Raw genomic sequence first — 144,179 nt, forward strand, 5'->3', positions numbered from 1 at the left:
TCATGGATACAACAGGGATCCGAAGACTTGGATCCTTGAGTGGATGACGGGCGATGTACATCATGAAGCTAAAGCCCAAGACATCATTGAGCTTACAGCCCTGCCCACTCCTGGCGAATATTATGAACCAGGTTGTCAGCAACACCAGAATGCTTTGGAGAGCATTTTTTAGAAGCCAGAGCCTAACATGAGCCAAATGCTGAGCATGATGAAGCCTCTGCCACGCGACGCTGAATACCCAACAGAATTCTTTGTTGAAGACCTAGAGTATCTGCCCCGCACCATCTATCATATCATAAGTGAACTCTATGGCCTGTCAAAGGACATTCATCTGCAGCGAAGCTTGAAGGATAAATGAAGACTTTGGTTTTCTATATCTTCAATGGCATCAGCTTCAATGCTCAAGACTTTTTCATCAGGCAGTTGGCTGCATCTGGCTCCGACATCTTTGGTCTGAAGTTCTATGCTCCATGGGTAATGCGCCTCATCAAGCTTCACTCTGCTACAAACTATCAGCCGTCTGTGCGCAATCACCTTATATTCTTGCCAGAGGTTGATCTGTCTGTCAAAGCCATTTACCCAGAGCCTGCAAAGGAGCCAATTTATCTTCACAATGTCGATCATCAAAGCTTCACCCAGCCCATTGAAGGAGTTCGAGACGTTTCTCGTGTTTACCCCTTGGCTGGCAATACACGTGCCCCTCGCACCCAAACTGAAGCCACTGCTAGTACCATTGCCCAAAGGCCTCGGAAGAGATCTCGTGTTCTCAATGACCGAGAGCTTCTCGTCGTTCTACATCAAAAATAGGATAAGCATCATGACTTGCTTAAGCGTCAGATGCAAAGCCTCTTGGTGGACGTCAATCGCATTCGAAATCTTGCCACCAAGAATGCCTTTGTTACACATGAGACATGTCAGAGGTCTTGGAAGAGTTTGACATTGCTCAGTGCTGAAGCAGATCTTCAAGACGATGGCTTCACAGAGAGATTCAAGTTTGACTCAACTCCTCCAAGGAATGCTCACTTGCGTCAGACTCCCTCACGTGAAGACTCTGACTATTCTTCCTCAGCTGCAACAGTCAATGCCAGAGTCATAGATGATCAAGATGATGCTACCTCTCTACCTCCAACTTCAGCGCGTGTCGACACTTCACCAAGTTCTTCTGCACCACCGAACCTCAACGACGACCCTGCTGCTTCACCTACTCCTCATGGGAACGAGTAGAAGCTCTATGTCTTCAAACCTTTTTGGTCATTACTGACAAAAAGGGGAGAAGCATATGAGTTGATAGTCTTCAAGCGGGTCCATATGGGTGGTTGCTATACTTTTGCTACATTTGCCAAGTGCTTACAACTCTCGCTTTTGATACATTTGGTTCGTTTTGAGTTGTAACACTTAAACTTGATGGTCGTCTGCTACCTTTTCGACACTATGTGATGCGATGATAAATTCTGCATGTGCGACGATAAATTCCGCACGAAGTCATTTTGCAGACGTCCATTGTTCATTATGCATGTCATTATCTTCGTCATATACTTTCATGCATGATGAATTGTCTTCATAAGTAGAAGAGGAGCTCCGCAAGTACAACCTGCCATGTGCATTTGCATTCAAAAGCAAAATACTTATATGCACATCTTCAGGGGGAGCCTTTCTGCTACTTACGAAGAAAATACCTAAATCCTTTACAATTTCACATACTTTTATCCCCATTGAAAACTTCAACCAGTTTGTCATCAATCACCAAAAAGGGGGAGATTGTAAGTGCATCTAGTGCCACCCCTAGTTGGTTTTGGAGTATTGACGACAAACCTGGTTGAGGGACTAATGTGTTTGTGAGAATTGCAGGATAACACAAGTAGTAGTCCCTCATTGATTCGGTTTTCCTACTAGAGATGACCCCTAAAAATGTATGAAGACATTGAAGACAAAGGTGGTATGTGAAGATATTCACATTGAAGACTATGACAAGAGAAGACATCGCATGCAGACTATGGAGCGCGAAGACTTAGTTGTTTCATTGTTTCCTTTTCTTCTTTGTTGAGTCATAGGAACCACCGTACTGTTAAGTGGGGTCCCAGTGAACAAAGTTAGAGTGACTGAAGTGATGCTTAACCAAAATCCTATGTCTTCGAGCGAAGACAATGAGAGCAAATCTTATCCAGAGCTGGATGAGTCAGCTTTACTTGTAGCCCTAGTAAAGTTGCCGCGTGTGTTTGAAATCTGACCGTTGGAACACGTGTTAGTTCCTTAGTGACCCAGGGTCATTTCAGACAAATCAGGTCGGGTTGCCTAGTCGCTATAAATAGCCCACCCCCTACACCATAAATTGGTTGGCTGCTCAGAGTTAGTGCACGGCTTTTGTCGTTTGAGAGCAACCCACCTCAAAGCCTTTGAGAGAGAAATCCTTGCGAGGACAAAGCCCTAAACACCCAGAGCCAAAGAGTGTTAGGCATCACTGAAGTCTTCCTGTCTGTGTGATCTGAAGACTTGTTACACTTGAGGACTGTGAATCCTCCAGCCGGTTAGGCATCGCGTTCTGAGAATCCAAGAGTCATTGTGGATCGCCGGTGAACGAAGTCTGTGAAGGTTTGGAAGTCTACCTTGAAGACTTACCAGAGTGATTGGGCGAGGACTGTGTGTCCTTAGATCAAGGGGAATAAGGTGAAGACACGGTCTTCTGAGTTAAATCTCAGCCTCCCTAACCAGACGTACAGTTGTCACAGCAACTGGAACTGGTCCAACAAATCATTGTCTTCAACGAGCAACTGGTTCTATCCTTCCCATCTCTTTATTTACAGTTGGTCCTTGTGAAGTCATTGCATGTTTGCATAATCTATTTGTCTTCACTGTGTGACTGCTTGTTATGATTGACTTCATACTGTCTTCCATCCTGATCCATACTGCCTAGCTGCTATTAGTCTTTGTGCTTTCCCTTCATTGAATACTTGAATATGGCTTTCCTAGTGTAGTCTACCTTCCGCTGCATGTTAATAGGTTCATTTCTATCGATTGTCTTTGAAACTTCCATGTTTTGAAGACTTTCATAAAAATCGCCTATTCACCCCCTCTAGTCGATAACTAGCACTTTCAATTGGTATCAGAGCAAGGTACTCCCTTGTTCTGTGTGATTCCGTTTAACCACCTGGAGTTTTAGCTATGTCGACTGCAAGGATAATCAAAGTCTCCGCCGCGTGCCCCGTCTTTGATGGAATTGAATATCCCTACTAGAAGAATAAGATGCGCATGCATCTTGAAGCCATTGATGTCGACCTCTGGTATGTCATCAAGAATGGCGTTCCCAAGGCTGATGAAGGTGTCACCGCTGCTGATGTCAAGAAGTTCGTTCAACTGGATTCCACTACCAAGAACATCATCTGTGGTCATCTGACCAAAGGGCAGTATGGCCGTGTGAGTGCTCTAGAAACATCTAAGCTAGTCTGGGACTAGCTCTCCAAGGTCAACGAAGGCGTCTCAACCCAGAGAGATCAAAGGATCAGTGTCCTTCGCAACCTCTTCAACCGCTTCAAGAGAAACGACAATGAGAATGTTCAGCTCACGTTTGATCGCCTCACTGACATCACAAATGAGCTTCAAGCTCTCGGCGCTACTGAGATCACCAAGCATGAAATCGTCAAGACACTTCTGAGATCACTTGACAGCTCGTTTGACACCCTAGCCCTGATGATTCAAGAACGCCCTGACTTCAAGAGACTCGATCCGTCTGACATACTTGAAAGGCTCAACACACATGAGTTTCAGCTTTCTGAGAAAAGAGATATCTACGGTCCCAACTATGGCCGAACTCGTGCCTTGAAGGCAAAAGCTGTTTCCTCATCTGAAGAAGAATCTGACTACAGTTCTGGTGATCCTGAAGACATTGGAAAGGAGCTTGCTATGCTTGTGAAGAAGTTCCAAAAATTCACCAAGAAGAAAGGCTTCAGAAAGTCTTCATGATCCAGCTCAAGGAATGATGAAGCCTCTGCTCATGACTACAAGAAGAGAACATGCCACAAGTGCAAGAAACTTGGTCACTACATCTCTGAGTGCCCGTAGTGGGACAATGAGAACAAGAATAAGAAGAAGAGAAAGGAATATGATTCTGATGACAAGAAGAAGAAGAGATACTGAAAGTCTTCTTCCAAGTCTTCCTCAAAGTCTTCATCACACAAGAAGAGCTCATCTGGCAAAGCTCGTGCGTTTCTTGGCAAGGAAATGGATTCAGAGGAGGAGTCTGCTTCTGAGGAGGCAGAGGTGGAGTCTGAGGAGGAGTCCGATTCTGGCGTTTCAAGTCTGGCTACAGCCTACGTTGCCAAGTCCATCTTCAACACTGAAGACAATGACTTCGTCACCTACGCCGATGCTAATGAGAAGGACAACTCCGCTCCCACCTATTGCTTCATGGCACGCGGTGCCAAGGTAAACTCACACAATACTCACTATCAAACATCCAGTGAAGATGACTCTGATTGTGATTCCAAACCCAGCTACAAAACACTTGCTAAAACTGCAACTAAACAACAGAAAGCTATGGAACATATTCAAAAACTGTTAGACAAAAGTGATGACATGTTGGACCCTGGAATGACTCGATCTCAGTCCTTAAATGAGACATAAAAAATCTTCATGTTAAGTATGAGGAACTTGAAAGCCGTCATGAAACGCTCTCAACAACTCATGAAAAGCTTTCCTATGATTATCTTCAAAGGAAGCAAAAACTTGAGAAATTGAGAGCGGCTCATGAAGATCTTCAAAAGGAAAACAAGTCACTTCGCGCTAAACAGATCAGTCCCGCTCAGGAAGGATTTGAACCACCATGTCTTAAATGCCTTGAGCGTGATAACGCTACTTCTGTTGCTGAATGTTCTACTGCTGCTACTATTGCAATATCTTCAACTGTTGATGTGGAAACTAACCCCTCTGCTGAGCATGCCACTACTATTGCTGATGAAAATGCTAGGTTGAAGACATTGCTTGAAACAGGGATGTACAAAAGTCTCAAAGGGCATCAGACACTATGTGATGTCCTCAAAAGGAAGATTCTTAACCGAAACCCTAGGAAAGAGGGTGTTGGGTTCGAAAGGAAAATGAATGTTGATGGCTCTTACTGGAAACCTGAGCAGTAGCCCAAAACCACATGGGTTGCTGCAAAGGAACCTTCAGTGGATACATCCACCCTATCTGGCTTCACTTGTGCTAACCCCATTATCATTGATGAATCCTTTGATGCAAACTATAAACTGTTTAAGAATCAGAATGGTGAAGCGTTTGCCAGGTATATTGGTACTAACTGCAGGAATGGGCCACCTATGAAGAAAGTTTGGGTGCCGAAAAGGTGTCTGGAGAATCTTCCTGTGAATGTCGTCATGACACCACAAGGGAAGAAGAAAAACCCTAGACCACAGGCTTCATATGGTCCAAAGGCTTCATACAGACAGAGGACTCACCTGGGTCGCACTAATACAAATGTTTTGCAGGGAAACCATACTCGGACCTATGAATATGAGTGTGTTTCATCAAACCGCCATGTTCATAAGACCCAGAACTACTCTGCTTATTCTTATGAGTACTATTCTCCACCTGCAAGACTATTTTCTATGGCTCCAAAGCCAAAGTTCTCAGATGCTGCACTTAGACTCATTGCTTTGAAGCCACCCTTGAAGATGTGGGTGGCTAAGAAAGCTTAACTCTCTTTTGCAGGGAAAGGTCTCCAGCTGAAAATCAAATGAGTCTGAAGCTATTGCCGGGGACCTAAAACATCTTGTAGGGCGCAAGATAAAATGCCCAAATGGTCTTATTATGTATTTTGTTCCTGAGTCTCTTGCTACTTGTCCTATTAGTCCTAACCTCGATCTAAGCTTTAATAATACTCTTGCTCGCAAAATGTTTATGCTTCACAATGCTCTTCGTGAAGCCTATCCCCCTAACTGCACTATAGGGTATGACACCAGCTACTTCAGAATGGATTATTGATAGTGTATGTACTAGTCACATGACTGGAAAACGAAGTCTTCTCATGGACTCAACCCTACGTCCATCTGACAAAAGTCACATCACATTTGCTGATACTCGTAAAAGCAAGGTATTGGGTCTAGGTAGAGTTGCAATCTCAAAGGATCAGCACATGGATAAAGTGATTCTTGTTGAATCCCTTGGTTTCAACTTAATGTTTGTCTCAATGCTTTGCGATTTGAACATGATTGTGATATTTGGAAAATATCGTTGCCTTGTTCTAATGGAATCTGACAAGTCTCTAGTCTTTGAAGGGTATCGGAAATATGATTGGTACATGGTAGATTTCTCAGCAGAACCACAACTTGCTGTATGTCTTCTTGCAAAAGCTTCAGAATGTTGGCATGAGGAACTTGCATACTCTTGCAAAGAAGAAGCACGTCATAGGCATCGAGGGCGTCAAGTTCAAGAAGGATCACTTATGCGGTGCCTGCGAAGCTGGAAAGATGACGAGGGCCAAGCATCCCTCGAAGACAATCATGACAATGACTCAACCCTTCGAACTGCAACACATGGACCTCTTCGGCCCTACTCACTACTCTACCCTTACTACTACTGCTTGTCTCTATGGATTCGTCATTGTTGATGATTATTCAAGATATACATGGGTGCATATAATCCTCTACAAGACTGAAGTGCAGGATGTCTTCAGACACTTCGCCAATCGAGCCATGAACAACTATGGCGTCAAGATCAAGCACATCAGAAGTGACAATGGCACTGAATTCAAGAACACCGGCCTCGACACTTATCTCAATACATTGGGCATCACTCATGAGTTCTCATCTCCGTACATGCCGCAACAGAATGGCATCGTGGAACGCAAGAACAGAACACTCATTGAGATGGCTCGGACGATGCTTGATGAATACAAGACACCAAGAAAGTTCTGGCCTGAAGCTATTGATACTGCATGCCATGTCATCAACCATGTTTATCTTCACAAGCTTCTGAAGAAAACATCCTATGAGCTCCTCACAAGTAAGAAGCCAATGTCAGTTACTTCAGAGTATTTGGTGCTAGGTGCTGGATCAAGGATCCACATCACACTTCAAAATTTGCACCGAAAGCACATGAAGGTTTTATGCTTGGTTACGGAAAGGATTCGCATTCCTACAGAGTCTTCAACCTCTTTCACTATAAAGTGGTTGAAACTGTGGATGTGCGGTTCGATGAGACTAACGGCTCGCAAAGAGAGCACCTGCCAAATGTGCTAGATGAAATTCCACCCAGTGAATCCATCAAGCTTATGGGAACTGGAGAAATCATACCGTCTGAAGTACAGCCTGAAGAGGAACTTATCATCTCTGCACCTAATCAACCTGAAGACAATGCTCAGCCGGAAGACAATTCTTCAAACGATGACAATGATCAGCAAGAGCAAAATCTTCGTCTAGTTCATCCTCGTGTTGCAAATGAAGTACAAATTCAGAAGATAATTGATAGCATCAATGCACCTGGTCCACTCACTCGTTCAAGGGCAACACAACTAGAAAATTTCTGTGGGCTCTTTGCATTCATCTCAATATCTGAACCCAAGAAAGTTGATGAAGCTTTCATGAAACCTGAATGGATTCAAGCTATGCAAGAAGAGCTTCAACAGTTCGAGCTAAATAATGTATGGGAACTGGTCAAGTGTCCTGATCCTCGTAAACACAATATCATAGGCACTAAATGGATATATCGCAACAAGCAAGATGAGCATGGTCAAGTTGTCAGAAACAAGGCTTGTCTCGTTGCTCAAGGATACACTCAAGTTGAAGGAATTGACTTCGATGAAACATTTGCTCCTGTGGCTAGGCTTGAAGCTATACGCATACTGCTAGCCTACGCAAATCATCATAACATCCTTCTGTATAAAATGGATGTGAAGAGTGCCTTTCTCAATGGCAAGATTGAAGAAGAAGTGTATGTTGCACAACCGCCTGGTTTTGAAGATCCAAAACATCCTAACATGGTTTACAAGCTCAACAAGGCACTGTATGGCCTCAAACAAGCCCCTCGTGCTTGGTATGACACACTCAAAGACTTCCTGAAGAGCAAAAGCTTCAAACCTGGTTCCCTGGATCCCACACTCTTCACAAAGACATATGATGGTGAACTGTTTATGTGCCAAATATATGTGGATGACATTATCTTCGGCTGCACTAATCATAAATACCGTGATGAGTTTGGATACATGATGCAAGAGCAATATCAGATGTCCATGATGGGTGAGCTGAAGTTTTTCCTTGGTCTTCGAATATGGCGGCAATGCAACGGCATCTTCATATCTCAAGAAAAATACCTCAAAGATTGCCTGATGAAGTTTGGAATGCAGGATTGCAAAGGTTATACAACACCAATGCCTACCAAGAGTCATCTGGATCCTGACGCCAATGGTAAAGAGTTCGATCAAAAGGTATACCGCTCCATGATTGGTTCTTTGATTTATTTATGTGCATCTAGGCCAGATATCATGCTTAGTGTTCGCATGTGTGCCCGATTCCAAGAGGCACCAAAGGAATCACATCACTTAGCTATGAAGCGAATTCTTTGATATTTGGCTTACACCCCAACACTAGGATTATGGTATCCAAAGGGCTCAGAGTTTGATCTAGTTGGATTCTCGGATGCTGATTATGCTGGTGACAAGGTGGAACGCAAGTCTACATCAGGCACATGTCACTTTCTGGGACGATCACTTGTGTGTTGGTCTTCAAAGAAGTAGAACTGTGTATCTCTCTCCACTGCTGAATCTGAATACATTGCTGTTGGATCTTGCTGCGCTCAGCTTCTCTGGATGAAGCAAACACTCAAAGACTATGGCATTCATCTGAAGCAAGTTCCACTCTATTGCGACAATGAAAGCGCCATCAAGATTGCCAACAACCCAGTTCATCACTCGAAGACAAAGCACATTCAGATCCTTATCACTTTCTCAGAGATCATGTCATGAAGGAAGATATTGATATCACTCATGTCAACACTGAAGAGCAACTGGCAGATATCTTCACAAAGCCCTTGGATGAGAAAAGGTTTTGCAAGTTGCTGTGTGAGCTAAATATCTTGGAATCCTCAAATGTCCTGTGATCGTGCACACATCCTAACACTTATGCATGTTGATGACTTATATGCGCAACACACGAAGTAACGTATATCTTCAACTAATGAAGACTTACACTCTAAGTGTGAATACATTAACGTGGAATTTGACTTCAGAGTGCCACAATAATTGTGTGCCGTGTCTGGGTCTAATACTTCCTATACGGTGGGTAACACCACCACCAAACTTTTGTTTGGAGTATTTTTTGTTGGCGTTGTATTTGCAAAGTCTTCGTATTTAGTTTGTCTTCAATATTAACATGGCTTCATGTTTATCTTCACAATATTGATTTGGTCTCATTCGGATATATTCATATATTTGCGTTCTGTCCTCTACAACATTCACTTATAGCTATGTCTTCTCGTTGAATCTTTTGAACTAAGTGAATGTGATCGGACCCTAACCTCTCTATGCTCCCGTCTCACATCTATCTATCCAAATCATATGCATTCTATTGAAACTGTCGAATGTCTTCGCTGCGTCCTTGTCAGCAAAAGATATAGAGACAAACATTAAATCTGTTTTAAATACTCAATCCTTTTTTCCTGAAACCCGGAGAAGCGGGAACGACCACCCGACAATCCAGGCGTACGTGGGAACATGGAACAACCTCCAATGAGTTGCATGATCGCCACGTGTCCTTCAGATGTGAACCGCCAGGGGCACCTGCGTCATAACGTTGCGCCGTCCCTGTCCTTATGAATACATGCCACACCCCAGTCATTATCTCTTCTTCCACTTCTCTTTCTCGCACAACACCTAGCGCCACCGCTAGCCCTCGACGACGACGACGAAGCGCTTAGCTGTCGCGACCTCACCGACACCGTCATCATGCCGGCCGCGGACATCATCTTCTCCGCCGTCGCTGTAGGTGTCCTCCGTCGCCAAGTTAGGGCACGGAAGATCGAACTGCTCAGCCTCATCTCCTACTCCGTCTAGCAGTTCCTCGAGTGGTAAATAAAAACTCTTTTTACAGTCCTTTTTGATCCGATAGATTCATCCTTTTCAACCACAAGTGGTTTCTGTTCCTACAAAGTTGGATCTATCTTGTTCTACATCTCATAACATGCCTAGTATGTTCACTTATGCTTCACAAAGTAGTTAGATTCCTCACTTGTACTTATTCGTGGATTCGTACAAATCTGGAACCAACTCTCTACATATGAGTGAATGTCTTCGCACTATGAGGACAATGTCTTCTAAACTGATCTATCTTCAAAATCTTCTGAGAATGCATATGACCTCTTCCCCTTCCCTCGCATCTCTAATGCTGTCACAGGTACATGTCTGTGGGAGAATCCCTTGGTTCTCATAGTCTGCATTCATTTGCAGAGTTCTTACAGCATCACATAAATTCTCCCGAAGCCAGTTCATGTCTGACCAGCAGACGGAAGACTTTGACAGTGTTGAAGCCTTTCATTCTAAACTTCATGGCAACAGAGAAATCAGAAAGGAAGGGTGGCAGACAGAGCCGTGGGGGTACATCAATGGATCTGCCCAAAGATCTCTATGAACTATACAAAACTGACCCCGAAGAAAGCTATGGTCAGCGCAAGACACGAATCCAATGGATTCAAAGATATTGGGCCGAGCAATGGTTCAAGTACAGATTTGTCACCAAGGAGTATGCTGAGAAGAATGCTATCATGCGTCCTTGGGGAGATATTCTCTATAAAAATCTTCAACCCAAGACCAGAACTGAAGCCATTGCTCAAGGATTCTACCCTTGCATGGTCCGAGGGCCACAGCCTACTGATGCCGACCCATCGTCATTGCTATGGTGTCGAGATGACAATCTGTTCAAGCGCAACTTTCAGTTTGCCAAGAACTCGGCCAGGGAAAACAAGAAGTCTTGGGGATTAGACTTCAACCCAGGACCCTCTGCGCCACATGCCGATGGCACACGCGAAGCTGAACCCAATCTTGTTGGGCCCTTCTACAACCTTGAAGGTCTTATCACTCACATTCAGGTTCAAGGGGCAGCTGTGGATCACTCTGCAGATGACGCTGAATCTGACGAAGCGCCTGCACCACCGAAGCCAGCGAAGCAAAAGAAACCAAAGGCTTCAAAGCCCTCCTCCGCACCAAAGATCTCACGGGCGAAGCCTCTGGCCACTGCACCTCCTGAAGCCAGTGTGCAGTCTGAAGATCTTTCTCGCATCTCCAAGTCTGACAAGTTGAAGAAGCCCATGCAACCAACTGGTCAAGCATTGACCCCTGTTGTCGTTCTACGGAACGAGAACAAAGCCATTGATCTGTCTAGCAACGACGATCTTGGCGATGATGCTCTTGAGCAATTGATAAAGAGCAAGCAAGAGGCGGAAATCTTCAATGATCTTCCCCTCTTTGATGTGGAGATCCTGTACAAGTTTATTGATGAGTTGTTTGACAGCCCAGACCTCAGTTTTGATGATCTTCAGCTCCCAATTGGCCTCAGCGTCTCTTTCCATGGAGCCATTGCTCCTGAGCTGGCTCTTGCACAGAAGATTGTTGAGCTGAAGCACAAGATTGATTATGAAAAGGTTCAGTTCAAGAAGCACATGGCCAAGCTCAACGTGGAAGACATCCAGAACTTCAAGGTCATGATGCATGAGCTCAAGGAGGCGTTCCACAAGAAACGAGAAGAAGCAAAAGGTTCTCATGAGCGCATGAAGAATCTTGCTGCCAAATGTGTTCAAGGCTACAATGAAGCTGAAAAGCGCAAGGCTTTGGGGCGACCAGGCATCGACCCCAGAATGGCTGCCAGGAAGAAGAAGAGGCCTGATGTGGCCCAACCAGAAGCATCAAGGCAGGAAGAAACTCGCATTGTCTTCTCGGCTAGTATGACAGGCTCGAAGCCTAAGGTCCCCACAGTGGCTTCGGAACTCAAGAAAACAAGGGCAGCTGAAGCCGAAGCCTGCAAGCGCAAGACCAAGCACACCACTGACGACGCTCTGCCAACCAAGAAGAGAAAGACAAAGAAGAGAGACCGGGCTGCTCCCACAAAGCCCCTTGTTGTCGAGCCAATCCCAGTGGCTCGTCCTGCGTCTGAACATCGTGAGCGCCGGTTGATCGTTCATGAGCCTGCTTCCACAGAGGCTCCAGTAGTTGAAGACATTCCAGTTGTCGACCCCACCGCAGCTAAAGACATTGGTCATCAAGACGATGTTGAAGATGATGAAGTCCTTCCTCGGATCGAACACAATGTGGTATCATCGCCTGTTCTCATGAAAAGCGAACTCATCAACATTGGTCGTCCATTGACTCCAATTGCTTAGGATGACTCATGGGCTGATCACCCTCAAGAATCCCCTCATGATGAAGAAACACCAGTTACTCCCCCAACACAGGTCACCACTCCGGTGATTGACAATGAAGACTTTGAGGCCCAACCAACTCCATCTCCACAGGCGTCGCCAGCGTTTCGCAGGCTTCGCAAAGGACCAAGGCCACACGTCACTTTGTCAAGTGTTCCAGAAGGAGAAGAGCTCTAATCCGTTTCACGCGAAGTCTTTCCTGAAGCCTCTCCTACTGCGAACATCCCTGAATCTGAAGCCAAAGCGGCTGAAGATATTCCGGCTGCATCAGCCGATGACCAAGAAGAAGAACCAAGAGAAGAAGAACGTGTTGCTACACCCTCATCCAACCCTGAAGTTGTTCTCGAGGAGAACGTGTCCAACCCTCCAGCTCCTGAAGTGGAGGTTACCAATACTGAGGCGGCCACCAACACCAACACTAACGCCAATGACGTTGTCATGGCTGAAGCTACTGTGGCGCCTGAAGCTAATGTGGTGCCAGAAGTGATTGCACCCGAAGACAATTTGCAGCCTGAAGCCAATGCCTCTCCTCCTGTACCACCTCCAAGGCCACACACCATCGAGCAAGCATATAAACGTGGTCAGCTTGTTACCGTCCGCTGGCCAATTCTGGTTCCTCCGCCTGCTACTGGTCCGCAATTTGAATATCATGTGGAGCATAGGCCTCAGGTCCAGAAGCCAAAGCCAAGGCTACCACGGTTTCCAGGTACTACAACCTCTCCAGGATCGTTTAATCTGAATGGCTTCAAGGCACACAACACATTCTTTGACAGTGACAAGAACCCCTACACAAGGCCACGAATCTCCTCAGATTGATTCTGGAGTTATCAGCAGTGCAACTACTATTCTTGCATCTTATACAATCAGGGGCGCATTTTCCTTCATATGCGTCTAGACTGCGAAGCCATTGCTGGATTGCCTTGCCTTGAAGAAGCTCTTGACTGCTTCCGTGATGCGGGTCTGCTCAACTTTGTGACTGACAAGGAACATTGGAATGAAGAACTTCTGCTTCAATTCTATGCTACCCTCCACCATACAACAGGGATCCGAAGACTTGGATCCTTGAGTGGATGACGGGCGATGTACATCATGAAGCTAAAGCCCAAGACATCATTGAGCTTACAGCCCTTCCCACTCCTGGCGAGTATTATGAACCGGGTTGTCAGCAACACCAGAATGCTTTGGAGAGCATTTTTCAGAAGCCAGAGCCTAACATGAGCCAAATGCTGAGCATGATGAAGCCTCTGCCACGCGACGCTGAATACCCAACAGAATTCTTTGTTGAAGACCTAGAGTATCTGCCCCGCACCATCTATCATATCATCAGGCGAACTCTATGGCCTGTCAAAGGACATTCATCTGTAGCGAAGCTTGAAGGAGCAATGAAGACTTTGGTTTTCTATATCTTCAATGGCATCAGCTTCAATGCTCAAGACTTTTTCATCAGGCAGTTGGCTGCATCTGGCTCTGACATCTTTGGTCTGAAGTTCTATGCTCCATGGATAATGCGCCTCATCAAGCTTCACTCTGCTACAAACTATCAGCCGTCTGTGCGCAATCACCTTATATTCTTGCCAGAGGTTGATCTGTCTGTCGAAACCATTTACCCAGAGCCTGCAAAGGAGCCAATTTATCTTCACAATGTCGATCATCAAAGCTTCACCCAGCCCATTGAAGGAGTTCAGGCCGTTTCTCGTGTTTACCCCTTGGCTAGCAATACACGTGCCCCTCGCACCCAAACTGAAGCCACTGCAAGTACCATTGCCCAAAGGCCTCGGAAGCGATCTCGTGTTCTCAATGACCGAGAGCTTCTCATCGCTCTACATCAGAAATAGGATAAGCATCATGACTGTCTTAAGCGTCAGATGCAAAGCCTCTTGGTGGACGCCAATCGCATTCGAAATCTTGCCACCAAGAATGCCTTTGTTACACATGAAACATGTCGGAGGTCTTGGAAGAGTTTGACATTGCTCAGTGCTGAAGCAGATCTTCCAGACGATGGCTTCACAGAGAGATTCAAGTTTGACTCAACTCCTCCAAGGAATGCTCACTTGCGTCGGACTCCCTCACTTGAAGACTCTGACTATTCTTCCTCGGCTGCAACAGTCAATGCCAGAGTCTTAGATGATCAAGATGATGCTACCTCTCCACCTCCAACTTTAGTGCGTGTCGACACTGCACCAAGTTCTTCTGCACCACCGAACCTCAACGATGACCCTACTGCTTCACCTACTCCTCATGGGAACGAGTAGAAGTTCTATGTCTTCAAACCTTTTTGGTCATTACTGGCAAAAGGGGGAGAAGCATATGAGTTGATAGTCTTCAAGCGGGTCCATATGCGTGGTTGCTATACTTTTGCTACATTTGCCAAGTGCTTACAACTCTCGCTTTTGATACATTTGGTTCGTTTTGAGTTGTAACATTTAAACTTGATGGTCGTCTGCTACCTTTTCGACACTATGTGATGCGATGATAAATTCCGCACGAAGTCATTTTGCAGACGTCCATTTTTCATTATGCATGTCATTATCTTCGTCATATCCTTTCATGCATGATGAATTGTCTTCATAAGTAGAAGAGGGGCTCCGCAAGTACAACCTGCCATGTGCATTTGCATTCAAAAGCAAAATACTTATATGCACATTTTCAGGGGGAGCCTTTCTGCTACTTACGAAGACAATACCTAAATACTTTACAATTTCACATACTTTTATCCCCGTTGAAAACTTCAACCAGTTTGTCATCAATCACCAAAAAGGGGGAGATTGTAAGTGCATCTAGTGCCACCCCTAGTTGGTTTTGGAGTATTGACGACAAACCTGGTTGAGGGACTAATGTGTTTGTGAGAATTGTAGGATAACACAGGTAGTAGTCCCTCATTGATTCGGTTTTCCTACTGGAGATGACCCCTTAAAATGTATGAAGACATTGAAGACAAAGGTGGTATGTGAAGATATTCACATTGAAGACTATGACAAGAGAAGACATCGCGTGAAGACTATGGAGCGCGAAGACTTAGTTGTTTCGTTGTTTCCTTTTCTTCTTTGTTGAGTCATAGGAACCACCGTACTATTAAGTGGGGTCCCAGTGAACAAAGTCAGAGTGGCTGAAGTGATGCTTAACCAAAATCCTATGTCTTCGAGCGAAGACAATGAGAGCAAATCTTATCCAGAGCTGGATGAGTCAGCTTTACTTGTAGCCCAAGTAAAGTTGCCACGTGTGTTTGAAATCTGATCGTTGGAACACGTGTCAGTTCCTTAGTGACCCAGGGTCATTTCGGACAAATCAGGTCAGGTTGCCTAGTGGCTATAAATAGCCCACCCCCTACACCATAAATTGGTTGGCTGCTCAGAGTTAGTGCACAACTTTTGTCATTTGAGAGCAACCCACCTTGAAGCCTTTGAGATAGAAATCCTTGCGAGGACAAAGCCCTAAACACCCAGAGCCAAAGAGTGTTAGGCATCACTGAAGTCTTCCTGTCTGTGTGATCTGAAGACTTGTTACACTTGAGGACTGTGAATCCTCCAGCCGGTTAGGCATCGCGTTCTGAGCATCCAAGAGTCATTGTGGATCGCCGGTGAACGAAGTCTGTGAAGGTTTGGAAGTCTACCTTGAAGACTTACCAGAGTGATTGGGCAAGGACTGGGTGTCCTTAGCTCAAGGGGAATAAGGTGAAGACACGGTCTTCTGAGTTAAATCTCAGCCTCCCTAACCAGACGTACAGTTGTCACAGCAACTGGAACTGGTCCAACAAATCATTGTCTTCAACGAGCAACTGGTTCTATCCTTCCCATCTCTTTATTTACAGTTGGTCCTTGTGAAGTCATTGCATGTTTGCATAATCTATTTGTCTTCACTGTGTGACTGCTTGTTATGATTGGCTTCATACTGTCTTCCATCCTGATCCATACTGCCTAGCTGCTATTAGTCTTTGTGCTTTCCCTTCATTGAATACTTGAATATGGCTTTCCTAGTGTAGTCTACCTTCCGCTACATGTTAATAGGTTCATTTCTATCGATTGTCTTCGAAACTTCCATGTTTTGAAGACTTTCATAAAAATCGCCTATTCACCCCCCTCTAGTCGATAACTAGCACTTTCAGTTAGCATGACAAAATGTTTGTGGTGACCGTGATGAGCTTATTCTGAAGTCCAGTGACCATATCGTGCTTTCGCTTCAAATACAATGATCGTAGGTGTCGTTAACAAAATACGGAGCATGCATCAAATGCAAAGTCCGTCAGTGTCATCAACAAAATATGGAGACGTATCGTGAGCTAGATATCGTTGTACTATTGTATATGCTTATTTTCTTAGTGGTCGATTGCGTGTGTGGTGTAGTGCGCACATCATTTGTAGTTGTGGTGGGTCAACATGAAGACTCATGGGTTGGTTCCATCCTGCGCCACATATAGGTTGGACCGAGACGTGTTATACGAAGACCCATGTGGAGGACTCGACGTACAACACGAAGCTACCAGAGTCGTGGAGGACTATCCCCACTGGTGATAAGCCGACTATATATGATTTGTAACCCTAGGCCCTTAGTATGTTATACAAGCATGGGGGCTAGTTCGTCGATAGTATACACACACGCACAATGCCTGGTATTCACGTGTACTTTGTACACACTCCTATCACTAATATACCGTACCAGGAGTAGGCTCTTTCTTCAACTGCAAGGGTCCGATCCGAACTAGGGTAAAACTTTGCCTCGTATTACCATCCAGCCTAACAGCCAGGGATATCCTAACGAATGATATGATGAAATCATATCTGCCAACTACTAAGAGAGAGGTGTGTCTGGGGGGCAATGTGTGCGAGAGAGGCCTAAAGATAATGTGCGTGCGGGAGACACGTAGGCACATATATGTGCATATAGAGGGCTAGTAGAGACCGTGCATGTGTATATATGCATGTGAGAGAAATAGTGTTTTCCAACTGAGGTCAGTGAAAAGAGTGGTACATAGTAGTCAGAAAGAGAGAGAGAGAGAAACAGAGAGAGCATGTGCGTGAGACACCCCGACACCCTGAGAGAGATTGTGAGCATGTGTGAAAGAGAAATGCTGATGCATATAAAGTGTGTGCACTTATGCGTTAGATAGAGAGATATATAACGCGTTTGTGAGAACGGGGCGAGGCATAGTGCATCTATGTGTAAAAGGCGGTTCTACGCATTAAATTAAAATATAAATGGCATTATTATTTTTGGATGAGATCATGAATTTTGCAAATTGCGTATGGACGAAAATCGGTCTATCAGACACCCATACTCTATTGAATTCTAGCATGTGCATGTGTTTATTTCATATTATCGATCCATAGAGTGAGAGCGGTTTGAAATACAGGCAATGGATGCTTTTGCAATTCTATATAAACATTAATTAGTGCACTCCATGTTGTTAGTGTGAAGCACTTTATACATTTGTCACTTGCATGGATACATTCCAAATTGCTAGCTACGAAATAGAATACATGTCGAATTCAACATAAAGGGGGTTTCGAAGATTCGAATTCATAGGAAGTGCATTCATCTATTTGAACCCGAGATAATGGCATTTGTAAATTAGATGTAAAAGGGGGCATCAATCTTTGTTGTGAGTTTGAACATGCTATATATATTCATACGCATATCTAACTTTTTTTGCAACCAAGGAGATTATATCTGGAACCATGCATGAACTGAGGTAAGTTGCATATTTTTTTAATATATACTCGTGTACAATGTATATTCAAATGTACCCCCTCCATTCCAAAATAATCGTAGCTTTAGGATTTTCAAGAGTAAATATTTGAGAAGTTTGACAAATCCTGAAAGTTCAATTCAAGAGAACCGAAAACGTTAATGCTTCTGCTCCCAAATATTGAATGAAGCGCCAATTAGGCCTCTGGTCACCCGAAACCGCGCGAGACTAATGTTTTGGTGGTAGGAAATTACTGTCCTGACTCTGGCCCGTGTAGCCTATCGGCCCGATGTCCAAAGGTCTAAACCGGGGTAGGTTTGTAACTTCACCAAGACGCCAATCTCAACCGCCTCCGAGAAGCATTCATACGTCGTGGGCGCCTACCCATGCGCTCGGCCGAAATCTATCCCGCCCACATTTGGGACACCTGACATGACTGTCCTACCCCCAACCCACAATATGTCCGAAATTTTAGATGGGGCAAAGTTTGTAACTTTCCCCAAACTTCAAACAAGCGTGTCTCAAACCGAAACATTGTTCCCCCTTAGTTCCCCGCCTCCCTCCGTTTCCCCATTCATACTCTGTGGGCGCGAAAACGCCCTCTCCACCAGCCGCGAAACCCTAGCCTCCTCCGTCCTCCACCCCATAGCGGCCAATCCACCGCCGCCCTCCTCCATCACGCTGGAGCCGGTACCCCGACGTCGTCGTCCAACACAACCACAACCGCAACACCCTCAAGGACTTAGCAGTTGAAGCCAAGGCAGAGCTTCCTCCACAACGCCGACGCCGACGTGCGCCGTACCAGAACCACTCCGACCACGCCGTCCTGCGCCTCACTGTTGCGGCTCCACTGTCGCAACCGTCCACCGCAACGGAGTTGTTCCCGCTACGCCATCGTTCGCCGCCTCGGATCTGCTACCCCGCCGTCGACAGACGGCCACCGCACCACACTCAACAACTTGGCCATGGGTTCGTCCAAGGCTGCACCATCCTCCACAATTTCTGGTTTCCGGCGAACAACAAGAAGATCGTCGGAAAAACAAGAAGATCAGAGGAAAAATAGGTACTCCTCTTCCCTTATTCGTGCAAATCTTACGTCTCCGCTCACACTATATTCATCCCATGAAAGAAACTAGTTGAGCGCTTTTTACTGCATCTTCTTCGTGATACTAAATGCACAAGGTTTCCTCCCTTTTACTATTTCACCTTTGCTAGAGGTCAGTAGCCCACCTGGATTTCAATTCAGGGTCAGTCGAACCGCAATTAAAAGAAGCAGCACCCGCTTAGGCGCGCGGAGCACCTAGTCCGCCTGTTCCCCGGGGAAGCGGCGCATCAGTGTCTATCATAGGGGCTTGAATGGATGGTCAGGGGGCGGTGCCAAGCATGACGGTGCGGTGAGGTCGAGGGGAGGGCGCGGGTAGGGGAGGAATACTGGGCCGGTGGTCGCTGGCGTTTCGAGGAAGATCGTCAACACTGACTGGCTGGAGGTGGATGAAGGCGATCTGCCCATTCTTTGTACATCGGATGGTGCAGAAAAAATGGACTGACCTATTTGCTTTCAGTCGACTGTTATTTTCATAGAATCCTGTAGTAATTTAGTGTGCCATGCATGTTCTAGAGCTGTCATATGTCTCCCGTCATTTATTTCTCACCGACCTGCTATCTGCTACCTTTACACTGTACTAATTATGCACACACTTCACCCATACTCACACTATTGTTTCTTATGCATGGGTATTTCAGACTCTGATGCAGTGTTGATGAATGCAGAAAAGAAAAGACAGAAGTCGCTCTAGTGTAATTCGAAGATAAGCACTAAGCGTTTCAGCGCTCTAATGGGTGCAGTGTCAGCAGTTGGAGACAGTAAACATAGCTCTGCAGTTGATGATCTCAATTTCCACACACAACCATCCCAGGTGCTTGCTTTAACTTCGCGCTGTCAAATATGGTTGCATGTTGCATATGGTGTCTAGCTTGTATTGCTTCCAATTTGGTTAAATTGCATCTGCTTACTTTACACATTATACCTTTGATAATGGCATGCCTTCCTGTTTTTGATACATACTACATATGTCTATTAACCATGTTCGTACATCAAACTAATGCTCTTTTGTATCCCTCGTCAATCACTTATGATGAGACAATCACCTGAGTGGGTTACTATGAGACGCCCTACTCGTTTAAAGAGTGCAGTGTCATCCTCCCCACATGATTCTCAAGAAACAGCAAGGCTAAATGAAGATAGTCAACGTAGCTCTCTAGTTGATCACCGCAATTCCCCCATACCACCATCGCAGGTGCTTGCTCTTACTTGGTAGTGTGATATGTGGTTGCATGTTGCATATGGTGTCTACCTTGTAATGCTTCTAATTAGGGTAAATTGCATCTGCTTAGTTAACACATTATACCTGTGAATATGACATGCCTTCCTATTTTTGGTACATACTACATCTTTCTATTAACCATGTTCTTACATCAAACTACTTTTCTTGTGTATCCCTCATCAATGCTCCTAATTTGTTAAATTGCATCTCCTTAGCTTACACGTTATACATGTGAATATGACACGCCTTCCTGTTTTTGGTACATACTACATCTGCCTATCACACCATGTTCTTACATCAAACTACTGTTCTTGTGTATCCCGCATCTATCGCTTATGATGAGACAGTCACGCACGTGGGTTAATATGAGACGCAATACTCTTATAAAGAATGCAATTTCATCCTCTCCACATGATTCTCAAGAAACAGCAAGCCTAAATGAAGATATTGAACGTAGCTCTATACCTGAAGACCGCACTTCCCCTACACCACCATCACAGGTGCTTGCTCTAACTTCGTAGTGTGATATGTGGTTGCATGTTGCATACGGTGTCTAGCTTGTAATGCTTCTAATTAGGGTAAATTGCATCTGCTTAGTTTACACACTATACCTGTGAATATGACATGCCTTCCTATTTTTGGTACACACTACATCTATGTGTTAACCTTGTTCTTACATGAAACTACCTCTCTTCTGTATCCTCCATCAATCACTTACGATGAGTCACCTTTATTCGTTGCATATTGCATATTATTTCTAGCTTGTTGCCATGTATTGCTTCTAATTTGGTCAAATACATTTGTTAGGGCACCCTTTTAATTTGGCAGAGTGATATTGGTTTCATCTTTCATATGGTTTCTAGCTTGCATCGATTCTAACAAGTTCAAGCACCTTGTGCTTAGTTTACACTTTATACATCATACATGTCAATATGTCACGTCATCCTGTTTTCCATACATATTCCATCCTCCTATCATGTGGCTGCCTTACATGAAAGTAGTGTTCATCAGTATCATGCATCAATGAGTTCTGAGAGCAAATTTTATTCCTTTTTCTTGTGGGTTTGACTTGACAAGGCAAAATCAAGAAAGAGGAAGGAAAAGAGTAAGGAAGGCGATGATGGTGGTCCTTTGCAGCAACGTAAACGGAGCATCTGTACCGATTCTCCTTGTACTGATAGTGCATTACAAGGTCCAAGTCTCCGCTCCCCTACTCCACCATCCAAGGTGCTTGCTCTAACTTGGCAGTGTGATATTTGGTTGCATGTTGCATATGGTGTCTAGCTCGTATTGCTCCTAATTAGTGTAAACTGCATCTGCTTAGCTTACACATGATACATGTGAATATGACATGCTTTCCTGTTTTTGGTACATACTATATCTGTCTATCACACCATGTTCTTACATGAAACTACTCTTCTTGTGTATCCTGCATCAGTCACTTATGATGGGACACCTTTAAGTTGGCAGTGTGATATTGGTTTGCGTCTTGAATATGATTTCTAGCATGTATTGCTTCTAGTTTGATGAACCCCACCTATGACGAGACAGTTTTAACTTGGCAGAGTGAAATTGATTGCACCTTCCATATGGTGTCTTGCAGTGTTTCTAATTTGTTGAAGTGCCTTCTGCTTAGTTACCACATCATAGGTGTGAATATGTCAAGCCGTCCATTTTTTTGTACATATTCCATCCTCGTATCATGACTTTGCCTTTCATCAAAGTATTCTTCGTCAGTATCATGCATGAATGAGTTCTGAAGAGCGAATGATATTCCTTTTTCTTGTCGGTATGACCTCACAATGCAAAATCAATAAAGCTAAAGGAAATTGGCAAGGCATTGGATGATGGTGGTCCTTCCGAGCAACTGAAACAGAGGTTCTCTATAGATTCTACTCCGCCATCCTCCCAACAAGATTCACAAGACAACGCAAGGCTAGACAGTCAACGTAGTTGTGTAGATGGTGAGCACATCTCCCCTACTCCACCATCACAGATGCTTGCTCTAACTTGGCACTATTATATGTGGTTGCATGTTGCATATGATGTCTAGCTTGTATTACTTCTAACTTTGTTGAATTGCATCTGCTTACTTTATACATAATGCCTGTGAATATGACATGTGTTCCTGTTTCTACACCAGACTACTATTCTTGCATATCCCGCATCAGTCACTTATGATAAGGCACCTTTAAGTCGCCACTGTGATATTGGTTGTGTCTTGCATATGATTTCTAGCATGTACTGCTTCTAATTTGTTGAAACGCCATACAGTTTGAACTTGGCAAAGTGATATTGGTTGCATCTTTCATATGGTGTCTAGCTTGCAGTGCTTCTAATTTGTTGAAATGCCTTCTGCTTAGTTACCACATCATAGGTGTGAATATGTCACACCATCCTGTTTTTCATACATATTCCATCCTCGCATCATGTGTTTGCCTTTCGTCCGAGTAGTGTTCGTTAGTATCATGCATGAATGAGTTCTGAAGAGAAAATTTTATTCCTTTTTCTTATTGGTTTGACTTCACAATGCAAAATCATTACAGCTGAAGGAAATTAGTCCGACAGTGGATGATGGTGGTCCTTCGGAGCAACTCAAACAGGGGGTCCCTACAGATTCTACTCTGCCATCCTCCCAACAAGATTCACAAGACAACACAAGGCTGGACAGTCAACGTAGCTGTGTAGATGATGAGCACATCTCCCCTACTCCACCATCACAGGTGCTTGCTCTAACTTCACACTATTATATGTGGTTGCATGTTGCATATGATGTCTAGCTTGTATTGCTTCTAGCTTGAATTGCATCTGCTTACTTTACACATAATGCCTGTGAATATGACACGTGTTCCTGTTTCTAGAACATACGTGTACATGATGAGCACATCTCCCCTACTCCACCATCACAGGTGCTTGCTCTTACTTGGAACTGTTATACGTGGTTGCGTTTTCCGTATGATGTCTAGTTTGTATTGCTTCTAATTATGTTGAATTGCATCTGCGTAGCTTACAACTTATACCTGCAACGACCACTTACCCATAAGACACATTTAACTTGGGACTGTGATGTAGGTTGCATCTTGCATTGTCTTCTAGCTTGTACTGCTTCCAATTTCTTGAAATGGCACTTACGATGAGACACTTTTTACCTGATAGAGTGATATTGGTTGCATGTTCATATGGTGCCTAGCTTTCATTTCTTCTAATTTTGTTGAAATGCCTTCCGCTTACTGTTTTTTCATACATATTCCATCCTCCTATCGTACGTGTGAATATGAAACGCTGTCTTTATATATATATATATATATTCCATCCTCCTATCCTGCGCTTGCCTTACATCAAGTAGTGTTCGTCTGTATCATGCATCAACCAATTATGCAGAGCTAATTTTATTCATCTTCTTGTGGTTTTGACTTCATAAGGCAATATCAGAAAATAGGAAGGAAAAGAGTAAGTTAGGGGATGTTGGTGGTCCTCTGCACCGACGCAAACAGAGACTCTCTAGATTTGCCACTGCTACTGCTAATGAAGTTGAAGTCCCAATTCTACATGATGAGTTCATCTCCCGTACTCCACCATCGTAGGTGCTTGCTCTAAGTTGATAGTGTGATAATTGGTTTCATGTTGCATATATTGTCTAGCCTATATTTCTTCTATTTTGATTAAATTGCACCTGCTGAGTTTATACGTTATACATGTGCATATGACATGGCTTTCTGTGTCTAGAATACACTGCATCTATCTATCATACCATGTTCTTACATCAAAGTACTGATGTTGTGTATCCCGCATCAGTCACTCATGATTGGACGCTTTTAACATGGCAGTTTGATAGTGGTTGCATCTTGCATTGATTTCTACGTTGTACTGCTTCTAATTTTTCGAATTGCCACTTATGACAAGACACTTTTAACTTGGCAGAGTAATATTGGTTGCATCTTTCATATGGTGTGTAGCTTGCATTACTTCTATTTTCTTGAAAATCCTTCCGCTTAGTTTGCACATCATAGCTGTGAATATGTCATGCCGTCCTGTTTTTCTTACATATTCCATCCTCACACGGTTGTCTTACATCAAAGTATTGCTTGTCTATATCATGCATCAATGAGTTCTAAAGAGTGATTTTATTATTTTGTGTTGTGGGTACAGCTTGACATGGCAAAGTCAAAAAAGAGCAAGGAAAATAATATAGTAGGGAGTGCTGTTACTCGTCGGGTGAAATGGAAAAGGTTCTGCCGTCAAGATTCTGCTGGTACTTATAGTGCAGTAGAAAGTCCACCAGCTAAATCTACAAACACAGTATCACCTGCTCCACCAGCTGCAGCATCCGCTTCAACTGTACCTGCATCTCAACCAGTTACTCGTTTGTTTGCTCCGGAACTAGCCAGTTCCCAAGCTTCCTTCACACCTAACACTACTTCCGAAGCACTGCTGACACAACAGGACTTGGCAAGATCAGATGAACCTCATGAGCATCAACACCAAGACGGTACCTGACCGAGTCAAGTTGCAGTTGCATGCTTCTTTATATGTACTCTCACAGTTTGATGTAGCACTTTCCATATTCGTTGTTGAACTAGCACCACGGCGCAAGCGGAAACAGACATCAGGGATAATGCTTGACAGATTAACAAAATGTAAAGGAGGAAGAATGGAGATCCATTTTGAGGCAGGTTTAAAAAGGCCACGTGATGCTACAGAGGCAGCCAAGTTAGTATCAGAGGCAGCCGTTGTCGTTAGGTGTCATGCACGTATCCTCCCAACATGGATCCAGTAAAGGAATGAGAAAGACAATACCCAGTTTAACACCTTCCTTGACCATTTATCCGTAAGTAATGTTATTCATCGCAATTAGTAATATTGTCTTTCTCTGTCCCATACTTTCTAGCTTCCTCCTAATAAGACTCACATTCTTTTTTCAATAGATGAGGTTCAAGTTGGATCCGAAAGATGATGCAACTAAACAAGCATGCACTCATGTTTTTCAGTCTGCTCTGCGACAGTATCGGTACCACCTTAGAAAATCTCACTTTGAAGGCAAGGCTAACAATGAAATCGCCCAAACATCTCCAGTGGAATATATTACAGATGAAGACTGGACAACCCTCGTTAAACACTGGTCTGATCCAAAGTATCAGGTAGGCTATATGTATTTGATCAGACCACATATTGAACTTGTATTTATGTATGTGCCTTACAAGTGTATCTTCTTCTAGGCTAACTGTTTGAAGAACAAAACCAACCGTTCTAAAGTGAAATTCCAACAGACAACAGGATCTCGTAGCTATATTGCACACTGCAAGGCTCTTGTAAATAGCAGCTATTTCCTTCTTCTTTTTGTGCCATATTATCGTATCTATATTGACTTGTTCCAAATATAGAGGAAAGCCCGTGCGGACCAAAAAGAACCTGAACCGAATGCAGTGCAAATCTTCAAGGATTGCCACACCAGCAAGATGAATGGCATGAACACACCAGTTCAAGCCGCTGTTGTAAGTCCTTTTACTCCTCCTGCCTTGAAGTGATTGGTACTGTGATGTGTTCATTTAACTACTTGGTTTGCATCCAATGTCAGTTACTCTGTTCACTTTTATTCACAGTTGTCTTAACGTATCATTTCACCTTACATGGTTTAAAAGAGATGAAGGATATTCTTTAGGTCTTGATCTGTAATCTAGTTGTTATGTTCACGTGCGCACACAATGATAAAATAGCCTGTTTGTTTTATATCTGTTTGCCCATGATATGAATGATGTCATACTATGTTCATCCTACTTTAAACCATGTCTCTTTATCCTTAGATGTCAACGCATGTGAGGAAATAGATAATACAGTAGGCATGCTACATGGACATATGTTCCGAAAGTGATTTTATTATGTAGTTGGCACTACAATACATGCTAATGTATTACAGTAGTTCACCAAAATAAGTTATGTATAAACATTTAACCTACTTTGTTTGTTTTTGTCTCATTAGTAACTTATCTGGTACACTAATCTACAATTTCAAACTTTCAGGAAGCTATGGAACAAATGATTGAACAGCCACAACCACCTGAAGGTGATGAGGCTACTACAGGCACAATGTCACCTCTTGCTGTAGTGCGTCAGTATCTCTCCACTAACAGTGCAAAAAGCACCTTCTTGCTTAATTCTGGGTTGGTTGTCAAGGTAACCTCGTCCAAATCGCTTACTGAACAAAATCTTCCTGCTAGACAGAGTGATATATCTGTGCTCCAGACACAAGTCCAATCCCTAATGGACGTTGTTTCAGAAACAAGAATAGTGGTTGAGAAATGTCGTCAAGATATGAATGGTTTTGAAACCAGACTATCAGACATTCGCTTTGTTGTTCAAGAGCAATGGCGGAAAAAAGGTGGAGATCGTGCTGCTCCATCAGATTCTACAGCCTGAAACATAAGCACTCAGGTCAAATGATATGTGCTTCTATACATCTGATGGTGCTTTTATCTGGAAGGACTGTAAACTTTATGCCAACAAGCCTTTTGTTGTATGGTTGGAATTTATTTTGTTGTGATACAACATTTATGATGCTACCTCAGGCTGCAGTAATTACGATGCTATTTTTGTATAGTGTAGGTTTATCTTAGTAATGTATTCGGCCGAAAGCTTCGTAGGAGCCCAACATGCCAACATTCGTCGGGCCCATTCCAATTGGGCTAAAAACGATTACGGGCCGAAATTGGCATGTAGCCCACTAAAAATATCTAGGCCTAAATCAGCATAAGCTTTCATATTTTTCTGGTAGGCATGTGCCCATAGTGGGCCTTTAACATGCCTAAACATAATTTGGGCCCTCGGTAAAAATAGGCCGTTTACAGGTGTAAATATCTCGAGCCCATAAAAAACATGGGCCTTTAATAGACCAAAAGTGAGATTGGGACATGATTGTGCCAAATAACCCACTGGACTTAGCAGGGCGAAATGGTGGCCCATTTATGATGCGGATCTTTGACAGGCCGAAATTCGGACGGGCCGTAAATGCGCCGACCTAATACACGGGCCTTTAACAGGACGGAACTTCGGTCGGGCTAGATTATCATCATTTTTATATGGGCCATTAATGGGCCCGATATGACGTTGGGCCACATATGGCCCATGGTTTACGTCCGGCGTTAACAGGCCGAAAATGACAACAGGCCGAAAGTGGCCCAAAGCTATAGTGGGCCTCTAACAGGCCGAATGTCAGACATGGCCAAATATGACCCAAATCCTTTACGGTCGTTTATGGGACGAAAGTTTTGATGTCCTGTAAATGGGCCCAAATGAAGCCGGACCTTTAACAGGCCGGAAATACACCGAGCCGACCCAATTACTTAGCGGACTGTTAACGGGCCAGAAGTGACTATGGGCTGCGTTGATGACAAGTTTAGGACAGTCCGTTGACGTGCCGATTTGACAGAGAATGCTGGGCCTTTAGCTGGGCCGGCCCATTATGGTCTATAGAATCTTGTGGGCCTTTAGCTGGGCCGGCCCATTGTGGTCCGCAAAATCTTGGGGGCCTTTAGCTGGGCCGACCCATTATGGTCTGCAAAATCGTGTGGGCCTTTAGCTGGGCCAGCCCATTATGGTCCGCTAAATTTTGTGGGCCTTTAGCTGGGCCGTCCCATTATGGTCCGCTAAATCTTATGGGCCTTCGGTTGGGCCGGCCCATTTAAACTTTGTGGGACACTTTTGGGACGGTCCATGTGTCAACATATCATAGGCCCATCTTGACCGTTGGATGAGTGACACCTGTGCCAAGACGGAGCTGACGCGTGGATCCGTCAGCCAATGAGAATTTTACACATGGAAAATTAGCATTGGTCGTGGCTGTTAACGGGTTATCCGATCCAAAATCTGACCCGATAGCTTAACGACGTTTCGTTACGGTGGATGCCACGAGTCGGTCACCCTTGACGAAAGCACTTCTGTGACGCGCGATTTATCGTCATGGAAGTGGACACTTCCGTGATGATAATTTTGGCAATGTCATGGAACACTTCTACGACAGCACATGTATGACTATCTTGATTCTGTCATAAATTTGTCATGGATGTACATGCATGACAGAAAACGCGACCTACTGTGACAAACACGTATCATCACAGAAGTGTATTTTTTTGTAGTGCACGTATGGTAACTGTTGTGTAACAAATTTGAAGCATGAGGTATTTCTTTGATTGTCTACCTTATGAGTGGCGGTCGGGGACGAGAGATGGTCTTTTCCTACCAATCTATCCCCCTAGGAGCATGCGCATAGTGCTTGGTTTTTATGACTTGTAGATTTTTGCAATAAGTATGTGAGTTCTTTATGACTAATGTTGAGTCCATGGATTATACGCACTCTCACCCTTCCACCGTTGCTAGCCTCTCTAGTACCGCGCAACTTTTGCCGGTACCATAAACCCCCCATTTACTTTCCTCAAAACAGCCACCATACCTACCTATTATGGCGTTTCCATAGCCATTAGATATATTGCCATGCAACCTTCCACTGTTCTGTTTACTATGACACGCTCCATCATTGTCATATTGCCTTGCATGATCATGTAGTTGACATCGTATTTGTGGCAAAGACACCATTCATAATTCTTTCATACATGTCACTCTTGATTCATTGCGCATCCCGGTACACCGCCGGAGGCACACATATAGAGTCATATTTTTGTTCTAAGTATCGTTGTAATCTTTGAGTTGTAAATAAATAGAAGTGTGATGATCATCATTAATATAGCATTGTCCCATGTGAGGAAAAAAAGAAGAGAAAAAGAGGCCAAAGAAGCCAAACAAAAAAATAGAGAGAAAAAGAGAGAAGGGACAATGCTACTATCTTTTTTCCACACTTATGCTTCAAAGTAGCACCATGATCTTCATGATAGAGAGTCTCTTATTTTGTCACTTTCATATGCTAGTGGGAAATTTTCATTATAGAACTTGGCTTGTATATTCCAACGATGGGCTTCCTCAAATTCCCTAGGTCTTCGTGAGCAAGCAAGTTGGATGCACACCCACTTAGTTTCTTTTGTTGAGCTTTCATACATTTATAGCTCTAGTGCATCTGTTGCATGGCAATCCCTACTCACTCACATTGATATCTATTGATGGGCATCTCCATAGCCCATTGATACGCCTAGTTGATATGAGACCGTCTTCCTCCTTTTTGTATTCTCCACAACCACCACTCTATTCCACCTATAGTGCTATTTCCATGGCTCACGCTCATGTATTGCATGAAAGTTGAAAAAGTTTGAGAATACTAAAGTATGAAACAATTGCTTGGCTTGTCATCAGGGTTGTGCATGATTTGAATATTTTGTGTGACGAAGATGGAGCATAACCAAACTATATGATTTTATAGGGATGGACTTTCTTTGGCCATGTTATTTTGAGAAGACATAATTACTTTGTTAGTATGCTTGAAGTATTATTATTTTTATGTCAATATTAAACATTTGTCTTGAATCTTTTGGATTTGAACATTCATGCCACAATAAAGAAAATTACATTGATAATTATGTGAGGTAGCATTCCACATCAAAAATTCTGTTTTTATCATTTACCTACTCGAGGACGAGCAGGAATTAAGCTTGGGGATGCTTGATACGTCTCCAACGCATCTATAATTTTTGATTGTTCCATGCTATTATATTATCTGTTTTGGATGTTTAATGGGCTTTAATATGCTCTTTTATATTATTTTTTGGACTAACCTATTAACCGGAGGCCCAGTGCCAGTTTCTTTTTTTTTTGCCTATTTTAGAGTTTCGCAGAAAAGGAATACCAAACAGGGACTTGGAGTGGAAGTTTGGAACTCCGTGAGGCGGCCATGAGGCAGGAGGGCAACCCCAGGGGTAGGCACGCCCCCACCCTCGTGGGCCCCACGAAGCTCCACCGATGTACTTCTTTCACCTATATATACCCTTATACCCTAGATTGATCGCAGAGAGCCACGAAACCACTTTTCCACTGCCGCAACCTTCTGTACCCATGAGATCCCATCTTGGGGCCTTTTCCAGTGATCTGCCTGTCCGTGTTCTGGGAACGGGGGTCCCCAGACTTGCCTGCCTGCGGCCCATGGCGTGGCTCTGCGAGCGGTCCCGTACGGCTCATCTTCACCAGCAAGCACTCAAGACCCTCGCGAGGGGCCAAGCCTCGCGAGGCGGACGACACAAGACCTCCTCAGGAGTGGCCTCACCAGGATGGCTCGCGAGGGGTGGAGAGTTCAAGGCCAGGCAAACCTTGCGAGGTTCTAGTGATGTGAGCCATGACGACCAAAGACATGCAGGCGCCAGCACGCATAGTGTCCTTGTTTCCTCTTTGGTGCTAAGGAAACAGGCGTAGGCGCGGAGTACTGAGGCGTCAAGCAAAGGTTTCCATATCAGTGCAACAAGAACAAGACTAGAAGGACGGCAAGACGAAGGTCGCCGTGGAGCCCAAGACGGCGTCACCACCAGAGCCTTTGGCAGGCGAGGACTGCTTTTGTCAGGATAGCTTGTACTAGCTGTCCCCCTTCAAATTGGCCGTTGTGGGATCCCTTCCCGCTCAATATTTGGGAAGAGGACCAAGGCCACTATAAATAGGACTAGCCACCACCGTAGCTAGGGGCGACCTCATCTTAGACTAGAACTAGTTCATCCTCACAACCACATCCACCAAGCACAAGAACACCTCTCCCCAGGAGGCTGTTCTTCCCCTTATACTATTCATCCTCAGCCCAAGAGGCAATCCACCACACCACATTGGAGTAGGGTATTACACCACAACGGTGGCCCGAGCCAGTATAAATCTTGTGTCCTTTGTGTTGCGAGTTCGTCGAGTTAGTCCGTAAGATCTTAGCTGAGTTAGGACGTGGATCGGTAGAGGGGAGATCTTCATGCGCATCCCAGTGTTCGAACCTTGAGGGTTTTGCTAGAACCCGTGATCCGACATTTGGCGCGCAGGTAGGGGTGCGCCGGGGCTCTCCTCCCATCAGTCGATCCGCTCATTGACCCTTCAGCGCCACGCGACTCCGATGTCAGGCGACTCGAGGACCAACGCCAACCGCTGGGCAGCCTGGCCAGCCCGGACGGCACTACTAGCCCAGGAAGACCACGACCCCGCGCCTCAGGCGGCACGCGCACCAGCCAACACCGCGGGGCATGGGCGGTGCGGTCTCTCACCCTCTGCTCTTACTCCCAGATAGACGCGAGCTATTGCAAGGGCTACAAGCCATGTCGCGGCGATGGCGCCGCACACCAGGAGGGAGCAGACGAACATGCGGGCCGCGCTCACGGTGGCATGGGAGTTGCTGCGGTGCCGACTGATCGAGAGCGGCTGGGATGCACTGTTGGAACGCGTCGCCGAGCTACTGGATGCGGCGGCCACGGGAGCACCGCCCTTCTGCTACCAGCTCACGCCCCAGGCAGCGGCAGGATCCCACAGCGGGCCCCGCCGCGCCCGTGTACCCCCAAGTGTGCCTGGGGGCTTCATCGACATTAGCACGATCCACGACGAAGGGCGTCCCTCGCACCCGCACCACCTTAGATGGGTGCGGGCACGAGCGTCGCCGCACGCGGCCCTGGTGAGGCACTACCCCACCATCCTCAAGACGGCGTCTTGAGCTGGGCGACATGGAGCGTGGGGCACTACGGCGAGGCCTTCAGAGTAAGGGCCTCAGAGGCCTACATGCCCCGCATGATGAACCAGGAGTACGCGCCAGAAGATGACCCCGGCTTGTTCCTCGAGCCGGGCTGAGAAGAAGAGCCGCTAGGATCCGAGGCCTTCCAGGAGCCGCCCGAGAGCCCCGCCAACCGCGTCGTCAACAACAGCTACAGGGTACCACTAATCTCCCAGGGGCATGCTTACGCTAACCATAAATCGCAAGTGAACCAGGTCACAGCACTAGGCGACGTTTCCGGCGCGGTGGTATCCGTCTTGCCAGGAGCAAGGCTCCTCCCCACGTCGCACGGAGCAAGGCAACGCCCGGAGGTAGGCCCTCTGCCGGGGTGGCGCCGGCGACCCTTCCCCCGGTAGAGGACCCGTGGTCGCTGAGGGCGCCACTGGCGTCCCCTCTGCCCTCGTCCCGGCGGTGGTAGGGGGTGGCGCAAGGCAGGGCCCTCATCAGGCGATATGAAGTAAAGCTCACGCCTGTGAAGATCGCCGCCCGTGACACTCTCACGTAATAACGAGTGGGGTTGTACACGCCCCGGAGTCTCAGGAGTGCCGCCCTCGGGCCTCGGGGGCTCCCTCCCATGCCTAGTGGCAGCACTTAGCTCCGCGCTGGTGAGAAGACATCGAAGACTAGACTAGGCGCCGGACACGGCCATTTGCTTTGGATCTCTTTTCTGTAACCTTGCCTTTTGGATTTGGATTTAAGTTGAAGTTGAATTTTCGTTTGATGCGCGTGGGGGGATGCCTTTTTCTCGTTCGAGCTATTTCTCGCAGTCTAATTCTTGCCTTATTTCAGAGTTTGCGCATGTTGCTCCCCCCTCGTGGGCCCCTCGCGAGCGGGACTGGGCATGAAGTACAGGAGCCACACACGTGTCGCGCCGCGGCTGGCGCTCGCTTATCACGTGGCCCCCTCGGGCGTGCCAATGAATTCCTTAGGAGCTTCCCAGAAACTCACAATCTCCTGAGCCGGTCTTGGGCCCGTCCAGGCTAAGGTAAACCGCAACAGCAACCTTGCCCCAGCATACGTGAGTTCGTGAAAACACATATTCAATTCAACCTAAAGGGATAGAGGCAGTAATATATTTACATGAGGGGATCCCCCTCCCAAAAATGCTCTTACAACCTCTGGGGCCGCGCCCGAGCTTCTACGTGCAGGGCAAACAGGTGAGAAGAACGGAATCAATCGAAAAGGTCGCTCGCCGCGCCCCAAGGATCGCCCTCGGACGCGTCACTGGCATCGCTGCCGTCATCATTGGCATCACCATCACCTCCCTCGGCACCGCCATCGACATCATCGACCACGTCGCCTTCGTCCGCCGCGACTACCACCCCGTCATCATCAGAAGTGAAGGCCCTGACCAGCGCATCCACATTGTCTTCAACACATCGTGCCAGGTCACCCCGGATGGCTTCAGGTATGGGAGAAATGGCGGCGTCGAAATTGAAGTTGGGATTGGCATTCTGGAGATGGCTGAAGACGCGGGAGAACGCGCGTCCGAGCAGGCTGCGACTCCTCTCTTCAACAAGCTGGCGAGCCCTCTCGGAACGGTTCTGCAGGCGCGTCACCATGTCGACGAAGAAGCGGAGGTGGCTGGCATAGTTGTTAGCATGGGGATGAGGAGCATTCTCATCACAGATATGGCCAAGGCTGGAGTTGGCCCTGTTCCTGAGGTCCTGGAGCATGAGAGCGTGCACGCGCTCCAACGTCCGCCGCTGAAGCACTTCTTCCCTGCTCTGCTGCGCAACGGACTCGGCGTCGGCGACCCGACGCCGGAGAGGGAGCAGCTCGGCGCGGGCGGAGGCCAGCTCAGCCTGCGCCGAGGCCAGGGCGGCTGCGGCGGCCTCCTCGCGCCGCTCCACCTCGACCAACCTGGACTTGAGGGCAGCGGTCCTACCTACAGCCCCAGCCTCTACGAGCTTCAACTTCAGGTCGAACTTATCCTCAAGACCCGCGCGAGCCTCAGCCACCCGGCGATCAACCTCCTCCTGGGCCCTGGCCACTCGCGCACCGACGTCATCCTCTGCTTGAGCAACCTGGCACTCCCTCGTCTCCAGTCGTTCGAGTTCAAGGCTGCGCTCCACGGTTTCCAGCGCCAGCGCCTCCTCGCGCTTCCGGATCTCTTCCTCCTCGGCAGGCCTCCCCCTCAACGACGCAAGGGCAGCCCTGTGTGCCTCCACCTGCTGATCCAAGACGGCGCTCCAGGCTTGGAGCTCCCACGCGCGCTTCTCCATGGCCTCGCGATGGCGGTCAGCTTCCCGAGCCTCTTCCAGAGCTCGGGAGCAGGCCTCACGGGAGGCTGCGAGGGAAGCCTCGACCTTCCCATTATCAAGCTTGCGCTGGTGGCGCCCGAGGTTGATGGCCACCTTCAGCTTATGCCGCTCCTCCACCAGCCGAAGACCCTCGGCCACAAGGCGCGTGTCCACATCCACGAGCTCTTCACCAAGCTGGTTCATCGCGCCCATCGCCTCCTGAAAGAGCTCGTGGCGAACAACGCTCCTTTCTCGCATCGACCCAAGCATGCTACTGACTTCATCCTCCGCCGCAGGGACCGCAGATGGTGCCCGAAGCGACTCGCCCGCATCCAGCAGGGGGCTGGGGGCTGGTGCCCGCCCATTTGCTGGTTGGGCCTCGCAAGAGGCCCGAGCGAGTGAAGGCCAGCCGCTTGAAGAAGACCCCAGGATCAAGGCCAACCAGTCGCCGTCCACGACCAGGGGAGGAGCCCTTGGTACGCTTGCTGTGCTCCAAGCAAGGCCGCGAAGAAGGGACGACAAAGGCGCGAGCTCAAGACACCTTGACGACGGGCCGACTCCCACGGTTGACCCCATCCCTTGGTACGCTTGCTGTGCTCCAAGCAAGGCCGCGAAGAAGGGATGACAAAGGCGCGAGCTCAAGACACCTTGACGACGGGCCGACTCCCACGGTTGACCCCACGCCGTGGGCAGTGCATGAGCCCGCGGCGCTCGAGTTTGGTGGGGGAAACGGGGCGAGAGGAAGCTGCTTCTCAGGAGATTTCACGGCCTTGGCAGAAGGGGTCCTGAGGAGACAATCGTCAGGAAGGAAAGCAACACGCAGAAGATCACCAAGATGAGGTACTTACTCGTCAACGGCGATGTACTTCCTTGATGACCCACAAGTATAGGGGATCTATCATAGTCCTTTCGATAAGTAAGAGTGTCGAACCCAACGAGGAGCAGAAGGAAATGATAAGCGGTTTCCAGCAAGGTATTCTCTGCAAGTACTGAAACAAGTGGTAACAGCTAGTTTTGTGATAGGATAATTTGCAACGAGCAACAAGTAACAAAAGTAAGTAAAGTGCAGCAAGGTGGCCCAATCCTTTTTGTAGCAAAGGACAAGCCTGGACAAACTCTTATATAGAGAAAAGCGCTCCCGAGGACACATGGGAATATCGTCAAGCTAGTTTTCATCACGTTCATATGATTCGCGTTCGGTACTTTGATAATTTGGTATGTGGGTGGACCGGTGCTTGGGTACTGCCCTTACTTGGACAAGCATCCCACTTATGATTAACCTCTATTGCAAGCATCCGCAACTACAACAAAAGTAATAAGGTAAACCTAACCATAGCATGAAACATATGGATCCAAATCAACCCCTTACGAAGCAACGCATAAACTAGGGTTTAAGCTTCTGTCACTCTAGCAACCCATCATCTACTTATTACTTCCCAATGCCTTCCTCTAGGCCCAAATAATGGTGAAGTGTCATGTAGTTGACGTTCACATAACACCAATAGAGGAGAGACAACATACATCTCATCAAAATATCAAACGAATACCAAATTCACATGACTACTAATAGCAAGACTTCTCCCATGTCCTCAGGAACAAAAGTAACTACTCACAAAGCATAAACATGTTCATAATCAGAGGGGTATTAATGTGCATATAGGATCTGAACATATGATCTTCCACCAATTAAACCAACTAGCATCAACTACAAGGAGTAATTAACACTACTAGCAACCTACTAGCACCAATCCTGGACTTGGAGACAAGAATTGGATACAAGAGATGAACTAGGGTTTTGAGAGGAGATGGTGCTGATGAAGATGTTGATGGAGATTGCCCTCTCCCGATGAGAGGAGAGTTGGTGATGACGATGGCGATGATTTCCCCCTCCGGGAGGGAAGTTTCCCCAGCAGAACAGCTCCGCTAGAGCCCTAGATTGGTTCCGCCTCGTGGCGGCGGAGTTTCATCCAAGAAGATGGCTTGTTATTTTTTTCCCATCGAAAGACTTCATATAGCAGAAGATGGTCACCGGAGGGCCACCAGGGGGCCCACGAGGTAGGGGGTGCGCCCAGGGGGGTAGGGCGCGCCCCCCACCCTCGTGGGCAGGGTGTGGCCCCCCTGGTGAAGTTCTTGCTCTCAGTATTTTTTATATATTTGGAAAACGTCTTCCGTGGAGTTTCAAGACTTTTGGAGCTGCGCAGAATAGGTCTCTAATATTTGCTCCTTTTCCAGCCCAGAATCCCAGCTGCCGGCATTCTCCCTCTTTATGTAAACCTTGTAAAATAAGAGAGAATAGACATAAGTATTGTGACATAATGTGTAATAACAGCCCATAATGCAATAAATATCAATATAAAAGCATGATGCAAAATGGACGTATCAACTCCCCCAAGCTTAGACCTCGCTTGTCCTCAAGTGAAAAGCCGAAATCGAAAAATATGTCCACATGTTTAGAGATAGGTGTCGATAAAAATAAAATACGGACATGAGGGCATCATGATCATTCTTAGAACAGCAACTTATATAATTCTTGCCATATGATTTCTTATGCTAGAGTAATAATTCAATCACAATCTCAAGTATGAATAGTAAACTTCATTGAAAACTAACAAACTATAATCTCAGTCATTGGAGCAATTGCAATTTATCATAACATAGGAAAGAGTCAATGTATAAGAGCTTTTCAGCAAGTCCACATACTCAACTATCATATAGTCTTTCACAATTGCTGACACTCACGCAATGCTTATGGGTATGGAGTTTTAATCGGACACAGAGAAAGATAGGGGCTTATAATTTTGCCTCCCAATGTTTTACCTCAAGGGTAATGTCAACAATAATAGTTCATGAAAACTCACATCCAATTAGCCATATATACCAGGATCTTTCCAACATACCGTGCTTGCCAAAGGATAAAAGGTAAAAAGGAAGGGTGAAGATCACCATGACTCTTATGAAATGTAGGAGATAAAAGTAAAAGATATGCCCTTCGCAGACGGAAGCAGAGAACGTCACTTTATATTGCCACTTGTGATATGGACCTTTATTATGTTGTCTGTCGCTTTTATTTCTTCCATATCACACGATCATATAAAGCTTATTTCTCCCACACTAATAAGTCATACATATTTAGAGAGCAATTTTTATTGCTTGCACCGATGACAACTTACTTGGAGGATCTTACTCAATCCATAGGTAGGTATGGTGGACTCTGATGGCAAAACTGGTTTAAGGGTATTTGGAAGCACAAGTAGTATTTCTACTTGGTGCAATGAATTTGGCTAGCATGAGGGGGAAAGGCAAGCTCAAAATGTTGGAGGATCCAAGACAATATAATTTATCTCAGATGTAAGAAAACATAACCCATTATGTTGTCTTCCTTATCCAACGTCAACTCTTTAGCATGTCATATTTTAATGAGTGCTCACAATCATAAAAGATGTCCAAGATAGTATATTTATATGTGAAGACCTATCTTTCTTTATTACTTCCTATTAATTGCAACGATGACCAAAACTATGTTTGTCAACCCTCGACAACTTTTATTCATCATACTTTTTCTATGTGAGCTCATTACTCTCCATAAGGCTCACATGATCTCTTTGTTTCTTTTTATTTCTTTCTCTTTTCTTTTATTCACTTAGGATCATGGCAAAATAATCAAGCCCTTGACTCAACACTAATCTTTATTATATAGCTCATGGACTTGATCACATAGAAGGATTTATAAAGCAAAACTCACAACTAGATCATACTAAGAACTTTTATTCTACTGGATCAAAATATTACCAAAAGGATCGAACTAAGAAAAATGGTAAAGATAAAAGTGATGGTGATACGATACCGGGGCACTCCCCCAAGCTTGGCAGTTGCCAAGTGGAGTGCCCATACCAGATACTCAATTCTTCTTTGTTGGTGGAGATAGTGGTGATTTTGTTGATGGCATAGGCTTCTTCCTTAATTCGCGCTTGAGAACAGAATTTTGGTCCCTTAGGTCCTCGATCTCCTGCTCCAGGCTCAGTATCCTTTTGCATAGTTCCTGTTTGTTTTCCTGCAAGAGGCGAAAAGGGATAAACTCGATCTTAGTTTTGTTTATTCTATCAGGGAGGCTTGACTTTTTGAACTCCACATGCATGTCCCCAGGTTGAGGTAGTGGGACTTCAACTTCATCTGAGCTCGTCTCCTACTTTCCCTTGGGTTCATAGTCCTCTTCTTCTTCTGTAGTCCAACCACAATGCTCCACATCCCCATAGACTTTAGGATCTGCAAGGTAATCAGCCACATAGCTCTCTCCTTCCGAATCTTGGGACGACATGTTGTTCAAATCTGCAGCAGGACAGCTCGAAACAAAGACAGGAGATATTTGCGTGATATGGGAGTCAAAACCCCCGGGAGATTATATAATGAGTTTTTACCGACAAAAATACGTATCGTGTAAGAAAACGGAGTCCGGAAAGCACACGAGGTGCCCACGAGGTAGGGGCCGCGCCCAGTAGGGTAGGGCGCGCCCTCCACCCTCGTGGGGGCCTCGTGTCCTTCCCGGACTGCTACTTATTTTTCTATTTTTCTAAATATTCCAAAACGGAGAAATATTGCCTTAAAAACTGTTTTGAAGTCGGTTTACTTACCGTACCACATACCTATTCCTTTTCGGAGTCTGAAACGTTACGGAAAGTGTCCCTTATGTATTCCTCCGGGGTTACCATTTCAATAACATTGGTTTCAACATTTATGGGATTACCTGAGATATAGTGTTTGATTCTTTGACCGTTCACCACCTTCGGATTTGTGCCTTCAAAGTTGTTGAATTTTATGGCACCGGAACGATAGACCTCCTCGATAACGTAAGGACCTTCCCATTTAAAGAGAATTTTTCCTGCAAAAAATCTTAAACGAGAGTTGTATAGCAATACATAATCACCTACATTAAACTCACGCTTTTGTATCCTTTTGTCATGCCATCTTTTAACTTTTTCTTTAAACAACTTGGCATTTTCATAGGCTTGGGTTCTCCATTCATCAAGTGAGCTAATATCAAATAACCTCTTCTCACCGGCAAGTTTAAAATCATAATTGAGTTCTTTAATAGCCCAATAAGCCTTGTGTTCTAGTTCGAGAGGTAAGTGACATGCTTTTCCATAGACCATTTTATACGGAGACATACCCATAGGATTTTTATATGCAGTTCTATAGGCCCATAATGCATCATCAAGTTTCTTGGACCAATTCTTTCTAGACCTATTGACAGTCTTTTGCAAAATTAATTTGAGTTCTCTATTACTCAATTCTACTTGACCACTAGACTGAGGGTGATAAGGAGATGCAATTCTATGATTAACATCATATTTAGCAAGCATTTTACGGAAAGCACCATGAATGAAATGTGATCCACCATCAGTCATTAAATATCTAGGGACTCTAAATCTTGGAAAAATAACTTCTTTAAGCATTTTAATAGAAGTGTTATGATCAGCACTACTAGTTGGAATAGCTTCTACCCACTTAGTAACGTAATCAACAGCAACTAAAATATGTGTATATCCATTAGAGGAAGGAAATGGTCCCATATAGTCAAAGCCCCAAACATCAAATGGTTCAATAACAAGTGAATAATTCATGGGCATTTCTTGACGTCTACTAATATTACCAATTCTTTGACATTCATCACAAGATAATACAAACTTACGGGCATCCTTGAAGAGAGTAGGCCAATAAAAACCAGATTGCAATACCTTATGTGCAGTCCTATCTCCAGCATGGTGTCCTCCATAAGCTTCGGAGTGACACTTGCGTAGGATATGTTCCTGTTCATGCTCAGGTACACAACGTCTAATAACACCATCTACTCCTTCTTTTTAAAGATGTGGGTCATCCCAAAAGTAATGCCTCAAATCATAGAAGAACTTTTTCTTTTGCTGGTATGTGAAACTAGGTGGTATAAACTTAGCAACAATGTAATTAGCATAATCAGCATACCATGGAGCAGTATGAGAAGCATTTATGACATTTAATTGCTCATCGGGAAAGCTATCATCAATAGGAAGTGGGCCATCAAGCACATTTTCTAACCTAGACAAGTTGTCTGCAACAGGGTTCTCAGCTCCCTTTCTATCAACAATATGTAAGTCAAATTCTTGTAGCAAGAGAACCCATCTAATAAGTCTAGGTTTAGCATCTTTATTTTCCACAAGATATTTAATAGCAGCATGATCAGTGTGAATAGTTACTTTAGAATCAACAATATAAGGTCTGAATTTATCACAAGCAAATACAACCGCTAAGAATTCCTTTTCAGTAGTAGCATAATTTCTTTGAGCATTGTCTAGGGTTTTACTAGCATATTGAATAACATTTAATTTCTTATCAACTCTTTGTCCTAGAACAACACCTATAGCATAATCACTAGCATCACACATAATTTCAAAGGGTAAATTCCAATCAGGTGGCTGAACAATAGGTGCAGAGATCAATGCTTTCTTAAGTATTTCAAATGCTTCTACACAATCATCATCAAAGACAAATGGTATATCTTTTTGTAATAAATTAGTCAGAGGCCGAGAGATTTTCGAGAAGTCCTTAATAAACCTCCTATAAAAACCGGCATGACCAAGGAAACTTCTTATACCTTTGATGTCCTTGGGACATGACATCTTCTCAATAGCGTCAACTTTGGCTTTATCAACTTCAATACCTCTTTCCGAAACTTTATGCCCCAAGACAATACCTTCATTAACCATGAAGTGGCACTTTTCCCAATTCAAGACAAGATTAGTTTCTTCACATCTCTGCAAAACTCGATCAAGGTTTCTCAAGCAATCATCAAAAGAAGATCCATAGACGGAAAAGTCGTCCATGAAAACCTCACAAATCTTTTCACAAAAGTCAGAGAATATAGCCAGCATGCGTCTTTGAAAGGTAGCAGGTGCATTACATAAACCAAAAGGCATACGTCTATAAGCAAAAGTACCAAAAGGGCATGTAAAAGTAGTCTTTGATTGATCTTTGGCTGACACAGGTATTTGAGAGAAACCAGAATAACCATCTAGAAAGCAAAAATGTGTATGTTTAGATAATCTTTCTAGCATTTGATCAATTAAAGGTAAGGGGTAATGATATTTTTTAGTAGCCTTATTTAATTTGCGGAAATCAATTACCATCCTTTAACCTGTAATAATTCTTTGAGGGATCAATTCATCTTTATCATTAGGAACAACAGTAATACCTCCCTTCTTAGGGACACAATGGACAGGGCTTACCCACTGACTATCAGCAACGGCATAGATTATACCTGCCTCAAGGAGCTTTAGTATTTCCTTTCTTACCGCTTCTTTCATTTTAGGATTCAGCCGGCGTTGATGATCACGAACTGGTTTAGCATCTTCTTCCAAATTAATTTTATGTTGACACAGAGTGGGACTAATGCCCTTAAGATCATCAAGAGTGTACCCAATAGCAGCACGGTGCTTCTTCAGAGTTTTCAATAATCTCTCTTCCTCATGCTCTGAAAGGTTAGCACTAATAATAACAGGACATATCTTTTTCAAATCAAGATAAGCATATTTAAGAGTATCAGGTAACGGTTTAAGCTCAAACACGGGATCACCCTTGGGTGGAGGAGGATCCCCTAGGATTTCAACAGGTAAATTGTTTTTTAGAATAGGTTTCTGTTTAAAGAATACTTCATCTAATTCCCTTCTTTCATTCATAAACATATCATTTTCATGGTCTAGCAAATATTGTTCTAAAGGATCACTAGGAGGTACGGCAATAGAAGCAAGACCAATAATTTCATCCTTACTAGGTAATTCTTCTTCACGGTGTTGTCTACTAAATTTAGAGAAATTAAATTCATGAACCATATCATCTAAACCGATAGTAACAACATCCCTTTTGCAATCTATGGTAGCATTAACAGTGTTCAGGAAGGGTCTACCAAATATAATGGGACAAAAGCTATCTTGTGGGGAACCAAGAACAAGAAAATCAGCAGGATATTTAGTTTTCCCACACAAGACTTCAACATCTCTAACAATTCCCATTGGTGAAATAGTATCTCTATTGGCAAGTTTAATTGTGACATCAATATCTTCTAACTCAACAAGTGCAATATCATGCATAATTTCTCTATATAGGCTAATAGGTATTGCACTAGCACTAGCACCCATATCACATAAGCCACGATAACAATGATCTCCTATTTTAACAGAAATAACAGGCATGCCTACCACAGGTCTAGGTTTATCTTTAGCACAGGGTTTAGCAATTCTAGCAGTTTCATCACAGAAATAAATAACATGCCCATCAATATTATCAGGCAAGAGATCTTTAACAATAACAATATTAGGTTCAACTTTAACTTGCTCAGGAGGTGTACATGTTTTAATATTGCTTTTACGAACTACAGTTGAAGCTTTAGCATGATCCTTTATCCTAATAGGGAAAGGTGGTTTCTCAACATAAGAAGTGGGAACAATTGGATCATTATAAGTGACAATCTTTTCTTCAACTTTAATAGGTGCAGCTACTTTTACTTCTATGGGAGGATGATATTTAAACCATTTCTCCTTGGGGAGATCAACATAAGTAGCAAAAGATTCACAGAAAGAAGCTACTATCTCGGAGTCAAGTCCATATTTAGTGCTAAATTTACGAAAAATATCGGTATCCATAAAAGATTTAACACAATCAAAACTAGGTGTTATACCTGACTCCTTACCTTTGTCGAGGTCCCAATCTTCAGAGTTGCGTTTAATTCTTTCCAATAAATCCCATTTAAATTCAATAGTCTTCATCATCAAAGAGCCGGCACAAGAAGTATCAAGCATGGTGCGATTGTTATCAGAAAGCCGAGCATAAATTTTTTGAATAATCGTTTCTATTGAGAGCTCATGATTGGGGCATGGATATAACATTGATTTAAGCCTCCCCCAAGCTTGAGCGATGCTTTCTCCTTCGCGAGGCCAAAAATTATATATATAATTGCAATCATGATGAACAAGATGCATAGGATAAAACTTCTGATGATATTCCAATTTCAATCGTTTGTAATTCCAAGACCCCATATCATCACATAGCCTATATCATGTCAATGTGTCTCCCTTCAAAGATAAAGGGAAGACCTTCTTCTTAACAACATCTCCAGGTACACCTGCAAGCTTAAATAATCCACAAACTTCATCCACATATATTAGATGCTCATCGGGATGTTTTGTTCCATCTCCTAAAAAGGGATTAGCTAGCAGTTTCTGTATCATACCCGAAGGAATTTCAAAGCAGACATTTTCATTTTCATATTCATTTTCATTTTCAGTAGGTTGAGGAGCAACTCTTTGCTCTACTGGTCGGGGTGAAGATACCCCGAACAAGCCCCTCAGAGGATTACTTTCCATAGTAACAAGTGACAGTAAATTTCAGCACACTATATAAATTTTTCCTTACCAACTTCCACCTACCAAGGGCGCTTCACTCCCCGGCAACGGCGCCAGAAAAGAGTCTTGATGACCCACAAGTATAGGGGATCTATCGCAGTCCTTTCGATAAGTAAGAGTGTCGAACCCGACGAGGAGCAGAAGGAAATGATAAGCGGTTTCCAGCAAGGTATTCTATGCAAGTACTGAAACAAGTGGTAATAGATAGTTTTGTGATAGGATAATTTGTAACGAGCAACAAGTAACAAAAGTAAATAAAGTGCAGCAAGGTGGTCCAATCCTTTTTGTAGCAAAGGACAAGCCTGGACAAACTCTTATATAGAGAAAAGCGCTCCCGAGGACACATGGGAATATCGTCAAGCTAGTTTTCATCACGTTCATATGATTCGCGTTCAGTACTTTGATAATTTGGTATGTGGGTGGACCGGTGCTTGGGTACTGCCCTTACTTGGACAAGCATCCCACTTATGATTAACCTCTATTGCAAGCATCCGCAACTACAACAAAAGTATTAAGGTAAACCTAACCATAGCATGAAACATATGGAGCCAAATCAGCCCCTTATGAAGCAACGCATAAACTAGGGTTTAAGCTTTTGTCACTCTAGCAACCCATCATCTACTTATTACTTCCCAATGCCTTCCTCTAGGCCCAAATAATGGTGAAGTGTCATGTAGTCGACGTTCACATAACACCACTAGAGGAGAGACAACATACATCTCATCAAAATATCAAACGAATACCAAATTCACATGACTACTAATAGCAAGACTTCTCCCATGTCCTCAGGAACAAAAGTAACTACTCACAAAGCATAAACATGTTCATAATCAGAGGGGTATTAATGTGCATATAGGATCTGAACATATGATCTTCCACCAATTAAACCAACTAGCATCAACTACAAGGAGTAATTAACACTACTAGCAACCTACTAGCACCAATCCCGGACTTGGAGAAAAGAATTGGATACAAGAGATGAACTAGGGTTTTGAGAGGAGATGATGCTGATGAAGATGTTGATGGAGATTGCCCTCTCCCGATGAGAGGAGTGTTGGTGATGACGATGGCGATGATTTCCCCCTCCGGGAGGGAAGTTTCCCCGGCAGAACAGCTCCGCCAAAGCCCTAGATTGGTTCCGCCAAGGTTCCGCCTTGTGGCGGCGGAGTTTCGTCCGAGAAGATGGCTTGTTATTTTTTTCCCATCAAAAGACTTCATATAGCAGAAGATGGTCACCGGAGGGCCACCTGGGGGCCCACGAGGTAGGGGGCGTGCCTAGGGGGTAGGGCGCGCCCCCCACCCTCGTGGGCAGGGTGTGCCCCCCTAGTGAAGTTCTTGCTCTCAGTATTTTTTATATATTTGGAAAACGTCTTCCGTGGAGTTACAGGACTTTTGGAGCTGTGCAGAATAGGTCTCTAATATTTTCTCCTTTTCCAGCCCAGAATCCCAGTTGCCGGCATTCTCCCTCTTTTTGTAAACCTTGTAAAATTAGAGAGAATAGGCATAAGTATTTTGACATAATGTGTAATAACATCCCATAATGCAATAAATATTGATATAAAAGCATGATGCAAAATGGACGTATCATTCCTCCATTTTAACGGCCCAAAGGTGCCGCTGCCGCAGCTCGGGGACCCCTTCCTCTTGCGGAGTTCTTCAAAGTCCACGCAAAGCCGGCCGAAGCGCTGGACATGGCGGCCGACATGAGGCGCAGCTGGAGAAGTGCTCGAAGGGGCCGCCTTAGAAGCGCCAAGCTGAGGGGAGCTATCCGGCTCTGCCTCGCGGTGACTTGCCAAGGCCTCATGAGCCCCGGCCTCAGGAGACGCGGGCTGCGTCGCCCCTTCAACCGCCGCCCCAGGGCAAGAGCCACGAGTCCCCGAGGTCGACGCCTCGGGAGCCCTGGGCGGCATCAGCATCTCGGCACCTTCACTATCGGCCCCAAGCGGTGCTCGCCCGCCTGCATCCACGCTTGAGGCGAGCCCGACGCCAGCGTCAAGGAGAGGGACCACGACGATGGGGTTCTCACGGGGCCCCACGAGGCCAACTAGGCGCAGCCCCCACTCGTCGAAGGAGGGCATCCGCTCCACGAATGTCATCTTGTTCAAGCAGTGGTCCAAAAGGCAACTCCTCGGCAAGTCGTCTGGCAACGGGACGCCCGTCAGGACCTCAAGCAATGTTCGTCGCGCCTCAAGGGGGAGCCCGGACTCCTGAAGTCTCATGTGGTCCTGGCTGCTGAGCAAGGCCCACATCGGCCGGGAGTGGCGCTGAAGCGGAGCGATTCGGCGCCGGACGAACTCTTTCACCACCATAGGCGCAGTCACGCCAAGGTCTTTGAGCCACCTAAACCTGAGCCAGACGGCGACAAGGCACGAACCAGCGAGCCTCCGGTGGCACCAACCGGATTTAGGAATGGTGGGCCCTGGCGGAGAGGAGCGCAGGGGGCTGAGCACTCCGACATCAACAAACACCCACCGTGTCCGAAACTCGCTCGTGGATGGTGGAAGTTTGAAGTCGATCTCGTCGCCAACCGTCGCCGCCACGCCTTTAAAGCTCGGGCATACGGAGCTCTGCTGGGGATCAATCAGGTGCAACGAGAAGAAGTGGCGGAGAAGAGCCATGGAAGGAGCAATGCCCACCATGGCCTCGCAAACAAAGGCGAAGACGGCAAGAAGGGTCACGAATTGGGGATCAAGGTGCAGCATGTGGATCTGATAATGGGCAAGCACTGCATTGAAGAAGGTGGAGAAGGGAGGAACCAAGCCAGCCCAGAGGGCATCAATGAGGAACGGGACCTCGGTGACCGCCCGGTCGACTGATACGTCTCCAACGTATCTATAATTTTTGATTGCTCCATGCTATATTATCTACTGTTTTGGACATTATTGGGCTTTATTATCCACTTTTATATTATTTTTGGGACTAACCTATAACCAGAGGCCCAGCCCAGAATTGCTGTTTTTTTGCCTATTTTAGGGTTTCAAAGAAAAGGAATATCAAACGGAATGAAACCTTCGGGAACATGATTTTCTCACCGAACATGATCCAGGAGACTTGAACCCTACGTCAAGAAACAAAGGAGGAGGCCACGAGGTAGGGGGCGCGCCTACCCCCCCCCCCCCAAGCGCGCCCTCCACCCTCGTGGGCCCCCTGTTGCTCCACCGACGTACTCCTTCCTCCTATATATACCTACGTACCCCCAAACGATCAGATACGGAGCCAAACCCTAATTCCACCGCCGCAACTTTATGTATCCACGAGATCCCATCTTGGGGCCTGTTCCGAAGCTCCGCCGGAGGGGGTATCCAACACGGAGGGCTTCTACGTCAACACCATAGCCCCTCCGATGAAGTGTGAGTAGTTCACCTCAGACCTACGGGTCCATAGTTATTAGCTAGATGGCTTCTTCTCTCTTTTTGGATCTCAACACAATGTTCTCCCCCCTCTCTTGTGGAGATCTATTCGATGTAATCTTCTTTTTGCGGTGTGTTTGTTCAGACCGATGAATTGTGGGTTTATGATCAAGTCTATCTATGAACAATATTTGAATCTTCTCTGAATTCTTTTATGTATGATTGGTTATCTTTGCAAGTCTCTTCGAATTATCAGTTTGGCTTGGCCTACTAGATTGATCTTCCTTGCAATGGGAGAAGTCCTGAGCTTTGGGTTCAATCTTGCGGTGTCCTTTCCCAGTGACAGTAGGGGCAACCAGGCACGTATTGTATTGTTGCCATCGAGGATAACAAGATGGGGTTTTCATCATATTGCATGAGTTTATCCCTCTACATCATGTCATCTTGCTTAAGGTGTTACTCTGTTTTCATGAACTTAATACTCTAGATGCATGCTAGATAGCGGTCGATGAGTGGAGTAATAGTAGTAGATGCAGGCAGGAGTCGGTCTACTTGTCTTGGACGTGATGCCTATATACATGATCATACCTAGATATTCTCATAACTATGCTCAATTCTGTTAATTGCTCAACAGTAATTCGTTCACCCACCGTAAAATACTTATGCTCTTGAGAGAAGCCACTAGTGAAACCTATGGCCCCCGGGTCTATCTTCATCATATTAATCTTCCAATACTTAGTTGTTTCCTTTGCTTTTACTTTGCTTTTATTTTACTTTGCATCTTTATCATAAAAATACCAAAAATATTATCTTATCATATCTATCAGATCTCACTCTCGTAAGTGACCGTGAAGGGATTAACAACCCCTTATCACGTTGGTTGCTAGGAGTTATTTGCTTTGTGTAGGTACGAGGGACTCGCGTGTAGCCTCCTACTGGATTGATACCTTGGTTCTCAAAAACTGAGGGAAATACTTACACTACTTTGCTGCATCATCCTTTCCTCTTCGGGGAAATCCAACGTAGTGCTCAAGAGGTAGCAAGAAGGATTTCTGGCGCCGTTGCCGGGGAGTCTACGCAAAAGTCAATATACCAAGTACCCATCACAATCCTTATCTCCCGCATTACATTATTTGCCATTTGCCTCTCGTTTTCCTCTCCCCCACTTCACCCTTGCCGTTTTATTCGCCCTCTCTCTCTATCCTCCCTCGCTTTCTCTATTTGCCTCTTTTTGCCCGCTTGCTTTTTGTTTCCTTCTGTGTTGGATTTCTTGCTTGTCACGATGGCTCTAGATAACACTAAATTGTGTGACTTTACCAATACCAACAACAATGATTTTATTAGCACTCCGATTGCTCCTCTTACCGATGCTGAATCTTGTGAAATTAATGCCGCTTTGCTGAATCTTGTCATGAAAGATCCGTTTTCCGGCCTTCCTAGTGAAGATGCCGCTACCCATCTAAATAGCTTCGTTGATTTGTGTGATATGCAAAAGAAGAAAGATGTGGATAACAATATTGTTAAATTGAAGCTATTTCCTTTTTCGCTTAGAGATCATGCTAAAGCTTGGTTTTCGTCTTTGCCTAAAAATAGTATTGATTCTTGGAATAAGTGCAAAGATGCTTTTATCTCTAAGTATTTTCCTCCCGCTAAGATCATCTCCCTTAGAAATGATATTATGAATTTTAAGCAACTTGATCATGAACATGTTGCACAAGCTTGGGAGAGGATGAAATTAATGATACGTAATTGCCCTACTCATGGTTTGAATTTGTGGATGATTATACAAAAAATTTATGCCGGATTGAATTTTGCTTCTAGAAATCTTTTAGATTTGGCCGCGGGAGGCACTTTTATGGAAATCACTTTAGGAGAAGCTACTAAACTCCTAGATAATATTATGGTTAATTATTCTCAATGGCATACTGAAAGATCTACTAATAAAAAGGTGCATGCAATAGAAGAAATTAATGTTTTGAGTGGAAAGATGGATGAACTTATGAAATTATTTGCTAGTAAAAGTGTTTATTCTAATCCTAATGATATGCCCTTGTCTACTTTGATTGAGAATAATAATGAATCTATGGATGTGAATTTTGTTGGTAGGAACAATTTTGGTAACAACGCGTATAGAGGAAATTTCAATCCTAGGCCTTATCCTAGTAATCTCTCTAATAACTATGGTAATTCCTACAACAATTCTTATGGAAATTATAATAAAATGCCATCTGATTTTGAATCTAATATTAAAGAATTTATTACTTCGCAAAAGAATTACAATGCTTTGATTGAAGAAATATTGCTTAAGATTGATGAGTTGGCTAGGAACGTTGATAGAATTTCTCTTGATGTTGATTCTTTGAAATTTAGATCTATTCCACCTAAGCATGATATCAATGAGTCTCTCAAAGCCATGAGAATTTCCATTGATGAGTGCAAAGAAAGAACCGCTAGGATGCGTGCTAAGAAAGGTGCCTTTATAAGAGCGTGTTCTTCTAGTTCCTATGAAAATAAAGATGAAGATCTAAAAGTTGTTGATGTGTCCCCTATTAAATCTTTGTTTTGCAATATGAATCTTAATAATGATGGGACTGAATATGATCCACCTTTACCTAGAAGGTGTTCCAAGAATTCAGAGTTTTTAGATCTTGATGCTAAATTTGATAAAAGTGGGATTGAAGAAATTAAAACCCTAGATGTTGATAAACCCACTATTTTGGATTTCAAGGAATTTAATTATGAAAATTGCTCTTTGATTGATTGTATTTCCTTGTTGCAATCCATGCTAAATTCTCATTACGCTTATAGTCAAAATTAAGCGTTTACTAAACATATCGTTGATGCCTTGATGCAATCTTATGAAGAAAAACTTGAGTTAGAAGTTTCTATCCCTAGAAAACTTTATGATGAGTGGGAACCAACTATTAAAATTAAGATTAAAGATCATGAGTTCTATGATTTATGTGATTTGGGTGCTAGTGTTTCCACGATTCCAAAGACTTTGTGTGATTTGTTAGGTTTCCGTGATTTTGATGATTGCTCTCTAAACTTGCACCTTGCGGATTCCACTATTAAGAAACCTATGGGAAGAATTAATGATGTTCTTATTGTTGCAAATAGGAATTATGTACCTGTAGATTTTATTGTTCTTGACATAGATTGCAATCCTTCATGTCCTATTATTCTTGGTAGACCTTTCCTTAGAACGATTGGTGCAACTATTGATATGAAGGAAGGAAATATTAGATTCCAATTTCCATTAAGGAAAGGATGGAACACTTTCCTAGAAACAAAATTAAATTACCTTATGAATCTATTATGAGAGCCACTTATGGATTGCCTACCAAAGATGGCAATACCTAGATCTATCCTTGCTTTTTATGCCTAGCTGGGGGCGTTAAACGATAGCGCTTGTTGGGAGGCAACCCAATTTTATTTTTATTCCTTGTTTTTTGCTCCTGTTTAGTAATAAATAATTTACCTAGCCTCTGTTTTGGTTGTGTTTTTTGTGTTTAATTAGTGTCTGTGCCAAGTAGAACCGTTGGGAAGACTTGGGGAAAGTCTTGATATCTTGCTGTAAAAAACAGAAACTTTAGCGCTCACGAGAACTGCTGCCATTTTTATTTGGAAAGTGATATTTAGTTAATTATTTTTGCAGATTATTAATATATAAATTCCTCACGTCCATAAATTTATTATAGAATTTTTGAGGTTCCAGATCTTGCGCTAGCTACATATTACTACAGACTGTTCTGTTTTTGACAGATTCTGTTTTTCGTGTGTTGTTTGCTTATTTTGATGAATCTATGGCTAGTAAAATAGTTTATAAACCATAGAGAAGTTGGAATACAGTAGGTTTAACACCACTATAAATAAATAATGAGTTCATTACAGTACCTTGAAGTGGTCTTTTGTTTTCTTGCGCTAACGGAGCTCACGAGATTTTCTACTTTAAGTTTTGTGTTGTGAAGTTTTCAAGTTTTGGGTAAAGATTTGATGGATTATGGAACAAGGAGTGGCAAGAGCCTAAGCTTGGGGATGCCCATGGCACCCCCAAGATAATCTAAGGACACCTAAAAGCCAAAGCTTGGGGATGCCCCAGAAGGTATCCCCTCTTTTTATCTACTTCTATCGGTAACTTTACTTGGACTTATATTTTTATTCACCACATGATATGTGTTTTGCTTGGAGCGTCTTGTATGATTTGAGTCTTTGCTTTTTAGTTTACCACAATCATCCTTGCTGTACACACCTTTTTAGAGAGCCATACATGATTTAGAATTTGTTAGAATACTCTATGTGCTTCACTTATATCTTTTGAGTAATATAGTTTTGCTCTAGTACTTCACTTATATCTTTTAGAGCACGGTGGTGGATTTTTTTATAGAAACTATTGATCTCTCATGCTTCACTTAGATTATTTTGAGAGTCTTAAATAGCATGGTAATTTTCTTAAATAATCCTAATATGCTAGGTGTTCAAGATTAGTAAAAAAATTCTTATGAGTGTTTTGAATACTAAGAGAAGTTTGATGCTTGAAGATTGTTTTGAGATATGGAGGTAATAATATCAAAGTCGTGCTAGTTGAGTAGTTGTGAATTTGAGAAATGCTTGTGTTGAAGTTTGCAAGTCTCGTAGCATGCACGTATGGTAAACATTATGTAACAAATTTGAAACATGAGGTGTTATTTGATTGTCCTCCTTATGAGTGGCAGTCGGGGACGAGCGATGGTCTTTTCCTACCAATCTATCCCCCTAGGAGCATGCGCGTAGTGCTTAGTTTTTGATGACTTATAGATTTTTGCAACAAGTATGTGAGTTCTTTATGACTAATGTTGAGTCCATGGATTATACGCACTCTCACCCTTCCATCATTGCTAGCCTCTTCGGTACCGTGCATTGCCCTTTCTCACATTGAGAGTTGGTGCAAACTTCGCCGGTGCATCCAAACCCCGTGATATGATACACTCTTTCACACATAAACCTCCTTATATCTTCCTCAAAACAGCCACCATACCTACCTATTACGGCATTTCCATAGCCATTCCGAGATATATTGCCATGCAACTTTCCACCATTCCGTTTATCATGAGACATTCATCATTGTCATATTGCTTAGCATGATCATGTAGTTGACATAGTATTTGTGGCAAAGCCACCATTCATAATTCTTTCATACATGTCACTCTTGGTTCATTGCATATCCCGGTACACCGCCGGAGGCATTCATATAGAGTCATCTTTGTTCTAGCATCGAGTTGTAATCATTGAGTTGTAAATAAATAGAAGTGTGATGATCATCATTTTCTAGAGCATTGTCCCAAGTGAGGAAATAAAAAAAAGGGAGAAAGGCCATAAAAAGAGAAAGGCCCAAATGAAAAAAAGAGAGAAAAAGAGAGAAGGGACAATGTTACTATCCTTTGCCACACTTGTGCTTCAAAGTAGCACCATAATCTTCATGATAGAGAGTCTTTTTTTTGTCACTTTCATATACTAGTGGGAAATTTTCATTATAGAACTTGGCTTGTATATTCCAACAATGGGCCTCCTCAAGTGCCCTAGGTCTTCGTGAGAAAGCAAGTTGGATGCACACCCACTTAGTTTCTTTTGTTGAGCTTTCATACATTTTATAGCTCTAGTGCATCTGTTGCATGGCAATCCCTACTCCTTGCATTAACATCAATCGATGGGCATCTCCATAGCTCATTGATTAGCCTCATTGATGTGAGACTTTCTCCTTTTTTGTCTTCTCCACATAACCCCCTCATTATATTCTATTCCACCCATAGTGCTATATCCATGGCTCGCGCTCATATATTGCGTGAAAGTTTGTAGGTTTGAGATTACTAAAGTATGAAACAATTGCTTGGCTTGTCATCGGGGTTGTGCATGATGAGAGCATTCTTGTGTGACGAAAATGGAGCATGACTGAACTATATGATTTTGTAGGGATGAACTTTCTTTGGCCATGTTATTTTGAGAAGACATAATTGCTTAGTTAGTATGCTTGAAGTATTATTATTTTTATGTCAATATGAACTTTTATCTTGAATCTTTCGGATCTGAATATGCATACCACAATTAAGAAGAATTACATTAAAATTATGCCAAGTAGCACTCCGCATCAAAAATTCTGTTTTTATCATTTACCTACTCGAGGACGAGCAGGAATTAAGCTTGGGGATGCTTGATACGTCTCCAATGTATCTACAATTTTTGATTGCTCCATGCTATATTATCTACTGTTTTGGACATTATTGGGCTTTATTATCCACTTTTATATTATTTTTGGGACTAACCTATTAACCGAAGGCCCAGCCCAGAATTGTTGTTGTTTTGCCTATTTTAGGGTTTCGAAAAAAAGGAATATCAAAAGGAGTCCAAACGGAATGAAACCTTCGGGAACGTGATTTTCTCACCGAACATGATCCAGGAGACTTGGACCCTACGTTAAGAAACAAAGGAGGAGGCCACGAGGTAGGGGGCGCGCCTAGCCCCCCCCCCCCCCAGGCGCACCCTCCATCCTCGTGGGCCCCTTGTTGCTCCACCAACGTACTCCTTCCTCCTATATATACCTACGTACCCCCAAATGATCAGATACAGAGCCAAAACCCTAATTCCACCGCCGCAACTTTCTGTATCCACGAGATCCCATCTTGGGGCCTGTTCCGGAGCTCCGCCGGAGGGGGTATCCAACACGGAGGGCTTCTACATCAACACCATAGCCCCTCCGATGAAGTGTGAGTAGTTCACCTCAAACCTACGGGTCCATAGTTATTAGCTAGATGGCTTCTTCTCTCTTTTTGGATCTCAATACAATGTTCTCCCCCTCTCTTGTGGAGATCTATTTGATGTAATCTTCTTTTTGCGGTGTGTTTGTTGAGACCGATGAATTGTGGGTTTATGATCAAGTCTATCTATGAACAATATTTGAATCTTCTCCGAATTCTTTTATGTATGATTGGTTATCTTTGCAAGTCTCTTCGAATTATCAGTTTGGTTTGGCCTACTAGATTGATCTTTCTTGCAATGGGAGAAGTGCTTAGCTTTGGGTTCAATCTTGCGGTGTCCTTTCCCAGTGACAGTAGGGGCAGCAAGGCACGTATTGTATTGTTGCCATCGAGGATAACAAGATGGGGTTTTCATCATATTGCATGAGTTTATCCCTCTACATCATGTCATCTTGCTTAAGGCGTTACTCTGTTTTCATGAACTTAATACTCTAGATGCATGCTGGATAGCGGTCGATGAGTGGAGTAATAGTAGTAGATGCAGGCAGGAGTCGGTCTACTTGTCTTGGACGTGATGCCTATATACATGATCATACCTAGATATTCTCATAACTATGCTCAATTCTGTCAATTGCTCAACAGTAATTCGTTCACCCACCGTAAAATACTTATGCTCTTGAGAGAAGCCACTAGTGAAACCTATGGCCCCCGGGTCTATCTTCATCATATTAATCTTCCAATACTTAGTTATTTCCTTTGCTTTTATTTTACTTTGCATCTTTATCATAAAAATACCAAAAATATTATCTTATCATATCTATCAGATCTCACTCTCGTAAGTGACCGTGAAGGGATTGACAACCCCTTATCCGTTGGTTGCTAGGAGTTATTTGCTTTGTGCAGGCATGAGGGACTCACGTGTAGCCTCCTACTGGATTGATACCTTGGTTCTCAAAAACTGAGGGAAATACTTATGCTACTTTGCTGCATCATCCTTTCCTCTTCGGGGAAATCCAATGCAGTGCTCAAGATGTAGCATCGACGCGAGCTCGAGACGCAGGCCAGTCCGCCGTCTCCCCCCACTCATTGAAGCTGGAGGCAAGCATGGGGCGCACCTTGTCCATGGCCTCTCGGTTGAGCACCAGCGACCTACCAACGGCGGGCTCAATGGCCGGGGGCGGAGCGGTGAAGGATAGAGGTCTCTTCCCCTTATCTGCTTGCTTTGGTGCCATGGCGATGGAGTGGGCAGAGCTCAGGTCAGATTGGAAAGGGGAGCAGAGTCCGGGGGAAGCAGAGGAATTGGAGAAGAATGGCGCAGGCGATGGAAGAATAACCGTGTAGACCGTGGTGGCCATCTAGCCAGGCGGGTATCAAGGTAGCATGGGGAAGCGGAGACGCCCACATACAATCAACCGCCACGCATCAACCAAGGCCGCAGGCTATTGGGGCCCATGGCGCTCTGCGCTTGGCCTTTGGCTTTGCCTCGAAGCCAAGCCCGAGCGTGCCTTGGGCCCGGGGGCTACTGTCGGCGTTCTGGGAACGGGGGTCCCCAGACTTTCCTGCCTGCGGCCCACGGCGTGGCTCTGCGAGCGGGCCCGTACATCCCATCTTAACCAGCAAGCACTCAAGACCCTCGCGAGGGGCCAAGCCTCAGGAGGCGGACGACACAAGACCTCCTCAGGAGCGGCCTCACCAGGCTGGCTCGCGAGGGGCGGAGAGTTCAAGGCCAGGCAAACCTCGCGATGTTCTAGTGACGTGAGCCATGAAGACCAAAGACAGGTGGGCGCCAGGTGGGCGCCGACGCGCACAGTGTCCTTGTTTCCTCTTCGGTGCTAAGGAAGCAGGCGCAAACGCGGAGTACCGAGGCATCAAGCAAAGGTTTCCATATCGGTGCAACAAGACCAAGACCAGAAGGACGGCAAGACGGAGGTCACCGTGGAGCCCAAGATGGCGTCACCACCAGAGCCTTTGGCAGGCGAAGACTGCTTTTGTCAGGATAGCTTGTACTAGCTGTCCCCCTTCAAATTGATCGTTGTGGGATCCCTTCCCGCTCAATATTTGGGAAGAGGACCAAGGCCACTATAAATAAGACTAGCCACCACCGTAGCTAGGGGCGACCTCATCTTAGACTAGAACTAGTTCATCCTCACAACCACATCCACCAAGCACAAGAACACCTCTCCTCAGAAGGTTGTTCTTTCCCTTGTACTATTCATCCTCGGCCCAAGAGGCAATCCACCACACCACATTGGAGTAGGATATTACACCACAACGGTGGCCCGAACGAGTATAAATCTTGTGTCCTTTGTGTTGCGAGTTCATCGAGTTGGTTCGTAAGATCTTAGCTGAGTTAGGACGTGGATCGGTAGAGGGGAGATCTTCGCGCGCACCCCAGTGTTCGAACCTTGAGGGTTTTGCCAGAACCCGTGATCCGACACTGCCGGAGGGGGAATCGATCGCGGAGGGCTTCTACATCAACAACATAGCCTCTCCGATGAAGCGTGAGTAGTTTACCACAGACCTTCAGGTCCATAGTTATTAGCTAGATGGCTTCTTCTCTCTTTTTGATCTTCAATACAGAGTTCTCCTCGATGTTCTTGGAGATCTATTCGATGTAATACTCTTTTGTGGTGTGTTTGCCGAGATCCGATGAATTGTGGATTTATGAACTTGATTATCTATGAATATTATTTGGTTCTTCTCTGAATTCTTGTATGCATGATTTGATATCTTTGCAAGTCTCTTCAAATTATCGATTTAGTTTGGCCTACTAGATTGATCTTTCTTGCAATGGGAGAAGTGCTTAGCTTTGGGTTCAATCTTGCGGTGTCCTTTCCCAGTGACAGTAGGGGCAGCAAGGCACGTATTGTATTGTTGTCTTCGAGGATAAAAAGATGGGGCTTATATCATATTGTTTGAGTTTATCCCTCTACATCATGTCATCTTGCTTAAAGCGTTACTCTGTTCTTATGAACTTAATACTCTAGATGCATGCTGGATAGTGGTCGATGTGTGGAGTAGTAGTAGTAGATGCAGAATCGTTTCGATCTACTTGACACAGACGTGATGCCTATATTCATGATCATTGCCTTAGATATCTTCATAACTATGCGTTTTTCTATCAATTGCTCGGTAGTAATTTGTTCACCCACCATAATACATGCTATCTTGAGAGAAGCCACTAGTGAAACCTATGCCCCCCGGGTCTCTTATTATATTGCATCTCTTTTATTTACATCACATCTCGTTTACTATTTTGCAATTTTTACTTTCCAATCTATACAACAAAAATACCAAAAATATTTACTTTACTATCTTTATCAGATCTCACTTTTGCGAGTGACCGTGAAGGAATTGACAACCCCTTTATCACGTTGGTTGTGAGGTTCTTGATTGTTTGTGCAGGTATTAGCTGACTTGTGCGTTGTCTCTTACTGGATTGATACCTTGTTTCTCAAAAACTGAGGGAAATACTTACGCTACTTTGCTGCATCACCCTTTCCTCTTTAATGAAAAACCAACGCATGCTCAAGAGGTAGCAGTGTCAACGCCGTGTGCCAAAATGAAGTAAAAGACGATGGATCGTACGGCCATGAGTGGTCGTACGTTCCCTCGTACCAAGGCAAGAAAATATCCAATTTATTTATTTCTTCAAGCCGAGGTGGTTTATATTTTAACCATCCGTTTACACTTTAATGCATATTATTCACCCTTGAAGCATCCCAAACAATAAACTTTGTAGTTCTTCATATTTTATTTTATTTCTTTTTCCCGGTCGGGTATACGAACTACGTTCGTGTACCGATCCGTCTATTCCTTTTATCTTGTGTGTTTATTTTTGCAGAGGTTTGGACCTAGTGTGGTGACATGTAGGGTATGCTGCCAATCGTGTGAAAAACCTCACAAGCCATTCGGTCGCTTCGATTCGACAAAATCTTCAACTACAAGTGCCCAGTTCCACCGGACAACATCATAAACATTTGATGAAGCGTAGGTTCATGCCCATTAAAGGAGAGGTTATTTGCACCTCAATGGTAATAAATTTTTATTAACCTTGCTTACATGTAAGCTTGGGGAGGTAGCCACTTTCCATACTCTTCTTTAATAAACGCACTTTCTCTTTTCATAATTTTCTTGAGACTAGTTCTTGCAAAGTTCTAAGCTTGGGGAAGTTATTTTTGCTTGTGTAGAGTCTTGTGCAATGATCCTCATCTAATAAATACTATGCAATCATGTGTCTCATTGTTTGATATGCCTACTTAAGTATGATTGCTCTGTATTTGTTTAAGGGAATCACTTGCTCAAGTTAGGCCCCATATTCCCAAGTTAATGTTTTTTTTGCACTTTGTTAAACTTTTTGCTTAGCTTGGAAACAATCTTGTGATCTTGTGAAAGACATTGTCACAATCTCTACTTTTACAGAAGAAAAGAAATGATGATGATGGTTGAATAAAAAGTTCGACACTTCTTAGAACAGTTCTAAAAAAAGTTATGGAGTAGCTCAACCCCATGGTGTTTGATACAATAGACTCGGTGGTCCTTGCTTTGGGCGTTGTTTATATGGAATCGATATTTCATAGTATTCAAGATTATGCCAATATATGTGTTGCCACATAGCGCTTTAGCTTCTTGCTGGTTACATGGCCTTGTTGCTATACGTTGCTTTATACTTTGTAATGTGACTCCGTCACCTCTCCGCTGGCCAATGAACGACCCACCATAGTTTTAGCTTGGATTTCGACTATGAGTTTGTTAACGTTCGCAGTGGCAATACTACAACAGATATTATTCGGCTTTCTCTAGAGTGAGTGTGTATTGCATCATGTATGGGTGGTTTTTGAGGTTGTACTTCTCCACGAGAAACTTCCACGCTTCTTCAAACTCATCTATGGTCAGCATGGGATTCACAACCTTGTGGAGCTCTGCCTGGAAGTCGCTCTTCTTACTATACAACTAACCTAGGTACTCCTTTGCCTTCTTTAGGACGTGCCACTTTGCACCAACGATGTGTCGTGTCTAGCATGACAATTTTTTATTGCTACTTCCATTGCACGGTTTTGGTCTGCACTTGAAGGTTGGAATTTAATTTTTGTCCCAATCAGAAGGAATTATCTCTCAGTGTTTTAAATGATTAGCATGTTCTCAGAATAACTAACCTGTAAGAATTGTCTGGGGTGCGCCCCAGCTCATCATCCTAATGAATTCTAAGAAAACCCACTCGAATGCCTAGACTTTCTCATCCCAAACTAGCACGCAAGTATTATGCTCTGAAAATGATTGTTCACTCCAACAAATAGACCAAACAGCATGTCATACAGGTTGGTATGTACATTGTATCAAAGGTGACAACATGTACAAAGAAGTGTACTGGAGTCTACTGTTCCCATTAGCCCACATCAAATTGTTGATCCTCCCCTCTTTGTCAACTTGAACCTGATATGTGAATGATTGATCTTTTGAACCAAGTTCCTGAAACACCTCCATTGTTTTTCTAACATCATATTCGGCTTGTTCACGGCTAATTTTACCGCATATATTCCGCAAGGCTCTTTGTGAGAGGCACGTTCTCCATCCTCCCGAAGAAACTCCCAATAATGTTGTACACCTTGGCAAGGTTCAGTTGTTCTACCGTAGCTATTTCATCAAATACCCGCCGTATACATCAATATGCTTGTGTGAAGGCCAGTGTATTGTCTGCCCAAAAGTGGGAGACAGTGAATGGTTGTGCTCCTCCCTATGCTCGGCTATGTACCACCCGTTGTCTTTCGAACACAAAAGTCTTATGAGAGCAGGGCATTCGCCACGACAGGATCTTGTGTTCTCCACTATATGCTTCCCCTGTCGAAAAATCAAACAGGCCAAAATTCAGTCACCACCCATGAGCACACTTAGCTAGTAGTACGTGCTGGAAATTATTCTAGAATTTGAACATAACGCACACCCACAGAATATCTATTGCATGCATCTTGTCCTCTCACGTTAAGCCTGCTCTTTCTGTACCTGATGCCAAAACCCTTTCTCCCACGAATACATATTGTAAAAATCATAAGCTTCCCCAGTGCGTCAAAGCTCATTCCTAATTTTGGCACAATGACATTGTCAACAGGATTTTCGGCAAACCCGGGATTGATTTCTCCATTGCTGAAATCCTATTCGGGGCATGGCGCTCAGCCTGGTTCGGCAGCCCCAATCCTGACTCTTCATTTGCACCAAACTGGCAATGCACACTATGGTGTGTCATCATCTACTTTCTGAATCAGACAATGCAAACTGACTTGAACAAAAGAAAATTCAATGTTTAACTTTTCAGATCTGTTCCCAGCAAAATCAATTAACATAGTCTATGTGGACACACGTCGCCTGTACGTGAAATCATCGATAGTGCTGAAACAGTTTATTACAGGAAAATCACTGAATGCCAGCAGCAGTCACTTTTCAGACTGAATTTTGCAGCACTTTAACCAGCAGAAAATATCAGTACCAGCAAAAAGATCTTTACCTACGCGTCCATCCTGGACTCTTGGGGTCGATCTGCTCTATGGATTTGCTCTGAGGCTTGGGGTCGATGTGCTCTATGGATTTGCTCTGAGGCTTGGGGTCGATCTCGACCAGGTGCTGCGCCGCCACTTCCGTCTCACAGATCTGGCCGCGAAGCTGCGCCATCACTGGGTACCAGAGGGGCTCCATGGGTTTGTCACTGTCGTTCACCTCCTACAGCAAAACACTACTGCAATCGCTCCCGCCCCACGCCCCCAGTGTAGAATTGATTAGATCTTCATACTGAATAACCGAACATGCAACATATAACAGATTTTCTCACCTGTTAATCGGTTGCATCAAGAAGTCCATCTTCTCCGGCAGCCGCACTCGCCTCCTCCGGATCACCGACCTCAAGAGAAGAAAGATCTAGTCTCGTAAGGTAGGAGACAGTTGCTTGCATCTACCCATCCCTGCATTTACTCGATCACTGTCGATACTACCGAAAAAGCAACAATTCTGAACCATGGATCGGGACGGCACCGACGTCCCGAGCCATGGCTCTCCTCCGATCAGTCGACGGCGGCCCAACGTCCGTCAGAGCTATTGCCCACCAGTCAGGTCTGCACCTCTACGTATATCTCAATTTCCAAATTCCTGGTCGACCACGGGCCTGTTGCGAGCATTCAATGCACCGAATCACAGCGCAGTACCGAACGGGACAGATAACGAACTCCTGTGCACTCGAGTTCACATACTCCGCGTCCAATCTCCACAGGCTCTCTTCTTCAATAGTCTGCAGCAATTTCTATAGGTGTTGTATCACACTGTTATGTACATAGCAGGATGCGCCAGACTATTATGTTCTGCGACCTCACGCAAGTATGCAAGCGCTGGTAAAGCCTATTGCGCTACCACAGCTTCCAAAATAGGTACAATGGAAACAAGTGCACACATCCTGTCCACAGGCAACCACAAAATATAAGCAGCAAGACGCAAAATAGAACACAACACGTCGGCCTAATCCAAAATGTAAAATCATCACTTAACCAACAAGCATCACAAGAGTACAATTAAAACAAAGCTAATGCATTAAAAGAAGGGAGCAAACCTTGATGAACAGAACAAAGAAAAGGCAGACTCGATAGATGGATTCCAGGCGAAAAATTACAAAACTGTACCAGCACAACCAGATATCAAGATTCCTAGGATGAACATGTAAACTGAAATACCAAAAGGAATCATATCCCATTCCAAGACGACTGTATATATACATATAAAAAAATTACGGACAAATGTGTAAATTAAAAGACCAAACAAACAATCTGAACCATGAATAAATAAACCACATCACTAATATGACCCAACATGCAAATGGCAATCATAAATTCTTAATACATATTTTTAGGCCATACCAACACAAGACACCAAGACGAGGAGGGAAAATAATTTCAAGGCACATTGCTAATATAACCCAACATGCAAAATAACCATCAATAACACTCTGTAGACATAATTTGAAGCCATAACAACACAGCTGGATATCATGATGCATCTAGACAAATTCACAGGCAATGTATTTTTTTTCGGCCACATAGATCATCAATACCGGATCAGACAAGAGAGACTCAAGCAGAAGTGAAATATACATATATGTAAGCACCAGCAGTACAGAAATTCAGAGGATGAAATAGGAGAGATGATTCTTGTGATGGAATTACAATGTGACATAATGATTATTAACATACCTACATAATGATTAATGGAGTTACTCCTGTTTCAGCTTGCTCAAGAAGAAGGTCGCAAATGGCATCATACATTGCCTGGAAGACATTAATCAAGCACATCTCAGATGATAACCCAAATATCGTTCTTTTGTTAAAGAAGATGCATAAACAAAGGGATTGCCCTTACCGAAATTCAACATAGTAAGCTTGGTGCAGATTACTGTATCATGAATAAGATATTTAAGACCAGAACACAAAAGAGTTGCTGTTACATGCATATGCAAAAAACTAAGCTCTAAAATTTATACAGAGATGCTATTCTCTTGCTAAGCTCTTAATTTTTTTTCTCCGGGAACAGAGATGCTATTCTCTTGCTAAGCTCTTAAATTTATACACAGTTTTGATAGAAACATGTGATACTTCCCTTGCTTATTGCTAATACTGCAACTGCAGTTTATATGAGTCTACTTTTGTGCTTCCATACACCTGTTATGAAGCATCCATCCTGACAAAAAATACAAAGTATGACATAGGACTCTTCTACCAATTATAGAACTTGTTCCATTCTAAACCAAGCATCAATCAAATAGTCATGTCAAATTTGAACCAAAACACATATCAAACATCATACATAGAGGGAGAGAGGTCAGAGGGGAGGGGAAGTAGGCCTGGGAGCAGGTCAGCTAATCAAGGTAGATCATGAGCGCCAAAATCCTACATGAGGCAGCCTGGTGCAGAACAAACTATCAGGAAATTCGTGGATGCCATACAACTTAGAAGTGATGCCTGAAATGGAAAGGTTGGACAGGGCATCAAGAATCATCTAAAGCACTTTTAAATCTAAAACAATGGAACATAGACAGCAGGGAGATGAGAATGTGTTCTTAAATTCATGAACCAGGAACACTAATTGGGCTTTCACACGATGCCTACACTTGAAAACCCGATGATTATTTTCTGCAGAAGAATCACACAATGGAATGGTATCAATGCATCATATGGGGAAATTGCAAATCATGGGATGGAAGTGGAGAAACCAAGCATATACCTTGGCATTGACAAACTCGGTTATCCCAAAAGTTTGTAAGCATGGATCTCTTCTATCTGAACCAAAACCCAATCAAGAACACAAGAGTTAATTCATAAGCAAATCCAGAGAGAGAGAGAGAGAGAGAGAGAACTGGAACAGGGGCTCCAAGAGAAGGAAGCAAGCGAGGGGAGGAGGCGGCTGCGCCATTTGCTCTGCTCGTTTCTCGGCATTTACGCGGTTGCCGGGGTTCTGGTCCAAGCTGGAGAGGAGCAGCCGCCATTTGAGGCGCCCTGGCTTCCCTTCATCTTGTTCATCAGCCTGTGCTGGACAAGAGGAGATAAAGCCCCACTGTTCCGCACCTGCTGCTCCTTGTGCCCCACGCTGACCTCTCCTCCACCCCGCGATGCGTGCACCGCCTAGAACTCGGGCTTCACTGCTTCATCCCTCCGCCGCTAGCCTAATGACCGTCCGTACTCCTCCACCCCCGCCATGAAGACCCTGTCGCCCTGGTCTCCCACGGAGACGACATGTGTCCGATCCGGGCAAGGGGGCGAGCAATGGGGAAGCGAGGAAAACGAGGTACAAGAGGAGCCAGGATAGGAGGTGGGGATGGACGGCGGCGGACGAGGGGTGGGGGAGGAGGGACGGATGTGGTGACTATGATTGGAGGCTAGAGTTCATATGGGGTTTGCATGCAACAGCGGAGATGACCACGACGAGCCGCATGACGCACAGCGTATGAGGACAGGTTCGCTCGCACCCACGAATGGCTCACCCAGACAATAGGGAGGAAGAACGAGCCCATCAGTCATGGATAGTGAAAATTAACCGCGCGGTGAAAACTGGCAGAACAAATCTGGCGGCCAAGACAAACCAGTTGACCAAAAGCAGCTCCATCGAACGGCAAACAAAGCTTCAATCTGGGGGAGCACTGGGAGGCCGAGTTGGCCAGCCTCATTATAGGTTAGAATGTTGATGACATGATCATGAATGGCGACGACCCTGAGTATATTGCCTTTGTGAAGGCACGTCTTAGTGAGCAGTTTATTATGTCTGATCTTGGCCCTCTTTGCTACTTTCTTGGGATAGAGGTCTCTTCTACCTCTGATGGATATATTTTTCTGATTGTGGTCAGACTCTTCTTCTGGATATATTTTTCTGATCGTGGTCCGACTCTTCTTCTTTTCTATACGTTGACGACATGATCATCAATGGCGACAACCCTGAGTATATTGCCTTTGTGAAGGCACGTCTTAGTGAGCAGTTTTTTTGTCTGATCTTGGATCTCTTCCCTACTTTCTTGGGATAGGGTCTCTTCTACCTACGATGGCTTTTTTATTTCCCAAGAAAAATATATCCAGAATCTTCTTGCTCGTGCTGCTCTTACTGATGAGTGCACTGTTGAGACTACCATGGAGCTCAATGTTCCCCTTTGTGCTACTAATGGTGACCCTTGTCTAATCCAACGCGTTATCATCGTCTTGTTTATATAGATGTTACTCATCCAGATATCTCCTATCCCGTCCGTATTTTGAGTCAGTTTGTCTCTACGCCCACATTGATTCACTATAGTCACCTCCTTCGTGTTCTCTGATATCTCCGTGGCACGATTTCTCACCATATGTTCTTTCCCTGCTCCAGTTCATTACAACTTCAAGCCTATTAAAATGCTACGTGGGCTAGTGATCCCTGGGATCGTCGTTCACTTTTTGCTTACTGTGTTTTTCTTGTGGTTCTCACTGCCTCGAAGACAAAGAAGACTACAGTTCCACGTTTGAGTGCAGAGGCTGAGTCATGAGCTTTGCCTCTTTTGACGACAGTGGTGACTTGGTTATGGTGGTTACTTCAGAAGTTTGGTGTTTCTGTCACTACACCTACTCTGCTCTTGTCTGACAATACAGGTGCTCATAACGTTGCGTGTGACCCTATGAAGAATGACCTCACCAAGCATATTGGTGTTGATGCTTTTTTTGTGCGTGCTGGTGTGCAGGATTCGCGTTATTGCTCCTCAATATGTGCTTTCCGAGTTACAGTTGGCGGATTTCTTTAGAAAGGTCCAAACTAGAGCACAACACAACTTCTATCTCTATCTCTCCAAGCTCAGTGCTATTGACCCACCATGAGTTTGAGGGAGGGGGAGTTAAGAGTTATATATTTAGCCGTGTACCCTTTTGTATTTTCCCCGTTCTATAAAGGTTTTTTTGCATATAATGGCATATGGCCACCTAGAAATACAAGTTGCATATTTCCTAACAGGTATCTCCCTCCTGGTTAATGGCCAAAGACTTCTTAGCACTTCGTCTTTTCATGTTCCTCGACATACCATGCAGCTCATTTCTGGTGGTCAAAAACAGCCTCTTGCAGAAATGTAGGGAAAGGCTGCGTACTATAGACCCAAAGCGGTCAGACCCTTCCCTGGACCCTGCGCAAGCGAGAGCTACGTGCACCGGGCTACCCCTTAAATTGTTGACTTTGGTTGTCAGGTAATTCTCGACTTTGACTCATGCTATGTTTCATACCGTCACACTGGCGCTCTCCTTGGTGCTAACCCCCGATGTCGTAACTCCCAGGACCTCTGGGAGCTTCACTGGTTTCACTTTCCCTCCGTTGCCTCCACCGCCAGTCTCCCCACCTCGGTTGCCTTGTCTACCAGCTCTTATTAGCAGTGGGATCATCTCCTGGGTCACTTGTGTTACTCTCATCTCTCATCCTTAGTTCGGCGTGGTCTTCTTGAAACGTGTGAGGCCTTAATGCACCGACTTGAACCTTTACTCTCTGTGTTCGTCTCATGCACCCCCTTGGTGATTGTCGATCGTATGTGGTCCTTTCCCTGATGCAGATCGCTTTGCTTTCCTCCAAGAGCTATGAGTTCCGCTCCTCACAACCTGGTCCTTGGGTCGTCACTGGTGACTTCAACTTGATCTAGCAGGCCAGGGGGGTAAGAATAATGCTGACCTAGAAAAAAGATAGATGGGCAGATTTTACCGTTTCCTTGATGACCTTGGGCTTCGTGAGATCAACCTCATCGGGCGGCGCTACAGTTGAAGCAACGAGCAACAGTCACCAATGTTGTTGCAGCCAGACCACTTGTTTTGTTTGACGAATTGGGGATAATGACGTCCTAGTTCTTTTTCTGCACAGAATCCTCCATGGCATTAGATTCAGCCTGTACACCACGCTTTGACGCCTAGGGCTCACCAGTCCCACTTCAAGAATCTTTGGCCGAATTTTGATGGCTTCCGACGGGTGGTTGCCGATGCCTAGCATGTGTCGTCGCACCTTCGCCCACTCTAGCGTTTGGGTGTCCTGCTGAAGCATACGGACAACACATTGCAGCCGTGGAGCGACCGGCATATTGGCAGCATCAAGCTACAACAACTCATGGCCTAGAAAATCATTTTCCAGCTAAACGCGGTGCAGGAGTCTTGACAGCTGTCCCAAAAGGAGCTTAATGTGCGTAAAGAGTTTGAGTTGTTTGGTTTGGCCTCCCTCAATTGCATCATCGCCCGCCAGCCCTCCGCGTCCACTAGCTAGCCGAGGGAGACGCAAACACGTGCTACTTCTACATCCATGTGTGCTATTGCCACTGCACAAATCACATGGTTGCCATTACCCGTGACAGTATTGTCGCCTTGACCCATGAGGATAAGGAGTAGACGCTGGCAGACTACTTGTCCATCATGGGTTGCACCATCCCTGGTAGAGTTGTTTTACCAACTCCCTTTGCAGATCATTAAAGATGAGCTTGTCATAGTCGTCCAGCAGCTCTATTTGCTTATACCGGGTTGCCTCGTCGAGCCCAACAATGCCCACATCGTCTTGTTGCCAGGGAAGAAAAACTCAAACAATGTCACACACTTCCACCTGATCCGTTTGCCGCATAATACCTTTGGCAGGCTTTTCTCCAAGCTGCTTGCTCTCCATGCCGTGCCTCGGCTCCCGGAAATGATCAAGGAAAACTAGAGCTCCTTCATGCTCACCACTAAGGGCTTGCACGCTAGACGCATCGCAACCATCATGCTCAAGGTTGACACTGCGAAGGCATTCAATTCAGTCTCATGGCCCTTCCTCCTATGGTCTCACAGCACGCAGGCACTGGCAGCAAATTCATCGAGTTGGTCAGAATGATTCTGCCATAGACACCCTCAACAGGGTGCCCGGAAGGCATATTCATCACCGTCATGGCCTGTGGCAAGGTGACCCCCTTTTGTCTTTGTTGTTTCTTCTTTGTGCTGGAAGTGCTTAAAGCCTTGTTGGTCCATGCGAAGAGCGTTGTCATGTTAGAGCCATCATGCCGGCATGGCGTCAAGCACCTCATGGCAGTGTATAATGCCGGCATGGTCATCGTCCTATCTTCGACATGCGGCAACCTATCTTGGTGGCACGAAGCTTATGCACCAACTTTTACAAGTGTTTGCACCAATCTGTTGAAGCATTGTCGAGATTTAAGTGATTATGCTAAGCTTAGAGTGTGTTTTCCTAGCGCTCCCATGCATCTACCTCAGCCTCCCCTTGTCGTGCAAGATTCACACGGTCCACCTGTAGCCTCTTCTAGACAAAGTTCTCAACTGCATCCCCACTTGGATTGAGAATCTACTAAACACGGGAGGTTGGCTCATGCTTGTCAAATTAGTGCTTCTCTCCATCCTAGTTTATCAAGCCATTGCCATGCAACTACCTCCGTGGTTACTTGCGGCGATCGAGAATTACATTCGCATTTTCCTTTAGAGTGGGACCAACATGATCAGTGACAGGCAATGCATGGTGGCCTGGAGCAAGGTGTGCTCCATGTGGAACTCAGCGACTTCGGGATCTTAGGTATATCTCTCATTTGCTGGGTGGATTCCTTTGAGCAAGGCACACTTCCTTAGTTCTCTTGTCCTGGTGCTCATGCTCAAATGGTGTTGCTGAGCGCAACCAGCGTCACCTTCTTCAGGCGGTTCTTGCGTTGATGATCGTCGCCTCTCTTCCACCTCACTTTTGGGTTGAGGTAGTTTCTACTTCTATCTATCTCATCAACATTAATCCTTCCTCTGCTCTACAGGCAGACATTCTTCTCGAGTGTCTTTTTGGTCATTCTCCTGACTACTCAACATTTCATTTGTTTGGTTGCATTTGCTACATTCTCCCCCCCCCCTCGTGAATGCACCAAACTAACTACCCAGTCCGTTGAACGTGTCTTCTTAGGTTACATTGATGAGCAAGGGCTATCAGTGTTGGGATCCTATCAACCGTCGGATGCACATTTCTCGGGACGTAACTTTTGATGAGTCTCGTCCTTTATGTCCACGTCCATCCTCTCCTTTGACCTTCCCCATTGAGGATATTTATTTCCTCACTTTTTCCAATACACCTATCACTCAAGAGTTGCCCTCGTCCGCCCATCCTACCATGTCTTCCCATACTACCATTGTAGACCCCACGCCATCATCACCTGCGGCTTCCCCACCTCGTTTATTACCTGAGGCTTCCCCATTGATTTCCCCTCATCTTCTTACTATACTGGTTCGTCCGGGTGTTGTGAATTCTTCTAATGAGCGATCTCCCTCGACTACTGTCTTCTTATGTTGGCAACGCACCGCCTCTAGCTTAGCCTACTTATGGCTTCCGAGCTCGCCAGCTTCCGCTTATTGACCGCTATGGTTATTCTAGCACCGCTCTTCTCGAGACAACTTATTGTGGCGTTGTTGCTCATCCCGAATGGCAGCATGTGATGGCATCGGAGATTGATGCTCTTGCTCCTCGTGCTCGTCTCATCACTTGTAAGTGGGTCTACAAGGTTAATACTCATGATTCTCTTGAGCATTACAAAGCTCGTCTAGTGATGGGAACATGGTCATCACTACGATGAGAAATTTGCTCCTATGGCCCACATGACCACTCTTCGCACACTTTTCGTTGTGGCTTCTGTTCACCGTTGGTCTGTCTCTCAGGTTGGTGTCAATAGTGTTGAGTTGCATGAGGAGGTCTATGTGGCCACATGTTGGGTATTCTCTTTCTGATGACATGGTTTGTCGTCTTCATCGCTCTCTTATGGCCTTAAGCAAACCCCTCGTGTCTGGTCTGAGTGTTTCCTCTCTATAGTGATTGCGGCCGGTTTTTTAGCGAGTGCTCATGATCGTGCACTTTTTGTCTACCTTTCAACTCGTGGGAAAACTCTTCTACTATATGCCGATCATCACCGACGATGATTCTAAGTACATTGCCTTTGTGAAGGCTCGTCATAGTGAGTTTCTTATGTCTGATCTTGGTCATCTTCGCTACTTTCTTGAGACTGAGGTTTCTACTACCTTTAATGGCTTCTTTATTTCCCAAGAGAAGTATATCAGCATCTTCTTGCTCGCGCTGCCCTTACTGATGAGCACACTATTAAGACTCCTATGAAGCTCGACGTTCACCTTTGTATTCACCTCCGCTCCCTACCAGTCCGACTGAGCATCAGTTGCCAGGTTGTGGGTTGCTATGTGCACTGCCTCGATGCCACATCTTTTGTTCCCCTATTGGGCATAGTGAGTTTCTTATGTCTGATCTTGATCCTCTTCGCTACTTTCTTGAGATTAAGGTTTCTTCTACCTTTAATGGCTTCTTTATTTCCCAAGAGTAGTATATCCGGCATCTTCTTGCTCGCGATGTTCTTACTGATGAGCACACTATTAAGACTCCTATGAAGCTCGACGTTCACCTTTGTATCCACCTCCGCTCCCTACCAGTCCGGCTGAGCATCCGTTGCCTGGTTGTGGGTTGCTATGTGCACTGCCTCGATGCCACATCTTGTGTTCCCCTGTTGGGCAACCCCCTCACCGCACACTCGGGCGCCACCATCGACGAGCGGGAGCACAAGCAATCGTCCTGTCAACCTTGTTCAGTCTGATGTCTGGGGTCCATCTTCCTTTGGCTTGGAAGGAGGTCATCGCTATATTATCTTTATAGATGATTTCTGTTAACACACATGGATATATACTTTATTTCTTCCAGGCTTGGGCCCATGGGCGTGCAGCCCGTGCGACGGAACAGGCCCCCAATTTCCAGGGGCCCTGAAATTCCTAGCACAAGGCAGCCCATAGCAAGCAGCAACCAACAAGTCTGCTACTCGGAACCCAGCATGGGCCTGTAAGCCGCCCACTAGCGCTAGCACGTCCAGCCGTCTAGGCCGCAGAGTCTCGCATGGAACCTAGGTGTCGAGCGATCAAGGCATCGAGCCATCGAGGAAACTAGGTCGAGTGGACGAGTCCTCCCTGGCGCCGCTTCCTGCCCTCATCTCTTGTCTATTCGTCTCTCCTCTTTTTCCAGTATGACGCTAGTCGCTTAGCTATCCTCCATCGGTCCATCCCCATCCAATTCAGCACGTGACGCTTCTATCAGCTGTCGGCCATCGATCTGTGAGTTCTACAGATCGCATTCCATCTAGCAATTTTAATTTATGCCAATAGCTTGTTAATTTTGTTATTTTCATCTTTTCTATACATGTCTCAAGGTCCAAGTCATGTCTTCTCAGAATAGAAAACATGAATCATGTTACCAAAAGCGTTTGAGAAAACAAAAAACAGAGAAGTTACAGAAAGGAGCTATGGATAACTTTGTTGCAAAAGAACCACATGTGTCCTCTAATAATCAATCACAGGATCAAGGCCTCACAGTTGAAAATAATGTTGACCCTGATAGAGATGAACAAGCAGAGAAAGAAACTAATGATGAGGTTGATGAAGATCTTATTGGCAACACAAACACTGATATGGATAATAATGGTGATGACATCGGGACAACTAGTATTGATGTTAACTCAAATACTTCACCTATTGCGGATGTCGGTTGTTCATTTCATGTTGATATATTTGATCCAAGAAACTAGGGTTCTCTTAATCCTAAGCAGATTGAAAGGGCCCTAAAAGAGACTCACAATTTCAAAAAGGTCCTAAGGATAGATATTCTAGAAGGTTTTTTGCACTATTCTATACTAGAATTCTGTCAAAAGGGGAGCATTGCGATAGAGATTGGCTTGTCTATTCTAAGGACCTCATAGAGTATTTTGCTTTGATTGTAAACTATTTACAAAAGGGCATAGGCAAGCTCAGTTGGCAAACAAGGGGTGTGATGATTGGATACATGTTGGCAGTAGACTTAAAGAGCATGAGACAAGTGCAGATCATGTTTTGAATACGACCACTTGGTATGAGCTGCGTACTACTACCTCCTTTCCGGTTTTTAAGGCTTGCGCGTATCTCTATGACAAATGGACCAATGTACTACAAGTCATATATCATAAAAATATATCATTAGAAACTTCAAATCGTATACTTTCTAGTGGTATAATTTTTTGACTATACAATTCATCTTATGTTGGCCAAATAATGGATCTAGGGATACGCGCAAGCCTTATAAACCGTAAGGTAGTAGATTGCAGAAGCATCAAACTATTGATAAAGATGCTCAAGGACAACTTGAGGATGAAAAGGAGCATCGGAGAAAAGTTTTGTTCAGAATTGTTTGATTATTAAATTTCTTGCCAAGCATAATCTAGCCTTTCGTGGTAGTAACAACAAACTATATGAAGATAGCAATGGGAATTTCTTGGGTCTGGTAGAGATGTCAGCTGAATTTAACATAGTTATTCAAGAGCATGTACGCCGTATTACAAATGAAGAAAGTCATGCTCATTATCTCGATCATAAGATTCAGAATGAGTTGATACACTTGCTTGCTTCAGCTATTAAGTTTGAGGTTGTTAAGAAAATAAAGAGGCAAAATATTTCTCGGTCATTCTTGATTGTACCCTACTGCAAGCCACCAAGAACATGTCTTTAATTGTTAGGTATGTGGATTCATCTTCAAGTCATGTTTGTGTAGAAGTATCCTTTCTAGGATTTTTAGATGTAAATGATACAACTGGGCAAGGACTTCGAAGTGCTAGAGAATGAACTTAAGCTTCTTGATCTTGATATAGATAATGTGAGAGGACAAGCTTATGATAATGGGTCAGATATGAAGGAAAACATCATGGTGTCCAAAGAAGACTTCTGAATGTAAATCCTAGAGCTATCTATTCTACCTGTGGCTGCCATAGCCTTAATTTAACACTTTGTGATATCATCCAACACATTTATATAACTTTCACAATTTTACTAAGAAACGGAAGATTCTAAAAGATAACACAGATAGGAGTGACGCTCAAGTTAGTATTAGCTACACGTTGGGAGAGTCGTGTAGACAATGTTAAAGCTACCAGATTTCAATGTGCAGACATTCGGGAGGCTCTACTTCAGGTACCCAATATTTTTCTATTGATTATTATCTAATAACTTTGGCTATCTCCAACTATAACATATATTTTCTTTCTTTTCATTTTAGGTATCCGAAACTGATAATGATATAGAAACGAGAAGCGAGGCAAAAGGTTTGGCAAATGAACCTAGGGAGTATGAATTTATAGTGGCAATAGTCATTTGGTATGAGGTATTATATGTTGTTAATTTAGTAAGCAAACACTTGCAAGCAAAGGATATGCTTATACGTTACTATTGAGAAAGTGAAAGGGTTGATTACTTTTTTCGAGAGGTATAGAGGAAGTGGCTTTTTAGAAGCATTGGAGATAGCCGAAAAAATGCACTTGATATGGATATTGGTACAACATTTAGTAAAAGACGAGAAATGAAAAGAAAGAGATATTTTAATGAGAACCCAGATGACACAAATGTTGCAAGACAATCTGCAGAGAAATAATTTAGAATCGATGATTTTACAACCATTGTTGATCAAGCAATTATGTCACTTACAAGCAGATTTGAACAATATGAGGGTTACCAAAAATATTTTGGTTTCTTATTTACTTCCAAATCATTGCAATCCTTGGATAATGAGAGTTTGAAATCTTCTTGTGATAATCTTGAGGATGCCCTTAAAAAAGATGGCAAATTTGACATTGATGCCAATGGACTGTATGTGGAGTTGAGGTTACTTAAAAGATTTCGTTACAAAGGATGATATGGGGCTAGTTGAAAATCTAAAGTTTTAAAAGTGACATGATTGTTTTCCCAATGCAACTATTGCATACAAAGTTCTATTAACCATTCCTGTGACTGTTGCATCAGCGGAAAGAAGCTTTTCAAAATGAAGCTATTGAATTCCTATATGCGTACTACAATGACATAACAAAGGCTTACTGATTTGGCAACAATAGCACTTGAGAGGGAAGTGTTGGAGAACATTGATTACGAGGATATAATTGAATATTTCATTTCAAAGAACACTAAAAGAATAATCTTATTCAAGTAAAGACTATGCAACCAAGCTTCAAATAGGTATGATTCTTGAATGTATTCCTTGCTATGTAAGACATGATGATATATACACTACGACTCTTTTAATTTTCTATAGTGAGGATGAGGTAGGGCTTATTTTAGAGTTTCGCACAGGGACTCTGATTTCGCCGGCCCGGCCCTGATTTCTTCCCACAGTGGTCTTATCTATATATAAGTGTTTTGTTGCCATGGTTCACACTCAGTTCTCTACGCCTATTCATGTGTTCTATGCTGACTCTGTTGGAGAATATATATAGATGATTTCTCTTGGACATTGATATACTTTATTTCTTCCCGTAGTGAGGTTTTATCTAGATATAAGAATTTTGTGCCATGGTTCACACTCAGTTCTTTACCCCTATTCGTGTGTTCTATGCTGACACTGCCGGACAATACATCTCCAAGTTTGTTACGTGTAGTCCTTGCTGAGCAGGGTAATCTTCCTCGGTTCTCTTGTCCTGGTGCTCATGCTCAGAATGGCGTGGCTGAGTGCAAGCATCATCACCTTCTTGAGACGACTCTTCCGCTGATAGTCACTACCTCTCTTCCGCCGCACTTTTGGGCACTTCCATCTATCTCATCAACCTTCAGCAATCCACTGCTCTGCAGGGTGGCACTCCTTTCAAGCGTCTATTTGATTGTTTCCTGATTATTCGGCATTTCAATTATCTGATTATGTTTGCTATGTCCTCCTACAAACCATATGAACACTTCTCGCACACTTCTTTTGTGGCCTCTTTTCACCATAGGTCTGTCTCGGCTTGATGTTAAGAATGTATTTCTTAATGGTGAGCGGCTTGAGGAGGTTTACACATGCAGCCACCACCTGGGTATTCTGCTCCTGACGACATGCTTTGTTGACTTCGTCGCTCTCTATGGCTTTAAGCAAGGCCCTCGCGCTTGGTTTGAGCGTTTTGCCTCTTTCGGATCATGAAGTGGTTGGGAGTGAGACTAAGAGAAATACATGAAATGAGATGATGACTAGCGTATTAGGAGAATTAGGCCTAAACTGAATTGCTGAGATGAGTTATAGGCCCGCTACCAAAATGGTTGGTGTATTCTTCTCCATAGTGGGCCACGCAAACAGGACCGAGTGGGACATAGCCATACCCTATCAAGCCCAAATGATATCTTCTTTTTTTTGGCAAACTTCAAGCCCTGCTTTCTAATAATAATTTGACCCAAACACTTAACATAACATTGACCATAATTCTTTATACATCACACAGTGATCTAAACGCTTTTATATTTCTTTAGAGAATGTTCACAAATTCAAAAAATATGTTTGCGAATTAAATAAATGTTCACAAATTTAAAATGTATGTTTGTGAATTAAAAAAGTTCATAAACTCAAAAATGTTTAGGTGTTCAAAACATAGTTCACAAATTCAAAAATTGTTCACGAACTCCAAAAAAAATTGTCAATGCCAAAAATGTTCACGCATTCAAAAATTGATCACATATTGGAAAATGTCCACGTATTCAAAACAGGTTCGTGAATCAAAAAATATGTACATGAATACGAAAAATTGTTCACATGTTGAAGAATATCGTGAATTCATAAAATGTTCACGTCAAATTAAAAAATGTAAATGGATTCTAAAACAATTTCACAAATTCCAGAAAGTTCACGTGTTCAAAAAATGTTTACCAATTCAAGACATCTACGAACTCCAAAATTGTTAATGAATTCAAAATTTGTTCCCAAATTCCAAAAACATTCACGTATTCAAAAAATGTTCACAGGCTCAAAAATCTTCATAAATGCGTAGGAAGTTTAAAAAATCAAAAATAATGAATTTGAACAACATTCAGGAAATCATTTTTTAGCAATTCAAAAATTAGAATTTTAAATAAGTTCATGAATAAAAAATTGTTCACAAATTTGAAAAAGGTTCAACAAAATTAAAAAGGAAAAACGAACACGAAGAAAACAAAAGATAGATAAAAACAGATAAAAGATGAAACAAAAAAACCGGTTGGAACGATCCCCAATCCCCAACTGCTTCTGGAAAACCGAGTCAGGCTCTTCATCTCATGATACTTCTTCGTCGACCTCTTCAATTGAGCCCCTGACTATGCTAGAGATTACACGACGTTAGTGTCTGGTAGCTGCTTCTTTTGGTTCTCCATCGACAAGTTTTCAAGGTTTTGCTACTAACTCTAATGGTACCAAGAGACTATTTTTTTTTTACAATATCAGATACACCTCCATGTATCCTTGGTCATACGACTTACGATTCTTCCAATTTGTCCTCCATTCCACCTCCATATTCTCCTGTTCATTTTCTTATTGTCAATGGTACTTCCCTCCCAGTAGATAGTAATGGCACTCTTAGTTCCTTCTTTTGCTCATGTTCCTCGACTTTACTGCGCTCGTAGTCCACGTGGTGTGGATTCTTTTGATGAGTCATATCCCTCGACTAGTATATCTTCTTTTGTTGTCCATGCATCGCCTCCAGCTCAGCCTACTTATGGCTTTTGAGCTCACCCGCTTCTGCCTATTGATCATTGTGGTTACTGTGCAGCTCTTCCTGAGATGACTTCTTATCGTGAGGTTGTTCATCCCAAATGGCTCAATGTGATGGCATCGAAGATTCATGCTCTTGCCCGCATCAACACGTTGAATCTCATTTCCCTTCCTCCTTGTGCTCATCTCAACACTTGTAAGTGGGTTTACAAGGTTAAGACTGATGATACTCATGAGCGTTACAAAGTTCGTTTAGTGGTAGAACATGGTCATGACTAGGATGAGACATTTGCTCCTATATATATGGCCCACACGACCACTCTTAGGACACTTCTCAATGTGGCTTATATTCGCCGCTAGTGTGTCTCTCAACTTGATGTCAAGAATGCCTACATGTAGCCACCACCTGGGTTCTCTTCTTGATGGCATAGTTTGTCGTCTTCATCGCTGTCTATATGGCCCTAAGCACCCCCCCCACCTTCGGTGCCTGGTTTGAGCGATTTGTCTCAGTGGTGATTGCGGTTGGTTTTTGGTGAGTGCTCATGATACTGCACTTTCAGTCCACCATTCAACTCGTGGCCGAACATTTCTTTTACATGTCAATCATCACCGGCGACGACTCTTGAGTACATTAGCTTTGTGAAGGCTCGTCATATTGAATTCATATGTCTGATCTTGGTCCTCTTCACTACTTCCTTGAGATTGTTCCGTATTTCCTGGATAAGTATATCCAAAATCTGCTTGTTCATGTTGCTCTTACTGATGAGCGCATTGTTGAGACTCCTATGGAGCCAACGTCCACATTTGTGACCACCTCCGCTCCCTGCAAGTCTGGATGGGAATCCTTTGCCTTGTTGTGGGTTGCTATGAGCACTGTCTCAATCCCACATCCCGTGTTCCCTTGTTGTGCGACACCATAACCACACGCTCGAGCACCACTAAAGGTGAGCAGGAGCTCGAAATGTCTTCTTAGGATACAACGATGAGCATAAGGGATATCGTTGTTGGGATGATGTTGGTCGTCGGATGCCTATTTCTTAGGATATGACTTTTGTAGAGTCTCCTCCCTTCTACCCGCATCCATCTTCCTTGACCTTTTCAACGGAGGAAATCTCTTTTTTTTTTTAAATCCAACACTCCTATCACTCCCTTATCCAGTCGCCGTACTGCTCATGCTTCTCTGATTATTGTAGATCTAGTGGCCATCATTTCCTATGATTTCCTCACCTCACTTATCACATGATTCTACACCTTCTATCACATTGTGGCTTCCTAGTTTCTATGATGGCAGAGGAGATTGTTGCTCTTGAGCGCATCGGCACATGGGATATTGTTTCTCTTCCTCCTCGTGTTCGTCCCATCACTTGTGGGAATGTTATGACTCACTTTGTTGCCAACGCACCGCCTCCAGCTTAGCCTAGTTATGGCTTTCGAGCTCGCCCGCTTCTGCCTATTGACCGCTATGGTTACTGCGCAGCTCTTCCCGAGACGACTTCTTGCCGTGAGGTTGTTCATCCCAAATGGCTGGATGTGATGGCATCGAAGATTGATGCTCTTGCCCACATCGACACATGAAATCTCATTTCCCTTCCTCCCCATGCTCGTCTCATCACTTGTAAGTGGGTCTACAAGGTTAAGACTGATGATACTCTTGAGCGTTACAAAGCTCGTTTAGTGGTGAGAACTTGGTCATGACTACGAAGAGACATTTACTCCTATATATATGGCCCATGTGACCACTCTTTGCACACTTCCTCAATGTGGCTTCTACTCGCCGCTAGTCTGTCTCTCAGCTTGATGTCAAGAATGCCTACAAGTAGCCACCACCTAGGTTCTCTTCCTAATGGCATGGTTTGTCGTCTTCGTCGATGTCTATATGGCCCTAAGCAAACCCCTCGTGCTTGGTTTGAGCGCTTCGTCTCGATGGTGATTGCGGCTTATTTTTGACGAGTGCTCATTATCCTACACTTTCAGTCCACCATTCAACTCGTGGTGGAACACTTCTACATGTCGATCATCACCGGCAACGACTCTTAAGTACATTGCCTTGGTGAAGGCTCGTCATAATGAATTTCTTATGTCCAATCTTAGTCCTCTTTGGTACTTCCTTGAGATTGAGGTTTCTTCTACCTCTAATGACTTCTTTATTTTCGAAGAGAAGTATGTCCAGGATCTTCTTACTCGTGCTACTCTTACTGATGAGTGCATTGTTGAGACTCCTATGGTGAAGGCTCGTCATAATGAATTTCTTATGTCCAATCTTAGTCCTCTTTGGTACTTCCTTGAGATTGAGGTTTCTTCTACCTCTAATGACTTCTTTATTTTCGAAGAGAAGTATGTCCAGGATCTTCTTACTCGTGCTACTCTTACTGATGAGTGCACTGTTGAGACTCCTATGGAGTCAACGTCCACCTTTGTGACCACCTCCGCTCCCTACTAGTCTGGATGGGCATCCTTTGCCTTGCTGCGGGTTGCTACAAGCACTGTCTCAATCCCACATCCCGTGTTCCCTTTATGTGTGACACCATAACCGCACGCTCGAGCACCACCAATGGTGAGCAGGAGCTCGGACAGTCGACGCGTACCTGGATTATGCACGAGACGAGTCGAGGACAGGCGCTACCTAAAGTCGAGGCCAAGGGCGCACAGTAGGAGAACCAAGGGTGCTTAATCAAGCACGTGGCACACAACCCGCAAGCAGGAGAAGAACACCAAGCCAAATCGGCAGGGTACAGAGAGTGCACAGGCACGAATGCTGAATCAAGTCCCTCTGCCGACATCGCCACCAATCTATTGCCTTGTCTACCAGCTATTTTCAGCAATGGCATCATCCCCTTGGGTCCCTTGTGATCTTTCATCCTTGGTTCGACGTGGCCTTCTTGCATCCGTCTCCGACGATGCCTCTAAAGTGTCAAGGTTGCCGGCTTCGTAAACAGTAAACAGGTCCAGTTACCTTATACTCATAGCGAGATAGTGTCCATCTTCCTTTGCCTCGAAAGGAGGTCATCGCTAGTGACTTCTCTCGACACACCTGGATATACTTTATTTCTTCTCGTAGTTGGGTAAAGCCTTTTGCTGCCTATTCGTGTGTTCTGTGACTCTGGTGGAGAATTATATCTCCAAGTTGTTGCATGGAATCCTTCATGAGCAGACTTCGGTTCCCTTATCCTGGTGCTCATGTTCCGCATGGCGTGGCTGAGCACAAGCATCGTCACCTTCTTGAGACAGCTTGTCCATTGATGGTTACTGCCTCTCTTTCACTGCACTTTTGGGTCGAGTCTATCACCACTTCCATCTATCTCATCACCCTTCAGCAATCCATTGCTCTGCAAGGTGGCGCTCCTTTCGAGCGTCTATTTGATCGTTTCCTGATTATTCAGCGCTTCAATTGTTTGGTTGTATTTGGTATGTCCTTGCCCCATGTGAATGCACCAAACTGACTACTCAGTTCATTAGGATACAACGATGAGCATAAGGGATATCATTGCTGGCATCATGTTAGTCGTTGGATGCCTATTTCTTGAGATATGACTTTTGATGAGTCTCATCCCTTCTATTCGCGGCCATCTTTCTCGACCTTTTAGTGGAGGATATCTTCTTTTTTTAAATCCTGACACTCCTATCACTCCAGTTGATCCCTTATCCATTCGTTGTACTGCTCCTGCTTCTCCAATTATTGCAGATCCAATGCCATCATCTCCTATGATTTCCTCACCTCGCTTATCACAGGACTGTACACCTTCATTAGTTGTGGATTCCTCGTCTCCATCACCTAAGTTTATCCCGATGACCCCTACTCGTATTCTTCCATCTTTTCCTCACTTTTATATACATCGTCCGCGTGTTGTGAATGCATCTAATGATGTGCCACTTCCCCTCTCCACCTACTTATGACTTGCTTCCTCATCCACTTCCGCCTGTTGACCACCTTGGTCTTCCAAGCGTTGGTGCTAATGTTCTTGAGCCGACTTCTTATCGTGATGTTGTTCATACCAAATGGCACCTTGCGATGGCAGGGGATATTGTTGCTCTTGAGCAAATCGGCACATGGGATATTGTTGCTCTTCCTCCTCGTGTTCATCCCATCACTTGGTGGGTCCGCAATGTTATGACTCGCTCTGATGGTTCTCTTAAGCATTACAAAGCTCGTCTTGTGGCTCGTGGCTTTTAGCAAGAGCATGGTCCTGATTAAGAGTCCTAATTACAATGAGACTTTTTGCTCCTGCAAACCATATGACCACTTCTCGCACTTCTTTTGTTAACTATGTTTGCCACAGGTTTGTCTCGGATGGATGTTAAGAATGTTTTTTTCTAAATGGCGAGCTGCATGAGGAGGCTTAAATGCAGCCACCACCCGGGTACTCTGCTCCTAATGACATGCTTTGTTGCCTTCATTGCTCTCTCTATGGCTTTAAGCAAGCCCCTCGTGCCTGGTTTGAGTGTTTTGCCTTTGTGGTGGTTGTTGTTGGTTTTCAACGAGTCCTCGTGATCTGACATTGTTTGTCCTCCTTTCTGCTCTTGGTAGGACTCTTCTTCTATATGTTGATGATCATCAACGGCAAAGACCTTGAGTATACCTTCGTGAAGGCATGTCTGAGTAAGGAGTTTCTTATGTTTGATCTTGGCCCTCTTCGCTACTTTCTTGGGATCAAGGTATCTTCTTGCTCAAAAATAATAATCCAGGATCTTGCTCTTGCCGCTCTTACTCATGAGCACACTGTTGAGACTCCCACGAAGCTCAATGTTCACCTCCGTGCTACTGATGGTGACCCTTTGTTTGATCTTGACACTTTATCGTCATCTTGTTGGGAGTACTGTCTATCTGGCTGACACTCGCCGAAAAGAAGAAACAAATTAAAATGCCCCCGTACTAGTGCACCTCCTGCAGCGTCATCGCACCACTGTCCTACTGATGAGTGCATTGTTGAGACTCCTATGGAGCCAACGTCCACATTTGTGACCACCTCCGCTTCCTGCAAGTCTGGATGGGAATCCTTTGCCTTGTTGCGGGTTGCTATGAGCAATGTCTCAATCCCACATCCTGTGTTCCCTTGTTGTGCGACACCATAACCGCACGCTCGAGCACCACCAATGGTGAGCAGGAGCTCAGACAGTCGACGCGTACCTGGATTATGAACAAGGCGAGCCAACGACAGGCGCTACCTAAAGTCGAGGCCAAGGGCGCACAGTAGGAGAACCTGGGGTGCTTAATCAAGCGCGTGGCACACAACCCGCAAGCAGGAGAAGAACACCAAGCCAAATCGACAGGGTATAGAGAGTGCACAGGCACGTGGGATGCTGGATCAAGTCCCTCTACTTCCCCCGCCACCAGTGTGAACCAGCTATTTTCAACAGTGGCATCATCGCCTTGGGTCACTTGTGATCTCTCATCCTTAGTTCGACGTGGTCTTCTTGGATCCGTCTCCGATGATGTCTTTAATCCGTGGTCCAATTACCTACTCATAGCGAGACAGTGTCTCGACGTCCTTTTGACCTTGTTCACTCTGATCTCGAGGGTCCATCTCCCTTTGCCTCTGCTAGTGACTTCTCTCTATACGCCCGGACATACTTTATTTCTTCTCGTAGTGAGGTCTCATCTATAAGCCTTTTGCTGTCATGGTTCACACTCGGTTCTCTACGCCTATTCGTGTGTTCTGTGATGACTCCGGTGGAGAGTATATCTCCAAGTTGTTGCATGGAATCCTTGCTGAGCGGACTTTGGTTATCTTATCATGGTGCTCATGCTCATAATAGCGTGGCTGAGTGCAAGCATCGTCACCTTCTTGAGACAGCTCATTCGTTCATGGTCACGGCCTCTCTTACCCCGCACTTTTGGGCCGAGTTTGTCTCCACTTCCATCTATCTCATCAACCTTCACCAATCCACTGCTCTATAGGGTGACGCTCCTTTCGAGCATCTATTTGATAGTTTATTCGGCGCTTAAATTGTTCGGTTGTGTTTGCTATGTCCTTGCCGCTCGTGAATGCACCAAACTGACTTCTTGGTCTATTGAGTGTCTTCTTAGGATACAACGATGAGCATAAGGGATATCATTGTTGGGATCATGTTGGTCGTCGGATACCTATTTCATGGGATATGACTTTTGTTGAGTCTCGTCCCTTCTACCTATGTCCATCTTCTTCGGCCTTTTAAGTGGAGTATCTCTCTTCCCACAATTTTCCCGATACTCCTACCACTCCTATTGAGCCCTTATCCAGTCATTGTACTGCTCCTACTTCTCTGGTTATTGTAGAACCAATGTCATCATCTCCTATGATTTCCTCACCTCGGTTATCACATGATTCTACACATTCATCAACAGTGGCTTCCTTGTCTCGATCACTCGAGTTTATCCCAATGATTCCAGCTTGTATTCTTCCAATTTTTCCTAACTTCTATATAGTTTGTGTGCATGTTGTGGATGCATATACTGATGTGCCATCTTCCACATCTCAGCCTACTTACAGCATGTTTGGTTCAGGGGAATTAGAGATGGGGAATGGGAGTTGAGGGGTAAGGAGATTAAAAATCCACTGTTTGATTAGAGGGAATGGGAGTTTAAGTGGGAAGGGGACTGGGAGTTGGGGAAGCCAATTCCCACCGATTTCTTCCCAGGGGGTACCCTGTTAATTCGTGAGGAGAGTTTTATCCCACGCCAATTCCCATCATATGCCAAACAAGGGAATGGGAGTAAAAATCTACTTCCCATGCCTAATCCCTTCATAAACACCCTTGTGCAAACTCCCATACCCTTGCCCAAGTGTTTACCAAACAGGCTGTTATGGATTGTGTCCTCGTCCGCTTCGGCTTGTTGACCGCCTTGGTCTTCCAAGCGTTGGGGTTGTTGTTCTTGAGCCGACTTCTTATTGTGATATTGTTCATACCAAATGGCAACTTGTGATGGCAGAGGAGATTGTTGCTCTTGAGCGCATCGACACGTGAGATGTTGTTTATGTTCCTCCTCGTGTTCGTCCCATCACTTGGTGGGTCTACAAGGTTAGGACTACAAGGTTAGGACTACTCTGATGGTTCTCTTGAGCTTTACAAAGCTCGTCTTGTGGGTCATGGCTTTCAGCAGGAGCATGGTCCTGATTACAACGAGGCTTTTGCTCCTGAAACCGTATGACCACTGTTCGGACACTTCTTATTGTGGCCTTTGTTCACCACTGGTGTCTATGCTTGATGTTAAGAATGCCTTTCTTAATGGTGAGTTGCGTGAGGAGGTTTACATACATCCACCACTGGGTATTTTGCATCTTACGACATGCTTTGTCATCTTCATCACTCTATGGCTTTAAGCAAGCCCCTCGCACCTGGTTTGAGCATTTTGCCTCTATGGTCACTGCTGCTGGTTTTTAGCGAGAGCTCGTGATTCGACGTTGTTTGTCCTCCTTTCTGCTCTTGGTAGGACTCTTCTTCTATATGTTGATGACATGATCATCACCGACACAGACTGTGAGTATATTGTCTTTGTGAGGGCATGTCTTAGTATGCAGTTTCTTATGTCTTATCTTGGCCCTCTCTGCTACTTTTCTTGGGATCGAGGTCCCTTCTTGCTCAATTATAATAATCCAGGATCTTGTTACTCGCACTGCTCTTACTGATGAGCGCACTGTTGAGACTCCCATGGAGCTCAATGTTCACCTCCCTGCTAGTGATGTTGACCCATTGTCTGATCTGACGCTTTGTCGATATTTTGTTGGGAGTCTTGTCTATCTGACTGGCACTCGCCTGGAAGAAGAAACAAACTGCAGTGCCCCCATTTGAGAGAACCTCCTCCTGCGGTGCCGTCACTCCACTTCCCTACTCTACCCTCCACTATATGCTCTGTGGCATTGTAGTCGTGGCCAGGATGGTGGCAAACTCGCTACCGCCGATGGCTCTCGCACGATGTTGTTGCTAGAGCCTTCATCCTCTCAAGTGGCATGAACGACCAAAGGGAACAATGTCACCATGGTTGTCGGCATTCCCTCTAGGGTCATGAAGTGTTTGGGAGTGAGACTAACAACGTGTTTGGTTCGGGGGAATTAGAGGTGGGGAATGGGAGTTGATGGGTGAGGAGATTAAAAGTCCTCTGTTTGATTAGAGGGAATGGGAGTTCAAGTGGGAAGGGGAAGGGGAGTTGAGGAAGCCAATTCCCACCGATTTCATCCAGGGGGTACCCTGTTAATTCGTGAGCAGAGTTTTATCCCACGTCAATTCCCATCATATGCCAAACAAGGGAATGGAAGTAAAAATCTACTTCCCATGCCTAATCCCTCCATAAACATCCTTGTGCAAATTCCCATTCCCCTGCCCGAGTATTTACCAAACAGGCTGTAAGAGAAATATGGAAAAGGAGATGATGACCTAAACAGAATTGCTGAGATGAGTTATAGGCCCACTACCAAAATGGTTGGCGTGTTCTTCTCCATCGTGGGACACGCCTTTGATGCAAACACAACCTAGTGAGATAATCATACTATATCAAGCCCAAATAATAATCTTCTTTTGACCCTACTTTTCAAATAATAATAACCCAAACACTAAACGTAGCATTGACCATAATTCTTTATACATCACACCATATACTTAGAATCTACTAACATCTAAGGCAAATTTGAAAAAAAAAAGGTTGCGAATTAAATAAATGTTCACAAATTTAAAAAATATGTTCGCAAATTCAAAAAATGTTTGTCAATTCCAGAAATGTTCACGGATTAAAAAAATGTGAATTCCAAAAATGTTCACATATTCAAAAAATGATCACATATTCAAAAATGTTCACGTATTCAAAACAAGTTCATGAATTCAAATGAGTACGGAAAATTGTTAAATGTTAGCAACGAATTCAAAAATTGTTCGTGGATTCTAAAGCAATGTTCACAAATTCCAAAAATGTTCGTGGATTCTAAAGCAATGTTCACAAATTCCAAAAATGTTCACGAATTCGAAAAATTTCTCATATTCAAGACAAGTGTGGTTCCAAAAATGTTCACGAATTCAAAAAATGTTAAGGAATTCAAAAAAAAATTCAGGGCAAATTCAAAAAATTGTTCACGCATTCTAAAAACTCTTCACAAATTTCAAAAATGCTCATGTATTCGATAAATGCTCACATATTCAAAAACTATTCAACAATTGGAAAAGGTTCATTTTCAAAAAATATTCACGAATTTGAAAACATTCGGTAATTCAATTTTTTAGCAAATTCAAAAATGTGAATTGAAATTGTTCAAAAATTTGAAAAAGGTTCAAAAAAATAAAAAGCAAAAAGAAAAAGCAAACACGAAGAAAAACATAACGTTGACCATTATTCTTTATACATCACACCATATTTTTTAGAATCTACTAACATGAAAGCCGTATAAAAAAATAAGAAATCTACACATGTAATTTACATGTACCATTATAATTATATTATTTTAGAAATTCTAGGTAGGTTTGTCTAGATGTCTAGACCCATGTGGCCATGTCTATACTCTACAACACCTTCTATACTCTACATATGTTTGTGAATAGGAGGGTGTGGCTTAATTTATCACCATCGTCTCGGTAATCTCTATTCCCAACCTGGAGGTGTGCATTACATGATGGGGAGAAAATCTCTGAACTTCGCCAAAAACTTAAGTAAATGCAACTAAAATAAACAATTATGTATGCGATTTCAAAAGAAAGAAATAACGGCAAGGTGTTTAACAAATCTGCATGCATGTTGTATCGTGCTTATCGAGTGAACAAAACAAATATTAGGATAGATACTAAGAAACAGAATGCATACCACCACGAACACAGCCACCATTAGCTTTGTCATGTCACATAATGTTGTGTGATAAAAGCCCACCGTGCTAACTCAGCAGATTCCTCAACTGACATGTTGAATTTGTAACTGAAATGAAAAGCACAAACATAAGGGATGCAACTTCAAGATAATATGAACTGTGAGCAAAGCAACATATAAAGGTATAAAAAAACATACCCCTCATCCAAGATACCATATAAGCATACAAAGAAGTAGAGAACCGGCTGCTTCCCTTGAACCAAGCACCCTCGCTATCAACATAGTACTAAGACCGGACCCTAGAAAAAGAGCGGAATTGTTAAGCATAGACCTAAGTACAGCATAATGACACTATAATATGTCAAAGGGCCACTCACAGATCCATCAAATCCAACAATCATTGTACCGATTGGAAGTAGCATCCCACGGTATGAAAATAAAGGATATTAGCCAATGTCTTTAAAGAACCAGCAATAGAAATCCTTCGCTTGTTGATGAGCTCAAGCTCATGAGCCTCATGAACCTCTGAAGGAAGAAACTATTGTTATTCCTGCTATCTTTACTATTAAAGGGGAGTACGGTTGTGATGGTAGGTCGTGGTACGTCAATACGCATGTTCGTGTGTCGCTTCCTCGCCTCCTCTCTCAAACAAATACTTGTCGACGAGTGGACCCGCCAGCTCTCTTCCCTACCTCATCGACTCGCTAGCCCCGATCTGATTTCTTCTTCCTCTCATTAAGAGCGAGCGCGACCACAACTAGGGTTACTATCGCGTCCATCCGTCGCCTTACATGAGCATGTACCTGGACCCTCCTATATGGCAGTTGATCCATTTTACATACATCTATATATTAATTTTTGTCCTGGTATGCATCTCTTGGAGAAATCTTAGGGCAAATATTTTCTTATTTTTGCGTTCTTTAGAAATCCTGGAGAAATTTAGTGTAGGCACCTTCAGTTCTATAACAAGATATAAGCATACCCCTTCAGTGCAACATATAGAGGTATAAAAAAACATACCCCTCATCCAAGATACCATATAAGCATACAAAGAAGTAGAGAACCGGCTGCTTCCCTTGAACCAAGCACCCTCGCTATCAACATAGTACTAAGACCGGACCCTAGAAAAAGAGCGGAATTGTTAAGCATAGACCTAAGTACAGCATAATGACACTATAATATGTCAAAGGGCCACTCATAGATCCATCAAATCCAACAATCATTGTACCGATTGGAAGTAGCATCCCACGGTATGAAAATAAAGGATATTAGCCAATGTCTTTAAAGAACCAGCAATAGAAATCCTTCGCTTGTTGATGAGCTCAAGCTCATGAGCCTCATGAACCTCTGAAGGAAGAAACTATTGTTATTCCTGCTATCTTTACTATTAAAGGGGAGTACGGTTGTGATGGTAGGTCGTGGTACGTCAATTCGCATGTTCGTGTGTCGCTTCCTCGCCTCCTCTCTCAAACAAATACTTGTCGACGAGTGGACCCGCCAGCTCTCTTCCCTACCTCATCGACTCGCTAGCCCCGATCTGATTTCTTCTTCCTCTCATTAAGAGCGAGCGCGACCACAACTAGGGTTACTATCGCGTCCATCCGTCGCCTTACATGAGCATGTACCTGGACCCTCCTATATGGCAGTTGATCCATTTTACATACATCTATATATTAATTTTTGTCCTGGTATGCATCTCTTGGAGAAATCTTAGGGCAAATATTTTCTTATTTTTGCGTTCTTTAGAAATCCTGGAGAAATTTAGTGTAGGCACCTTCAGTTCTATAACAAGATATAAGCATACCCCTTCAGTGCAACATATAGAGGTATAAAAAAACATACCCCTCATCCAAGATACCATATAAGCATACAAAGAAGTAGAGAACCGGCTGCTTCCCTTGAACCAAGCACCCTCGCTATCAACATAGTACTAAGACCGGACCCTAGAAAAAGAGCGGAATTGTTAAGCATAGACCTAAGTACAGCATAATGACACTATAATATGTCAAAGGGCCACTCATAGATCCATCAAATCCAACAATCATTGTACCGATTGGAAGTAGCATCCCACGGTATGAAAATAAAGGATATTAGCCAATGTCTTTAAAGAACCAGCAATAGAAATCCTTCGCTTGTTGATGAGCTCAAGCTCATGAGCCTCATGAACCTCTGAAGGAAGAAACTATTGTTATTCCTGCTATCTTTACTATTAAAGGGGAGTACGGTTGTGATGGTAGGTCGTGGTACGTCAATTCGCATGTTCGTGTGTCGCTTCCTCGCCTCCTCTCTCAAACAAATACTTGTCGACGAGTGGACCCGCCAGCTCTCTTCCCTACCTCATCGACTCGCTAGCCCCGATCTGATTTCTTCTTCCTCTCATTAAGAGCGAGCGCGACCACAACTAGGGTTACTATCGCGTCCATCCGTCGCCTTACATGAGCATGTACCTGGACCCTCCTATATGGCAGTTGATCCATTTTACATACATCTATATATTAATTTTTGTCCTGGTATGCATCTCTTGGAGAAATCTTAGGGCAAATATTTTCTTATTTTTGCGTTCTTTAGAAATCCTGGAGAAATTTAGTGTAGGCACCTTCAGTTCTATAACAAGATATAAGCATACCCCTTCAGTGCAACATATAGAGGTATAAAAAAACATACCCCTCATCCAAGATACCATATAAGCATACAAAGAAGTAGAGAACCGGCTGCTTCCCTTGAACCAAGCACCCTCGCTATCAACATAGTACTAAGACCGGACCCTAGAAAAAGAGCGGAATTGTTAAGCATAGACCTAAGTACAGCATAATGACACTATAATATGTCAAAGGGCCACTCATAGATCCATCAAATCCAACAATCATTGTACCGATTGGAAGTAGCATCCCACGGTATGAAAATAAAGGATATTAGCCAATGTCTTTAAAGAACCAGCAATAGAAATCCTTCGCTTGTTGATGAGCTCAAGCTCATGAGCCTCATGAACCTCTGAAGGAAGAAACTATTGTTATTCTGCTATCTTTACTATTAAAGGGGAGTACGGTTGTGATGGTAGGTCGTGGTACGTCAATTCGCATGTTCGTGTGTCGCTTCCTCGCCTCCTCTCTCAAACAAATACTTGTCGACGAGTGGACCCGCCAGCTCTCTTCCCTACCTCATCGACTCGCTAGCCCCGATCTGATTTCTTCTTCCTCTCATTAAGAGCGAGCGCGACCACAACTAGGGTTACTATCGCGTCCATCCGTCGCCTTACATGAGCATGTACCTGGACCCTCCTATATGGCAGTTGATCCATTTTACATACATCTATATATTAATTTTTGTCCTGGTATGCATCTCTTGGAGAAATCTTAGGGCAAATATTTTCTTATTTTTGCGTTCTTTAGAAATCCTGGAGAAATTTAGTGTAGGCACCTTCAGTTCTATAACAAGATATAAGCATACCCCTTCAGTGCAACATATAGAGGTATAAAAATACCCCTCATCCAAGATACCATATAAGCATACAAAGAAGTAGAGAACCGGCTGCTTCCCTTGAACCAAGCACCCTCGCTATCAACATAGTACTAAGACCGGACCCTAGAAAAAGAGCGGAATTGTTAAGCATAGACCTAAGTACAGCATAATGACACTATAATATGTCAAAGGGCCACTCATAGATCCATCAAATCCAACAATCATTGTACCGATTGAAAGTAGCATCCCACGGTATGAAAATAAAGGATATTAGCCAATGTCTTTAAAGAACCAGCAATAGAAATCCTTCGCTTGTTGATGAGCTCAAGCTCATGAGCCTCATGAACCTCTGAAGGAAGAAACTATTGTTATTCCTGCTATCTTTACTATTAAAGGGGAGTGCGGTTGTGATGGTAGGTCGTGGTACGTCAATTCGCATGTTCGTGTGTCGCTTCCTCGCCTCCTCTCTCAAACAAATACTTGTCGACGAGTGGACCCGCCAGCTCTCTTCCCTACCTCATTGACTCGCTAGCCCCGATCTGATTTCTTCTTCCTCTCATTAAGAGCGAGCGCGACCACAACTAGGGTTACTATCGCGTCCATCCGTCGCCTTACATGAGCATGTACCTGGACCCTCCTATATGGCAGTTGATCCATTTTACATACATCTATATATTAATTTTTGTCCTGGTATGCATCTCTTGGAGAAATCTTAGGGCAAATATTTTCTTATTTTTGCTTTCTTTAGAAATCCCGGAGAAATTTAGTGTAGGCACCTTCAGTTCTATAACAAGATATAAGCATACCCCTTCAGTGCAACATATAGAGGTATAAAAAACATACCCCTCATCCAAGATACCATATAAGCATACAAAGAAGTAGAGAACCGGCTGCTTCCCTTGAACCAAGCACCCTCGCTATCAACATAGTACTAAGACCGGACCCTAGAAAAAGAGCGGAATTGTTAAGCATAGACCTAAGTACAGCATAATGACACTATAATATGTCAAAGGGCCACTCACAGATCCATCAAATCCAACAATCATTGTACCGATTGGAAGTAGCATCCCACGGTATGAAAATAAAGGATATTAGCCAATGTCTTTAAAGAACCAGCAATAGAAATCCTTCGCTTGTTGGTGAGCTCAAGCTCATGAGCCTCATGAACCTCTGAAGGAAGAAACTATTGTTATTCCTGCTATCTTTACTATTAAAGGGGAGTGCGGTTGTGATGGTAGGTCGTGGTACGTCAATTCGCATGTTCGTGTGTCGCTTCCTCGCCTCCTCTCTCAAACAAATACTTGTCGACGAGTGGACCCGCCAGCTCTCTTCCCTACCTCATCGACTCGCTAGCCCCGATCTGATTTCTTCTTCCTCTCATTAAGAGCGAGCGCGACCACAACTAGGGTTACTATCGCGTCCATCCGTCGCCTTACATGAGCATGTACCTGGACCCTCCTATATGGCAGTTGATCCATTTTACATACATCTATATATTAATTTTTGTCCTGGTATGCATCTCTTGGAGAAATCTTAGGGCAAATATTTTCTTATTTTTGCGTTCTTTAGAAATCCTGGAGAAATTTAGTGTAGGCACCTTCAGTTCTATAACAAGATATAAGCATACCCCTTCAGTGCAACATATAGAGGTATAAAAAAACATACCCCTCATCCAAGATACCATATAAGCATACAAAGAAGTAGAGAACCGGCTGCTTCCCTTGAACCAAGCACCCTCGCTATCAACATAGTACTAAGACCGGACCCTAGAAAAAGAGCGGAATTGTTAAGCATAGACCTAAGTACAGCATAATGACACTATAATATGTCAAAGGGCCACTCATAGATCCATCAAATCCAACAATCATTGTACCGATTGGAAGTAGCATCCCACGGTATGAAAATAAAGGATATTAGCCAATGTCTTTAAAGAACCAGCAATAGAAATCCTTCGCTTGTTGATGAGCTCAAGCTCATGAGCCTCATGAACCTCTGAAGGAAGAAACTATTGTTATTCCTGCTATCTTTACTACTAAAGGGGAGTACGGTTGTGATGGTAGGTCGTGGTACGTCAATTCGCATGTTCGTGTGTCGCTTCCTCGCCTCCTCTCTCAAACAAATACTTGTCGACGAGTGGACCCGCCAGCTCTCTTCCCTACCTCATCGACTCGCTAGCCCCGATCTGATTTCTTCTTCCTCTCATTAAGAGCGAGCGCGACCACAACTAGGGTTACTATCGCGTCCATCCGTCGCCTTACATGAGCATGTACCTGGACCCTCCTATATGGCAGTTGATCCATTTTACATACATCTATATATTAATTTTTGTCCTGGTATGCATCTCTTGGAGAAATCTTAGGGCAAATATTTTCTTATTTTTGCGTTCTTTAGAAATCCTGGAGAAATTTAGTGTAGGCACCTTCAGTTCTATAACAAGATATAAGCATACCCCTTCAGTGCAACATATAGAGGTATAAAAAAACATACCCCTCATCCAAGATACCATATAAGCATACAAAGAAGTAGAGAACCGGCTGCTTCCCTTGAACCAAGCACCCTCGCTATCAACATAGTACTAAGACCGGACCCTAGAAAAAGAGCGGAATTGTTAAGCATAGACCTAAGTACAGCATAATGACACTATAATATGTCAAAGGGCCACTCATAGATCCATCAAATCCAACAATCATTGTACCGATTGGAAGTAGCATCCCACGGTATGAAAATAAAGGATATTAGCCAATGTCTTTAAAGAACCAGCAATAGAAATCCTTCGCTTGTTGATGAGCTCAAGCTCATGAGCCTCATGAACCTCTGAAGGAAGAAACTATTGTTATTCTGCTATCTTTACTATTAAAGGGGAGTACGGTTGTGATGGTAGGTCGTGGTACGTCAATTCGCATGTTCGTGTGTCGCTTCCTCGCCTCCTCTCTCAAACAAATACTTGTCGACGAGTGGACCCGCCAGCTCTCTTCCCTACCTCATCGACTCGCTAGCCCCGATCTGATTTCTTCTTCCTCTCATTAAGAGCGAGCGCGACCACAACTAGGGTTACTATCGCGTCCATCCGTCGCCTTACATGAGCATGTACCTGGACCCTCCTATATGGCAGTTGATCCATTTTACATACATCTATATATTAATTTTTGTCCTGGTATGCATCTCTTGGAGAAATCTTAGGGCAAATATTTTCTTATTTTTGCGTTCTTTAGAAATCCTGGAGAAATTTAGTGTAGGCACCTTCAGTTCTATAACAAGATATAAGCATACCCCTTCAGTGCAACATATAGAGGTATAAAAAAACATACCCCTCATCCAAGATACCATATAAGCATACAAAGAAGTAGAGAACCGGCTGCTTCCCTTGAACCAAGCACCCTCGCTATCAACATAGTACTAAGACCGGACCCTAGAAAAAGAGCGGAATTGTTAAGCATAGACCTAAGTACAGCATAATGACACTATAATATGTCAAAGGGCCACTCATAGATCCATCAAATCCAACAATCATTGTACCGATTGAAAGTAGCATCCCACGGTATGAAAATAAAGGATATTAGCCAATGTCTTTAAAGAACCAGCAATAGAAATCCTTCGCTTGTTGATGAGCTCAAGCTCATGAGCCTCATGAACCTCTGAAGGAAGAAACTATTGTTATTCCTGCTATCTTTACTATTAAAGGGGAGTGCGGTTGTGATGGTAGGTCGTGGTACGTCAATTCGCATGTTCGTGTGTCGCTTCCTCGCCTCCTCTCTCAAACAAATACTTGTCGACGAGTGGACCCGCCAGCTCTCTTCCCTACCTCATTGACTCGCTAGCCCCGATCTGATTTCTTCTTCCTCTCATTAAGAGCGAGCGCGACCACAACTAGGGTTACTATCGCGTCCATCCGTCGCCTTACATGAGCATGTACCTGGACCCTCCTATATGGCAGTTGATCCATTTTACATACATCTATATATTAATTTTTGTCCTGGTATGCATCTCTTGGAGAAATCTTAGGGCAAATATTTTCTTATTTTTGCTTTCTTTAGAAATCCCGGAGAAATTTAGTGTAGGCACCTTCAGTTCTATAACAAGATATAAGCATACCCCTTCAGTGCAACATATAGAGGTATAAAAAACATACCCCTCATCCAAGATACCATATAAGCATACAAAGAAGTAGAGAACCGGCTGCTTCCCTTGAACCAAGCACCCTCGCTATCAACATAGTACTAAGACCGGACCCTAGAAAAAGAGCGGAATTGTTAAGCATAGACCTAAGTACAGCATAATGACACTATAATATGTCAAAGGGCCACTCACAGATCCATCAAATCCAACAATCATTGTACTGATTGGAAGTAGCATCCCACGGTATGAAAATAAAGGATATTAGCCAATGTCTTTAAAGAACCAGCAATAGAAATCCTTCGCTTGTTGATGAGCTCAAGCTCATGAGCCTCATGAACCTCTGAAGGAAGAAACTATTGTTATTCCTGCTATCTTTACTATTAAAGGGGAGTGCGGTTGTGATGGTAGGTCGTGGTACGTCAATTCGCATGTTCGTGTGTCGCTTCCTCGCCTCCTCTCTCAAACAAATACTTGTCGACGAGTGGACCCGCCAGCTCTCTTCCCTACCTCATCGACTCGCTAGCCCCGATCTGATTTCTTCTTCCTCTCATTAAGAGCGAGCGCGACCACAACTAGGGTTACTATCGCGTCCATCCGTCGCCTTACATGAGCATGTACCTGGACCCTCCTATATGGCAGTTGATCCATTTTACATACATCTATATATTAATTTTTGTCCTGGTATGCATCTCTTGGAGAAATCTTAGGGCAAATATTTTCTTATTTTTGCGTTCTTTAGAAATCCTGGAGAAATTTAGTGTAGGCACCTTCAGTTCTATAACAAGATATAAGCATACCCCTTCAGTGCAACATATAGAGGTATAAAAAAACATACCCCTCATCCAAGATACCATATAAGCATACAAAGAAGTAGAGAACCGGCTGCTTCCCTTGAACCAAGCACCCTCGCTATCAACATAGTACTAAGACCGGACCCTAGAAAAAGAGCGGAATTGTTAAGCATAGACCTAAGTACAGCATAATGACACTATAATATGTCAAAGGGCCACTCATAGATCCATCAAATCCAACAATCATTGTACCGATTGAAAGTAGCATCCCACGGTATGAAAATAAAGGATATTAGCCAATGTCTTTAAAGAACCAGCAATAGAAATCCTTCGCTTGTTGATGAGCTCAAGCTCATGAGCCTCATGAACCTCTGAAGGAAGAAACTATTGTTATTCCTGCTATCTTTACTATTAAAGGGGAGTGCGGTTGTGATGGTAGGTCGTGGTACGTCAATTCGCATGTTCGTGTGTCGCTTCCTCGCCTCCTCTCTCAAACAAATACTTGTCGACGAGTGGACCCGCCAGCTCTCTTCCCTACCTCATTGACTCGCTAGCCCCGATCTGATTTCTTCTTCCTCTCATTAAGAGCGAGCGCGACCACAACTAGGGTTACTATCGCGTCCATCCGTCGCCTTACATGAGCATGTACCTGGACCCTCCTATATGGCAGTTGATCCATTTTACATACATCTATATATTAATTTTTGTCCTGGTATGCATCTCTTGGAGAAATCTTAGGGCAAATATTTTCTTATTTTTGCTTTCTTTAGAAATCCTGGAGAAATTTAGTGTAGGCACCTTCAGTTCTATAACAAGATATAAGCATACCCCTTCAGTGCAACATATAGAGGTATAAAAAACATACCCCTCATCCAAGATACCATATAAGCATACAAAGAAGTAGAGAACCGGCTGCTTCCCTTGAACCAAGCACCCTCGCTATCAACATAGTACTAAGACCGGACCCTAGAAAAAGAGCGGAATTGTTAAGCATAGACCTAAGTACAGCATAATGACACTATAATATGTCAAAGGGCCACTCACAGATCCATCAAATCCAACAATCATTGTACTGATTGGAAGTAGCATCCCACGGTATGAAAATAAAGGATATTAGCCAATGTCTTTAAAGAACCAGCAATAGAAATCCTTCGCTTGTTGATGAGCTCAAGCTCATGAGCCTCATGAACCTCTGAAGGAAGAAACTATTGTTATTCCTGCTATCTTTACTATTAAAGGGGAGTGCGGTTGTGATGGTAGGTCGTGGTACGTCAATTCGCATGTTCGTGTGTCGCTTCCTCGCCTCCTCTCTCAAACAAATACTTGTCGACGAGTGGACCCGCCAGCTCTCTTCCCTACCTCATTGACTCGCTAGCCCCGATCTGATTTCTTCTTCCTCTCATTAAGAGCGAGCGCGACCACAACTAGGGTTACTATCGCGTCCATCCGTCGCCTTACATGAGCATGTACCTGGACCCTCCTATATGGCAGTTGATCCATTTTACATACATCTATATATTAATTTTTGTCCTGGTATGCATCTCTTGGAGAAATCTTAGGGCAAATATTTTCTTATTTTTGCTTTCTTTAGAAATCCTGGAGAAATTTAGTGTAGGTACCTTCAGTTCTATAACAAGATATAAGCATACCCCTTCAGTGCAACATATAGAGGTATAAAAAACATACCCCTCATCCAAGATACCATATAAGCATACAAAGAAGTAGAGAACCGGCTGCTTCCCTTGAACCAAGCACCCTCGCTATCAACATAGTACTAAGACCGGACCCTAGAAAAAGAGCGGAATTGTTAAGCATAGACCTAAGTACAGCATAATGACACTATAATATGTCAAAGGGCCACTCATAGATCCATCAAATCCAACAATCATTGTACCGATTGGAAGTAGCATCCCACGGTATGAAAATAAAGGATATTAGCCAATGTCTTTAAAGAACCAGCAATAGAAATCCTTCGCTTGTTGATGAGCTCAAGCTCATGAGCCTCATGAACCTCTGAAGGAAGAAACTATTGTTATTCCTGCTATCTTTACTATTAAAGGGGAGTACGGTTGTGATGGTAGGTCGTGGTACGTCAATTCGCATGTTCGTGTGTCGCTTCCTCGCCTCCTCTCTCAAACAAATACTTGTCGACGAGTGGACCCGCCAGCTCTCTTCCCTACCTCATCGACTCGCTAGCCCCGATCTGATTTCTTCTTCCTCTCATTAAGAGCGAGCGCGACCACAACTAGGGTTACTATCGCGTCCATCCGTCGCCTTACATGAGCATGTACCTGGACCCTCCTATATGGCAGTTGATCCATTTTACATACATCTATATATTAATTTTTGTCCTGGTATGCATCTCTTGGAGAAATCTTAGGGCAAATATTTTCTTATTTTTGCTTTCTTTAGAAATCCTGGAGAAATTTAGTGTAGGCACCTTCAGTTCTATAACATAGTTGAATGTAAAAATTACTACAATTAGCATTGTATCACAGCAGTGGGCTAATTCTGTAAAGAAATGCAATGATGTAATGTTCTTGGTTAAACTTCAGTTCTATATATATACTTAGTAACGCAAATTCAAGAATTAAGTTTGAAGGCATGTCGTCATTGTAGTCCTGATAGATATTTTGCTTGTCTGTATTTACGTGCATTAACAGAGTTACTAATATTGTTTTGATATTTCGTTAGTAGAAGACTGGATTGTGTCTACAACCATTGTGCATTAATGCGATCCAAAAATAGGCAATTCGAGGTGGATTTCACTTGTGGTAGAGAGAAGCACACAGTTCAGATAGCAACGAGGGACTCTAAGGTCACAGATAGATTGACGTGGAATAACTCAATTGATGGGATGTAGGATTCACATCGGTGCAGACTGCCGAGTACCATGCAAATGAAATGTTGGTTGCACAATTAATCATCCGCCTCTTTGTCGAGGTAAAATTGATCAGAGTAAATTCAAGAAATATTTTTTCCATCGATCTTTTAGTCTAGCAAATACATATTTTTTTCTGTCATTCTTTTAGCTCAATGTAAATAATACAATTGTTTGTGCAGCCACAAGTATGCTACCTTCCGTTTCATAAATGGATGTCCTACTACGAAACATGCAGTAAAAAAGATTTAAGTTTGACTATTACTCCCTCCATTCCTAAATGTAAGTCTTTTTAGAGATTCCACTACAAATTACATATGGATGTATATAGACATATTTTAGAGTGTAGATTTACTCATTTTGCTCCGTATGTAGTCCATAGTGAAATCTCTAAAAAGACTTATATTTAGGAACGGAGGGAGTACTCCCTCCGTCCAGAAATACCTGTCATCAAAATGAATAAAAGGGGATGTATCTAGATGTATTTTAGTTATAGATACATCCTTTTTGTCCATTTTGATGACAAGTATTTTCGGATGGAGGGAGTACGATATAAAAGATGGAACATCAAGGGGACTTCGGTGCTCCTTCTTGATCTGCTCGGTGAGTGAGCAGGTAAGAAACAGGGACATAGAGGAACATTGGCTTAAAATTTATAGAAACTCTAAAATTGACAGCTGGAGGCCATGCTGCTTTCTGTTCCCATCAAATTTTGTGTGAGCAATTCGGTTGGGCATTACGTCAAACATGTGTAAGGCATAACACACATGTATTATGGTTCCCGCCTATACACAGCAACTCCAGCGGCATGCAGTAATCAAGAAATTTAGAGCAATGGCATGCAGTAATCAGGATATTTTGATCAAAAGAAGGAACCAAGTCATGACCAAGAAAACAGATCAATGGTGCTGAAACTTACATCTCGTCGTGGCTTCGTGCTTGGAGATAGGCGTGCAAAGAAACATAGAGAGGAGAAACGCTGGACGTCGTTGAGCTGATGCGATTGCTTCCCACAGGGCTCAGTTTGTCCATCGCTCTTGTACGAGGAACCGGCAGATAGCGGCGTAGCGGCCCACAACTTGCGGTAGGAGAGAACACGGAAGAGCGCAGAGCCGTGGACGTCGAGGGGAGGCGGCGGATCTGCGGAAGGGCGGCGCCCCGGCCCACATCGTCGAAGCCGGCGGGCAGCGAGAGCGCACCGCGAACGCAGCTTGTCCCGTGAGGAGGACTGCAGGCCGGCAACCTGTCGTGGCGCCGCCGGGATCCGGTCTGATCTAGGGTTTCGATCGAGGGACTCGAGTCCTTTCTGTAGGTGGTGCCTTCGGCTTGCGGGACGGGTAAAGAGTCGCTGTCGATGTCGGGAACCATGGGAGCGGGCTTGAGCAGAGTTCGTGTCGGAGTAGGAGTTCGTGGCGGTGGCGGTGGCGGTGGCGGGGAGGAAGGAGGGGATCAAGGCTGCGTGCCTGCGTTGGGGCCTTCGACGGTTTCTATTCCAGAAAATCGACCTAGCGGAAACCTGGGCCGATGTACAGCAGATAAACACGGGAGAAGGCCCAAATGGATTGCAGGCCCATCTGTAAAAAAAGGTGGATCGCAGGCCCAACCAAGCGACAACCGCAGCGGACGAAATTTTTTGATTACTATATGACGCTCGTTCGTATTTTTAAAATTTGATCACTTTTTCAAAAAGAGTAATTTCAAAAAAAATCACTTTTTAAAAAAATCAATACTTTTGAATTTAGTTTAGAATTGTAAAAAATTTCACAATTACAAAAAATTCAGATTTTTAAAAGAATCACAACTAAAATAATGATCACATTTTAAAAATATTGTTCATGCATTTTTAAAATGTATTCGAGTGGTTCAAAATTTGTACGAACATTTCTTGGAAATCATGAACACATTTTCAAAAGACAAATAAAGTTTGGAAAATTGAACATTTTTTGAACAACAAGAACAAATTTTGAAATTTCAAACTTTGGCTAGCGACAGTCCTTAACCAGTAAGAGGTTTGTAGTTTGATTCCTTGTGCGTGCACTGCTTTTTGTGAATTTTTGTTGCGCTACAGTACCAGCGGGATGAACGGGCTTGCACGCCAATGGTTGGCCTAGTCAAGGCGTCAAATAGGAGCTCCCCAGTTGTAATGCAAGCTCAGTCAAACAACAACGAAAAAAGTAGTCTTTGGTGTCGCCTTTTTCCCTCTATCCGGGGTTTGTCTCTTCGCTCGTTGCTCCACTGACATTTTAGTTTATCTTTTCTCCTCCCATATGCTGCCTTGTTTGGGCTGACCAAGGGGTTGCGCTACAGTACCATCAGGGCAAATGGGCGTGCACCAATGGGTCGGACCAGTTGAGGCGTCAAATAGGAGCTCCCCGATTGTTACGCAAGCTCAGCTGAACGATGATGAAATTAGCAGTAGTTGGTGTGGCCTTTTCCCTCTGCTTTATAGATAAAGTCAATGTCAAACAACCAAGTTTATCTCTTCTCCTCTCATCGCTCTGCCCATGTTTTTTTTATCTCTTCTCCTCTCATTTGCGGTCTTGTTCGGGCTGACCAAGGGGTGGTCTCGTACTCTCGTACAACTTCCCCGCCTTTGTGAGCTATGGTTTCGATTATGAGGAGGGAAGTCAGTGGGTTTATTCGATTTTGGGTAAGATTGGATCGCGGTAGCTACTCTCATGGCGTCGGGTGATTAGGCTTTATCATTTGAATTGTCGAAAAAGGAGAAACATGTAGTCATGACGCGGGAACTAGATCTTTTTGGAAATAGGCTTTCACCCTTCTTTATAGATAAAGTCGATGTCAAACAACCAAGTTCAGACACAAATACAGGTACAAATACACCAACATCAAGCCTGATGGGGGCACCAGCTCAATAATAAGCCCACACACACAAGTTAAAATAGAAGGTACACTAACCCGGATTCGACGAAGGTTGTGGCGTCAGGCGCTGATACGTCAATTTTGCATCATGTTTTGTACTATTATTTATTATGTTTTGGGTCATTATTTCACTTTTTAAATACATTTTAACTGCGCAGTTTTCCCGCCCTCCCAAGCCATTAGCCTTTGTAGCCATCCGATCAATGCTCAGGGCGTTTGTTGGCCGTCCGATTGGCCCTAAATCACACGTTCCCTCACTTTAATCGCTACCAATGAGCGCTCACCTTGGTGGGCCGCCGCTCCGGCGACATTTTTAGCCCTTTGGTATTAAATTGGGCCTAATCACTTGTAACTGCCACCTTTCTCTGTGCAGCTCGATAGCTCCTTTGTCTAAAAAAAGACTCGATAGCTCCTGGGTCTATTGTGCTAAAAAAAGAACTAGGGCGAGTCGCCGATCGATCCTTCGCTAGATTATGGCGAGGCGACGAGGGCGATGTGGTCACACAACCTTAGCTAGACCGTGCGGGTCAGGCCTCCCCTCCCGAACCGCACGCCGATCCAAAAAAGGCGAAGAGGCCATTCGACTGTTCGGTGAAGCATACATGGGGATGAAATTGTGTCGCGGGATTGAAGGAAGCAATCAATCATCCATTCCTGGAAGCATTCATCCCGGCTGAAGTGCGCCACTCGCCGGCGGCAATTAATGTGCGTGTTTATGTTTTTCCAATCTGCATAGAGGCGCCCGACCGTATATACGCTTCGTCACCTGGCTCTCTCGGATCTCCCGGAACCCATCTTCCTTCGTCAGCAGACGCTAATGCAGACGTCTCCCTCCTACTTGCCTCCTCCTGACCCTGCCGACTATCTCTCTCCTCCGCCTGCTCGATCCGGTTGGCATCCGGTGCATCCGGATCTACGCCGCGGCGATGATTAGGGGAGTACAAGGGGTGACAACTGGATCACCATCCTCGCCCTGTGCCCGCAGCAAAGCACCGCGGAAACCATTAGTCACAGTCAGGCAACAACAAGGTGCCACGGTTGTGTCCGCTACCTTCTCTTCATTGCCGTCTCTACTCCTGCTACTCAACACCTCGCTCACAACCGCTCGGTACACCCCAATTTCTTAGATTGATTATTTCATCTCAGTTCGAGGTTGTGGCGTTGGCGATGAGGAGTATGTGGACATGATCTCTAACCTTATCATTTACTAATATCTAGCAATTGCTACTGAAAACTTTGCCATGTAGAGTACCTTTTCCATCAGGACACATTTTTTAGCACTCTCACAAATTAAAGTTCCATGTGTGCAGCTTCGGCCAATAGAGGTCTTCATAATTGATGTTCCCAGGCTCCTTTCCGCCCGCATGCCATGGTGCAGAACATGCAATGTTTCTGGAATCTAACATATGAAATTTGTTGAACTTTTTTATTTGACTTGACTACCATGCATAGGACTATAGTTGAGTAAACAGTCTCCTATTATTTCATGTTCCAGTCAACCTAATACTAATTTGATGTAGTTTGTAATGCTGAATTTTAATTGGAGATTATAAGAACAGAACTGCTGGAAGATTATGTGTCTTTTATAATTTCTCAACACTATGTGGCTCCCTTGGGAAAACAACAATGTACAGAGATTATGTGTTTTTTATAATAACATTGCTCCATAATGTGACGTAAGTCAAAGAAAAGTGTTTTTCATGTATATATGTTTTGGAAAGTGCGTCGTCATTTTTTTAGCATGATAACATATTTTTCTTGCTGGAGATTGCTTCTATTGCTTTCTAATGGAGTGGCTGTCCTGATTTTTAGTAGACCCTGCAAAGGAAAAACAGCAATGTTTTTTAATGGTTAGATGCTACAATATTGGTGGAAGTAATGAATGTAAATACTTGTATTATGTAGTTAAGTTGATTGAAACAAAGCCAAAGACCCTGTAACTACTTTCATGGAATAAGCTGTTGAATCAGTACTCATTTGTAACTGAAATTATAATGATTAATCAACTTGCTATCTTGCAGACACAAAGTCTTATGCTTCAAATTCATTTGTGTCCTGCGCAGCAGTTTTTATTGGTGAAGTTAGTATGATCATCCACCATGTCATCTTGTTCAAACATACTGATCTTGATTCAGGGGGGCAAAACAAATGGAGAGAGGAGTTTTGCAAGGGAAATTGGTCCTTGGTGAGACACAAGTTCAGAGTCACGAAAAATATGTACATATATTTTCTCTCTCGATATTTATTGATTTATAGCTCATACGTAATCATGTTTTCACATCTCTTGGTACATATTTCCATGGAAGCACCATGTGTTTATTTATTCCTGATTTTGTGTTGTACATATTATTGCAAAGGAATCACCGTATCAGATATATTGGATATTCAAACTAATATATCAATACACACACGCCAGTTTTTCCTTTAAAATTCAATGAGAACCCACCATGGGCTGGCTAAGCATGTTCCTTTCCCATTTGATTATCTCCATGAATACTTGCAATGTATCAGATATAAGCCATGTTTCAAAGTAAGGTACTTTGGTTGCCATGAAAATTAAGAGGTTATTAATTTTCAATGCTATAAATTTAAGTTCTCCATGGGAGGTGCTTACATAGTGTGACTTTACAGGCCATTTATTTTTTATGGGATGAGTGTCAATCTGATGTGTCATAGGTCACATATAGGCATTCCTCTACTACTTAGCCATGTATGTATTTTAATGAAAGCAAATAGACAGACATTATTACTTGTACAACTGGTTAATATCTCTAAATTGATGACATCCATGGTGCCTGTAGTACATAGTTACCAATGAGTTGATCCCAAACATAGCATCTCTATAATGCCGATGACATCCATGGTGCATGTAGTACACAGTTACCAATGAGTTGATCCCAAACATAGCATCTCTATAATGCCAGATAAAAATATAGTTAGCCAAACTAACTTACAATTAATGGACCTAATATGAATTTTTGAAACCCATTTCCTTTTCCGAATATGTAGGTTAATGATACTCATTTTTTGGATATTTTAGAGCTCGTCTTCAGGTTCACTACATGTACCAGATCTCCACTCCGAACTACAATTGGTGTGTTTCTGGTTCGGAAATGGATCTCCACTGTAATTTGAATTGTTCAGATTATATTAAATGGATGTTGTAAGGTTCCATATTTGTGCTGGAGATAGCTTTCATGGCACGAACAAATGTTTATACCTGGAATAAAAAAATGCACATATTAGAAATATCAAGGTGCTACCTGCCCTACATGAGGTATATCGTTCCCACATTAAACCTTCATGTACTATCACTGGACGTATGATGCTCTTGCACAAATTGGTTTGAATATTTTCTGGGCCAGCTCATCGAGATAGAAGAATATGGTATTGGTTGGTTTATGTAAATTTAACTTTTGTATTTTGTATCGCCATATATGCACATAAATTACTATAAATTTATTGTCAAAACAGACAGGCGCGGCAATGCACGCCATCATTGATCTAGTATGATACAGTTCTTATGCCTTTTCTCTCTTTTTTGCACGTTTCACATGAAGAAGGAGATTGCCGGTAGTTGGAATTCTGGACGGGAAAGGGCTTCATCGGATATAGCTATTCTGCACAACTCCAAATGATCTGACAATTTACGGAGAATTATTTTGGAATATATAAAAAATATTGATGGAAGAAACACCAGAGGGAGGCCCACTAGGCAGCCACAAGCCTGGGGACGCGCCCTACCCCTCTAGGCACGCGCCCCCGAGCTTTTGGGGCCCCTGGCGGGTCTCTGAAGCCCATCTTCTGCTATATGAAGCCATTTGCCCTAGAAAAAATCAGAAGAAGGGTTTCGGGATGAAGCGCCATCATCTCGAGGCAGAACCTGGGCAGGAGCACTTTTGCTCTCCAACAGAGCGATTCCGTCGGGGAAACTTCCCTCCGGGAGGGGGAAATCGAAGCCATCGACATCACCAACGATCCTCTCATTGTGGGAGGATCAATCTTCATCAACATATTCACCAGCAACATCACATCTCAAACCCTAGTTCATCTCTTGTATTCAATCTTTGTCTCAAAACCTTAGATTGGTACCTGTGAGTTGTTAGTAGTGTTGATTACATCTTCTAGTTGATGCTAGTTGGTTTATTTGGTGGAAGATTATATGTTCAGATCCTTAATGATATTTGATACGTCTCCAACGTATCTATAATTTTTTATTCTTCCATGCTATTATATTATCTGTTTTGGATGTTCTATATGCATTAATATGCTATTTTATATTATTTTTGGGACTAACTTATTAACCTACAGTCCCGTGCTAGTTTATGTTTTTCCTTGTTTTTGAGTTTTACAGAAAAGAAATATCAAACGGAGTCCAAACAGAATAAAACTTTACAATGATTTTTCTTGGACCAGAAGACATCCACGGAGCTTGGAGGCCAAGTCAGAAGAGTCTCGAGGACTCCACAAGCCACCAGGGCACGCCTTAGGGGGGCACCCCCTGGCTTGTGGGCCCCTCGGGAGTCCACCGACCTCCCTATGAGTTCTATAAATCCTAAAATATTCCATTATCAACAGAAGTGTCCACCAAAATACTTTTCCACCACCGTAACCTTGTGTACCCATGAGATCCCATCTTGGGACCCTTTCCGACACCCTGACGGAAGGGGATTCGATCACGGAGGGCATCTACATCAACCCTATTGCCCTTCCGATGAAGCGTGAGTAGTTTACCATAGACCTAGGGGTCCATAGCTAGTAGCTAGATGGCTTCTTCTCTCTCTTTGATTCTCAATACCATGTTCTCCTCGATGTTCTTGGAGATCTATCCGATGTAATCTTCTTTTGCGGTGTGTTTGTCGAGATCCGATGAATTGTGGATTTATGATCAGCTTATCTATGAATATTATTTGAATCTTCTCTGAATTCTTATATGCATCATTTGATATCTTTGTATTTCTCTTCGAATTATCGGTTTGGTTTGGCCAACTAGATTGTTTTTTATCGCAATGGGAGAGGTGCTTAGTTGTGGGTTCAATCTTGCATGATTTCACCCAGTGACAAAGTAGTGGTAGTGGGACACGTATTGTATTGTTGCCATCAAGGGTGAAAAGATGGGGTTTTCATCATATTGCTTGAGTTTATCCCTCTACATCACGTCATCTTACTTAGGGTGTTACTACGTTCTTTATGAACTTAATACTCTAGATGCATGTTGGATAGCGGTCAATGTGTGGAGTAATAGTAGTAGATCCGGGCAGGAGTCGGTCTACTTGACACGGACGTGATGCCTATATGCATAATCCTTGCCTTGGGTATCGTCATAACTTTGCGCTTTTCTATCAATTGCTCGACAGTAATTTGTTCACCCATTGTATTATTTGCCTTCAAGAGAGAAGCCTCTAGTGAAACCTATGGCCCCCGGGTCTATTTTCATATCTATATACCAAAAATACCTTGCTGCAATTTATTTACTTTTACGTTTTAGTAATCTTTTATATCTATGTCTATCAGATCTCACCTTTGCAAGTGACCGTGAAGGTATTGACAACCCCTTTTTGCGTTGGGTGCAAGTGTTTGATTATTTGTGTAGGTGCATATATTGGGGACTAGCGTGTTTCTCCTACTGGATTGATACCTTGGTTCTTAATTGAGGGTAAATAATTATCTCTACGTTGTTGCATCACCCTTTCCTCTTCAAGGGAAAAACCAACGCAAGCTCAAGAAGTAGCAATACTCAATACCCCTCTGATCTTGAACACGAATATGATTTGTGAGTAGTTATTTTTGTTCTTGAGAACATGGGAGAAGTCTCGTCGTAAGTAATCATGTGGATTTGGTATTCATTCGATATTTTGATGATACGTATGTTGTTGCTTCCTTTAGTGGTATCATGTGAACATCGACTACATGACACTTCACCATACTTGGGCCTAAGGGAAGGCATTGTGGAGTAATAATTAGATGATGGGTTGCTAGAGTGGCAGAAGCTTGAACCCTAGTTCATGCGTTATTCCGTAAGGGGCTGATTTGGATTCATATGTTTCATGCTATGGTTAGAGTTATCTTAATTCTTCTTTCGTAGTTGCAGATGCTTGCGGGAGGGGATAACCATATGTGGGAGGTTTGTTCAAGTAAGAACAACACCCAAGCACCGGTCCACCCACATATCAAATTATCAAAGTAATAGACGTGAATCGAATAAACATGATGAAAGTGACTAGATGAATTTTCATGTGACCTAAAAAATGCTTTGCTTACTATAAGAGAACGTTCTGGCTTGTCCTTTGCTATAAAAAGGATTGGGCTACCTTGTTGCACCCTTGTTACTATTGCTATTTGATACTTGTTACGAATTACCTTGCTATCAAACTATGTATTACCGATAATTTCAGTACTTGCAGAGAATACCTTGTTGAAAATCGCTTGTCATTTCCTTATGCTACTCGTTGGGTTTGACACTCTTACTTATCAAAAGGACTACGATTGATCCCCTATACTTGTGGGTCATCAGGAGCTGAGCAAGAGAGTGACTCTAACTAATAAGTCGTCGATGGTGTCGCGCTCTTATTGCTTGCAGAGGACTTTCCATTTGATTGGTCCCTTTTGTGATCAGATAACGGAGCAGAAAGGATCTCGCTTTTTTCCCAGAGGTGACCCCGAGTTATCGAACCCAGGAGAGGACGGTGCCCTTTAAGCAAGGGTTTATAACAAGCTTTTTGCAAGAGAATTAAATTCTAGCTTTTGACCAGATCATAAATCAAGTTGACACTGAACACACTTAAAATAAAAATAGGCATGGGTATGAGGACTTATGCTTACAACCATATATTTGTGCCAGGATCATTAGGATATTGATTTGTTGGAAGTCATCCATCAAGATGTGCTTGCTACATATGGATGTGAGGGATTGTGCAAATTACGTATGGACATGGGTATGAGGACTTATGCTTACAGCCAAATTTATTTATTTTAAATCCAACTAATTAAGACTTGACTAGTAGGCTTCTAAAATAAAATTGGTCGGGTTCTAGAATAAGCTGGGTAGGGGAGCTTGTAGGAACGAAGTATGTCTACCAGAGGGGTGAATGGGAGTTTTAAAATTTTCTTTCAGAAACTTCAAAACTCTCGGAACCCAGTAGTGGAGCGAATGAAATTAGAGTACAACAAACGAATACAAACTAACGAACAAAAACTAAAACATTCATCGAAAAGAATCATGATTGAAACATATCATACATCACTGAGTGAATGTAAATAAGTGGGGTAGAGTTGACCAGTGATGCTCGATGGCGACAAGGTATTTGGTAGACCAGATTGCCCTTCTGCAAACTACGTCTGGTTGGAGGGGTTGTGATTTAACTCAGAATATGAACTTTCTTTGCCCTATTCTCCTCGACAATTAATTCGTCAATAAATGCTGATCACTCGTGGTGGATACTTGAGGTGACTTCGAACCTTTACAGACTTCTTCTTCGAGAACCACAATCACTCTTGATCTATGAAGAAACTGACACCTAACCGTCTAGACAGTTCATAGCTCTCGAGAGTAATAGGTGGAGCGTACTGGACTTAGATCCGAGTGATGATAAACTACTATCTAATTTTTGGCTCTAGGGTGTTTCTCTCGGTAGATTTTTGATACGTCTCCGTCATATCTACTTTTCCAAACACTTTTGCCCTTGTTTTGGACTCTTAACTTGCATGATTTGAATGGAACTAACCGGACTGACGCTGTTTTCAGCAGAATTGCCATGGTGTTATTTATGTGCAGAAACAAAAGTTCTCAGAATGACCTGAAACTTCACAGAATATCTTTTCAGAAATAATAAAAAATCCTTGCAAAAGATGAAGACCAGGGGCCCCACACCCTAGCCACGAGGGTGGGCGGCGCGCCTGCCCCCCTAGGGCGCGCCCCTACCTCATGGGCCCCTGGAGCTCCTCCGACCTCAACTCCAACTCTATATATTTGCTTTCGGGGAGAAAAAAAATCAGAGAGAAGGATTCATCGCGTTTTACGATACGGAGCCGCCGCCAAGCCCTAAAACCTCTCGGGAGGACTGATCTGGAGTCCGTTCGGCGCTCCGGAGAGGGGAATCCATCGCCATCATCATCATCAACCATCCTCCATCACCAATTTCATGATGCTCACTGCCGTGTGTGAGTAATTCCATCGTCGGCTTGCTGGACGGTGATGGGTTGGATGAGATTTATCATGTAATCGAGTTAGTTTTGTTAGGGTTTGATCCCTAGTATCCACTATGTTCTGAGATTGATGTTGCTATGACTTTGCTATAATTAATGCTTGTCACTAGGGCCCGAGTGCCATGATTTCAGATCTGAACCTATTATGTTTTCATCAATATATGAGAGTTCTTGATCCTATCTTGCAAGTCTATAGTCACCTATTATGTGTTATGATTCGTTAACCCCGAATTGACAATAATCGGGATACGTACCGGTGATGACTGTAGTTTGAGGAGTTCATGTATTCACTATGTGTTAATGCTTTGGTCTGGTACCCTATTAAAAGGAGGCCTTAATATCCCTTAGTTTCCATTAGGACCCCGCTGCCACGGGAGGGTAGGACAAAAGATGTCATGCAAGTTCTTTTCCGTAAAGTACGTATGACTATATTCGGAACACATACCTACATTACATTGATGAATTGAAGCTAGTTCTGTGTCACCCTAGGTTATGACTATTACATGATGAACCGCATCCGACATAATTCTCCATCATCGATCCATAGCCTACGAGCTTTCCATATATTGTTCTTCGCTTATTTACTTTTCCGTTGCTATTGCTATGGTCACTACAAAATACCAAAAACATTACTTTTGCTACCATTACCTTTTGCTACCGTTACCACTACTGTCATATTACTTTGCTACTATATACTTTGCTGCAGATATTAAGTTTCCAGGTGTGGTTGAATTGACAACTCAGTTGCTAATACACTACTAGAAATTAGGTCAATAACGACCAACTATTGAAAACTCTTGGTTGTTATTGGTACAATGATTGAGTCCCATCTCCAAATTAGCCCCTTGAACCCTTCCTAGGTATGGTGGTCGTTGTTTTGTTATGTTTAGAGGGCAATTCCACATCCTTATCTACTTAAACGACGAATAAAAAGGAAGATAAGTATTCCATACTGAAAAGGGGAAAAGTCCACGTATGCCCACAAATATCTCCCCAACGCATCTCTCCCTTTAGCGGCCGCCCGGCCCTCCAGCCGCCGCCTCCCCCACTTCTGATCTCCCATCTCCGTCCCGACGTCGAGCGGAACAGCGGATTCCGGCTGAGCTCGGCATGGTTACAGTTCCCAGTGGCATCCTCTGCGACGGGTCATGTGGGGTGGGCCGCGCGCTGCTCATCTTGGTGTTGGCGGCGGCGGCCATACCCTGTCATGGCGGCGGCCTTCCCCTGCTTGGCGCGGCGGCTCGCTAGTGGATTGCGGCGTTGACGCAGTCGACTCCGACGGGGCTCCTTATCATACATCGCTTCCAGCCACCGACCATTTTTAGGTGCCGCTCGCCCCAACATTGCTACACCACAGGCCTTGCCATGCCTGCCAGGTGCTTGAGTCCTCAAATACGGATTGAACCTAAGAAGTCATCCTGGGGAGCAGCCACCATCTTCGCCTTGGTCTCCTACACTGGCAGTCTGGCACCCACATTATGAGAAAATTTTGAAGTCCAGAGTAAATGCAGAGTATGGTCGTTACATGTGTCAATATATTCTTGTAGATTACTTTGTTCTGCTCCAACTTTTCCATTGTTCAGAATTATGCAAATAAATTTGACAAGGCTATATGCTTGATCGTCATTTTTTTCTTTTTGTTTTATTTCTGTGCAATACGTTTTGTTCATCTAAAAAATAGGATGCTAACTACATAATATATCTAACCATCTCACGAGTATTTTACGTATATATTCTAGTAGAACTTGACGTGCTGGATTCTAGCTAGTTAAGTTTAGTCAGATGGATCAACAATGCAAAAACACTATAAAGTGCAGTTTTTATTCAATAGAATTGATAAGATTTTTTTGTATTACATAGTTAAGCACTTCCCATGAATTACACGCGTCAGGTGTATGTTTTATATCGTTCATGCAACATTTTTCCTGTTTCTTGAACTGAATAAGCTGTAACTGAAATGCCAACTTTGTCGAGAGGAGCACTGGGAAATGGCATCATGCTTGCACTAAATCTCCACGTTCTTTCCAAAAGTTTACTAAGTCAATTGGGTAGAATCCTCTGTAATCCAATATTACTAGCGCATCTCTCAAACATATTTTTTTACTCAATTAAGGTAAGTTTGGTTATAGGATCCAACATTATAATCTGAATTTTTTTTACTGTTTACTTATGACATTCTGTTTTTATGAACATGTATTTAAGACTTGCTATTTTTCATTTCCAATAATATAAACCCATTGTGCCTTGTCTTGTCATTTTATCTCAACTAATAATAGCTACTTGCCTATGTTGGAACAGGGAGCAAAGGAAAACAAGCCACTATCAATAGACAAACAATTTTCTGAGACTCACAATAAGGGTACAACCTTCGCTGATTCTAGAGCCTCCGCCAAATATGTAAGAATTAATTTAAATGCATTAACTTCTATGATGAATTTCAAGTGTATAATACCTACTTACAGATATAAGTTGATGCAAATAACTTACTGTTGGCACTTCAGGCACAAATTTAGACTATGGTTTAGTTGAATCCAGGTCTTTCAAATGATGAAGTCATGCAGAAATCTGACTAAACTAAGTGGCGTGATTGTGTAGGCTTTGGTTATGGAATTAGAGCAAGAGATTTGCAAGGACCAGCATTAAGTAAGGCTGAATTGGTTTATAAACGCCAAGCTTCCAAGCAAGTGAAACAAGTACTGGAAGAAAAAAGTTCAATTCTGTGGTACAAGAAGTATGATAAATTAAGCGTCTTATGTCTGGTACATCTCTGAGTGATAGATCTCATGGAAGCCAGCATCATCAAGTAAGTTATCCTCATACACTGATTTTATATATTGTTATACTTTGTGCCAATTTATTTACAAGGGCTAATTTTCATAAACTACTTAACATTTTGTAGGGTTGATGGTCCACCGAGAGGCATCAGGAGGCATTGTATTCACTGACCAAGAATGATGTCCATTCAAAGAAAGATGGTGTCCCTTGCTTGAAGATTAATAAATATTATTTTTTCTAGTTTTGTAATTTTCCAAATAGATATGAGCAAGTACATTCGTCATATAAGGAGTGCTTTTGACTCAAATTTCTTAGATGATATTTTAATATAATAATTGTATGTCGAAATTTTGGAATTTACTAATAAAAGAGGCTATGATCCTTTCAATTCATATTACATTGTTTCTATATTAATGTGGATGTTAATATTCAAATTTTGGATTTTTCATAAAGTGGTCGCTCAACGGAAACTTATACGAATTAGTGTAAGTGGTTCTGAAGGATATCAAAGTGGTGAAGAGACTGACCTGTAATGCCACTTCCGTCGCCATGTTTACATTATTAGCGATGACAAAAGTGGTCGTTATTGGCTCGACATTGACGATGACACACCATCCCGTCGTTACAAGAATAACGACCACAAAAGGTATGTGGTTGTTATACTTTTAACGATGAAGCCTACTACGACCAGTAGACTGTGGTCGTTAATGACCTTTAACGACCACGATCCGACGTTTAACGACCACATATGTTGTCGTTAAAAACCGTTTTCTTAGTAGTGATACTTGAGAATATTCTTTGGCTCCCCTTGTGTCGAATCAATAAATTTGGGTTGAATACTCTACCCTCGAAAATGGTTGCGATCCTCTATACTTGTGGGTTATCAAGACTATTTTCTAGCGCCGTTGCCGGGGAGCATAGCTCTATTCTTTGAGTCACTTGGGATTTATATCTGCTTACTATTATGAAGAACTTGAGAGATCCAAAAACCAAGATTTATCCCTCAACTACGAGGGGAGGTAAGGAACTGCCATCTAGGTCTGCACTTGATTCACCTTCTGTTTTGAGTAAGCTTGCGACACCTAAACCTGCTTCTGCTATTCGTTCTGATATGTCGCATGTTATTGATGATGCCACTTCTGCTATGCATGATACTTATGATGAAACTGCTTCTATGCTTGATACTACTGTGCCACTTGGTGAATTTCTTGATGAGCAACTTGCTAGGGTTAGCAAGAATGAAAATATTGAATCTGATAATATTGATGAAAGTGATGATGAAGACTCTCCCTCTAATGAATATGAATCACCTGTTATTCCTGAGGGTTATGTTTTTTGAAAAAGAAGCTGCTTTAGCTATTTTAGCTTGCAAAGATAGATACGAACTCAAAAGGTTATTAGCTAAATGGAAGCAGCAATCTCTTAATGCTAGAATGAAACCTGACCCTGCTTTTGCTACTTCACCTATCTGTGTTACTGATAAGGATTATGAATTCTCTGTTGATCCTGATATAATTACTTTGGTTGAATCTGATCCTTTTCATGGCTATGAATCTGAAACTGTTGTGGCACATCTTACTAAATTAAATGATATAGCCACCATGTTCACTAATGATGAGAGAACTCGTTACTTTTATATCCTTAAAATATTTCCGTTCTCATTAAAGGGTGATGCTAAGATATGGTTTAATTCTCTCGATCCTGGTTGTGTGCGTAGTCCCCAGGATATGATTTATTACTTCTGCGCTAAATATTTCCCTGCTCATAAGAAACAAGCTGCCTTAAGGGATATATATAATTTTGTGCAAATTGAAGAAGAGAGTCTCCCACAAGCTTGGGGGAGGCTTCTCAAGTTACTTAATGCTTTGCCTGATCATCCTCTTAAGAAAAATGAAATACTTGATATCTTTTATAATGGACTAACTGATGCTTCTAGAGATTACCTGGATAGTTGTGCTGGTTCTGTTTTCAGGGAAAGAACACCGGATGAAGCTGAAATTCTATTGAATAATATGTTGACAAATGAAAATAATTAGGCACTTCCTGAGCCTATTCCTAAACCAACTCCGAAGAAGAGAGGTGTTCTATTTCTCACTCCTGGAGATATGCAAGAGGCAAAGAAATCTATGAAAGAAAAGGGTATTAAAGCTGAAGATGTTAAGAATTTACCTCCTATTGAAGAAATACACGGTCTTAATTTACCGCCTATTGAAGAAACATATGATCTTAATCCTTCACCTATTGAAGAAACTCATGGTCTTGATAACCCGACACAGGTAGTAAAGGTAAATTCTCTCTATAGATATGATAAAGCTAAAATCCCATTTACTAAGTTTGCTAGCCCATGCTTAGATGAGTTTGATAACTTTATGGTTAAGCAAGATGACTTCAATGCTTATTTTGGTAGACAATTGAAATACAATTCAAATATGCTTGAACACTTGGGTGATTATATGGCTAATGTCAAAGGTGAACTTAAACTTATTAGTAAACATGCTTCTATGGTTACCACTCAAGTAGAACAAGTACTTAAGGCTCAAAATGAGTTGCTCAATGAATTGAATAGTAAGAATAATGATAATGTTGTTAGAGTTATGACTAGAGGTGGTAAAATGACTCAGGAACCTATGTATCCTGAAGGCCACCCTAAGAGAATTGAGCAAGATTCTCAGAGGAATAATATAGATGCACCTAGTCCTTCTAAAAGGAAGAAAAAGAAAAATGATAGTACTTTGCATGCTTCTAGTGAACCTGTTATTGATACACCTGAGAATCCAAATGATATTTCTATTTCTGATGCTGAAACACAATCTGATAATGAACCTGAAACTAATGTTAATGATAAGGTTCATGATGATGCTCAACCTAGCAATGATAATGATATAGAAATTGAACCTGCTGTTGATCTTCATAACCCACAATCAAAGAATCAACGTTATGATAAGAAAGACTTTGTTGCTAGGAAACATGGTAAAGAAAGAGAACCATGGGTTCAGAAACCCATGCCTTTTCCCCCCAAACCATCCAAGAAAAAGGATGATGAGGATTTTGAGCGCTTTGCTGAAATGATTAGACCTATCTTTTGCGTATGCGATTAACTGATATGCTTAAAATGAATCCTTATGCTAAGTATATGAAAGAAATTGTTACAAATAAGAGAAAGATACCGGAAGCTGAAATTTCCACCATGCTTGCTAATTATACTTTTAAGGGTGGAATACCAAAGAAACTTGGAGATCCAGGAGTGCCCACTATACCATGCTCCATTAAAAGAAATTATGTAAAAACTGCTTTATGTGATCTTGGAGCCGGTGTTAGTGTTATACCTCTCTCTTTATATCGTAGACTTGATTTGAACAAGTTGGCACCTACTGAAATATCCTTGCAAATGGCTAATAAATCAACTGCTATACCTGTCGATATTTGTGAGGATGTGCCTGTTGTAGTTGCAAACGTTACTATTTTAACGGACTTTATTATTCTTGATATTCCCGAGGACGATAGTATGTCTATTATTCTTGGAAGACCCTTTTTTGAATACTGTAGGGGCTGTTATTGATTGCACTAAAGGCAATGTCACTTTTCATGTTAATGGTAATGAGCATACGGTACACTTTCCGAGGAAACAACCTCAAGTTCATAGTATCAACTCTATTGGAAAAATTCCATCGATTATATTTAGAGGTTTTGAATTTCCTCTTCCTACTGTCAAGAAGAAATATGATATTCTTATTATTGGGGATGTGCATATCCCCGTTGAGGTAACATACTGTTATTCGAAATTTCTCCGGTTCCATGTTATTCGGAATGAGTTCGTTAACAAGACTTGATCAACCTTGTTAGTGGATTCCTTTTGATAAGCATGAGATGGATGAAACTAGAAGGCACAACCTTCTGTACCCTCCTTTTACTTTCTGTTATTTATATTGAATAAAATAAAAATAGTATTTCTCTGTGGTCGTGATGTGGTATGATAGGGTGGTATCCTCCTTTGAATGATTTAAGTGACTTGACTTGGCGCATGTTCATGCATGTAGTTGAAACAAAATCAACATAGCCTTCACGATATTTATGTTCATGGTGGATTATATCCTACTCATGCTTGCATTCGGTGTTGATTAATTTTAATGCATGTTCATGACTGTTGTCGCTCTCTAGCTGGTCGCTTCCCAGTCTTTTGCTAGCCTTCACCTGTAGTAAGCAGGAATACTGCTTGTGCATCCAACTCCATAAACTCCAAAGTTATTCCATATGAGTCCACCATACCTACCTATATACGGTATCTACTGCCGTTCCAAGTAAATTTGTATGTGCCAAACTCTAAACCTTCAAATAAATATCCTGTTTTGTATGCTCGAATAGCTCATGTATCAACTAGGGCTGTCTGTATCTTCCATGTTAGGCGGGTTATTCTCAAGAGGAGTGGACTCCGCTCCTCACTCACGAGAAAGTGGCTGGTCACCGGGATGCCCAGTCCCATGCTTTATGCAAATTAAATCAAAATAATTGCAAACAAAACTCCCCCTGGGACTCTTGTTAGTTGGAGGCACTCGTTGTTTCGAGCAAGCCATGGATTGATGCTTGTTGGTGGAGGGGGAGTATAAACTTTACCATTCTGTTTGGGAACCGCCTATAATGTGTGTAGCATGGAAGATATCACCATATCTTGGTTGTTATGTTGACAATGAAAGTATACCGCTCAAAATATTATTCACCTCTATTTCAAAACCGAGCTCTGGCACCTCTACAAATCCCTGCTTCCTTCTACGAAGGGCCTATCTATTTACTTTCATGTTGAGTCATCATCCTCTTATTAAAAAGCACCAGTTGGAGAGCACCGCTGTCATTTGCATTCATTACTGTTAGTTTACATTGAGTATGACTCGACTAGATCTCTTTTACCATGAATTACAATGTCTAGTCAGTCCTTAATCTTTAAAGGTGCTCTGCATTTATGTTTTGGGGTCTCAGAAAGGGCTAGCGAGATACCATCTTATTATATCATATTATGATTGTTTTGAGAAAGTGTTGTCATCCGAGATTCATTATTATTGCTCACTAGTTGATTATGCCATTGATATGAGTAAACATGATACCTATGCGTTATTGTCAATATGGTTAGTTCATAATCTTTGCTGAAAACTTGAATGCTGGCTTTACATGTTTACAACAACAAGAGGAAACAAAGTTTGTAAAAGTTTTTCTTTATCACTTTCAGTTTATCAACTGAATTGCTTGAGGACAAGCAAAGGTTTAAGCTTGGGGGAGTTGATACATCTCCGTCGTATCTACTTTTCCAAACACTTTTGCCCTTGTTTTGGACTCTAACTTGCATGATTTGAATGGAACTAACCCGGACTGATGCTGTTTTCAGCAGAATTGCCATGGTGTTATTTATGTGCAGAAACAAAAGTTCTCGGAATGACCTGAAACTTCACGGAACATCTTTTTCGGAAATAAAAAAATCCTTGCAAAAGATGAAGACTAGGGGGCCCACACCCTAGCCACGAGGGTGGGGGGTGCGCCTGCCCCCCTAGCGCACGCCCCCTGCCCCCCTAGGGCGCGCCCCCTACCTCGTGGGCCCCCTGGAGCTCCTCCGACTTCAACTCCAACTCTATATATTTGCTTTCGGGGAGAAAAAAATCAGAGAGAAGGATTCATCGCATTTTACGATACGGAGCCGCCGCCAAGCCCTAAAACCTCTCGGGAGGGCTGATCTGGAGTCCGTTCGGGGCTCCAGAGAGGGGAATCCGTCGCCATCGTCATCATCAACCATCCTCCATCACCAATTTCATGATGCTCACCGCCGTGCGTGAGTAATTCCATCATAGGCTTGCTGGACAGTGATGGGTTGGATGAGATTTATCATGTAACCGAGTTAGTTTTGTCAGGGTTTGATCCCTAGTATCCACTATGTTCTGAGATTGATGTTCCCATGACTTTGCTATGCTTAATGCTTGTCACTAGGGCCTGAGTGCCATGATTTCAGATCTGAACCTATTATGTTTTCATCAATATATGAGAGTTCTTGATCCTATCTTGCAAGTCTATAGTCACCTATTATGTGTTATGATTCGTTAACCCCGAAGTGACAATAATCAGGATACTTACCGGTGATGACCGTAGTTTGAGGAGTTCATGTATTCACTATGTGTTAATGCTTTGGTCTGGTACTCTATTAAAAGGAGGCCTTAATATCCCTTAGTTTCCATTAGGACCCCGCTACAACGGGAGGGTAGGACAAAAGATGTCATGCAAGTTCTTTTCCTTAAAGCACGTATGACTATATTTGGAATACATGCCTACATTACATTGATGAATTGGGGCTAGTTCTGTGTCACCCTAGGTTATGACTGTTACATGATGAACCGCATCCAGCATAATTCTCCATCACCGATCCATAGCCTATGAGCTTTCCATATATTGTTCTTCGCTTATTTACTTTTCCGTTGCTATTGCTATCATCACTACAAAATACCAAAAATATTACTTTTGCTACCGTTACCTTTTGCTACAGTTACCACTACTATCATATTACTTTGCTACTAAATACTTTGATGCAGATATTAAGTTTCCAGGTGTGGTTGAATTGACAACTCAACTGCTAATACTTGAGAATATTCTTTGGCTCCCCTTGTGTCGAATCAATAAGTTTGGGTTGAATACTCTACCCTCGAAAACTGTTGCAATCCCCTATACTTGTGGTTTATCAATTTTAAATTCAAATCACTCAGGAGAAAGGGTTGCTCACACAAACTTCTCAGGATCAAATGGACAGCCAACATACAATGTTCGTGTGGGGTGGCTATTTATATTCGCAACCTTCCCTAATGGGAACCATAGGTTGATTCGCTAGAGGGACCCTGCCATGGCGTCTCTCCTCTCCTACCACCCACCAAACCCTAACCCTACCACCCTTCCATGGCGTTCACTGATCTAAGCCGCCATGGATGGGCTTCTACATTGGGACTTCTCCCCCGGCCTTGCGGTCGCGGCTCTGGTGCGTCGTCGCTTTGGATCTACTGTCCACTTCTCCAACTCTGGTTCGACCAAGGAGTTTTTCTTGGTAGTAAGCTTCTCCTCAGCCTCATTCCCTCTCAATGAAGAATCGGTGGCCATTGCATTGCAATGTTGCATTGGTGGTTTGCCTTCGGGACTACATGTTCATCATTTGGAGGGCAGAAAGTTTCGATTTTCAGTTGCTTCTAATCGTGTTGGTCACTTCATCTATGGGCTTAAGGATAGAGTTTGGCCGAATTTTGTCTGCCATTTCAGTCTCTTTCGTTCTGCCACTCAGCTACCCATGGAAGATCCATGGACCTGGCATTTGGACCTAGCATTTGAATGGGCTTATCAGAGGAATACATTGCTTCATTATGGAAAATTCATTCTGTCCCGACCGTAGATTACATATGTAACAAATTGACAATCTGCCATCAATGTCACGATAAGGATCATCTGGCCATTAATTGCCCAGGGCCTTTTTGTCACCTTTGTTCTAGCAGGCCATGTACGTGCACTCCTTTGGGCCACGCCAACAACCATTTCTTGGAGAGTGCAGCCTGCTATGTATGCAGTTCCAGGGCCTAGCAGTTGTATGAATGTCTGACAAAATATCATTGTGATTTCTGTGGATTTCTGGGGCACCAAAAATACTCCTGTAATTGAGACGGGGTAGCTCGTATGAAATGGAATAAAAAAGATAATACTAGATTGGTTTCCGCCTCAGCCACCGATTCCCATCAAAACAATTCCATTCCTGTTCGGTCAACACATGGAAATAAAATTTCAAAGGATAAGGATCCAGTCTTTTCAGGGATACTGAGGCGCAAATTAATTGCTCCTACCCGTAATAAGGGTCTAGCTTCTAGGCGACTGCCCGCCGTCCTATGCAAATCGTGCGGTCTCAAGGGACACAAGATGGCATCTTGCTCTGTGGTACGACACCATAATCGAGGAGTTTGGAGACCAAAGTCTCAGCCCAAGCCTGCCGATACGCATTCCTCTGCTCCCTTGTTGTCTATGCCCGCCTCTGCCCCTGCTCCACCCACCTCCGCTCCTGCTCCGCCCAACTCCACTGTAGCAATGGCGAACTACCCCCTCAATGTCGTCCCTTACCTACCGTCGGGGATGACGATCGAACTTGGTTCGGCAGATCGGAAGGTTCGTGATGATATGGTGGTCAACGCCATTCCTCCTCTGCGGCATGACTTCTTGGCCATTGCGGAGCCTATCGATTCATCCCACGCCACTAGCAGGCTGACATCCGCAACATTATCGAAGGTTTGCTACACGAGTCTCGCTACTTCCCTACAGAAATTTTAGATCATCCGCTCGGTGTTGGTATCTTTGGTTTTGTGAACTCTATAGTTCGAGACACAGCTGTAGGCACCACTTTTGAGCTTGATGAGAATGAGGTAGAGGAACACACCGTGATTTCGTTTGTCCCGCATGATGCTGCTCTGAATATGCGCCTCACCACCTTTGGACCAGAAGTTTGGATTCTATATGTAGGGTTTTCGTATGATTATCAGACCCAACACTACATGCACAAGTTCGTTGATAAGTTTGGTGCTTTGGTAGATTGGAATAACCCTAGGGGGGTCGAAGGTTTGTGCTCATTAAGGCTAGAGTCATACATCTGCGTCTGGTTCCAAAGAGCCTGGTTATCTGTCAGTTAGGTGGAGCCCGTCAGAGTTGGACAGTTGTTGTCACCATGCTCCGCAACAGCGGCTGGAACGCCCATTTGTCGGAAGTGCCACCAGTTGGAGAGGACCCCCTCCTGAGAATGGCATCCCTCATCCTTTGCATGGTGATGGCCTCAATGCTGAACAGATGTATCAACAGCAATTGCACAACTGGCTGGCCCAAAATGCAGTTCCAAATGAAAACCCTAATGCAAATGATGGCAATGTTGTTGTGGATTAGGATAATGACATTGAGATTCATCCTGAGTGGGGTGTCTGGCCTCCTTCACCCCCACAAGAGCCACCAATGCTCTATAATTACCAGGAGTGGCTTGCTAGTGAAGGTCTGCAGGTTGATCATGGCATTGTACCCCCAAACAACACTCATGATAGTCCTGCAGCTGCTTGGAATGACTCAATCTCCATGAGTAACAGTACTGACTCTAGTGCCACAATTTCATATTCTTATGTCTTGGTTCCTCTAACTCTTATGAACCAATACTGGCCACAGGAAGCTTCAAGCTCTGCACCACAGGAATTGGTTCCAGATGCCACTGCTCAACCCCTTAATAGGCTTGACATATCAGCTTCAAGCTCTGCAACACAGGAATTGGCCCCAGCTGCCACTGATATGCCTCTTAATAGTCTTGACATATCACTTTCTATTTCTGCTGATGGTCTGCATGTTGATATGGCCTCCCATGGGAATTTTACACCAGCCATGTTGTTAAGGGACCGCATTCCAATGTTCAGACTCAACACCTATCCCACAGCAGCAATTAGGCCTATCATTACCTATTTTGGCCCTTGGAATGGTCACTGAGGGAGTCCTGGATTAGGGGGTGTCCGGACAACCGGACTATATCCTTTGGCCGGACTGTTAGACTATGAAGATACAAGATTGAAGACTTTGTCTCGTGTCCGGATGGGACTGTACTTGGCGTGGAAGGCAAGCTAGGCAGTACGGATATGGATATCTCCTCCTTTGTAACCGACCTTGTGTAACCCTAACCCTCTCCGGTGTCTATATAAACCGGAGGGTTTTAGTCCGTAGGACACAATAACATACAATCATACCATAGGCTAGCTTCTAGGGTTTAGCCTCTCCGATCTCATGGTAGATCAACTCTTGTAATACCCATATCATCAAGAATAAATCAAGCAGGACGTAGGGTTTTACCTCCATCAAGAGGGCCCGAACCTGGGTAAAACATCGTGTCCCCTGCCTCCTGTTACCATCCGCCTTAGACGCATAGTTCGGGACCCCCTACCCGAGATCCACCGGTTTTGACACCGACATTGGTGCTTTCATTGAGAGTTCCTCTGTGTCGTCGCTGTTAGGCTTGATGGCTCCTACGATCATCGATAGCGATGCAGTCCAGGGTGAGACTTTTCTCCCCGGACAGATCTTTGTGTTCGGCGGCTTCGCACTGTGGGCCAACTCGCTTGGCCATCTGGAGCAGATCGAAAGTTACGCCCCTGGCCATCAGGTCAGGTTTGGAAGCTTAAACTACACGGCCAATATCCGCGGAGACTTGATCTTCGACGGATTCGAGCCTATGCCTTGTGCGTCACGCGGTCACGATGAGTACGATTTAGCTCTACCATCAGACAGTGTTCAGGAGATCACACCGGCAGCCGCTTCGACCCTCAATTCGGAGCCCGTTGCGCCGTCCATGGACGGGTGGATGGACCCCGCCACGGAGGCCTTACCCTCAGTGGCGATCGAGCCGAACGTCGACCTTACCCTTCTCGAGAGCCGTGTTGTCAGACTGCCGGATCCTTCTCCGGCCACGGACTCTGAACCGCCTGCGCCCGTTCCAAGCGAATCCGATTGGGCGCCGATCATGGAGTTTACCTCCACGGATATTTTTCAGCACTCGCCCTTTGGTGACATACTGAACTCATTAAGGTCTCTCTCCTTGTCAGGAGGATCCTGGCCGAACTATGTCCGGCAGGATTGGGATGCGGATGACGAAGAAATTCGCTGCCCACCCACCACCCACTTAGTAGCCACTGTCGACGACTTAACCGACATGCTCGACTTCGACTCCGAATACATCGACGGTATGGATGACGACGCGGGAGACGAAGAGGAACCACTGCCCACAGGGCACTGGACAGCCACCTCATCATGCGATATATACATGGTGGACACACCCAAAGAAGGCAATGGCGACGATACAGCGGAGGATGACCCCTCCAAGAAGCGACCCAAGCACCAACGTCAGCGGCGCCACTCTAAGTCCCGCCAAAGCAAAAGTGGTGATACCGGCACAGGAGATAATAACACTCCGGATAGTGCCGAAGATGGCAACAATCCCCTCCAGCATGATCTAGGACAGGAGGGTGGAGAGGCCAGCCCTCTAGAGAGAGCGGCAAATGGAGAGGCGGAGGATGATAATTACATGCCCCCTCCGAAGACGAGGCAAGCCTCGACGATGACGAATTCGTTGTGCCAGAGGATCTCGTCGAACAAGAGCGCTTCAAGCGCCGGCTTATAGCCACGACAAATAGCCTTAAGAAAAAGCAGCAGCAGCTTCAAGCTGATCAAGATCTGCTAGCTGACAGATGGACTAAAGTCCTGGCGGCCGAGGAATATAAACTTGAACGCCCCTCCAAGAGTTACCCAAAATGCAGGTTGCTACCCTGACTGGAGGAAGAAGCGTATGATGCAGCGGATCGGCCACCCCGTGGCCGTGACAGAGAGGTATTCCAGCTAAAAGCTCAGCCTGCACCCCGACGCCATTCAAATAAAAAGGCATGGGGAAATACGCCAGACCTACGAGATGTATTGGAGGACAAAGCAAAACATGCAAGATCGATCTACGGATCACGAGGGCGCGCCACTATGCGAGACGATAAATGTCACGCCGAATACAGTAAAAGTAAATCCAGCTGGGCCGCACACAGCGGGCAAGACTCATTGGAGCTGTGTCGCGATATAGCCCAGTACATAGGCGCCGCACACCCCTTATGCTTCACAGACGAAGTAATGGATCATCAAATCCCAGAGGGTTTCAAACCCATAAATATAGAATCATACGACGGCACAACAGATCCTGCGGTATGGATCGAGGATTTCCTCCTACATATCCACATGGCACGCGATGATGATCTACACGCCATTTAAATACCTCCCACTCAAACTTAAAGGACCAGCTCGGCATTGGCTCAACAGCTTGCCAGCAGAGTCCATTGGCTGTTGGGAAGATCTGGAAGCCGCATTCCTCGACAACTTTCAGGGCACTTATGTGCGACCACCAGATGTTGATGACTTGAGCCACATAATTCAGCAGCCAGAGGAATCGGCCAGGCAATTCTGGACACGGTTCCTAACAAAGAAAAATCAAATCGTCGACTGTCCGGATGCAGAGGCTCTAGCAGCTTTCAAGCACAACATCCGCGTCGAGTGGCTAGCCCGGCACCTTGGTCAGGAAAAGCCGAAATCTATGGCCGCCCTCACGACACTCATGACTCGCTTTTGTGCGGGAGAAGATAGCTGGCTGGCTCGCAGTAATAACATATCAAAGAACCATGGTACTTCGGATACCAAGGACGGCAATAGCAGGTCACGTCGCAACAAACATAAGCGCCGCATTAACAGCGACAATACCGAGGACACGACAGTCAATGCCGGATTCAAAGGCTCTAAACCCGGTCAGCGGAAAAAGCCATTCAAAAGAGGCACTCCGAGCCCATCCAGTTTGGACCGTATACTCGATTGCTCGTGTCAAATACACGGCACCCCCGACAAGCCAGCCAACCACACCAATAGGGATTGTTGGGTGTTCAAGCAGGCCGGCAAGTTAATTGTCGAAAACAAAGATAAGGGGCCACATAGCGATGACGAGGAGGAGCCCCGACAGCCGAATACCGGAGGACAGAAGAGGTTCCCCCCACAAGTGTGGATGGTGAATATGATATACGCAACCCACATCCCCAAGAGGGAGCGGAAGCGTGCGCTCAGGGACGTATATGCGTTGGAGCCAGTCGCCCCAAAGTTCAACCCATGGTCCTCCTGCCCGATCACCTTCGATTGCAGGGACCACCCCACTAGTATCCGTCATGGCGGATTCGCCGCACTGGTCTTAGACCCAATTATTGACGGATTTCACCTCACTCGAGTCCTTATGGATGGAGGCAGCAGCCTGAACCTGCTTTACCAGGACACGGTGCACAAAATGGATATAGACACCTCAAGGATCAAACCCACAAAAACGACCTTTAAAGGCATCATACCAGGTGTAGAGGCCCATTGCACAGGCTCAGTTACACTGGAAGTGGTCTTCGGATCCCCGGATAACTTCTTAAGCGAAGAGTTAATCTTCGATATAGTCCCGTTCCGCAGTGGTTATCATGCACTGCTCGGGCGAACCGCATTTGCGAGATTCAATGCGGTACCACATTATGCATACCTCAAGCTCAAGATGCCAAGACCTCAGGGGGTTATTACAGCTAATGGAAACACAGAGCGCTCTCTCCGAACGGAGGAGCACATTGCGGTCCTCGCAGCGGAAGCGCAAAGCAGCCTCTCAAGGCAATCCACTAGTTCCGCGTTTAAGGATCCGAACACCTTCAAGCGCGTCCGGAGTAATTGGCAACAGGACCGCCTGGCACGCTCCAAGCTCGCATATCTAGGCGGCCCCCACCCCGGCCCTAGCCAAACGACGAAATTCGTGCTACGCGTACATAATTACGCATTAAAAATACCATGGGCACAGGTAGGGAGGGGATACAACTACGGCACACCCCAAGACGCGGCTTAAACCGCACTAGGGGCTTCCCGCTTTGTTATTTTTCTTTCATGACATTACTCTCTGGAAACCCTGTCCGGCAGCATGATTGCCGAACACATGATGCAGCAACCAAGGAGGCAGAAAGCTACATCACAAAACGGAACTCCCAGGTGGATTACGATAACGAGTGAAATACTTGCCTTAACATTATTCCTCAGCTTGCCCTTGGAGGGGATATAGTCCTACTTTTTGCTTATTGCACTGCATGTATCATTCCGCTTTAACGCATCTTTTTGAATAAACAATACATAGCATTAAGACTATTATTGCATTCTTCCTTTATATATATATGTGTGTGTGTGTGTGTGTGTTCATTAATGACACCTTGCAACCGTACACTTTGGTACGGCCAATACACCAGGGGCTTAAGTACCCCACAATATGGTGTGAGAAGTCCGAACACTTTCACAAGTGCGGCACCCCGAACTTATAGCATTATATGCATCAGCTCCGAATCATGTCTTTGGTCAATAGTTGGGTTTGCTCGGCTCCCATGTTTTGGTACCTTACGTTCCGCTATATCGGCTAAGGTAGCACTGGGAGAACTACTGCGATTGTGCCCCGGTTCAGCTGGGCTAAGCACCTCAGTAGAGAAAGCTAAAACTAACTGTCATGATAAGGCGAGAGACTGGTCGCTGTTCGAGAGGTTTTCGAGTCCCTAAAGACTTATGCCGCTTAGGGCGAGGAGTCGGCCCTGTCCGGCTTAAGGCGTGTATCGCGCCCGAATTCGGCCTTCCAAATACCAGGGGCTTCGCCGAAATTTAAAATTATAGAATTCTATGGCTAAGTGAGAGTGATAAAGCCTTATTAGTCCGATTGCCTTGTTCGTTGTGCCGAGCACCTCCCTCGAAGGACCCAAAAATGGTAACAAGAGTGCTCAGGTTTATCCCAAACACCCCAGCACTCGTGGCATGGGGGCAGAAGCCGACGACTAGCCATCTCTCAGATTTGATAAATGGCCGAACAGAAGGTAATATTTTAAATTCAAACAAGCATTGCATAGCGCATATGAAACAGGTTTTCAGCACACAGGATCACACGAGCAAATTCATTCAAATATTACATCTTTCGTACACTCGTCCGCTACGAGACGGGCACCCTTCAGGACACCCTCATAGTACATCTCGGGGTGGCGATGCTCCTTGCCCGCCGGCGGCCCTTCCTTGGTCAGCTTCACGGCGTCTAGCTTGGCCCATTGCACCTTCACACGGGCGAAAGCCCGACGTGCACCTTCAATGCAGACGGACCGCTTGACGACTTCCAGCCGTGGGCAGGCATCCACAAGCCGCCTCACCAGGCCGAAGTAGCTATTCGGAAGGGCGTCGCCAGGCCACAGCTAGACTATAAAGCCCTTCATGGCCTGTTCGGCCGCCTTGTGTAGCTCGACCAGCTGCTTTAGCTGGTCACTCATAGGCACTGGGTGTTCGGTCCCAGTATATTGGGCCTAGAACAACTTCTCCGTTGAGCTTCCCTCCTTGTCCTGGTAAAAAGTTGCGGCATCTGACACGCTGCGGGGCAAATCCGCGAATGCTCCTGGAGAGCTCCAGATTCGGGTAAGTAACAGGTAATTTACTTTCACGTGCTTGCTTTGCATATAGAATGCCTTACCCGTCGCTATCTTCTTCATCGCATCAATCTCCTGGAGGGCCTTCTATGCTTCGGCCTTGGCACCCTTTGCACTTTCACGGGCGGCGGCAAGCTCGGACTCTCGCGTCTTCGAGTCACGCTCCAACGCATCATGCTTCGACACGAGAGCTTGGAGCTCTTGCTGCACCTCGCCCACCCGTGCCTCTTGCCTTTCCCGCTCAGTGCGCTCCTTGGCTGCTCTGTCTTCGGCCTCGGATAGCGCTTGCTTCAGGGTCGCCACCTCGGTCGTGGCCCCTGGCAAATATACGATGATCCTGTCATTTTGCAATCGCGTCTTCTTTTATATTTAAATATCTATAGATAGGGTATTACTTACCCTTGTTCTCCTCGAGCTGCCTCTTGGCAAGGCCGAGCTCTTTCTTGGACCCCTCGAGGTCCTGCTTCAGTGTGGCGACCTCCATAGTCAGTGCGGCTGAAGCCAGCAGCGAAGCTTGCATACGCATATAGACATACTTATGTTAGACTCCTGCGATATTGTTTGATCCTCTATTCGGCTTTTCTTCTTGAACACCGAACAGAGCATCAGGGGCTACTGTCTATGCGGTAATATTTTTCCTATATTTCAAAAACTCACCTCAAAGCTTGTTAGAAGGCTGGCACAGGCTTCAGTCAATCCGCTCTTGGTGGACTGAACCTTCTGGACCACCGCACTCATAATAGTGCGGTGCTCCTCGTCGATGGAAGTGCTGCGAAGCGCTCCCAGCAGATGGTCCGGTGCCTCTGGTTGGACAGAGGTCACCGGCACAGGCGTCTTGCCCCTTTTGGAAGGAGGCCGCTTGCCTGAGTCCGGAACCATTGGAGGTTCCAACGCGGTGTTCGGCTGAGGGCCGAACTCGGAGCCCTCGGGAGCCTTGCTCCCTCTGCTCCCGGAGTCTGGAAGGTCGCCTTGAGGCGCCTCCAGGACTGTCTCCCCTTGACCCGGTGCCTCTTGAGACAATACCTCGGCGTTGTCCGTAGGGCAAGGGGAGGTGGCGGTCGGAAGTGGATCGCTATCCATATCCAACGAGCCCAGGGAGCCGTCCGACGATACGTCGATACGAGCTCGTGGCGGTCTGCATAATCATAATTCGGCGTTAGGATAAGTAGTGCAACAAAGGAATGCTATGAGTTACTCTGGTATCCAAATACTTACGACTTCACCAGGGGCTTGGCCCTGAGCAGCCACTCGTCTTCGCCTTCGGCGGCGGTGGTGGAGTAATTCGGAAGTAGAGTCCTTCCCTTCTTGGACCCTTCGCCCCCCCAGCAGGGGCGGCCTTCCTTTTCTTGTCCCCCCCGACTGGAGGGGGAGCATCTTCATCTTCCTCCTCATCTTCGGGGGAGGAGTGCGTCACGGGGTTATCGAATGATAAGTCCGATGATGTCTGGCGTCGGGAACTCTTTCGGGTTCCCTTGGCCTTCTTGGTCTTCTCCGGTACCTTATAAGGGGCCGGAGTCAGCATCTCCATAAGGAGAGCGTCCGTAGTGTCTTCGGGCAGAGGGGCCGGACAGTTAATTTGCCCCGACGTCTCCACCCAGTCCTGTCAAAGGCATGGAGATCAGACCCCGCGCATGATTAAGCTAGGGGAAATAAAATATCCTACCGGATGTATAGAACTCACCGAATGCGCTCGGCGCTTCGCGCTTAGCCCACGATCCTTGGTGAGAGAGGGAGGGACCTCTGCGCCCTTGAATAGCACCTTCCAGACGTCCTTGTGCATCGTGTTGAAAAGCTCGCTCAGAGTCTGGTGCTGGGCCGGGTCGAACTCCCACAAGTTGAAGTCCCGTTGTTGGAACGGGAGGATCCGGCGGATGAGCATGACCTGGACTGTGTTGACAAGCTTGAGCTTCTTTCTTGCCATGTTCAGGATACATTTCTGGAGTCCGTCCAGCTCCACCGATGAAACCCACGACAAGCCCTTCTCTTTCCAAGAAGTGAGCCGTGTGGGGAATCCGGATCGAAACTTGGGGGCAGCCACCCATCTGGTGTCGCGCGGCTCGGTGATGTAGAACCACGCCGATTGCCACCCCTTTATGGTCTCCACGAAGGATCCTTCAAGCCATATAACGTTGGGCATCTTGCCCACCATGGCTCCACCGCATTTTGCTTGTTGGTCGCCCACCACCTTCGGCTTGATATTGAAGGTCTTTAACCACAGGCCAAAGTGGGGCCGGATGCGGAGGAAAGCCTCACACACGACGATGAACGCCGAAATGTTGAGGACGAAGTTCGGGGCCAGATCATGGAAGTCCAGCCCGTAGTAGAACATGAGACCACGGACGAATGGATGGAGGGGAAACCCCAGTCCGCGGAGGAAGTGGTGGAGGAAAACTACCCTCTCATTAGGTTCCGGGGTAGGGACGATCTGCCCCGCAGCGGGCAGCCGATGTGCGATATTCGCGGCTAGGTATCCGGCTCCGCGCAGCTTTTTGATGTGTCCCTCCGTAACGGAGGAAGCCATCCACTTGCCTCCCGCTCCGGACATGTTTGGAGAAGGTTGAGGAGAAAGATGTGGACTTGGGCGTTGGAGCTTGAGTGCGCAAGAGTGGATGAGCAAGGAGGAAGAAGGCGTGGGTAGAAAAAGGTTAAACCTTGTCCCTTTATAAGGGCGGCCGAAACTATGCGCCCCCACTAGCCTGGTAAAACTCGCTTATCCCCCAAGCGCCGTAATCGATGACGCGGTTGGGTTACCCACGCCCGTATTGATGAGAATCCCGTAATAAGGGGGACACGATCTCTGCTTTGACAAGACATGTCAAAAAACTGCCTCGCGTTATGTGCGGGACTAGTTAAAGGAAACGGTTCGAATAATCACTGGGCCATGACATAATGTCATATTACCAAAACAAGTCAGCAAATTAGATTTGTGGAAATATTATTCTCTCTACGGTGGTATGTGGAACTTATTTTGCAGGGTCGGACACTATCCTTGTATTCAAATTCTTCCGTGATGTATTCGGAGGAGGAACCCGCCTTGCAATGCTGAAGACAACACTGCGCGCCGGACTCATCGTCATTGAAGCCTGGTTTAGGGGCTACTGAGGGAGTCCTGGATTAGGGGGTCTCCGGACAGCCGGACTATATCCTTTGGCCGGACTGTTAGACTATGAAGATACAAGATTGAAGACTTCGTCTCGTGTCTGGATGGGACTCTACTTGGCGTGGAAGGCAAGCTAGGAAGTACGGATATGGATATCTCCTCCTTTGTAACCGACCTTGTTCTAGCTTCTAGGGTTTAGCCTCTCCGATCTCGTGGTAGATCAACTCTTGTAATACCCATATCATCAAGAATAAATCAAGCAGGACGTAGGGTTTTACCTCCATCAAGAGGGCCCGAACCTGGGTAAAACATCATGTCCCCTGCCTCCTGTTACCATTCGCCTTAGATGCACAGTTCAGGACCCCCTACCCGAGATCCGCCGGTTTTAACACCGACAGTCACTTTGGCTTCAGACAGGATTCTGTGACCTTCAACATTACTGTAGCTGAAAATGCAGGCTCTCTGTCTATTGTTTCTGCTTCCAAAGTCATCAATCTGTCTGGGACTTCCTCTGCTCACATTGAGGAAATTTCTGAAGCCTCTCTCTGGGAGCTTAATCCAACCACTACAAAAAAAAGACACATCCATGACATTTTGGGCCGAACAAATTTTTTTCTGTCATACATATGACACTTCTATGACGATAATTGTGACAAAACCCGGTATCATCATAGATGTGGTGGGCTCCTACTTCTATGACAAAAAATCATGACAGAAAATGGGCTTTTCGTCCTGGGCGGGCCGGAGACGCAGCTGCATGACATTCTTTGGGCCGTCCATGACGGAAAAAACCGTGGTAGAAGCGAGGGCGAGGAAAATTTCAGGGAGTTCCCGATTATGGTGGGAGGTCGGGGGCCGAGCGATGCGCGCTTCTCTCGTACACGTACGCGCGTGTGTGTGAGGCGTTGGCTCTAACTGAACTTGAGCGAGGCGTTGGGCTCTAACTGAACCCGAGCGATTACACTGCAGGCTACGCGTTACTGAACCTGAGCGATCGATCGATGACTGTTAACTGAACCCGATCGAGCGATTCCTTCGCTACTGTTGCTAACTAAAGCCGATCGATGCTGCCTCTGGATGAACAGTGAGCGTTCCGGGGGGGTGGATGAACAGTTCCCGGTGGGGGTGGATGAACAGGACCCCGTGGTGTTGCCTCTGGATGAACAGGACCCCGATCGATCGAGCCGGTTGGGGCTGGATGAACAGGACCCCGTGGAGGGCTGGATGAATAGGACCACCCCGTGGAGGGCTAGATGAACAGTAGATGGTGGAGGGCAGGATGAATAGTTGGCCGTGGAGGGGTGGTTGAACAGGAGCCCATGGAGAGGGCTGGTTGAACAGTAGCCGGTGGAGTAGCGCGCGGTGGAAGCTGGATGAACAGGAGCCCGTGGATGAACAGTCGCAGGTGGAGGCTGGAGGAGGTCGACGGTGGATGAACAGTAGCTCGTGGAGACTGGAGGGGGTCGACGGTGGAGATGAACAGTATCCCGTGGAGTCCCATTTTGCGGTACGCCACACCCCTCCCGATAACAGGACCCCCGTTTTGACCGTAGGAGGTCCGTTTCGTCCATTTTGCGGTACGCCACACCCCTCCCGATCAACAGGACCCCCGTTTCGACCGTAGGAGGTCCGTTTCCTCCGTTTTGCAGTACGCCAGACCCCTCCCGATCAACAGGACCCCGTTCCGAACGTAGGAGGTCTGTTTCCTCCGTTGTGCGGTACGCCAGGCCTCGTTTCCATCGCATGTTCCGTCCAAGCCCTCCCGATGAACACGACCACGCATTCTGTTCTGACCCAACCAGTTGGCTCCCACGCGTTCCGTTGCCTCCCGATGAACACGACGCATTCCATTGCCTCCCCATGAACATGACACATTCCATTGCCTCCCCATGAAAACGACGCATTTCGTTGCCTCCCCATGAACACGACGACGACACTGTTTCTCCGTTCCGACCCAGCCATGTACACGAGCCCTCACCGTACGTATGCGCGAGTAGGCGTTCGAGACCCCGCCCGTATGTACACATACGTGGCCGTATTTTCTTTCTTGCACCCTGTTCGTTGTACGTACGTGTACATGCTTCGTGCGCGCCTCTACTACGACAGGTGTGCGCCTCTACTACGACACGTGCGTGCCTCTACATCGACCAGTATGTACGTACACGTTCGCGACCAGAATGACAACGCTACGTATGCTTCGACCAGGTGGTTCCCGACTGTCAGGCACTTCCTTGCCTGCGAAGATGTAGCTGGTGGGTCCTAGCAGTCAGGGGGCGAATCGTTTTTTTTGCCCGGACGCACTTCCTTGCGTGCGAAGATGTAGCTGGTGGGTCCCAGCAGTCAGGGGGAAACATTTTTTTTCGCGAAATATAGTGGCCCGTCCGGTGGGTCCCAGCTGACAGGTGGAGGAATCATTATTTTCCGCGTAATAAGGAGGCACTTCCTTGCTGCGGCCGTGGACCCAGCTGTCAGCCTCTCCACGTACAGTCCACATCCGATGGAAGTCGTTCCTTGACCACGTTGACCATGCCACGCCGAGAGCACCAGGGCGGTGGACGACAGTGAGGCCTAGGAAGGGGACGACATGGAGGTAGGGAAGACTCGGTAGTTGTTTCCCACGCGGAGGGGAGTATGACTGTACGAGGGTTTACTGGTTCGTCTGCCATCGCTAGAGAATAACAGCAGGTGTGGGTGAGTAGAGGGATGACTAGGCTAGCGATGGGAGTACGGTGGGGCGGTGAGGCCTACGCGGCAGCACAGCCGGCCGCGAGGAGGAGGGAGCAGGCAGTCCCGCCGGCGCTTGTTTGAACGGCTGGAGCAGGAAGAGCAGAGATTGAAGAAGCATGACGGCCATTGGATGTACATCCAACAGTCAGTGCTTGTGCGTCAACCTTTTTTTAGGAAAGCCTCAAATCTGTGGAAAATAGCATACATCCCATCTGCCATTATTTCTAATAATTTACAGCCCATTTGCTAATTCTTAAGGGTTTTTTTGGAGCCCATATTCTTTTTGTTAGCATTACAGCCCATATTGTGGCAACGGTTAAAAAATTATATGAAATTTTGCATAATTCGGTGCGATCCGAACTGTTTTTAATCCCGAAATTTCGACTCACATTCAAACTGATTTAAAAAATAAATGTATATCAATATAAAATCCAACAAATTCTCCACGCATAAAAATTAATGTAATTTAAAATCTTGAAATGAAAAAAGATATTTGAAACTAATTGCCGGTTTGATGTGTTTTAAAAATGTACAACCCATTTCTCATTACTGATGGGCCATTTTCTCGGCCAGCCGAATGAAAGCTCTCCTTGTCTTGAAAGATTTGCATCCCAATAGGCCTGACAAAGCGACTTACTTGGCAAATCACAAAAAAACTGGGCTGTGGCCGTGGACCCAGCTGTCAGCCTCTCCACGTACAGTACTCTTCCGATGGAAGTCGTTCCTTGACCACGTTGACCACACCACGCGGAGAGCACCACGACGGTGGACGACGGCGAGGCCTAGGAAGGGGACGACGCGGCAGTGGAAGCCCGCGCGGAGAGGACTACGAGGGTTCACTGGTTCGGCTGCGGTGTGAGGCTGTCGTCGCCGCAGGGCCTGGCCAGCGGTGGGAATTGTAGGGGGCGGGGAGGCCTCTGCGGCAACACAGCCGGCCACGGGAGGCAGGAGCATGCGGCACGACCGGCGCTGCTTTGGGCGGCTGGAGCAAGAAGACCAGAGGTTGAAGAAGCACTACGGCCGTTGGATGGACATCGTACGGTCAATGGAGCTAGAACCGTTCATATTGACTAAGTTGACAAAGCCCTTCGTCCCCGTCAACTTAGTAGGCCCACAAGTCAGCCTCCCAGCAAGGTGGGTCCCAGCTAGCCGGGGGAGTATTCATTTTTTTATGCGTAATAAGGAGGCACTTCCGGTGGGTCCGAGCTGACAGTGGGGGGCGTTTTTTTTGCGAAATACGGTGGCCCGTTCGGTGGTCCCAGCAGTTAGGGGGAAACGATTTTTTTCGCAAAATACTGGTGGCCCGTCCAGTGGGTCCCCGCTGTTAGGTGGAGGAATAATTATTTTGCACGTAATAAGGAGGCACTTCCTTGCCGCGGCCATGGACCCAGCTGTCAGCCTCTCCACGTACAGTCCACGCCCGATGGAAGCCATTCCTTGACCACGTTGACCACGCCGCGCCGAGAGCACCAGGGCGGTGGACGACGACGAGGCCTAGGAAGGGGACGACGTAGAGCCGGGAAAGACGCGACAGTGGATGCCCACGCGTAGAGGAGTACGAGGGTTCACTGGTTTGCTGCGGTGTGAGGCTGCAGTCGCCGCAGAATAACAGGGGGTGTGGGTGAGTAGAGGGATGGCCTGGCCATTGGTTGGAGTAGTAGGGGGCGGTGAGGCCTCCACCGCATCGCAGCCGGCCACGGGAGGCAGGAGCACGAGGCACGACCGGCGCTGGTTTGGGCGGCTGGAGCAAGAAGACCAGAGGCTGAAGAAGCACTATGGCCGTTGGATGGACATCGTACGGTCCCTGGAGCTAGAATCATGCATATTGACTAAGTTGACAAAGCCCTTCGTCGCCGTCAACTTAGTAGGCCCACAAGTCAGCCTGCCACTAAGGTGGGCCCCAGCTAGCAGGGGGTATTCATTTTTTTGTGCGTAATAAGGAGGCACTTCCGGTGGGTCCGAGCTGACAGCAGGGGGAACATTTTTTTCGTGAAATACGGTGGCCCGTCGGGTGGGTCCCAGCAGTCAGGGGCAAATGTTTTTTTCGCGATATACTGGTGGGCATCCGGTAGGTCCCTGCTGTGAGGTGGAGGAATAATTATTTTCTGCGTAATAAGGAGGCACTTGCTTGCGGCTGCCGCGGACCCAGCTGTCAGCCTCTCCACGTACAGTATTCTTCCGATGGAATTCGGTCGTTGACCACATTGACCACAACGCGCCGACAGCACCACGGTGGTGGACGACGGCGATGCCTAGGAAGGGGACGAAGCGGAGCCGGGGAAGACGCGGCAGTGGATTGTCAGGACCCCGATCCTAAGTCACACCGATCTAGCATGTGACACTTCATATCACTTTGTGGCCTCACGCACGGTATTCCCACGGGTGCGACCTTACCTGGCCCGGGACCGTTTGCGCCTTTTGGCTCACGTATATGATAATGTCACTAGCATCCATATGACAGAGAACCCGGGCCGACATGGCTAGTCGTGAACCCAAAGCGGCACCAACCTATGGGGACAGGCATACATGAATCACATCGAGCATGTCGGTCAGCAGCGTGTGAATCCGGGCTGTAGCACTGGGCTAACAGGACTCCGGGAACCCAGGCTGTAGCAGGCTAGGCAGGACTCCGGATGTCACCACGTGACATTTCCCCGAAGGGACAGACACAGGAACAAAGTGAAACACATGCCGGCCAGTCAAGTGTCCTGAGCAGTAGTGCTGGGCTAGCAGGACTCCGGTGAACCGGGATGTAGCAGACTACTATGGCTCATGGAAGCACTAGACTACATTTCTCCATAAGAGAGGCTGCCAAGGATAAACAACTAGATTGTCGGATCCCACACATACCAAGCATTTCAATCATACACACAATATGCTCGATATGTGTAAATACAACATGGCATCACAACATAACTCTACAACTCAAGTATTTATTCATTAGGCTCTGAGGAGCGAGATATTACAAACGTGGGTCTCATGACCCAACAACCATAGCATACAATTCAAGCACATGCGGAAGCTTAACATGTCTGAGTACAGACATCTACAAATGGAAAAGGCTAAGAAGCCTGACTATCTACCAGATCCTGCCGAGGGCACAAGATCGTAGCTGAGGTATCAAGCTAACGTCGAGGTCCACGCAAAACTACTAGCGAGACTGGAGTCTCTCTGCAAAACATAAATTAAGCAAACGTGAGTACAAAAGTACTCAGCAAGACTTACATCAGAACTAGCTACATATGCATCGGTATCAACAAAGGGGGGGGGGTGGAGTTTAACTGCAGCAAGCCAGCTTTGACTCGGTGGCTATCTTAAACTATGACTGCAAGTAACTCTTTTGAGGTGGCGCACACGAGTCCACATATTCACCATATCAATACACCACTATGGATCCGCTCCCGTCTCCCTACGAGAACGCCATCCATAGCACTCACGCTTATCTTGCGCATTTTAGAGTATCCACTTTCACTTGTCTATGAACTGTTATAGGTAACCTAGAAGTCCTTTACCACGGACGCGGCTATTCGAATAGATCATTTATAACCCTGCAGGGGTGTACTTCGTCACACATGTTTCCACCACTTAGCGTCTGCACACGACATGTGCTCGGCAGACTTCAAGCGAAAGCCGACGTGGGTGTAGACCATGACCTGACTAACCACACAAGTCTCTAGTCCAGGTTTATCGCCTATTCGGGTTCCATCCGCAAGGAAATCCGGCCGGGGTGTCCTCAACGGCCCAAACGATGTGTACAGGGTCCCGAGACGCCAAACGGGCGCTCGGCATACCCGGCCACAGTGTATCTACCGCACCATAGCCCACCCCTAGGGTCAGCGCTACGCACGGCCGCCAACACATAACCTACAAACACCAGAAACTAGTTGCAATTCCTGGACAGAGGACGGGAGGGGTCAATAAGTCGAGCGGGGTCATATTTCAGGGCCCAATGTGTGGTAGTAGTTGTTTCATGGATCACAAACACAGAACTCAGTTCTTGAGAACGGTTTCAATGAGACAACCCACCATGTACTCCTACATCTCTCACCGCTACCTTTACCAAATCGTGTTCACACACTTAGCTCACACACAGTAGGACATGTTCATCACTGTTCCAATTCATCCCCGATGAATCAGACCTGACACAACTCTAAGCAATAGCAGGCATGACAAACAAGCATGAATGAGTAGGCACATCAGGGCTCAAACAACTCCTACTCATGCTAGTGGGTTTCATCTATTTACTATGGCAATGACAGGTCATGCAGAGGATAAGGGTTCAACTATCGCAGCGAGTAACAGTTGAATCGTTGTTGTCCTAATGCAGTAAAAGAGAGCAGGAGCGAGAGAGTGGGATTGTATCGGAATAAACAAGGGGGTTTTGCTTGCCTGGCACTTCTGAAGATAACATTGAGTCTTCATCAGTGTCAACGATCACAGCGTCGGAGCAGCGTCTACCGAGAGGGGACGATTACCGGCAAACAAGGAAGAACACAATCAATGCGATGCAACAATATGATGCATGATCATGACATTTAAATATGCTGTTGATTGAGCTAATGCAACTAGCAACAAGTTAAATGGAGTTGGTTTGAACACTAGGTTCAAATTCAAATTCAAACTATGAATTCAAATAGTGCATTATCATGTTTTGGACTAGACAGTGAGGTTAAGTTGTTCAAACATGCATGAAAATGCCATATTCAGATTCCTTGGATTTTTCTGATCATTTTTCATATATAATTTATTTCATTTGGAGTTACGGTTGAATTTCTATGAATTTTAGAAGTTCATACTAATTTCTGGAATTTTCTGAATAAGAATAATTCTAGAAAAAGAGTTATTGCATCAGCATGACATCACCCTGATGTCAGCAGGTCAACTGGGTGCCTCCAGGTCAAACATGTGGGCCCGGTCAGTGTCTTAGGGCTGGTTAGGGTCATAGACATGTGGGCCCAGTCAACATCCACGTCAGCTTGGTCAAAGCTGACACGTGGGCCCACTGAGGTTAGTTAAAACTAAACAGAAAATGTAATCTATGTTAATTAGGGCGTGGGGCCCATGAGTCACTGGCCTAGGGGTTAGTTTAGTGGGGTCATTAGTGGCTAATGACAGCGCCACGTTGGCTTCGCCGGAGTTCCGCCGGCGGCGACCAAAACGTGGCGGAGGGCTTCGGGATTTTGTTACGGGGCCCGGTTTGGCGCGCGGGAAGCATCTACGGGGAGCTAGCAGGGTGGCGCATCCAACGGTGGAGGCGGTCGGAGCTGGGGTGGCCTGCAGAGACACCGGCGGCCGGAGCTCGGGTTGATGCGGGCGCGGGGCTGCAGGGTACGGCGAGGCCAACTAAGGGGATCTACGGCCTCCTGGGAGCAGCGCGAGCATGATGACGTGCTCAGGGGCAAGCTACGGCGTCTGTAGCCACGACGGCGACATGGCCATCGGCGGCGAGCTTCGGGCACTTGTGGAACGACGGCTAGAGGATGGGAACGGAGGGGCGAGCATATAGGGAGGAGTAGGAGCTCAAAGCGCTTCGGACGGAGCCAGCGGCAAGGGCGGGGACGCACTGGAGGCCGCGAATCCACGATGGCGAGCAGCGGGCAGAGGCGATGAAGGCGAGCCCGATGGCGTCGCTTGAGGGCGTCCGAGGTCTTGATCTTTGACCTGGTGAAGTAGTACTCATTGGCGGAGTTTTGGAATACACCGGGGCGGTGGTTCATCGACGGTGGCTACGCGTACGGCTGCGGCGTGCTCTCGGTGGTGCTCGGGCTGCGCGTGGAGCAGGGCTAGAGAGGGAGAGAGGCACCAGAGAGATGGGGGGAGTGAGGGAGGGAGCCAGGGTGCTGCGTGGCGTCTCTGAGGCGCCGGGGAGGAAGCAGGAGGTGGCCAGGGCGAGCGCGCGTGCGGTGACACGCCCTCCTGCCTACTGGCAGGAGGTGGAAGACGATAGGGAGGTGGAGCTGGGCTGGGCTGGCTTTTCCCGGCTGGGCTGCTACAGTGGTGGGCCGGTTGGCCCACCAGGTAGGTTCTCCCTCTTTCTCTTTTAATTTTTGTTTTCTATTATTCTGTAGTCTTTAGGGCTTTATCAAAAATACTTAGACACTTCCAAAAATCATGAAACTACTCATGATCACTGCTGGGAATATATCCTGAAGTAAACATTTTAGTTGATGATTATTTGAGCATTTAAAATATTTAATAGCATTTAAATGCCCAAATGCAAATAGAGTATGATTTAATCCAGAGCCCAAATATGTCATGCAAAAATGTGCATCACCTCTGGTTACTATTTCCAGCTTTTTCCAAGAATGATGAACATTTTTTTAAAGCCATTTGGATTTACTGGAAATATTTTAGTTGAACCTAGTGAATTCCTTTAATGCTAGGGTTTAGGCAATCCCCATTTCAAGTTTCTTTCAAAGTTTAAACATGATGCACACATGAAGTTACCCTAGTGCAATGCCATAAGCTAGGGATGCGACATGGATGCCCACGTGGAGAGGAGTACGAGGGTTCACTGCTGCAGCTGCGCTGCCGTGGCCGCAGAATAACAGGGGGTGTGGGTGAGTGGAGTGGAGGGATCGCCTGGCCAGCGGTGGGACTAGTATGGGGGCGGTGAGGCCTCCGCGGCAACACAGCCGACCATGGGAGGCAGGAGCGGGCGGCATGACCGGCGATGCTTTGGGCGGCTGGAGCAAGAAGACCAGAGGTTGAAGAAGCACTACGGCCGTTGGATAGACATCATACGGTCGGTCGAGCTAGAATCGTGCATATTGACTAAGTTGACAAAGCCCTTCGTCCCTGTCAACTTGGTAGGCCCACTATACTGGGTCCCAGCTAGCAGGGGGAGTATTCATTTTTTGTGCGTAATAAGGAGGCACTTCCTTGCGTGCGAAGACATAGCTGGTGGGTCCGAGCTGTCAGCAGCGGTAACATTTTTTTCGTGAAATACAGAGGCCGTTTCGGTGGGTCCCAGATGTCAGGTGGAGGAAATCATTATTTTGCGCGTAATAAGGAGGCATTTCCTTGCGTGCAGCCATGGACCCAGCTGTCAGCCTCTCCACGTACAGTCCACTTCAGATGCATGTCGGTCGTTGACCACGCTGACAACGCCACGCCGAGAGCACCAGGGCGGTGGACGACGGGGAGGCCTAGGAAGAGAACGACACGGAGGCAGGGAAGACTTGGCCGTTGTTTTTGTTTCCCACGCGGAGGGGAGTACGACTGTACGAGGGTTTACTGGTTCGTCTGCCGTCGCCGGAGAATAACAGCAGGTGTGGGTGAGTAGAGGGATGGCTAGGCCAGCGATGGGAGTACGGTGGGGCGGTGAGGCCTGCGCGGCAGCACAGCCGGCCGCGGGGAGGAGAGGGCAGGCAGTCCCGCCGGCGCTTGTTTGAGCGGCTGGAGCAGGAAGAGCAGAGATTGAAGAAGCACGACGGCCGTTGGATGGACATCCAACAGTATATAGGCCATCTGTGGAAAGCCTCAAATCTATGGAAAACAGCATACAGCCCATCTGCCATTATTTCAAATAATTTACAGCCCATTTGCTAATTCTTACGGGTTTTTTTGGAGCCCATATTCTTTATGTTAGCATTACGGTGTGGTCTGAACTGTTTTTAATCCTGAAATTTTGAATCACATTCAGACTGATTTTAAAAATAAATGTATATCAATATAAAATCCAATAATCTGTCCACGCATAAAATCAATGCAATTTAAAATCTTGAAGTGAAAAAAAGATATTTGAAAATAAATGTATATCAATATAAAATCTAGACTTCGAAAAATGCCACTAGAAATGGCATGAAATGGCATTTTTCAAAGTTTGGAAATTGCAGTGGCATTTCTCGGATACACCAGATTTGGAGTGGCATTTATCAAATTAACCCAAAACAAAAATAACTGGGCGAGCTGCTGGGTCCCTGGTGTCAGCCGCTCGTTGTGTAATTCTCTCGTTTATTGACTACGTTGACAATGGCATGGGACCTAGATGTCATAAATCCACTAGGAGGAGCCATTTTTTATTGGCTTGAAATAAGGAGGCACTTGCTTGCGTACTGCCATGACCCTGGCGGGTCCCTGCTGTCATGCTCTCCATGTACAGTACCAGTTAGTCGTGCTTCAAAACTGATCGGCACGCCATTAAAAAAATAAAGGTCGATAACTAATGCGGCACCTCGGGGCAACGCGGCCAGATCGCATTTTGCACGAGAAATTACACACCATGTTTCATTGACATGTGGTCCCATTCCAACATATCAGTGACACGACGGCGAGTAGTAGGAGTATTTCCGAACGGATGTGTAGGCCGAGGCGCCTCTTCGTGAACCGTGGCAAACTCGCAACCGTCCACTGACTCTTCGCCTTTCCCTCTCGATTTGGAACTGCTGTCGCACGCTCTTCCTCTCCCTCCTCCATTTTCCTTTAGGCCTTCACCCTTTCTTCTGCCATTGTTCGATCGTCTTCTCCATGGAGGGAACAGGCCGGAAACGACCCCGTTATTCTTGCCCCGATCTGAAAGATGACGTGGTGGAGGAACTCATTGATCGGTGCGACGTCATCACCTCGGCTAGCATGGCAGGTTCGTTCAAGCCCATTCTCGACTCAACTAATAACATCATTACAAAGAACCCAAGAGTCAAGGAGCGGTTTGATCTCCCCTATCTTCTTCGCCGTGACCCTGATGACTGGCGCCAGCACGACCGAGGCCTCGCCCTGTGCAAGTTGATGCCACTTGATAATGATACGTATGATGTTAAGATGCCATCGCTTGAGGGCAAGGCTTGGGCAGGCACAAATGGAGATTGGGTTATTTACATTGGGTCCAACTGCGAGTGGGAACTTGTGAATGTGTACACTTGTCACCGGGTTCCACTTCCAAAAATCTCAGCACACTGCCCAGAGGTTGAGCACACCGGTAATGTATGCGCGTTCAAATACGATCATGGTGACTGTCTTCTACGGAAGATAGCAATTTGTCGAGTTCCCAACCGCTCTTGGAATTACAACAACTATGAAGTTGTTGCTATCTTCGACAAGCTTGTTGCCATCCTTAGTGGTTTGACTCGATGGACATTGCTCAAAAATCAGTTTCTGTGCACGAATGAGTACTGTGATGCAATTCAATACGAGGGCCTTGTGTTTGCTGCCACCACTCGTGGCACTCTTTTTGCATGGTACCCTCATAGTTTCGGTACGTTTGTCTCCCACCGTAATTATAATTGTTTCATCTACATGCATGCGGGTTAGCAAGTTTCCCTTTACTAATTAACCTTCTTCTTGTGTTTCCAAGGTCCTGTGAACATCCCACCACCTATACTTGAAAATTTTTATAACCAAGGGGGAGATGCCGATGGTGATGATCATGAGCAGCGCCGATATACTCTGTGGCGCTTGGCAACTAATTCCGATGGATCACCTCTTCTTGTGTGTATACAGCCCACTGATGATGTTACTGCTAAGGAAGCAGGTGTCTCCCATGGTCGCACTCTCCAGACCTATTCCAACACCCGTTGCATGGTATTCGGGATGGATACTAGTGTGCTAGTGCCAACTCCTCCCTGGCACATAATTGATAGTCTTGGAAAAAACTCGCTCTTCCTTGGACAAAACTATCCGATGATGGTGAAAGGCGATCCAACTGTTGTTGACACATTTATGAGAAGGAACTGTGTCTATACCTCGGACATTTGGGTGGTTCCCTACCCTGGTACTGATATAGTAGGCTGCTTCAGCCTGGATGATCAGTCCTGCATTGGTCTCCAGATCGACAACGGATGGCCCGTCCCAGAGAATCACTTGTGGTTCAAAGCAAGCGTTTCCAACACCGCGGAATGGTTGAGTTGAAGTTCATTTCATGGCTTGTTATTTGTTGTGTGGTGAAAACTTTAGTATTTATAATATACCATCGTTGTCGATGTGGGTTGATGACCCGTTGTATGTAATAAAACGATATGCCTATGATAAACTTACTAAATTTATGAATGGCTTTCGAGTCGCTTCTCTAAATTTGTACTACTAGCTTCACATGCTTCGCGCATCGGGCGGGTGTTTTTACTGTAGCCATATGTTAATGTGTTCGGTGTACGTAACCAGCACCGCGAATCCTCGATACTAGTATACTATATACTAGTAGGAGTAAGTAGTAGGAGTAGTAGGGTGGCATGGGCCAGAACAAGCATTCACGTCCAGGAGTACGGGACACGCCACCACCACGACATCCATCTGACACCATATTATTTCTTGGAGTCTGTGCTAGAGCAATCTCTTCAACCTCGTCGTTTCTCTAACTTCAGCCATCGCATGGCGGGCGAGGTGGGGGTTTGCTGATAGTCGGTTTCCTTAACTGCGGTCCCACTTGTAAGGCCAACTCCAACACACGACCCCAAACGCACCTCCGTTTTGCATGAACTCCAACGATAATTTTGACTAGAAAAAGCAAGACCAAAGAAAACAAGAACCACAAGAATACATTTTACTACTCCTGTAAGTTGGATTAGTGCCTTCTCGATGCATTCATTGTTGATCTGCGGAGGCTCGATCTTGCGTGCTTCTTTCTTCTTCGAGTGTAAAGAAGTAGACGTTGCTTCCTCGCATCTAGTCTCATGTCTAGCCTCTATTCTAGTAGGAGTATCAACAAGTGCACTAATCTCATCCGAGAGCAGAACTGAAGATTTGGTCGGGTTCTTCCTCCTTTTGCCGACACGTGGGACATCCAGCATCCAGGTCGTGTCATGAAAGAAAATAGAGTGGTAGTTGAAGCCACGAGATGTGCATATTGGGTTAAACTGTAAATAGAATCTTACTACTCTTGAATAACTCCAAAAGCGGCCACCGAAGATCTTTATTGGATTTGTTTTTCATCACCAGCACGTCGAGGTGAAAGATGTGCAGGTTCAGTGGGTCCTCTTGCATTTTCACTAACATGTGGGGCCGCATGTGAGCAAATAGACGATGGGCTCCGCGCATCCGCTGGCTGGCTGAGAAGAGAGATAGAGGAGGGCTGAGCACGAACTGCAGGAAATTTGTTCTACGTACCAGGATATAGGCTCGATATAGTGGGGTGGTATGGGCCATAACTCAGTAGCATTCACGTCTAGCAGTACGGCACACGCCACCCACACGAGTCCCATCCGACACCAATTTTCTTGGAGTCTGTGCTACAACCATCTCTTCTCCCTCCTGTTTTCTCAGCCATCGCGTGGTGGGCGGGGTGGGGGTTTGCCGATAGTCGGTTTGCTCAACTGCGGTCCCACTTGTAAGTGAAAATGCAACACTGCACGCATTCCCGCTTGAGCGGCGTGCCGGACCAACCGTGTGGGGGTGCGATGCGAACACGGCAGGCTTTTCCTTTTGAACTCGTAACTTGTAAAATTTGGTTCTGCTCCATGGCGCGACCGATAGATAGAAAATAACGATTTTGCCTAGAGTAATGAGAAGTTTGGTTCTGGCGTCGTTCATGCATGGAGTACGTACGAAAATTATGAAGTTGATGCGAAAGGTAAGATAATTACTGTAGTATAATATACTACTACATGGATTTGACGGAAAGATAAAAATACATACGGATCCATCAACGTTCAACGACATCCTCACACCCTAGTGCGCCGGGTCACCAACCGACATGTGAGGAGCAGCGGCGTTGGCGGCGAGCTCAACGTGCTTCTGAACAGTGCCGTCCAAGGTTGCCCTGCGCTCCAAGAAGGCCAGCGTCCTATCGTCCTCCTCTTGCATGTAGTAGTCCTTGTGGACGATTTGCGCATAGACGTGGGTGATTATGTCGATGGTGTCTTGCTGCGCCAGGCGCTGCGCGGCGAGCGCGACCTCGAGGTGGACATTCTCTGGCGTGACGGCGGGCAGTCGCAGGGCCACCAGTGCATCGAAGAGGTTGTTACCATAGTGGCCGTTGAGGGTGGCGGGCATCGCAGAGCCTGGGCGCGTCGGCTGGAGGCTTACGTCAAAGTCGTCCGCAAGCTTCTTGACTACGGTGAACTTGTCGAGGAAACCGATGAGGACCTCGTCGAACAAGGAGACGAAGCTGTCGTCCAAGCGGCCGCTCGCCCTGGCGGCCTCAAGCAATACTACTTGGAGACGTTCCTTGGTGCCGGTGGATGTGGTAGTACTCCTAAATCCAGACGGTGGTTCTACTAGTACTAGTAGTAGTACTACCAATGTAGTAGGAGTACTAGCACTGTACTACCCGTTGGTCAAATTATTATGTGCTGCTCCTCACAGTGAAGTGACAAGACCATGCGCCGGAGATGACACCTGAGTATAGGCGCCGTGTTCGGCATACCATAGTCATCCTCACCGTCTGCAGTCACTGTCATCATGGCTGTAGAGCTAACCTGCTTACAACTAGCCCTGTTCGACATAATTTCCCGTGCGTAGATGCCCGTGCATTGCACTGAACACCAAGATTGGGGGTGGACGGCTCCGGCAGCGGCCATTGCGCCAGATTTTTCCACGGCCTTCTACTCCTAGATTGTGAGAGACAAGGAGTTGTTTGTAAATACGGAACAAGTGCGGACATCTTTTTGCAGAAATGGAGAAGCTTGGTTTGTATGCGTCAGATCTAGATCCGACGGCTATTGGTGAAAGATGGGAGGCACAACATCATCAC

The 144,179-nt window shown here is 44.8% G+C and overlaps 1 long non-coding RNA gene across 14 annotated transcripts; it reads right to left on the minus strand.

Moving 5' to 3' along the window:
- Positions 1–59,079: 59,079 nt before the first annotated feature.
- LOC125521942 (uncharacterized) lies at positions 59,080–98,305 on the minus strand. 14 transcript variants are annotated; one of them, XR_015606940.1, is made up of 8 exons: positions 85,769–86,082; positions 85,571–85,678; positions 63,064–63,119; positions 62,203–62,972; positions 62,041–62,111; positions 60,632–61,246; positions 60,311–60,538; positions 59,080–59,649 (listed from the first exon to the last, which is right to left on the minus strand). It is a non-coding gene; the product is annotated as an uncharacterized LOC125521942 (long non-coding RNA). The 14 variants fall into 14 exon arrangements; XR_015606934.1 differs by having other exon boundaries at positions 62,037–62,111; XR_015606960.1 differs by having other exon boundaries at positions 60,632–61,084; positions 85,769–86,079.
- Positions 98,306–144,179: the final 45,874 nt, after the last annotated feature.

This window comes from Triticum urartu, chromosome 1A, assembly GCF_056163025.1.
Source record: "Triticum urartu cultivar PI428250 chromosome 1A, HENAU_Tu73, whole genome shotgun sequence".
Taxonomy (NCBI): Eukaryota; Viridiplantae; Streptophyta; class Magnoliopsida; order Poales; family Poaceae; genus Triticum; species Triticum urartu.